Here is a 144,179-nt window from a genome sequence, read left to right on the forward strand (position 1 = left end):
CCTCGAAGATCTATCTTGGTGAACCAACTAGCCCCTTTAATACGAGCAAACAAATCAGACAGCAACGGCAAAGGATACTGAAATTTGACTGTAATTTTATTGAGAAGGCGGTAATCAATACAAGGTCTCAAAGAACCATCCTTCTTGGCCACAAAAAAGAACCCTGCTCCCAATGGTGACGACGACGGGCGAATATGACCCTTCTTCAAGGATTCCTTTATATAACTCTGCATAGCGGCGTGTTCTGGCACAGATAAATTGAACAATCGGCCCTTAGGAAACTTACTACCAGGAATCAAATTAATTGCACAATCGCAATCCCTATGAGGAGGTAGGGCACTGGCTTTGGGCTCATCAAATACATCCCGATAATCCGACAAAAACTCTGGAACTTCAGAAGGAGTGGAAGACGAAATAGACAAAAATGGAACATCACCATGTACCCCCTGGCAACCCCAGCTGGACACAGACATAGATTTCCAGTCCAATACTGGATTATGAACCTGTAGCCATGGCAACCCCAAAATGACCACATCATGCAGATTATGCAACACCAGAAAGCAGATATCCTCCTGATGTGCAGGAGCTATACACATGGTCAATTGGGTCCAGTACTGAGGCTTATTCTTGGCCAAAGGCGTAGCATCAATTCCTCTCAATGGAATAGGATACTGCAAGGGCTCCAAGAAAAAACCACAGCCCCTAGCATACTCCAAGTCCATCAAATTCAGGGCAGCGCCTGAATCCACAAATGCCATAACAGAATAGGATGACAAAGAACAAATCAGAGTAACGGACAATAGAAATTTAGACTGTACAGTACCAATGGTGTCAGACCTAGCGAACTGCTTAGTGCGCTTAGGACAATTGGAGATAGCATGAGTGGCAGCACCACAGTAAAAACATAGCCCATTCCGACGTCTGTGTTCTTGCCGTTCAGCTCTGGTCAAAGTCCTATCACATTGCATAGGCTCAGGTCCATGCTCAGATAGTACCGCCAAATGGTGCACAGCTTTACGCTCACGCAAGCGTCGATCGATCTGAATGGCCAAAGACATAGACTCATTCAGAGCAGCAGGCATGGGAAATCCCACCATGACATCCTTAAGGGCTTCAGAGAGACCCTTTCTGAAGATTGCTGCCAGGGCACATTCATTCCACTGAGTGAGCACAGACCCCTTTCTAAACTTCTGACAATATATCTCCGCTTCATCCTGACCCTGACACAGAGCCAGCAAGATTTTCTCTGCCTGATCCACTGAATTAGGTTCGTCATAAAGCAATCCAAGCGTCAGGAAAAACGCATCACATCACGCAATGCCGGATCTCCTGGCGCAAGGGAAAATGCCCAGTCTTGAGAGTCACCGCGTAACAAAGAAATAATGATCTTTACTTGTTGAACAGGGTCACCTGAGGAGCGAGGTTTCAAGGCAAGAAACAATTTACAATTATTTTTGAAATTCAAGAACTTAGATCTATCACCAAAAAACAAATCAGGAATTGGAATCCTAGGCTCTGACATCGGATTCTGAACCACAAAATCTTGAATGTTTTGTACACTTATAGTGAGATTATCCATCAAAGAGGACAGACCTTGAATGTCCATGTCTACACCTGTGTTCTGAACCACCCAGATGTAAAGGGGAAAAGAGAAACAAAACACACTACAAAGAAAAAAAAATGGTCTCAGAACTTCTCTTATCCCTCTATTGAGATGCATTAGTACTTTGGGCCACCTGTACTGTTATGACCTGGTGGTCAGGACAATAATGGACCTGGTGGATAAGAGCACACGGAATGACCTGATAGTTACTGATAATATAGGACGAGCTCTAGGACGTGGGAACTCTGCTGACCGCAATCCCTAATCCTATCAACCACACTAGAAATAGCCATGGATTGCGCCTAACGCTCCCTATGCAACTCGGCACAGCCTAAGAAACTAGCTAGCCCTGAAGATAGAAAAATAAAGCCTACCTTGCCTCAGAGAAATTCCCCAAAGGAAAAGGCAGCCCCCCACATATAATGACTGTGAGTAAAGATGAAAATACAAACACAGAGATGAAATAGATTTAGCAAAGTGAGGCCCGACTTACTGAACAGACCGAGGATAGGAAAGGTTACTTTGCGGTCAGCACAAAAACCTACAAAAAGACCACGCAGAGGGCGAAAAAAGACCCTCCGCACCGACTCACGGTGCGGAGGCGCTCCCTCTGCGTCCCAGAGCTTCCAGCAAGCAAGAACAATCGAAATAACAAGCTGGACAGAAAAATAGCAAACCAGAGAAAAACAAGCAGTCCCTTAGCTTCTGCTGGGAAGACAGGTCACAAGAACGATCCAGGAGAGAACTAGACCAATACTGGAACATTGACAGGTGGCCTGGAGCAAAGATCTAAGTGGAGTTAAATAGAGCAGCCAGCTAACGAATTAACCTCGTCACCTGAGGAAGGAAACTCAGAAACACCCACAGCCACCAGAGAAAGTCCATGGACAGAACCAGCCGAAGTACCATTCATGACCACAGGAGGGAGCCCGACAACAGAACTCACAACAGGTACCACAATGGAACCAAAGCGCACCCCCTTGTAGGGATTTGTCAAGGACTGTTTGTATGTATCATAGGACAGATCCGGCAGATTATTGGGGCTTCACATATAAACAGAAGCCACAATAAAAATGTGAATAGCAATTCTCAGATCCAGCTTTGTTGAGTAGTGTAGGCCACTCTATAACAAAAAGCATTGACTGGTACTATAATGAAGTAAAAATCACAGCTAACAGCTGAAAAATAGAAATAAGGACTCAAAAATAGAATGAAGTTGCGTATGCTGTAAATTAATATGGACACATATTTGTTCAAAACCCTAAACACAAACCAAAATTGTCAGAAATTAATATGTTTCAGCAATGAGCTTTTTTAATTAAGCAGATGCACATTGACAGAGAATGTTGATTTGTCAAGGATTTGATACAAAGAAATGAATCTTTGTCAAAGATATCTGTTATGGTAATGTAAGGTAGGAGGAAAGTAGCATGTGTCTGCAGAGGCATGTGTGCTGTTGGATTGGGGTGCCAAGGGCCCACCAGAAACATCAACTCCAGGGCTCCCATTTTTCAGCTCCTTGCAAATATGACTTTATCCTTATTCACATATTTCTATAGCAATAAACTGTGTTGATTGTACAAAGGCAGCTTATTTATTTAACAAAGTGAATAAAGTATACAGTGCCAAGTACTGCTCATATAAGAGGGTGGTGACCCACTTCTGCACAGGGGCCCACCAGGGGATTGTCCTGTTCTCCAGTGGGCCAGTCTGAGCCTGCAAATAACATGTCCTTACCTCCACAGATGTACACTACTCTGCTTCTATATACCACTACCATAACATATCCTTGACAAAAAATACTACTAAATCGTAATGTTGGAAATTAATATTATGTATTGATCACCTGTCTATGACTCTCCGTAATTGTGCCATGGGTTACTTTATACTACAAATTGGAATATAGCTGTGTTTAGAATACACATTATCAAATAGCGTATGAGGCTTTCTAAGTTTTCAGTTGGAGGTTCTCACCAGAGCAAAGATCACTACAAGGAACATGGGTTTCTCTGGAGACCCAGCATGGCCAGCATCACAAGGATATGCTATTGACTGCAGTGCACATTGTGTAATTCATCAGTTGCCAAGTGGTTGTGTTGTTGCAGGCAAATTTAACACACACGGCCCAGTTCCCCCCAAAATCAGAATAAATCACGGTGAGACCCAGGAGAAAGAACCTGTGGGCATCTTTTCAGCTTTCTATCTAACATTGTAAGGGTATGTGCACATGACAGTAAAGAGCGATGTAAACCAGCACTGATGATTGGCTAAGATTAGGAGCCCGTAATGGGTTAGAAATATGTAGGCCAATATTTTTCATTTTGTATACGGCATATTTATTTTAACCAGGAAGAAATAAATTGTGATTTTATCTTCTTCAGTGCTGGTTTACAACTCTTAGCTTACATCAAATAATTTACTACTTTCATCTGGAAGTCGCCTCAGGACTCCCTGCATGGCCTTCAAAACATCCTACAATTCTATACCCTGGACTGAATGGTGAGCTGCCTTCTTTATTCATCTATGTATATGTGCTCGTGACGCCTTTTACATGCGAGTGAACCCGCCGAGTTTTTAAAGAGGAAGACTCTTCAGGAATCACTGATGTCTTTTTTTTTCTGAAGCGTCTTTTTTGTTGGTCATTTCCTGAGCACTTTTTTTTATCCTTTTTGCTTGTCTCAGTTTTTGAGCCATCTGATTGCCTTGTATTGTAAAGTATAGAGAATCTTCAGAAAGGAAAATTCCTGTAGAATGGGTCTCTAACTTCTTTTAACTGCAAGGTGGCTTTGGATACTTGAAGTGGTTCGAAGATGTTGAAAAAACAACCTGTGAACAGTAAGTTATTTTACATAGCCTCTAGAGCAGCGGTGAACAATTAATTTTCCCGAGGAGACACATGAGAGACCGTGACTGTTGTGGAGGGCCAAACCAATAGGGTGAAATCAATTACAATCAGTATTAATATCAACATATAATTATTAATATAAGAATTATAAGTAATATTAATTACGTCACTTAATATTGAGCAAAATTAAGTATGTTGACATTCCCCTATGTACCGTCGGAACTCGAATACAGCCCCTTCTATATATCGTATGAGGCCCACACAGCCCCCCCCATGTCCAGCATATGAGGCCCACACAGCCCCCCCATGTCCAGCATATGAGGCCCACACCGCCTCCCCATGTCCAGCATATGAGGCCCACACAGCCTCCCCATGTCCAGCATATGAGGCCCACACAGCCTCCCCATGGCAAGCATGAGAGCCTGATAACCTCACCATGTCCATGATAAGCCCCCATAGCCTCACCATGTCCATTATGAGACCCCCATAGTCTCCCCATGTCCACAGTAAGACCGCCATAGCCTCCCTATTTCCACAATAAGACCCCCATAGCCACAGTAAGACCCTCATAGCTTTCCCATTTCCAGAGTAAGACCCCTATAGCCCCCCCATGTCCACAGTAAGACCCCCATAGCCTTCCCTTGTGCAGCCAAACATCCCATATACATAAATAATTAAAAAAAGAAAAAAACAACAACACCACATACTCACCTTGGTCCCGTTCCCCAGTGCTCTGCTTCCTTTCCTTTCTCAGTGTCTCCGGAGCGCTGACTTGCCGCAGTACACAGCTGATGCGATCAAATGATGTCATCGCGTCAGCTGTTTCACATGCTGATTGGTGGAGGAAGTGGACGGAGGCTCCTTCTCCACCAATGCAGTCAGCGTGGATATAGACAGTGGAGACAGCGAGAGGGGGGCACGGTGCAAAAGTCTCTAAGACACGGGCGCACCCACAAAGGTTTTCCTAGGTGAAGACGCTTTAGGAAAAAGCCTGAGGTATTTTTTCTTAAATGGCTCAACTGATGGTTTTGCTCTTATTTTTGTGATGTCTATTTTCTATTATTTACACTATAACTCAAAAACAGCTTCCCAGATATTGAGCATGCTACTTCTTTTACCCATTCATGGTTTCTGAACTCTGAAGCAGATAAAAGTAACAACAGGCTGAACATGTGAACAGCAATGCTGTTTCTACGTTGTGATGCATTATGTTCACATTTTGCAGAGCTTTATCAGGCAGAATTCAGGCAGCATCCACTTGAAGAAGCCTTGGTGTGCACATATGCCTAGTGCTATCAGTTTCATTGTCAGAAGATTCTTATTTTCAGTATTTTAGTGTACTGGTCATTGGTCTAAGCACCGTGAGAAAAAAGTCAGTGAGTTCACCGCAGTTACCATGAGAAATTCTACAGTGAACTCACTGACTTTTTGTGACGGTGCTGAGGTCCACGCAGTTAACCCTGGCTGGAAATGCAGCCTCAGGTGACTCATGGTAACCTTGATGAGGTTACCGCTGCTCACTGATGCTGCGCTCGTAGCAGCTCATTCACCACTGGCTCTCAGGATGGACTGTCGCATCTTGGCACCATCTAGGATGAAAACTATTAATCCCCAGACATGGATTACGGTGTGCGACAGAACGATGGACAGATGAGGGATATGGTTGTTTTTTATTTTTGTTTTATTACAGGAGACGAGGGATTCAGTGGAATTAGGCATTAGGTGAGTATAACTGTGTTTGCTATTTTTAAATAAAAAAAGGAAAAGTGTGGTTTGTTTTTATTTCAAATAAAGGACTTTATACTTATTGTGTTTTTATTTCTAATAGAACTATAGGATTAATATTGGCTAGGTGTCTTGATGTCACCAGACAATACAAAGGTGACATCAACCCTGCAGATATGAACCCCACTTTCCACCGCCACAGGGCAAGTGGGAGGAACCAGGACAGAGCACCAGAATTGGCGCATCATATTAGTGATGTGCCTTTTCTGGGCAACTGTGGGCTGCTTTTTTTAGGCTGGCTATCAATGGCCCCTTACCAGCCCTCAGCTGTCAGCTTTAGCAAGGCTGGTTGTCAAAAATGAGGGGGGACCCCATGCTGTTTTTTTTATTATTATTTAAATAATTAAAAAATGTGGCGTGGGGAGTGGGACCTACTTGTTCTAGATAGCCAGCCTTGCTAAAGCTGACAGCTGAGGGTTGCAGCCCGCAGCTGCCAGTTTTGCTTTGCTGGTTATAAAAAATACAGGGGAACCCCACAGCATTTAAGGAATAAATAAATATATATATATTTATAGTGCAGGTGAAGCTGCTGAATGCTCTCATCAGCTGCCACCTGCTCTCGCTGTTATCAGCGGAATACAACTCTCAACATTCTCCCCTGCTAGCACTGATCGCAGCGCTAGCAATGATCGCAGTGCAAGCAGGGGAGAATTAAGAGAGCTGTCTCCAGCAGCTGGAGCTGGGGAACAGCATGAACAGTACCGCTGATTCCCAGGCGCCGGTATGTGTTACACTGATGAGACACAGATGTCATCCATATGTCATCAGTGTGCACGTGTATGGGACATTTTGCTGACCATGCTGCTGTTAAAAAATAGACATGTCAACGTCTTTTGCGAATGGACACATGGTCCGTGGAAACACACTGATGTGCACAGACTCACTCACTTGAATGGGTCTCTGTGTGTAAGTGTCTCCGGTACATATGAAAACTGTTGCCATGTGTACCGGACACACAGTGTGACAGAGGCCTAACCAGTACTTTCCAGGAGGTTTTGGCAGATTTGCCAACCGTTCCAAAAGTCCGAGAGGTCTCCTTTTTCTTAGGCCTTATTCAGAGTAACGTATAATCGGTCACACAGCTTTTTTATAGCCAGTATTCCTGGCCAATTTTCAACGCAGACCGATGGGGGTGGAGAAATTTCCAGCATGCAACACTTTGGTCCATTTCACGGACCAGACTAATGCATGCAATGAAAGGCAGATTCTGCACCCGCCTGCAATGCGAAGATGCACATAGACCTGCACACTGAGCCATTTCTGCAATTAGCGGACACGACAGGCACATTTCCTAAAACGGCCATCTGAAACCGGCCTTAAAGGGGTATTCCCATCTTGAAGATCCTATCTCAGTATGTAGTAGGTGTAATAATAATATTAGCAAATACCTTTAATTAGAAAGGTAGTATAGTTTTTCTGATTCATTCTCTTTCTTCATGTGCAGGCATTGCAGAATCTTAGGTATCCATGGCTATGACTACTGATATAGTGGCAGTTAGCTAGTTGCTAGTGGTTGTAACCATGGATACCCAAGGTCCTGCAATGCTTGCACATGAGGAGAGATGTAGGGAATCAGAAGAACTATACTACATTTCTAATTGGAGGTATTTTCTATTATTATTATTATTATTACTACACCTACTACATATTAGGATAGGATCTTGGAAATGGGAACACCACTTTACAGAGTTTGTCCACTACTTTTCCATTGATGGCCTATCCTTAGGATAGGTCATCAATGTCTGATCGGTTGGGACCTGGCCGATCAGCTGTTATTGGTGGCTGCTGGCCAGAAGTACTTACTTGTGGAGATGGCCAGGGCTTTGTACTGACATCCGCCTTCTATTGATTTGTATAGGAGGTGGATGGGTAGTAGCCTGCGGAGGCCACTACAGGTAGAAGGCCAGCTCCGCAAACAAGTACTTCTGGCTGTCCGCCACCAATAACAGCTGAATGGCCGGGGTGCCGGGTCCCAACCGGTCAGACATTGATGACATATCCTAAGGACACTAGTGTAATAAAAGTAGTGGACAACCTCTGTAAAGAGGCTCGGGGTGAGTCTGGGAATCGGCAGGACCAGTTGTCTGTAGTGGTGGCTCTGGAAGGAGCCTCCATCACAAATGTCACTGTAGCCTTATGCCCCCATCACAGGTTTGCCTCAGTTCCACCATGTTTCTGCAGCCTGATGCTCTCCTCCATCTACCACCCTAAACTGCTGAATATGATGAATGGTTGTTGCCATTTTTAGGATGCAGTTTTGTTACCACAGGGCGAGGCACAGTATTTTCTCTAAAATCGTGTTTCCTGAGGGATAGCACAAGAGTCGTCGTCCCTGTCACTGCCAGGAAGCGTCTTCTGGGCGCGAGCGGCTTTGTTAGGCTGCGTCGCTAGGGGCCAGCTGGTTGTTAGGGGCGTGGCTTACTCTTGGCCGTGGGCTGCGTGACGGCGGGAAGATGGCGGCGCACGGTGTGAGACGTTCTCTACCGCTCGTAGTGATTCTAGGGGCCACTGGAACCGGGAAGTCCAAGCTGGCTCTTCAGCTAGGCCGGAGGCTCGGAGGGGAGGTGATCAGCGCGGACTCTATGCAGGTGACTGGAGACATGGCGCCTTCACAGTAGCTGTGTCTGTGCACCCTCATGGCTGCGCTATGAAGTACTGTCCTCCATGGCTATGTGTAGAGCGTGTGTCCTCCATGCTGTGACACTGATGTAGGCTGTGGCCTTCTCTTCACACATAGTGTCATGTCCAGTACTCAGCTGCTATTGAAGTGGATGTGATCTGAGCCGCAGTACTGAGAACGACCACTATGTGGCGTAGTGTTCAGGCTTCATGCAGAGGCTGCCCCACTAAGCATCAGCTGTCAGACCCCTATGGATTGGATACGATGACCTTGCCCCCTATATAGTGATCAGCCGTACACTCATTCTGCCATTTTTAATAGGACGCGTGAAAAAAGGGGGCTTCTGCCAGACACTTCTTATGTTCTGGAGGGGAAAAGGTTGTTGTGTTTCGCTATATGCAATGCGTCTTTTTGTGCCCAGTATCATATGTAGGCAGAGAGTTGGGAGGCCTCATTCACAGGGATGGATGCCCCCACTAAAATCAGCAGTTTGGGACCACTTTAACACATACTGAAGGATTCAGATCACCAGACAACAGTTTATCCACATTATAATGAGATTGCAGGGCCTGAAAATCAGAAGAAGAAGTGCTAGGAGGTTTGCCGGGCTTTGGTCCAGCAGCCAAGGGCTACCAACATGGCCACTGGATCAGGGTCTTTGTAATATCTTTGCTGTGTACCTTGGAGTCAAACTGCAGCATTTTTTCCCCACAGATACTGTCAGTGAGAAAAGTTAGCCATCTGCACTGGCTCATAGAATAACAAGGGTCGGTGTGCTGGCCAATAAATAGGATAGTATTTGGCCGATTTATACTCTGTTGTGCTGAAGCTCTTAAAGGGGTTGTCCGGTGTGTGTGACTGCAGACTTATGAATCCCCCCAGGGCACGCACTACTGCCGGGATTCGCCAGTTACTGACCGTAACTTCCACTCCTGGTTTTGGCATAGAATGACCAAATACTGATGTGTGTATAAGCCCTTAACCTGTATTGACATTCCATGTCTAAAAAATAGGGCCATTGTTATATTGCCTTAACGCCAGTAAATAATCGGCAAATGACGCTTAATTTGTTAGAAGGCTCTTTCCCTGTCAATGGGATGTGCTACTGATAACCTCTTTATGGGAACAGAACTTTCATATTAGTGATTGTTCATAAACGGGCTTATAAGTGAGCGCCAAACTACTTGTGGATCGTCCAAACAAACAATGGTACTGTTCAATCCCCAATGCTTTATTCCAAAATGTTTTAAACGGGTACATCAAATCCATAAAAAATCCATACACCAATAGTATTCCATTAAAATAGCTTTGGTTCCAATTAACACATAGCTGGGCTAATTAATCTAAATAAAATTAACATATAGCGCATAGTAATAGAATCAGATCATGAGCACACCCAGTGGTATTGGAACTCTAGCCGGTAACAGCAACAGGAGAAAATGACAATTTTTAATATGAATAACCTATTTAGTTAGAGCGGAAAAAGATGCATTAAGATGATCTGGGAAAAATAACTCAAAATACACAAGAAACCTCGTAATAAGGCTCTTTCCTCATAAATGGGATGTGTTACCGTTAACATGTTTATGGGAACAGAACGATCATATTAGGCAGGGGTGTCAAACTGCATTCCTCGAGGGCTGCAAACAGGTCATGTTTTCAGGATTTCCTTGTACTGCACAGGTGATAATTTAATCACCTACACACATCATGATTCCAGCACCTTGTGCAATGCTAAGGAAATCTTGAAAACACGCATGGTTTGCAGCCCTCGAGGAATGCAGTTTGACACCCCTGATATTAGGGATTGCTCTATTCACACCATTGTCCAGAATTAGGCTTGGTTCCCATTGCGTTAATGGGAAAGCGCTAACGGACAGCGTTGCACGGCGAAATTAACGCCGTGCAACGCGTCCGTTAGCGCGCCCATTCACGGCAATGGGAACGCGCAGCACTAGCGCGTGCCATGTTCGGCACGTGCTAGCGATGCGCCGGTGTTTCCTGGCGCGCCGCGGACGCTGCTTGCAGCGTCCGAGGCGCGCCCGCGGTCCGTTCCCCGCTCTCGCAGATCAGGGATCTGCGAGAGCGGGTACGTTACCGCGACCCCGGGACGCTGCCCCATTAAAAACATTGCGTTAGCGCAACCCGCTAGCGCTAAACGGATTGCACTAACGCAATGTGACCCTAGCCTAAGGCTTGGAATGTAAACGAGGGATGGCCGACTTGTGAGTAGTTGATAGCCCTTTTTAATGATACATTGAATGGCCAAAATTCCCACATCCGAATGCACTATTGGGCTACGTTCACAAGTTGCGTATTTGCAGCTTTTTTTTTTAAGCTGCATTTTAAGCATGGCTGTGGAGTCAGTAAGCCAACCCACCGACTCTGACTCTGACTCCCCAGCACTGCCTCACTACTGAGCATGTACATAAAGTGCAGCACAGATTCATCTCCGCTAAAAGTAGGTTTTGCTGAATTTTTATAGCTGCGTTTTTGCACTTTCTTGTGCATGTCGATAAAGTTTAGTTGCCCTAAAATGCAAAAAGCCTGATTTACTGTAACTTCCTTTTAGCACGAAAAACTCAGCAAAAACTGACACCCGCTTTTTTGCTGCATTTTTGCACTTATCTATTGTTTCCTATGGATGAAAAAATGCTGCAAAGACACTGAAAGAAGGAACTTACTGCAGTTTTAAAAAACCCAGCAGCTTTCCAAATCGGTCAGGAAAATAAAACCAATGTGTGTGTATGAGATTTCTGAAATCTCATTGCTGGTACTGTAAAACACAGCTGAAAATGTGCATAAAAAATGCAGCAAAAAATAAAACGCTGCACAAACGCAATGTATGAACATAGCTTTAGATGTTTTGGGTATTTTTATCTGCTCAAGACCCCCAGGAATTTGCAGCTGAATATGGGGGGGATCTCTTTGCTTGTTTTTTTTACTACTTCACTTATGTGAGTATCTGATGAGTTTTCGATGATTCAGGTTATCTGCACCAATTAGGGTAAGTTCACACTAGGCATTTATTTCAGTATTTTTTTTCTGCCACAAAACCTGTAGGCAGGAAGCAGCAGGAAAAAAAAGGATGGATTTTCTTGCGTTTTTTTGTGTGCATTTTTGCTGAGGTTTTGGCATGTTAGATTTGTCTCTTGTGCGTGCTGATAGTTTAGTGTTGGGAAAAAAATAGTCCTGTTCTACAGAATCAGGTTTTGGCACAAAAAATGGAGCAACACTTGATACCTGTGCTTTTGGTGCATTTTTTTCAGTGTTTTTTCACGACCCATTCATAATTTGAATGGGTGAAAAACAGTGAAAAAATGTCAAAAGAAGTGACATGCTCTATTGTGCAAAAACCATGCAAATCACAAAATACTGATGATAAAAAAAGAAACCTGTGTGCATGAGATTTCTGAAATCTAATAGACTTTGCTGGCTCTGTAAAACACAGCTGAAAAGTTGCATTAAAAAAAAAGCGCTGCAAAACGCCCAGTGTGAACTTAGCCTTAGGGTATGTGCTTCCATTTACCGCTGCGTAAACTCATCTGCAGTATACGAGCCGCAGCATGTCCGTTATCTGCAGCAGAGACTCACCCATAGCCATTCACTAGGTGCGGTAAGTCCGCAGGGTTCAGTGAACACATGCAGATTTAACTGCGGGATTAGAACGCAGCATTGGATGGAGCAAAAATACGCTGTACCCAAAAGGCTGCTATTTCTAGATCGCGGGCAATTTTTGTCTTTTTGTATCATATTTCAAATTAAGCTTCTTTGTTTTTGATACTTCCTGATATTTGGCTTTGACTAAACTTTAATGATAGTAATGTGTTTTCAATTGTTTTTTTTTTTTGTGCCTTTCCACTACAGAAACGCAATAAACTCAGGGTACTTCCAACAGAAATTGACATATTGCGGATTTCAGACACACACCGCGGCTCAGTTTACAGTGCATAGTGACTCCTTCAGACGCCCGGGTTTAAACACGTACATGTAAAAATGGTGTCGGTGTCATCAGTGTGTGGTCCGTGTCACCGTTTTTTTTTTTCACGAACGGATAAATAACTTACAAAGCTTCTCCTATACTGTGTAATGTTAAATCCATGTGCTGTTCACGGATCCATGGATTTGTATTGGCGCTTGTCATCGTGCTGCCGGGAAGACACAGACATGTCTCTGTGAGCTCTGCACGGACATGCGATCCATGAAGAAACAGGCATGTGAAGAGCACCGCAGATTGTAACGGGCATGTGTGGTATACGTGAAAAAAACCCACATACAACACGCATGTGAAACATGGATGTATGAATGCGACTGAAATAAGAATAAGCGCAGAGGACATGACCTTTACTGGAACTATAAGACACCGATTTGGCTCAGAAAATATGCAGCTCAAAAAAACTTCATAATGGAAATATAACTTCCATTTAATGTTTCAGGAAGACAACAGTTTGTGCAGATACGAGGGGCGTTCATTAAAGATTCCCCTGACCCACTCCCTGTGGACTGAGAGCAATGAAACTTGGCACAGTTATTAGTCCTTCTCTACATAGGTGCCACCTAGGGACCCACACTTCTCCCATCTCTTTAAGCAACTGTGAACACCTCGCTGTAGAAGTCGACAGGTTGCTCCAAAAGCCATGTTGTGACTTCGGAAATCAGTCTCATCATCTGGAAAATGCTTAAAAAAATAACTTCATTGTTGGAAAGAGGTGGAAGTCCGATGGTGCGAGGTCAGAGACTAAGGGGAATGCTGTAGAATTTCAAAGCTGTGCGCTGTGAACTGGTGCACTGTCTTGCAAGGCGGACACCTTTGGTGAGCATGCCACATGTCTTGGTTTGGATGGCCTCCCGCAGTTTCCACAGCAGTGAAGCATAGGATGCCCCAGTGGTATCCTTGAGTTGACGGACCCTGGGACGCATGTGTTGAACGGGCTGCTGTTAACGCAATGTGAACCTAGCCTTAGACATACAAATGAATGGCTGACATGGAATCTTACATTATTCCTGCTGCAGTTCCAGAGGCTCTCCCCTTTAGGAATCAACGGTGTCTTCTATTTACATGGGAACAGCTAGAAATATATGGGAAGATTTATCAATTCTGACTTTTAGTATTGATTTGTTGTGTTGAAATGGTTACTAATAGTGATGAGCAAATGTGCTCGGATAATGCATTATCCTAGCATGCTTGTGTGGAAACTGAGTGTCTTTGGTGTGCTTGAAAAATAGGTTTGAGTCCCCGCGGCTGCATGTCTCGCAGCTGCAACCCGTGCAAGGAGCTCCTGTTAGGCAACCCCTGCATGTGTTGTGACTGTCGCACAGCCTCGAGACATGCAGCCGCGGGGACTCAAACCTATTTTTCAAGCACGCCAAAGGCACGTTCACTCATCACTAGTTAGGCTAGGGTCACATTGCGTTAGTGCAATCCGTTTAGCGCTAGCGGATTGCGCTAACGCAATGTTTTCTATGGGGCTGGGGTCGCGGTAACGTCCCCGCTCTCGCCGATCCCCGATCTGCGAGAGCGGGGAACGGACCGCGGGCGCGCCTCGGACGCTGCAAGCAGCGTCCGCGGCGCGCCAGGAATCACCGGCGCGTCGCTAGCGCGTGCCGAACATGGCACGCGCTAGTGAAGCGCGTTCCCATTGCCTTCAATGGGCGCGTTAACGGCCGCGTTGCACGGCGTTAATTTCGCCGTGCAACGCTGTCCGTTTAACACGGTCCCATAACGCAATGGGAACCCAGCCTTACTAAATAATTGTAATGCTGTCTTTTAACCCCTTCAAGACCTTGCCCTTTTCCGCTTTTGCATTCTCGTTTTTCGCTCCCCTCCTTCTCAGATCCATAACTTTTTTATTTTTCCATCAATATGGCCATGTGAGGGCTTATTTTTTGCAGGACAAGTTCTACTTTTGAACGACATCATTGGTTTTATCATGCCGTGTACTAGAAAATGGGAAAAAAAATTCCAAGTGCGGTGAAATTGCAAAAAAATTGCAATCCCACATTTGTTTTTTGTATGGCTTTTTTGCTAGGTTCACTAAATGCTAAAACTGACCTGCCATTATAATTCTCCAGGCCATTACGAGTTCATAGACACCAAACATGTCTAGGTTACGTTTTATCTAAGTGGTAAACAAAAATTCCAAAGTTTGCTAAAAATAACATAAATAAAAATTGCGCAATTTTCCAATACCCGTAGCGTCTCCATATTTCTTGATCTCGGGTTGGGTGAGGACTTATTTTTTGCGTGCCGAGCTGACAATTTTAATTATACCATTTTAGTGCAGATTCTAATGCAATGTCGCGGCGACCCAAAAAAACATAATTCTGGTGTTTCAAGTTTTTTTCTCGCTGTGTTGTTTAGCGATCAGGTTATTGCTTTTTTTATTGATAGATCGGGCAATTCTGAACGCGGCGATACCAAATATGTAGGTTCAAAACAGCTGACATGTCCCAGCTTTGATGCTGGCTCACCGCCGGAACCCACATCAAAGTAAGGGGATCCGACCTCTGCAGTAATAGTACGGCGGAGGTCGGTAAGGGGTTAAAGTCCAGATGCTTTTGATGTCATAAGTATCTTTTTTTTTTTTTTTTTTTTTTACTTGCGTATGTCTTAGACAAGCCTTCTATTCACCTTTTAGGTCAGTCTTTAACGTAATAACTTTTCCCAATTATTTGGAGTTGCTATCTTTTAAAAATAATTACTTTTTTTCTCCTTCACCCATAGTAATATTTTGGCCAGTGTTGGAAGACTACTATAGCATAATGTATTTGTGGGTTTGTGTTGTGCAGACATATTCTAATATTGTGTCATTTGATGGCTGTACATCTGCAAAATGGTATTTCCAGGTGGGATATATTAACCCCTTAGTGACAGAGCCAATTTGGTACTTAATGACCGGGCCAATTTTTGCAATTCTGACCACTGTCACTTTGAGGTTATAACTCTGGAACGCTTCAACGGATCCCGCTGATTCTGAGATTGTTTTTTCGTGACATATTGTACTTCATGTTAGTGGTAACATTTCTTCGATATTACTTGCGATTATTTATGAAAAAAACGGAAATATGGCGAAAATTTTTAAAATTTTGCAATTTTCAAACTTTGTATTTTTATGCCCTTAAATCAGAGAGCTATGTCACGAAAATAGTTAATAAATAACATTACCCACATGTCTACTTTACATCAGCACAATTTTGGAAACAAAATTTTTTTTTGTTAGGGAGTTATAAGGGTTAAAAGTTGACCAGCAATTTCTCATTTTTACAACACCATTTTTTTTAGGGACCACATCACATTTGAAGTCATTTTGAGGGGTCTATATGATAGAAAATAATGAAGTGTGACACCATTCTAAAAACTACACCCCTCAAGGTTCTCAAAACCACATTCAAGAAGTTTATTAACCCTTTACGTGCTTCACAGGAACTGAAACAATGTGGAAGGAAAAAATGAACATTTCACTTTTTTTTGCAAACATCTTAATTCAGAACCATTTTTTTTATTTTCACAAGTGTAAAAACAGAAATGTAACCATAAATTTTGTTATGCAATTTCTCCTGAATACGCCAATACCCCATATGTGGGGGTAAACCACTTTTTGGGCGCACCGCAGAACTTAGAAGTGAAGGAGTGCCGTTTGACTTTTTCAATGCAGAATTGGCTGGAATTGAGATCAGACGCCATGTCACGTTTAGAGAGCCCCTGATGTGCCTAAACAGTGGAAACTCCCCACAAGTGACACCATTTTGGAAACTAGACCCCTTAAGTAACTTATCTAGATGTGTGGTGATCACTTTGAACCCCCAAGTGCTTCACAGAAGTTTATAACGTAGAGCCGTGAAAATAAAAAATCGCTTTTGTTTACACAAAAATGATCTTTTTGCCCACAAATTTTTATTTTCACAAGGGTAACAGGAGAAATTAGACCACAAAAGTTGTTGTGCAATTTCTCCTGAGTACGCTGATACCCAATATGTGGGGGCAAACCACTGTTAGGGCGCACCGCAGAGCTTGGAAGAGAAGGAGTGCCGTTTGACTTTTTCAATGTAGAATTGGCTGGAATTGAGATCGGACGCCATGTCGCGTTTGGAGAGCCCCTGATGTGCCTAAACAGTAGAAATCTCCCATAAGTGACCCCATTTTGGAAACTAGACTTCCCATGGAACTTATCTAGATGTGTGGTGAGAACTTTGAATGCCCAAGTGCTTCACAGAAGTTTATAATGCAGAGTCGTGAAAATAAAAAATATTTTTTTTTCCACAAAAATGATTTTTTAGCCCCCAAGTTTTTATTTTCACAAGGGTAACAGGAGAAATTGGACTGCAATAGTTGTTGTCCAATTTATCCCGAGTACGCTGATGCGCCATATGTGGGGGAAACCACTGTTTGGGTGCACGGCAGAGCTCGGAAGGGAAGGAGCGCCGTTTTGGAATGCAGACTTAGATAGAATGATCTGTGGGCAATATGTTGCGTTTGCAGAGCCCCTGATGTACCTAAACAGTAGTAACCCCCAACAAGTGACCCCGTTTTGGAAAGTAGACCCTCCAAGGAACTTATATAGATGTGTGGTGAGAACTTTGAATGCCCAAGTGCTTCACAGAAGTTTATAATGCAGTCATAAAAAAAAAATATATATATATTTTTCCACAAAAAAGATTTTGTAGCCCCCAAGTTTTTATTTTCACAAGGGTAACAAGAGAAATTGGACCCCAGAAGTTGTTGTCCAATTTATCCCGAGTACGCTGATGCCCCATATGTGGGGGTAACCCACTGTTTGGGCGCACGGCAGAGCTCAGAAGGAAGGGAGCACCATTTCACTTTTTGAGCGCAAAATTGGCTGTCATGTTTGGAGACCCCCTGATGTACCTAAACAGTGGAAACCCCCCAATTCTAGCTCCAACCCTAACCCCAACACACCCCTAACCCTAATCCCAACCTGATCCATAATCCTAATCACTAACCGTAACCATAATCACAACCCTTACCCCAAAACAACCCTAATGTCAACCCTAACCATAACCCTAATCAAAACCCTAAATCCAACACACCCCTAATCCTAATCCCAACCCTAACCTCAAACCTAACCCTAATCCCAATACACCCCTAATCACAACCCTAACCTTAACCCTAATCCTAAACCTAACCCTAATCCCAAGCGTAACCCTAATGCCAACCCTAACCCTAATACCAACCCTAATCCAAAAACTAACCCTAATCCCAACTCTAACCCTAACTTTAGCCCCAACCCTAACCCTAGCCCTAAGGCTACTTTCACACTTGCATCGTTTGGCATCCGTCGCAATCCGTCGTTTTGGACAAGAAACGGATCCTGCAAATGTGCCCGCAGGATGCGTTTTTTGCCCATAGACTTGTATTGCCGACGGATCGTGACGGATGGCCACACGTCGCGTCCGTCGTGCACTGGTTCAGTTGTGTTTTGGCGGACCGTCGGCACAAAAAAACGTTCAATGAAACATTTTTTTGTACGTCGCATCCGCCATTTCTGACCGCGCATGCGTGGCCGTAACTCCGCCCCCTCCTCCCCAGGACATAGATTGGGCAGCGGATGTGTTGAAAAACTACAGCCGCTGCCCACGTTGTGCACAATTTTCACAACGTGCGTCGGTATGTCGGGCCGACGCATTGCGACGGCCCCGTACCGACGCAAGTGTGAAAGAAGCCTAACCCTAAATTTAGCCCCAACCCTAACCCTAATTTTAGCCCAAACTGCTGTTCTCCTGCCGGCCAGAAGGTGGAGACAGATGGCGGGCGCACTGCGCATGCGCCCGCCATTTTCTTTTGCCGGCGGCCAGGAGGAGCAGCAGAAGGATCCAGGGACACAGGTGAGTATGATAGGGTCCCTGAATCCCCCTATTTCTCTGTCCTCTGATGTGCGATCACATCAGAGGACAGAGAATTACACTTTACTTTTTTTTTTGCGGTCGCCGGTAAACAGTTAATTACCGGCGATCGCAAAACAGGGGTCGGTAAAACCGACCCCGATCATGCTCTTTGGGGTCTCTGCTACCCCCGGCAGTCGAGACCCCAAAGATTCTCGCGGGGCCGTCGGGCGCACTGCGCATGCGCCCGCCATTTTGAAGATGGCGGTGCCCACCGGGAGCCACGAGGAGCATCGGGAGGGATAGGTAAGTATTGGGGGGCTACCTGGGACCCCTTTTCTCTGTCCTCCGATGTGCGATCACATCGGAGGACAGAGAAATTAAAAAAAGATCGCTTTTTTTTTTGCGATCGCCGGTAAACGGTTAATTACCGGCGATCGCAAATGCGGGGTCGGTAAAACCCCCCCCCCCCGAATCATGTTCTCTGGCGTCTCGGCTACCCCCGGCAGCCGAGACCCCGGAGAAAATCCGACTCTGGGGGGCGCTATTTACTTTTTCCACAGCGCCGTTAATTAACGGCGCTGTGCTTTAAGTACCCTTAGCGGCCGCCGTTAAAAGGCGTATCGGCGGTCGCTAAGGGGTTAGACATTGAGGACTTAATACTTTTTACTCCTTTATTCTAGTGGTTGTGGGATGGGGGGGTTCACAGGTCATAGACCCTTATCTGACAGATTTTGGTGTGAAGTGTCAAAATGTGTAAAGGTTGGCGTTATTTAAAAAAAAAATAATAATTTTTTAATATTTAGGATACATATGTTTTGGATCTGTATTGACATGGACACAACTTTTTGGCTGTCACACATGCGTTACTTCTTACTGTATACATTTTTACATCTGTCTACTTAGAAAAACAATTTTTTTTGACCTGTTGATGACTGACTGTGAATTTACCACCTATGATTAGTTGTATTGATACAGAATTCACAACAGAAGCGCACAACACCTCAATCCCATAAGTATGCAACATGAAAACACTAGTTAAGGGTAAAGGTACCGTCACACTAAGCGACGCTGCAGCGATACCGACAACGATCCGGATCGCTGCAGCGTCGCTGTTTGGTCGCTGGAGAGCTGTCACACAGACCGCTCTCCAGCGACCAACGATGCCGGTAACCAGGGTAAACATCGGGTTACTAAGCGCAGGGCCGCGCTTAGTAACCCAATGTTTACCCTGGTTACCATCCTAAAAGTAAAAAAAACAAACGCTTTATACTTACCTTCCGCTGTCTGTCCCCGGCGCTGTGCTTCTCTGTACTGGCTGTGAGCACAGCGGCCGGAAAGCAGAGCGGTGACGTCACCGCTGTGCTTTCCGGCCGCTGTGCTCACAGTGAGTGCAGGAGGAGTGCAGAGCACCGCGCTGGGGACAGACAGCGGTAGATAAGTATGTAGTGTTTGGTTTTTTTACTTTTAGGATGGTAACCAGGGTAAACATCGGGTTACTAAGCGCGGCCCTGCGCTTAGTAACCCGATGTTTACCCTGGTTACCAGCGAAGACATCGCTGAATCGGTGTCACACGCCGATTCAGCGATGTCAGCGGGAGAGCCAGCGACCAAATAAAGTGCTGGCCTTCTAGCCCCGACCAACGACCTCACAGCAGGATTCTGATCGCTGCTGTGTGTCAAACTGAATGATATCGCTAGCGAGGACGCTGCAACGTCACGGATCGCTAGCGATATCGTTTAGTGTGAAGGTACCTTAAGTGCACACTAGGTGTTTTTTTCAGCGTTTTTAATGCGTTTTTATACAAATTTTCATCTGCATTTTACAGTACCAGCAAAGTGTGGGATTTCAGAAATCTCCTGTGCACAGCTTGGGTTTTTGTCAGTATTATGTGCTTTGCATGTTTTTTGCACAAAGAGCATGTCACTTTCAGGGTTTTTTTCTGTATTTTTCATCCATTGACATGAATGGGTGGTGAAAAAACTCTGAAAATCTGCAGCAAAAACGCAGGTATCAGGTTTTGCTGCTTTTTTTGTGTGTGTGCCAAAAGCTGATTCTATAGAATAGGACTTTTTTTTTTTTTTTTAAACTAAAGTTTTATCAGCATGCAAAAGAGGCAAATCTATCATGCCAAAGAAAACACCGCAAGAAAAAAGCAATCTCCTTTTTTTTCTGCAGCTTCCTTTCTGCCAAGAGAACAGGTCTTGCTGCAGGAAAAAAAGCTGGAAAAAACGCCTAGAGTGAACTTACCCTAAGGCTATGTGCCCACGTTGCGGATTCATTTTTGCAAAATCCACAGGTAAGGCGGAATTACTGCGTTTTTGTGCGGATTCCTATTAAGGAACAGGTGTACGCTGCGGAATCAGTACAAATAATTGACATGCTGCGGAAAATACAACGCAGCGTTTCCACACCATGGGCACAGCGGATTAGATTTTCCATAGGTTTACATGGTACTGTACAACGCATGGAAAATTGCTGCGAATCCGCAGCCGCCAATCCGCTGCGAATCCGCAGCAAAATCCGCAACGTGTGCACATAGCCTAAAAGTAACAGAAATGTATCTGCTATATTTGCATCCTTTTTCTTTGCTGTATACATTTTCTTATAGGGAATGAATGTGTGACTATTTTCTTACATGTCGATGTTCAGTTCACTTCCGATAATATATCTGAGCCATATTATTTCACACTGGTCTTTCTTTCACGAGGGGCTTGGTTTGTTGCTTACAACTGTGTGAATGAGTGAGAGAAGCTGAAGTATAGCACAATATGGCAGAGTGAAACTGTGGAAGTGAAAGTTGCATGAAGCCATTCTTCTATTTCCAAGCAGCAATTCTTCAACTATTATTATAAAACTAGCATTGGGAGGGCTTTAAGGTCACAATGGGGGCAGGCTTTACAGTGTTGAGAATCTCTCTCCCCCATGTGCTCGCCCATCTATCCACTCTCTTTCCCCATGCGCTGACTTCTCCCGTCTGTGCTCTCTTCTTTGACCTGTCTACCCCATGTGCTCTATGCGATGCTGCTGCTCTTCAAGAATCTAATTTGCCCGTTGTTGTCTTCCACGTTTTGCGTTTGCTGCTTTCCTTTCATTGTCATCGGTGTACTTTTTAAAAGGAGCCATGTTGGCGTTATTTGCTTTTTAACCCCTTTACCCCCAAGGGTGGTTTGCACGTTAATGACCAGGCCAATTTTTACAATTCTGACCACTGTCCCTTTATGAGGTTATAACTCCGAAACGCTTCAACGGATCTTAGCGATTCTGAGATTGTTTTCTTGTAACATATTGTACTTCATGATAGTGCTAAAATTTCTTCGATATAACTTGCGTTTATTTGTGAAAAAAATGGAAATTTGGTGAAAATTTTGAAAATTTCACAATTTTCCAACTTTGAATTTTTATTCTGTTAAACCAGAGAGTTATGTGACACAATATAGTTAATAAATAACATTTCCCACATGTCTACTTTACATCAGCACAATTTTTGAAACAAACTTTTTTTTTTCAAGGAAGTTATAAGGGTTAAAATTTGACCAGCAATTTCTCATTTTTACAACCAAATTTACAAAACCATTTTTTTTAGGGACCACCTCACATTTGAAGTCATTTTGAAGGGTCTATATGGCAGATAATACCCAAAAGCGACACCATTCTAAAAACTGCACCCCTCAAGGTGCTCAAAACCACATACAAGAAGTTTATTAACCCTTCAGGTGATTCACAGCAGCAGAAGCAACATGGAAGGAAAAAATTAACATTTTACTTTTTAGTCACAAAAATGATCTTTCAGCAATAATCTTTTTAATTTCCCAAGGGTAAAAAGAGAAAATGGACCTCAAAAGTTGTTGTCCAATTTATCCTGAGTACGCTGATACCCCACATGTGAGGGGGAACCACTTTTTGGGCGCATGGCAGGGCTCAGAAGGAAAGGAGCGCCGTTTGACTTTTTCAAGCTAAATTTGGCTGGAATTGAGATCGGACGCCATGTCGCGTTTGGCGACCCCCTGATGTGCCTAAGCAGTGGAAACCTCCCACAAATGACCCCATTTTGGAAACTAGACCCCCTAAGGAACTTATCTAGATGTGTCATGAGCACTTTTATCCCCCAAGTGCTTCACGAAAGTTTATAACGCCCGGGCGTGAAAAAAAAAAATCCTATTTTTTCCACAAACCTGATCGTTTAGTCCCCAATTTTTTATTTTCTCAAGGGTAAAAGGAGAAATTGGACCCCAAAAGTTGTTGTCCAATTTGTCCTGAGTACGCTGATACCCCATATGTGGGGGGGACCACTGTTTGGGCGCATGGCAGGGCTCAGAAGGAAAGGAGCGCCGTTTGACTTTTTCAAGCTAAATTTGGCTGGAATTGAGATCGGACGCCATGTCGCGTTTGGCGACCCCCTGATGTGCCTAAGCAGTGGAAACCTCCCACAAATGACCCCATTTTGGAAACTAGACCCCCTAAGGAACTTATCTAGATGTGTCATGAGCACTTTTATCCCCCAAGTGCTTCACGAAAGTTTATAACGCCCGGGCGTGAAAAAAAAAAATCCTATTTTTTCCACAAACATGATCGTTTAGTCCCCAATTTTTTATTTTCTCAAGGGTAAAAGGAGAAATTGGACCCCAAAAGTTGTTGTCCAATTTGTCCTGAGTACGCTGATACCCCATATGTGGGGGGGGACCACTGTTTGGGCGCATGGCAGGGCTCAGAAGGAAAGGAGCGCCGTTTGACTTTTTCAAGCTAACTTTGGCTGGAATTGAGATCGGACGCCATGTCGCGTTTGGAGAGCCCATGATGTGCCTAAACAGTGGAAACCCCCCACAAGTGACCCCATTTTGGAAACTAGACCCTCTAAGGAACTTATCTAGTTGTGTGGTGAGAATTTTGAACCCCCACGTGCTTCACTAAAGTATATAATGCCCAGGCGTGAAAATAAAAAATCCTATTTTTTCCTACAAAAATGATATTTTAGTCCCCAATTTTTAATTTTCCCAAGGGTACCAGGAGAAATTGGACCCCAAAAGTTGTTGTCCAATTTGTCCTGAGTACGCTGATACCCCATATGTGGGGAGGAACTACTGTTTGGGCACACGTTGGGGCTCGAAAGGGAAGTAGTGACGTTTTGGAATGCAGACTTTGATGGAATGTTCTGCTGGCATCATGTTCCATTTGCAGAGCCCCTGATGTGACTAAACAGTAGAAACCCCCCACAAGTGACCCCATTTTGGAAACTGTACCCCCTAAGGAACTTATCTAGGTGTTTGGTGAGAAATTTGAACCCCCACGTGCTTCACTAAAGTTTATAATGCCCAGGCGTGAAAATAAAAAATCCTATTTTTTTCCCACAAAAATGATATTTTAGTCCCCAATTTTTAATTTTCCCAAAGGTAACAGGAGAAATTGGACATCAAAAGTTGTTGTCCAAATTGTCCTGATTACGCTGGTACGCCATATGTGGGAAAAAACTGTTTAGGCACACGTTGGGGCTCGAAAGGGAAGTTGTGACGTTTTGGAATGCAGAAATTGTCTGCGGTCGTCATGTTCCGTTTGCAGAGCCCCTGATGTGCCTAAACAGTAAAAAAAACCCACAAGTGACATCATTTTGGAACCTAGACCCCCCCCAAGGAACTTATCTAGATGTGCCCCCTTTTTGGAACTAATGTATGCTTTCTTGTAAAGTAAATTAGTAGTGCATGGAGGTGTGGTACAATCTGAAGCAATCCTTCATACACAGGCCAGGTTTTTCGGGGCAGGTGTCGCATTGATAAATGGTGTCCTTGCGTATTCCCCTTTTGTAACACACTCGGCACCTTTTTTGCGGCTTACCTTTTCTGCCGGTTGGCGGGACCACCCCCGGAAAATGCTGGCCTGGTACGATATGAGCACCTTCAGTTCCGGAAGTACTGGGGCCCTCTCCTTCCGGAGTACCAAATATCAGGGCCTTAACCACTACCTCCTGAAACTGAAGGTACGACGTATCGGTGTGGCGTGCACATCGTAACAGCAGGAAAGCGTTGAGCATTGCCATTTGTACGATGTGGACGGCCAACTTTTTGTACCACACCTTGGCCTTTCTCAAAGCACTGTATGGTTGGAGGAGTTGATCAGAGAGATCAACCCCCCCCCCCATGCTTTTGTTGTAGCCCAGTACACAGTCCGGTTTGCAGACCTGTGTAGAGGTACCCCGTACAGTGCTGAGGGCTCTGCCATCACCATGTATGGTGGTCAAGAGAAGGACATCCCTCTTGTCCTTGTACTTGACCACCAGCAGGTGGTCGCTACATTGGGCCTTGCTCTCACCTTTTCTGAGCATCTGCCGAAGTAGCGTCTTTGGGAGGCCTCTCTGATTTTTGCACACAGTACCGCAGGCTGCGGTACCTCGCGCAGAGAGGGATTTGTAGAGTGGGATGCTGGTATAAAAGTTATCAGTATAGAGGTGATAACCTTTATCCAGCAGTGGGTGCACCAAATCCCACACGATCTTCCCACTCACTCCCAGGACAGGAGGACACTCAGGGGGTTCAATCCTGCTGTCCTTCCCTTCATACACTCTAAACCTGTGGATGTACCCTGAGGCACTCTCACACAGCTTGTAGAGTTTGATTCCGTACCTGGCCCTTTTGTTGGGCAGGTATTGACGGAATCCGAGCCGCCCCTTAAAATGGACCAAGGACTCATCCACGCAGATGTCCCTTTTGGGCACGTACACTTCAGAAAACTTTTTGTTGAAGTGTTCGATGACCGGCCGAACTTTGAACAGACGGTCAAAGTTGGGGTCATCTCGTGCGGGACACTGTGCATTATCGGAATAATGCAGGAATTTATGGATGGCCTCAAAACGTCTCCGAACCATGGCCATTCGGAATACTGGAGTGTTATATAAAACATCTACACTCCAATATTGCCGCATTTCTGGCTTCTTCACGATCCCCATGTGGAGGACCAGGCCCCAAAACTGCATCATTTCAACTGCGTCTACAGGAGACCAGTTGGAAAATTATGTACCGGGGTTTTGCTCCAAAAATTGACGAGCATACAAATTAGTTTGCTCCACCATGAGGTTAATAAAATCCTCAGAGAAAAAGACTTTGAAAAAGTCTGTTTCTGTGAGGCCCGTGGTGTCAAACTTGATTCCTGATTCTGCCACAAAATCAGGAATCAGTGGCTCGTAATTTTCGGGGGGCGAGGTCCATGTGGGTTCCGCAGTGGGGAGCGCTGGTTCAGGAGTGGTGGGGGCTGCCTCATCTTCTGTCCTGGGGCGTCTGCGTGGTGGTTCCGCAGGACCCGAGGAGGAGGAAGAGGATGAAGAATAAGAAAAGTGAAGAAAAGTGGGATCCTCTCCCTCGCTATCAGTGTCGGAGGCAAGGAAAGCATATGCCTCCTCCAATGAATAGCGCTGTTGGGACGAACGGGACGAGCGGGACATTTTTGTGTGAATATGGTGATTGGGTGCACTTTATTGATAACTGTATGTGTATGTGTGGGGGGATAGTGATTTGTGCAAACTTATCTGAAAAGAAAATGCTAAAAGGAGAAGAAAAACCTGTAAAAAAAAAAAAGGCAGGCACAAACTCTGATAAGAGAACTGCGTCACTTATCAAAGTTTGGCGGCTGCGGGATGTGTGTACGGAGGTTGCGCAAAAAGGCTGAAGGGAAAAAAGCGAGCGCGAGAGTTGATCGGTGAACTGCGTCACCAATCAACGCTCGGCGGCTGTTAAATGGGCGCACGGAAGGAGGTGCAAAGGGGGGTAAAAAGAGGGGGAAGGGAGATGGGGTGGAAGTGGGGATTGGGCAGGGATCAGTGATCAAAACGTACGGTTGTAGTCAGGTGGCGCAAAAGGGGGGTGAAAAAAAAAAAAAGGAAAACGGCAGGCACAAACTCTGATAAGTGAACTGCGTCACTTATCAAACTTTGGCGGCTGCGGAATGTGTGTACGGAGTTGGCGCAACGGGGGTGAGGGAAAAAAAGCGAGCGCGAGCGTTGATCGGTGAACTGCGTCACCAATCAACGTTCGGCGGCTGTTAAATGGGCGCACGGAAGGAGGTGCAAAGGGGGGTAAAAAGAGGGGGAAGGGAGATGGGGGTGGAAGTGGGGATTGGGCAGGGATCAGTGATCAAAACGTACGGTTGTAGTCAGGTGGCGCAAAAGGGGGGTGAAAAAAAAAAAAAGGAAAACGGCAGGCACAAACTCTGATAAGTGAACTGCGTCACTTATCAAACTTTGGCGGCTGCGGAATGTGTGTACGGAGTTGGCGCAACGGGGGCGAGGGAAAAAAAGCGAGCGCGAGCGTTGATCAGTGAACTGCGTCACCAATCAACGTTCGGCGGCTGTTAAATGGGCTCACGGAAGGAGGTGCAAAGGGGGGTAAAAAGAGGGGGAAGGGAGATGGGGGTGGAAGTGGGGATTGGGCAGGGATCAGTGATCAAAACGTACGGTTGTAGTCAGGTGGCGCAAAAGGGGGGTGAAAAAAAAAAAAAAAGGAAAACGGCAGGCACAAACTCTGATAAGTGAACTGCGTCACTTATCAAACTTTGGCGGCTGCGGAATGTGTGTACGGAGTTGGCGCAACGGGGGTGAGGGAAAAAAAGCGAGCGCGAGCGTTGATCGGTGAACTGCGTCACCAATCAACGTTCGGCGGCTGTTAAATGGGCGCACGGAAGGAGGTGCAAAGGGGGGTAAAAAGAGGGGGAAGGGAGATGGGGGTGGAAGTGGGGATTGGGCAGGGATCAGTGATCAAAACGTACGGTTGTAGTCAGGTGGCGCAAAAGGGGGGTGAAAAAAAAAAAAAAAGGAAAACGGCAGGCACAAACTCTGATAAGTGAACTGCGTCACTTATCAAACTTTGGCGGCTGCGGAATGTGTGTACGGAGTTGGCGCAACGGGGGTGAGGGAAAAAAAGCGAGCGCGAGCGTTGATCGGTGAACTGCGTCACCAATCAACGTTCGGCGGCTGTTAAATGGGCGCACGGAAGGAGGTGCAAAGGGGGGTAAAAAGAGGGGGAAGGGAGATGGGGGTGGAAGTGGGGATTGGGCAGGGATCAGTGATCAAAACGTACGGTTGTAGTCAGGTGGCGCAAAAGGGGGGTGAAAAAAAAAAAAAGGAAAACGGCAGGCACAAACTGATAAGTGAACTGCGTCACTTATCAAACTTTGGCGGCTGCGGAATGTGTGTACGGAGTTGGCGCAACGGGGGCGAGGGAAAAAAAGCGAGCGCGAGCGTTGATCGGTGAACTGCGTCACCAATCAACGCTCGGCGGCTACTAAATGTGCGCACGGAGGCGGCACAAATGGGGGTGGAGGGGGTAAAAAGAGGGGGAAGGGGGGATTGGGGTGGATGAACGGGGATTGGGCAGGGATCAGGGATAAAACTTACGTTTAGTTGTCTTCTTTCTTTAGCAGGGATTGTGGTGCTACAGGCTGCTGTGGCACCACAATACCCAGCACGGCAGGGAGATCCAGGCACAAAATCCAGCAGGGAGATCCAGCAGTATGACCGCTCTGTAGGAATCCTCAGCTAGAATGAGGACCCTGCAGAGCGGTCATACACAGGTCAGGCAGGTGACACAGACAGGTCACAGAGCGGTCATGCTGCTGCTGTGACCTGTCATTGGTGGGATCGACCATAACATCGATCCCACCAATCAGAGCTTTCCTGGTGACCTGGCTGTGACCTGCCTAGGATCGGATCTGTTCGCGCCATCCTAGGCAGGTCACAGCCAGGTCACCTGCAGGGCACAGAGCGGTCACAGCGTGATCGCCGCTGCGCCCTGTGATTGGCGCGATCGACGATGACATCGATCGCGCCAATCGGCTCCTGCAGGCCCTGCTGGGCCTGCACTGTGTCCTATCCTAGGATCGGTGCTATTAGAGCACCGATCCACGCAGGTTCCGGCAGGGCACAGCGCGGTAATACCGCGCGGTGCTCTGCGATTGGCGCGATCGATGCGATTGGCGATCGCGCCAATCCGGGGTGTTCTTGCCGGTGCCTGGCGTTGCCAGGCACCGGACCTAGGATCGAGTACATCGGTACTCGATCCTAGCCTGTGACCTCATTGTTTCAGCCGCTCCGATTGGCTGAAACAATGAGAATGGCTGTGATTGGCTGTTCAGAATTGAACAGCCAATCACAGCGATCGAGAGGGCGGGTGGGCGGCGACAATGCCCTGGATGCCGAGGCCATCTCCCCCCAGGTGAGATGGCGTCGGAATTTTAATGCGATCACCGCGACTTAAGTCGCGGTATCGCATTAAAGGGCAGGACGTACTATCCCATCAAGGGTCAGATAGGCCCAGGGCACCTCGACGGGATAGTACGTCCAAGGTCACAGAGGGGTTAACCCCTTCATGACCTTGGGATTTTCCGGTTTTTTTTTGCTCCCCTCCTTCCCAGAGCCATAACTTTTTTATTTTTCCGTCAATATGGCCATGTGAGGGCTTATTTTTTGCGGGACGAGTTTTACTTTAGGTTTTACCATGTCATACACTGGAAAACGGGAAAAAAATTCCAAGTGCAGTGAAATTGCAAACAAAGTGCAGTGCCACACTTGTTTTTTATTTGGCTTTTTTGCTAGGTTCACTAAATGCTAAAACTGATCTGCTATTACGATTCTCCAGGTCATTACGAGTTTATAGACACCAAACATGCCTAGGTTCTTTTTTATCTAAGTGGTGAAAAAAAATTCCAAACTTTGCTAAAAAAAATAATAAAATTGCGCCATTTTCCGATACCCGTAGCGTCTCCATTTTTCGTAACCTGGGGTTGGGTGAGGGCTTACTTTTTGCATGCCGCGCTGATATTTTTAATGATACCACTTTTGTGCAGATAAGTTCTTTTGATCGCCTGTTATTGCATTTTAATGCAATGTCACGGCGACCCAAAAAATTTAATTCTGGAGTTTCGAATTTTTTTCTCGCTGCGCCATTCAGCGATCAGGTTAATCCTTTTTTTAATTGATAGAGCCGGCGATTCTGAACGCGGCGATACCAAATATGTGTAGGTTTGATTTTTTTTTTTATTGTTTTATTTTGAATGGGGCAAAGGGCGGGTGATTTAAACTTTTATATTTTTTTTTATTTTTTTCACATTTTTTTAAAACTTTTTTTAAACTTTTGCCATGCTTCAATAGCCTCCATCAGAGGCTAGAAGCTGGCACAACTCGATCGGCACAGCTACATAGCAGTGATCATCAGATCGCTGCTATGTAGCTGAATTGCAGGCTTGCTATGAGCGCTGACCACAGGGTGGCGCTCACAGCAGGCCAGCATCAGTAACCATAGAGGTCTCAAGGACCTCTATGGTTACTGTCCTGATGCATCGCTGACCCCCGATCATGTGATGGGGTCGGCGGTGCGCTAAGTTCTGGCCCTATGGCCGGAAGCGCCGGTTAAATGCCGCTGTCAGCATTTGACAGCGGCGTTTAACTAGTTAATAGCGGCGGGTGAATCGCGATTCCACCTGCCGCTATTGCGCGCACATGTCAGCTGTTCAAAACAGCTGACATGTCCCGGCTTTGATGCGGGCTCACCTATCCCGTCCGAGGTCAGAAAGGGGTTAAAGGGGTTTTCCCATGAACAAAAGTTCATTTTAAGGCTATGTGTAGACATTCAGGATTTTTCATGTTTTTTTTCGGTGGTTTTCTGCTGCCAAAACGCTTAAAAAATACTTACATTAAGCATCCCATCATTTTTAATGCATTCCGTAATTTCTGTGCCCATGCTGCGTTTTTTTCCCCGCAAAAAAAGCGCAGCATATTCATTAATTTTCCTGATTTTTTTTTTTGCGGTTTTGACGCTTTATTATTGCATTGGGAAGCTCCAGAAAAATCTGCAAAAAAAACGCACAAAAAAGTGAGGAAAATGCTAAAAAAAAAACGCGAGTGGATTTCCTGCGCAGGGAGTCCTGTTTTGCTCAGGAAAATTCTGCAGACATTCCTCAACGTGTGCACATAGCCTAAAAATTGTCTGTATCTGACAGTGTACTGAACATGCTCCTGGGCAGGGGAGGAAGCAAAAGACCATACATTACAGCAGGAGATCGCAGAGGATACATTTTGTGAGGTAAAATATTGTTTAAAAACAGTCGGTGAAATATTTAACCTGACAAAATGAATCCACTGTTATCTCCTGCTGTAATGTCAGTATTGTCTTTTGCTTCCTCCCCTGCCTAGGAGATGTGGTATGCTCCGTACACGGTCAGACACAGACAATTTTTAAAATGAACTTTCGTTCTTGAGAAAACCCCTTTAGGCTATATTCACACTTAGCGGTTTTTACCGCGGAACCGCCGCGATTTTGATGCTGCGGGTCCGCAGCAGTTTCCATAGCATTTACAGTAACATGTAAACCCTATGGAAACCGCAAACCGCTGTGCACATGCTGCGGGAAAAACCGCGCGGGAACGCAGCGGTTTACAACCCGCAGCATGTCACTTCTTTGTGCAGAATCGCTGTGATTCTGCACCCATAGGAATACATTGAACCGCTTACTTCCCGCATGGGGCTGTGCCCACGTTGCGGGAAGTAAGTGGATAATGTGCGGGTGGTACCCGGGGTGGAGGAGAGGAGACTCTCCTCCAGGCCCTGGGAACCATATTTGGGGTTAAAAAATAAAAAATCTGGTTATACTCACCCTCTGATGTCCGGAGCTCCTGGGCGCTGCACGCGGCCATCCGGTCAGAGTTGCTGTGCGACCAGGACCTGCGGTGACGTCGCGGTCACATGACCGTGACGTCACGAAGGGTCCTTCTCCCACAGCATCTTTGGAACCGGACCGCCGGGTGCAGCGCCCAGGAGATCCGGACATCAGAGGGTGAGTATAACCAATTTTTATTATTTTTAACATTACTATTGATGCTGCATATTGCTGCATATGCAGCATCAATAGTATAGGCGGAAACCCGCAGCGGAAAACGCGGAACAAACCGCGATAAATCTGCAGGGAGAACCGCAGTTGTTTTGCCCTGCAGATTTATCAAATCCGCTGCGGGAGAACACGCAGGGACCCGACGCAAGGTGTGAACATAACCTTAATGTGATCGGCTTCCTATGCCTGTAGACACGTCGTGCATCTGCCACCAGGATCAGCCAAATGATTCACTGCGCCACCATCTTTGTGCAGACAGATAGCGGCGGTCACATTAAAACTGAGCATCCGCTCTTCCTGTACAAAGATGGCGGAGGTCAGTGAATCATTCGGCTCATCCCGGCGGTGACGTGTTCGTGACGGTGTTCCGCTGGTGGTACCGCGCAAGATGCTGCGTACGGCATATACAGTCTGTGGGTGTGGTGTGCACGGCATATACAGTGTTTGGTGCGTACGGCGTATACAGTGTGTGTGGCATATATACAGTGTGTAGGTGTGGTGCATATGGCATCTACAGTGTGGGTGTGGTGCGTATGGCATATACAGTGTGCGTGTGGTGCGTATGGCATATACAGTGTGGGTGTGGTGCGTACGGCGTATACATTGTGTGTGTGGTGCGTACGGCGTATACAGTGTGGGTGTGGTGTGTACGGCATATACAATGTGCATGTGGTGCGTACGGCGTATACATTGTGCGTGTGGTGCGTACGGCGTATACAGTGTGGTGCGTACGGCATATACAGTGTGTGCGCTTGGTGCGTATGCATATACAGTGGGTATGGTGCGTACGGCATATACAGTGTGCGTACGGCATATACAGTTTGTGCGTTTGGTGCGTATGCATATACAGTGGGTGTGGTGCGTACGGCATATACAGTGTGTGAGGTGCGTACGGCGTACACAGTGTGTGGTGCGACGGTGTTCCGCTGGTGGTGCCGCACAAGAGGCTGGTACCACCATCAGTTTCCATATTGAGACACCCATCACTTGGGTGTCCCAATATGAAGGTCGGTGAATTTCCACCGCTTGGAATTCTGGGATCCGGACACATCTGGATGGAACAGGATGTGAAGACACTACAAGGTAAGTGTATATTAAGATAATACAACACTAGCTATTTTCAACCAGTTACAAACCACCCTGTTTCATCGAAATTAAGACCTACCTTGAAAGGAAAACCTAGCATGATTTTCTAAGGTTTTTGGAGTATGCTTGAAATATAAGCCCTACTCCAAAAATACCATAAGCTCTAGTTAGTCAGGGCCGGAATTAGGGCAGGTGATGGGCAAACTGGGCAATTTCTCAGGATCACTACTATCTTGGGGCCTCTATAATTTCTATTCTGAGATTAAGATTGCTTAAAGACTTTTGTCATGATGTTACCAAAGGTCCTTTAACTGTGGGACTTTAGAGGAATTGAAGAGGAAACAGGCTGGTACAGTATGTACCGTATGTGCAGTGTGTGTATATACATGTGTATGTATGTTCAGTGTGTCTGTATATACGCGTGTATATACATGTGTGTATGTGCAGTGTGAGTATGTGATGATGACATGAATTTGAATAAATATTGATTTATTTTTTTGCTTGTTAAAGAATAATTGTGGATTGTTGTACAGGGACAAAATTAAGACATCCACTGAAAATAAGCCCTCATCCATCTTTTTGAGCAAAAAAATATAGAACCCTGACTTATTTTTGGGAATTGGGGTATATACCGTGTTTTTCGGACTATAAGACGCACCGTACCATAAGACGCACCCCAAATTTGGGGTGAAAATTGCAGAAAAAAATATTTTTTTATAAGATGGGGGTCCGTCTTATTGTCCGAATTTAAGATCTCTTACCTGAGGGCAGGCAGTGGCAGAGCAGGGTCACAGGAGGCATGGTGGTGGCAGAGGTGAGGTGATGCTGAGGTGCGGTGGGCGGAACGGTGTGCACCTGAGCAGGGTCCCATCCTGCTTAGGTGGGCGACGCCATGGCCTGGTGTCCATGGGGAGGTTGCGGCAGTGCTGTGGCGCCGGCAGATGTGCGGTCACATCCTCAGGTGGCGGCAGCCAGGGTCCCTTCCACATTTGAGGTGACGCCACGGCAGTATTGAAGGAGAGCAGCAGAGCTGGGTGAGTCACGGTTTTCCCGGTGGCGGCGGGCATACCGACATTGGGGCGGCGACAGAGGTGCAGGGATGATGTGGCGCGGTGACCAGTATGGCGTGAGCAGGGTCCCGTTCACATTTGAGGTGAATCCGCGGCCCGGTATTGAAGGAGAGCAGCAGAGCTGGGTGAGTTACGGTTTTCCCGGTGGTGGCGGCGGCCATCTTTCTGAGGCCGCGTGTGCGCAGATTCAGTACTCTGCTTCCCAGGGCTTCAGGAAAATGGCTGCGGGAGGCCGCGCGTGCGCAGATGGAGATCGCGGCGGCCATTTTCCTGAAGCCGAGATCTCAATCTGCGAACTCGACTTCAGGAAAATAGCCGCCACAATCTCTATCTGCGCACGCGCGGCCTCCCGCGGCCATTTTCCTGAAGTGTGAGGAAGCAGAAAACGCAATCTGCGCACGCGCGGCCTCAGGAAGATGGCCGCCACCACCGGGAAAACCGTAAGTCACCCAGCTCTGCTTCTCTCCGTCAATAACGGGCCACGTATTCACCTCAAATGTGGACAGGACCCTGCTCACGCCATACCGGTCACCGCGCCACATCATCCCCGCACCTCTGTCGCCGCCACAATGCCGGTAAGCCTACCTTCCAACTATAAGACGCACCTTCCATTTTCCTCACAATTTTTTTGGGGAAAAAGTGCGTCTTATAGTCGGAAAAATACGGTATGATAATGTCCAACAGTGACTTTTAAATGTGCCAATGCCTTCTAGTTAAAGCTCAGGGTTTTGTGTTTTTTTTGTCTTGGGTCAAACAAATCTCTTTTTGTCATTTAAAGAAACATCTGCCTCATATCATTGTAGAACTGCACACAATATACTGGGCAGAGGGTTTCCGAGTATAGAGAACATACCGAAAAAGAATGTAAGATGTCAGAAAAAAGGTGGCATAAGAAAAGTTACTTTATTAAAACTATCCAGCCACGTGATGATTTTACAGGTAAATATTTGTAATTTTGTTAACACCTGGACATTCAGGCCATGTTCACACCATCCTTTTTTTCATGCGGAATCGCTGCGGGTCCGCAGCTGTTTTCCATGCAGGGTACATTACAATGTACCCTATGGAAAACAGGAACTGCTGTGCCCACATTGCGGAAAATCGCGAAAAAAGCCGCACTGAATAGCCGCGGTAAAAAAGAAGTACCATGTCACTTCTTTTTGCGGAACTGCAGCGGTTCTGCACCCATAGACCTCCATTGTGAGGTCAAACCCGCAGTAAAACCCGCAGATGAAAAAAATATCTGCGGGTTTTCTGCGGTTTGTGGTGCAGAACCGCTGCAGTGTGGCTGCCCCCCCCGTGCTCCGATGCCACCCCCCCATGCTCCGATGCCACCCTCCCGTACTCCGACGCCCCCCCCCCCCCCCCCCGTGCCCTCATCTCCCCCCCTTATACTTACCCGGCCTCCCGGTGTCCGTCCGTCCGTCTTCTCCCTGGGCGCCGCCATCTTGCAAAATGGCCGGCAGATTCGTTACAAAGTGCATTTTGATCACTGAGATATAACCTATATCAGTGATCAAAATAAAAAAAATAGTAAATGACCCCCCCTCTCCCCCCCTTTGTCACCCCCATAGGTAGGGACAATAAAAAAATTAAGAATTTTTTTTATTTTTCACTAAGGTTAGAATAGGGTTAGAGGTAAGGTTAGGGGTAGGGTTACGGTATTTTCAGCCATTTTAACCTAAAAAAACTTCCTAGAAAACTGCATAAAAAAACGCACCAAAAAAGCACCAAAAAAAGGACCTGCGTTTTCTGCAAAGAGCTGCGGTTTTTAGTCCTGAAAAAAAAGGAGGGAAATCATGAACGTGTGAACATAGCCTCAGTTTTTAGGAACGGTTATGGATTGATTATTGCTATGGTAAATCACATTCAATCATGCTTGGAATAGTAAATGATGGCAGTGATATGGCCTTTATATTGTGATGTCTTTTTTAGGTATACCAGGGTTTGGATATTATCACTAATAAAGTGACGTTGGAGGAACAGCAGCTCTGCAAGCATCACATGATCAGCTGCGTGGATCCACTTATCACAAATTTTACAGTAGTTGACTTCCGAAATAAAGCCGTGGCTCTTATATCCTTTCTATTTATGGCGAGCATGACAGTACTTCTGTAACCATCGCTAACCATTTATACTTCTTAATTATCAACATCGAAGATATATTTTCTAGAGATGAAATTCCAATTGTGGTTGGAGGGACAAATTACTACATTGAGTCACTGCTCTGGAAAGTTCTAGTCAACACGGTATGTATGCTTTTATCTGTTGGCCTGCTTTTTATACTTATTGACCGCTCTTTTGCATGCTGGTTAATGAAGTCCAAAATTATATAAATTACAGGGATCTCCACCTGGAGAGAAGACAGCTGCACATGGAGATCAAGTCACGGCTGATAGAAAAACTGAATTGGAGAAATTAGACTTTTCGGAGCTTCATGCTCGCTTGAAAAATGTGGATCCAGAGATGGCAGCAAAATTGCATCCACATGATAAACGTAAAGTGGCAAGGTGGGCAACATGTGTATTGTGGTAATAGATCTGGCCGTATTGCAGAGGATCTTAAGGGGAACCTGTCATGTATGTGAAAAAACTGTGTTAAAGGGAACCTGTCACCTGAATTTGGTGGGACCGGTTTTCGGTCATATGGGCGGAGTTTTCGGGTGTTTGATTCACCCTTTCCTTACCCGCTGGCTGCATGCTGGCCGCAATATTGGATTGAAGTTCATTCTATGTCCTCTGTAGTACACGTCTCCTATCTCCTCATCCCTGCAGACGCGATCACATTGCATTGCTCCGAGGATCTCCTACCTCCTCCTCCCTGCAGGCCCGGATCCAAAATGGCCACGAGGCTACTTCCGGGTCCTGCAGGGAGGTGGCTTACAAGCGCCTTCTCGGAGCAGGCGTCTGTAAGCCTCCAGCAGTGTACGTCAGATCGCTGATCTGACACAGTGCACAGCAGAGTGTCAGATCAGCGATCTAAACCTAAAACATGATGCCCCCCCGGGGCAATGTTTTAAAGTAAAAAAAAAAAAAATATTCACACATGAAAAAAAAAATTCCTAAATAGAGAAAAAAAATTATATATATAATTTTTTATCTAAAATAGTTTTTATCGTATAAAAGTGCCAAAACATAAAAAAATGATATAAATGAGTTATCGCTGTAATCGTACTGACCCGAAGAATAAAGCTGCTTTATCAATTTTACCAAACGTGGAAAGGTATATAGGCCCCCCCCCCCCCCCCCAAAAAAAAAAAAAAAAAAAAAAAAGAAATTCATGAATAACTGGTTTTTGGTAATTCTGCCTCACAAAAATCGGAATAAAAAGCGATCAAAAATGTCACGTGCCCGAAATTGGTACCAATAAAAACGCCAACTCGTCCCGCAAAAAACAAGACCTCACATGACTCTGTGGACCAAAATATGGAAAAATTATAGCTCTCAAAATGTGTAACGCGAAAAATATTTTTTGCAATAAAAAGCGTCTTTTAGTGAGTGACAGCTCCCAATCATAAAAATCCGCTAGAAAACCCGCTATAATAGTAAATCAAACCCCCCTTCATCACCCCCTTAGTTAGGGAAAAATTAAAAAAATGTATTTATTTCCATTTTCCCGCTAGGGCTAGGGTTGGGGTTAGGGCTAGGGTTGGGGATAGGGCTACAATTAGGGTTGGGGCTAAAGTTAGGTTTAGGGTTGGGGCTAAAGTTAGGGTTATGGTTGGGGCCAAAGTTAGGGTTCGGATTACATTTACAGTTATGATTAGGATTAGGGATGTGTCAGGGTTAAGGGTGTGGTTAGGGTTATGGTTGGGATTAGGGGTGTGTTGGAGTTAGGGGTGTGGTTAGGGTTGGGATTAGGGGTGTGTTGGGGTTAGGGTTGTGGTTGGGATTAGGGTAGGGTTAGGGGCATGTTCGGGTTAGGGGTGTGGTTAGGTTATGGTTAGGGTTGGGACTAGGGTTAGGGATGTGTTTGGATTAGGGTTTCAGTTATAATTGGGGGGTTTCCACTGTTTAGGCACATCAAGGGCTCTCCAAATGCGACATCGCGTCCGATCTCCATTCCAGCCAATTCTGCATTGAAAAAGCAAAACAGTGCTCCTTCCCTACCGAGGGGTATCGGCGTACTCAGGATAAATTGGACAACAACTTTTGGGGTCCAATTTCTCTTGTTACTCTTGGGAAAATAAAAATTTGGGGGGCTAAAAAAACATTTTTGTGGGAAAAAAAAAGATTTTTTATTTTCACGGCTCTGCGTTATAAACTGTAGTGAAACACTTGGGGCTTCAAAGTTCCCACAACACATCTAGATAAGTTCCTTAGGGGGTCTAGTTTCCATTATGGGGTCACTTGTGGGGCGTTTCTACTGTTTGGGTACATCAGGGCTCTGCAAATGCAACGTGACGCTTGCAGAGCAATCCATCTAAGTCTGTATTCCAAATGGCGCTCCTTCCCTTCCGAGCTCTGCCATGCGCTCAAACGGTGGTTTACCCCCACATATGGGGTATCAGCATACTCAGGACAAATTGTACAACCACTTTTGTGGTCCAATTTCTCTTGTTACCCTGGGGAAAATAAAAATTTGGGGGGCTAAAAAAACATTTTTATTTTTACGGCTCTGCGTTATAAACTAGTGGAAACACTTGGGGGTCCAAAGTTCTCACAACACATCTAAATAAGTTCCTTTGGGGGTCTAGTTTCCAGTATGGCGTCACTTGTGTGGGGTTTCCACTGTTTAGGTACATTAGGGGCTCTGCAAACGCAATGTGATGCCTGCATACCATTCCATCTAAGTCTGCATTCCAAACGGCGCTCCTTGCCTTCCGCGCTCTGCCATGCGCCCAAACAGTGGTTCCCCCCCACATATGGGGTATCGGCGTACTCAGGACAAATTGGACAACAACCTTTGGGGTCCAATTTCTCCAGTTACCCTTGAAAGAATACAAAACTAGAGGCTAAAAAATAATTTTTGTGGCGAAAAAAAAAAAAAAATTATTTTCACAGCTCTGTTATAAACTGTAGTGAAACACTTGGGGGTTCAAAGCTCTCACAACACATCTAGATAAGTTTCTTAGGGGTCTACTTTCCAAAATGGTGTCACTTGTGGGGGGTTTCAATGTTTAGGCACATCAGGGGCTCTCCAAACGCAGCATGGCGTCCCATCTCAATTTTAGTCAATTTTGCATTGAAAAGTCAAATGGCGCTCCTTCCCTTCCGAGCTCTGCCATGCGCCCAAACCGTGGTTTACCCCCACATATGGGGTATCGGCGTACTCAGGACAAATTGTACAACTTTTGGGGTCCATTTTCTCCTGTTACCCTTGGTAAAATAAAACAAATTGGAGCTGAAGTAAATTTTTTGTGAAAAAAAGTTAAATGTTCATTTTTTTCCTTCCATGTTGCTTCTGCTGCTGTGAAGCACCTGAAGGGTTAATAAACTTTTTGAGTGTGGTTTTGAGCACCTTGAGGGGTGCAGTTTTTAGAATGGTGTCTCTTTTGGGTATTTTCAGCCATATAGACCCCTCAAACTGACTTCAAATGTGAGGTGGTCCCTAAAAAAAATAGTTTTGTAAATATCGTAAAAATGAGAAATCCCTGGTCAAATTTTAACCCTTATAACTTCCTAGCAAAAAAAAAATTTAGTTTCCAAAATTGTGCTGATGTAAAGTAGACATGTGGGTAATGTTATTTATTAACTATTTTGTGTCACATCTCTCTCGTTTAACAGAATAAAAATTCAAAATTTGAAAATTGCGAAATTTTCAAAATTTTCGCCAAATTTCAATTTTTTTCACAAATAAACACAAAAATTATCAACCTAAATTTACCACTAACATGAAGCCCAATATGTCACGAAAAAACAGTCTCGGAACCGCTAGGATCCGTTGAAGTGTTCCTGAGTTATTACCTCATAAAGGGACACTGGTCAGAATTGAAAAAAACGGCAAGGTCATGAAGGGGTTAAACATTCCAAAAATTCCTGTGAAACACCTGAAGGGTTAATAAACTTCTTGAATGTGGTTTTGAGCACCTTGAGGGGTGCAGTTTTTAGAATGGTTTCACACTTGGGTATTTTCTATCATATAGACCCCTCAAATCTTAGACTTCAAATGAGATGTGGTCCCTAAAAAAAAAATGATGTTGTAAAAATAAGAAATTGCTGGTCAACTTTTAACCCTTATAACTCCCTAACAAAAAAAAAAATGTTGGTTCCAAAATTGTGCTGATGTAAAGTAGACATGTGGGAAATGTTACTGATTAAGTATTTTGTGTGACACATCTCTGTGGTTTAAGGGCATAAAAATTTAAAGTTGGAAAATAGCGAAATTTTCAAAATTTTCGCCAAATTTCAGTTTTTTTTTTTTTCACAAATAAATGCAGGTAATATCAAAGAAATTTTACCACTATCATGAAGTACAATATGTCATGAGAAAACAGTGTCAGAATCACTGGGATCCGTTGAAGAGTTCCAGAGTTATAACCTCATAAAGGGACAGTGGTCACAATTGTAAAAATTGGCCGTCATTAAAGGGAACCTGTCACCCCGTTTTTTCAGATTGAGCTATAAATACTGTTAAATAGGGCCTGCGCTGTGCGTTACTATAGTGTATGTAGTGTACCCTGATTCCCCATGTATGCTGAGAAATACATTACCAAAGTCGCCGTTTTCGCCTGTCAATCAGGCTGGTCTGGTCAGGTGGGCGTGTTCACAGCGCTCTTTTCTTCCCCAGCTTTCCGTTGGTGGCGTAGTGGTGTGCGCATGTCCAAGGTCCGAATTCCCCAAACTCGGCTTTGGGAAAATGGCCGCCGCGATCTCTTGTGCGCACGCGCGGCATCCCGCGGCCATTTTCCTGAAGCCCCGTGCAGCAGAGCACTCCATCTGCGCACGCGCGGCCCCAGGAAGATGGCCGCCCCCACCGATGAAAGGGATAACAGCGCAGATCGCGCGCTGTGTCTTCACGTGGGCGCAGGGAATTCGGACCTTGGACATGCGCACACCACTACGCCACCAACGGAAAGCTGGGGAAGAAAAGAGCGCTGTGAACACGCCCACCTGACCAGACCAGCCTGATTGACAGGCGAAAACGGCGACTTTGGTAATGTATTTCTCAGCATACATGGGGAATCAGGGTACACTACATACACTATAGTAACGCACAGCGCAGGCCCTATTTAACAGTATTTATAGCTCAATCTGAAAAAACGGGGTGACAGGTTCCCTTTAACGTGCAAACCACCCTTGGGGTAAAGGGGTTAACATTGTTTAGACACATTGTGCATTCAAAGAAATGACATTAACTTTATGGTCAATCCAGATAATAAAGGGGCCTCAGCAGACCCACCCCTGTCATACAGAAAAGTATGTACAAGTTAACCTGTAAGTGTAGCAAACACAAGTAACATTTTTAAATGTTCCTGTTTTCTGCTTGAGAAAGTCTTATAACTGATGATTGATCTATCCTGTGTCTTGTGGGATTCTGTGTTTTGGGAAATTTTGAACTGTTGAATGTCAGATTTAATGGAGTTGTATCAAGTTTATATTCATGACCTATTGCTTTCAATACTAAACATCATTAATGCAATTTTGCAACTTACAGAGAGATCTTATTTTTTTGTATTGACATTGTAAACGTAATAAGCTTTATTCACACACCATAGGTTCAGCACTGCCCCTATTCTTTGTTGACAGGCGGTAACCAATCATTGGGCTTAATGGCCTTGTGCTGACTACGTCAGCATCACCTCGGTGTGCAGTGATTGGCTGCAGCCTGACAACAAAGACTAGGGTCAGCTCCCTCCAGATTGTTATTGGACTCCCAAATAAAAGAGCATGGTGGGCTTGGGAAATAGTGTTCAAGTGACCCTACTTTACTGTATTTGAACAGGACATACTTCCAAGGATGAAGTATACATATGTGTTGAGCTGTAGCTAGGCTTTGTTTCACCCAGAGCTAAAGGAAGAACGTGCTGCCCTCACCCTATATTTTGATACTTTGGTAAGGCAAAGTGGCTTGTTGTGGCCGTTTCTCCCCACACGTCCTACTAGTTGTGACCCGGCATGTGTCTGTAGAGAGTATAAACCGAGTAGCAGTAGATGTCATTTTCAAATGTTCAGTCTCATGGTCCTAGTGGGAGCCACAAATTGCACCCCAAAGTCATTTTCCTCACTTCTGCTGGCATAGGAGATCAGAGAGTGGAAAGATGTAATGATAGCCCTGGGGCCAAATCCTTGCATTGTTTGTCCCACAACGTTTATAATATGTGCTATGAATATTACTATTACTGCAGGTTAAGCCTTGTATAACGATCATCTCTCAAGTCTCAGTATATGCTAGTGTTGCCCAAACAAGAAATAGCAATGGCATATCCACAGGTCACTTTAGCTGATTGTATAGTTAACAGAGCTCCTCTTTTTGGCTACTGCCTGGTTAAGAAGACCTCATAGGTTGGCGTCCTAGAAATAAGACACCTTAGGATAAACTTATAGTACATCCTTTAGATGTGCTATAAATATCTTTTGTCGATTGGGTTAAAAACTGTTCTTTTTGCCCGCTTCCTTTCAGTTAATGTTTGTAGCTATGTGCGATTGAGCCTGTCGGGGAGAACGCTAGACCTTTCTTAGTTATGTGCAGAACACCTAACTCAGCAGCTCCCTTTGTTTCATGTTGATCTTTGTATGAACGGCAGGTGAATAGTTGCTAAGCCTGTCTAGTGACATAGTTCTCAGCGAGATCTGACTTGCTGTAACCCATTTAGGAAATCTAGAAAGTTTGCAGTTCTCCCTGCCCTAAGGCCTCCAGGAGATGCATCTGCAGTTTGTTTAATGTGATGCTGAGTGGGACCTTTGTGACTTTTGGGGGAAGAATTCTGTCACGTCCTGAATAATACTGCCTGATGACCCAGTGACAGTGTATCTGTCACACAGGAGCCTGCAGGTATACGAAGAGTCCGGTATCTCCCATACCGAACATCTAAGACGACAGCAAGAAGAAGATGGCGGTGGTCCCTTAGGAGGCTCCTTGAGATATCGGCACCACTGCATCTTATGGCTACACTCGGACCAGGAAGGTAAGGACCAAAAAACCAATGATGCAGGACACTGAAAGGTACTTGGTCTATAATATCAAATGTTTTCTTATGTTCTATCCATGTGTGGTGTAGTATCTGAATCTCTTTCTCAAAATTTGTTTTCCAGTTCTTAATGCCAGACTGAATGCCAGGGTGGATGAAATGTTGGAGATGGGATTGATTCAGGAGCTCCAAGACTTCCATAAACGCTATAATGAGAAGATGATTGCTCAATCAGGGTAGGTTTTTTGCTTGAAGATGGAGTTCGGTGTTGCTAAGGTTACTCATAGGGAAAGATAGAATGATGTGGTTAATGGGAATGATTCAGTTTTTAGGCTAGGTAATGATGCAATTTAAAGAGTGGCTAAACTTTCATTTTTCCTTTTTAATAATGCCCAGCATGGAAAATGATTAAGCTTTGCAAATAACTTTATTAGGGAATTTATCTAAAGGCCCCTTCACATTTAGCGACGCTGCAGCGATACCGACAACGATCCGAATCGCTGCAGCGTCGCTGTTTGGTCGCTGGAGAGCTGTCACACAGACCGCTCTCCAGCGACCAACGAGGCCGGTAACCAGGGTAAACATCGGGTAACTAAGCGCAGGGCCGCGCTTAGTAACCCGATGTTTACCCTGGTTACCATGCTAAAAGTAAAAAAAAAACAAACACTACATACTTACCTACAGCCGTCTGTCCTCCAGCGCTGCGCTCTGCTTCTCTGCTCTCCTCCTGTACTGTCTGGGAGCCGGAAAGCAGAGCGGTGACGTCACCGCTCTGCTTTCCGGCTCACAGCCAGTACAGGAGGAGTGCAGAGCGCAGCGCTGGAGGACAGACAGCGGTAGGTAAGTATGTACTGTTTGTTTTTTTTTACTTTTAGCATGGTAACCAGGGTAAACATCGGGTTACTAAGCGCGGCCCTGCGCTTAGTTACCCGATGTTTACCCTGGTTACCAGTGAAGACATCGCTGGATCGGTGTCACACACGCCGATCCAGCGATGTCTCCAGGGAGTCCAGCGACGAAATAAAGTTCTGGACTTTATTCAGCGACCAACGATCTCCCAGCAGGGGCCTGATCGTTGGTCGCTGTCACACATAACGATTTAATTAACGATATCGTTGCTACGTCACAAATAGCAACGATATCGTTAACAATATCGTTATGTGTGAAGGTACCTTTAATTTCTGTAAAATAATGCATGTGAGTGGCTTCCGAACCCTTGCTTTTCCACAGTCTATTTGCCTGCCTACAGCAGCGTTGATATGAGTGCAGATGATGGCAGTGAAAGACTGGTGATGAGCGAATGTGCTCGTTGCATACTCTGGTGTTATCCAAGTATCTTGGGTGAGCTCGAATAATATGTGTTGCAGCTGTTAGACAGATGCGAATCATGCAGCCGAGGGGACTCAAACATACTATTTGATCACGCACAAGACACTCAGATAACATGCGGGCATGCTCAAATGACCACGTTATCTGAGCATGTTCACTCATCACTAGTACTGACCCTTTCACTGCCTTCATCAGTACTACAAACAAGTACATTCTGATATCAGTGCAACTAGTAATAGGCAAATTGACTGAGGAAAAGCAAGAATGTGGAAGTCATTTTCATGCACTTGTGTTTTACCGAATTGAAGACATTCCTTAATAAAATAATTGGCAAAGTTTAATACTTTCCCTTGTTGGACAAAATTATTATAAAAAAAATAAATAAATAAACAAATTAGTCCTTTTTAAAGGGAATGAATGCTTTTTGGTTAGCCATGGCAACATATCGTGCACCGTCCTACCTAACTTCTTCTTCATAGCCAGGATTATCAGCATGGCATTTTCCAATCTATTGGCTTTAAGGAATTCCATGAATACTTGGTGACAAAGGATATTACTCCAGGTCAGACGAATATTCTTCTACAGAAAGGTGACTATTATATCAGCAGTATTTTTTTTTGTAAACTCTGTAAAGAAATAAAATATTAAATACAAATGTTTAGATTTCTAATATATTTTTTTAAGCAAGTGAAGCTTATTCGTTGTGTAATTAAAAGTTTGTTATCTTTTTAACACTTAAAGCGAAACTGTCGTCAGGATTTTGCTGCAGGCATTGTCAGGTTGGAACCATTACACTGATTAAAATGATACCTGGGGTGATGAAATCTATCTTGTGGTTATTGTTTAATCTGTAACTGAAAACTGCAAACAATGAGATTCTCGTGCTTCTGGGTGGCCTGTGGACAGGGCTTTATTTGGTGCTCAGGCCTCTTGGTCATCCTTGTGGACTTAAATGACAAATCACTGAACCTTCAGTGATCTGCCTCCTATTTTATATACTGCGCTTGCACAGTTAATATTGTGGTCTTTACTAAAAAAAATTTACTCTAGCAAAAGGGCGCCAGCACAGTAGCATCTGTCGCTATCTATTTTTTTTTTTTTTTTTTTTTGCTCCACCTAAATGGTGCCGGTGGCACATGCGCAGTGGCATCTATCTGCAAACGATTCTCTCAATCAGCACCGCCAACCTCTTTTGGCTGGGTTTCAAAGGAGATTGTTACTTTATATTGCAGTGTATTGTCAAATTATAGCATGTGGTAATGAGATGATACCCTCCTCAAAAGTGACATTGCAATATCAAGAAGGAAAAGTTGTGGAATTATGAAAATCACAGGATCGATAGACATGTTAGTGATTTGCAAATGATAAAAAATGGAAAGAATTTTTATTCGGACTCCCATGACAGCACACGAGAGAGGGGATCCGCCCTTAAGGAACAGGAAACCTACAGATACAAAAGGGCGGCACCTCTCCCCATGCATCAGTTGGTTTCCTGTTCCTGAAGGGACTGGATGCCTATAGAATCTACAGGAGTCCAGGCCGGCCGGACCGATTCTGGTGGCGAGGGGGTCTCCCACTTCGGCCGGTGCGGGTACCTGATGTAGTCACGGTGGCCCTGGCAGGGCGGCACGGCGGTGACTAGGCAGCGAGGAGCGGTCGCCAGGGGGTGTCCGGTCTCCGGGGCCAGCGTCTGGTAAGTCGCCCTTCCCGTGGGCTGTGGGTCTCTCTGGACAGGGGGGGGCGCGGCGGCATCTAGGGGGCGCCAATCGGATCGTAGCTGGCCGGCCTCGGCGTTCCACAAGGGCTGCAGCGCTGACAGGAAGCGCTGAAAGCTGTGGTGACGTCGGGGGGCGGAGCCGGCGACGTCTTCCGGATCGGTGAGCTCCTGCGCATGCGCGGGGGCTCCAAGATGGCGGCGCCCACCGGAGATCATGCCGCAATCCCTCCGGAGTAACGATTGATTCCCCACAGCTGCGGGAGGGCGGGAAAATTAAACAAGCAAGCTGGGCAGGATGCGCTGACCGAAGGAGGGGCTTTATAAGGCGGCTCCAGCAGCATGTTCCCGGGTTCTGGCTCCAATTTACTGAAAATGGATTCAGATCAGGATCAGCAGGTTGTGCTGCTGGAACAAGCATCCCAGAAACCCAAGGAGAAGGAACATGAAAAGAGGAGCGATGGTTCGGGCCGCAGAAGCTCCTCCAGACAGGGGTCTGGAGGGTCAGCCAAAAAGGATCCCCCTCGTGCTTCGGTATTTCTGGGTGTGAGCAGCCACTGGTAAGTGATCTTCGAGAAAGTTCACTTAGTGACTAGTCTCCCCTCATGTGTTTTTATGTAGGGAAGGAAAAACGTCAGTAAGGCGAAGCATAGGGAATGTGCCATCTGCGGGGTTCCCTTGCCTGACTCACACCCTAAAAAACTATGTGACCCCTGTATCCAGCAGACGGTGAGGTTCTGGAAGGAAGTCTCAAGGAGATGATTAGAATGGAGGTTAAAGAGTCCTTTAAAAACCTTTCACAGTCAGGAGGTTCTAGGCAGAGAACTGAATCTGATTCGTCTATGGAAAAGGACAAGTCCGAAGAATCAGACAATTCAGCAGCATCATCCTCCTCTTCGGAAGAAGACGCTGCTCGGTTTTGCCTACCCCTAGAAAGGATAGACAAATTGGTAAAGGCGGTCAGAGGCACAATGGGAATATCGGAACCCAAGCCTCAACTATCCAAAGAACAAATGATGTTCAGTGGATTGGAGCAAAAGAGGCGCAGAGTGTTTCCTTTAAATGAGAAAATACAAGATCTTATTAATAGGGAGTGGAGAAAACCGGAGAGAAAAGGCTCCTTACCACCTGCGCAAAAACGTCGATACCCTTTTGATGACCCAGCAGTAGGTAACTGGGAGAAAGCACCAAAGCTGGATGCAGCAATTGCCAAGGTAGCTAAACGATCTTCTCTCCCATTTGAAGATATGGGAACACTTAAAGACCCCCTGGATAGGAAAGTGGATACCTTCCTGAAGGGAACCTGGGAGATGGCAGCTGGCTCCTTAAGACCTGCGGTAGCTTCAACCTGCACGGCAAGGTCAATGATGGTCTGGCTGGACCAGTTGGAGACCCAATTAAAACAAGGGGCCTCTAGAGATTCCATTCTCTCAGCATTACCTGTAATCCAGGAGGGGGCGGCTTTTTTATCAGACGCCTCAATTGACTCCGTAAAGTTGGCTGCTAGAGCAGCAGGACTTTCTAATGCTGCAAGGAGAGCCCTATGGCTGAAATGCTGGCCGGGGGATATGCAGGCAAAAGCAAAGCTCTGCGCTATCCCTTGTAAAGGCGAGTATTTATTTGGGCCTACCCTGGATGAACTCCTGGAGAAAGCAGGAGATGATAAGAAAAAGTTTCCCAACCTGTTCAATCCATACCGTCGTCCCTTCAACAAAAGAAGGTTCAACCGGGGAGGAAAGCGAGCCTTTTCACCAGGGAGAGATCGTCCCAGATGGGAGGATAGGCGAAAGCGAGGTACAGGTCTCATGTTTCGCCGTAACCAGACGGAAAATAAAAAACAAGACCAATGACTGGCAATTCCAGTGGGAGGGAGACTATTGCGTTTCTCGGCAGAGTGGTCGAAAATCACAAACAGCGTTTGGATAAAAGACACTGTTTCCCATGGTCTCAAGCTGGAATTTGTTCATATTCCACAGGACAAATTTAGTTTAACACCCTGGCGCTCATCTCCCACTGAACAATTCGCCCTAGAAGAGGAAGTGAGGACTCTTTGTTCCAAAAATGTTTTGGTAGAAGTGCCGTATTCTCAGGCAGGGAAAGGGTTTTACTCTCCCCTGTTCCTAATCCAGAAGCCTGATAAATCTTACAGGACCATTATAAATCTTAAGGGTCTCAATAAGTTTTTGGTGAAACACACTTTCAAAATGGAGTCCATCAATTCGGCAATAAAGATGCTTTTCAACAACTGTTTCATGGTAGTAGTGGATTTGAAAGATGCCTACTATCATGTACCCATTCATGCTGATTTCCAACGGTACCTGAGGGTAGCGATACTAATGGGGGGTAGGATTCAACATTTTCAATTCAGAGCACTCCCCTTTGGGATCACCTCGGCACCTAGGGTGTTTACTAAAATAATTGCGGAAGTCATGGCGCATTTAAGAGAGTCAAATATCCTTATAGTCCCCTACTTAGACGATTTCCTCATTGTAGGTAACTCGGTAGATCATTGTCTGTCACAATGGGAGATTGCTAAAACCAAACTAGAACGGTTGGGTTGGATCATAAACTTTGAAAAATCAAAATTACAGCCCCTAAATGTTCAAAAATTCCTGGGGTTAATGTTGAATTCAGTGACACAGCAGTGTCTCCTCCCTATGGAGAAAATGGACCAAATTCAGAGTTTTGTATTAAGAGCAATCAATACACCTTCCATGACACTTAGACAAGCAATGTCTCTACTTGGGTCACTCACATCTTGCATCCCAGCAGTTAAGTGGGCTCAGTTCCACACCAGGTCCCTACAAAAAGAAGTCCTGTTCCATGACAGAGCCTTAGGAGGCGCATTGAATGGGAAATTGACATTGAGGCCGATAACATTGAATTCCCTTAGATGGTGGCTAGATAAACAAAATTTATCAGCAGGGGTTCCCTGGATGGTAGATGTCACCCACGTGATAACCACGGATGCCAGCTCTTCAGGGTGGGGAGCCTATATGGGGGACATGGTGGTCCAGGGACAGTGGGAACCCTTCACAACATTTTCATCAAATCAAAGAGAGTTGTTGGCGGTTGAACTGGCTGTTAAAAAATTCCTCGTATATCTGCAGGGCCAGCACGTCAGAATTCTGTCGGACAACAGAGTGGCGGTCGCTTACATAAACCGGCAAGGGGGAACTCGTTCCGAAACTTTAATGCAGATCACGGATCGGTTGTTCCAGGTGGCAGAGCTCAATTTTCTATCTTTGACAGCTCTTCACATCAAGGGAAAAGAAAATGTGGCAGCAGATTTCCTCAGCCGAAATGTGTTAAAACAGGGAGAGTGGTCTCTCAACGAGGACATTTTCAATCTCGTCGTCCGCAGATGGGGTCAACCAGTGGTGGATCTATTCGCCACCAGAAACAACAGAAAAGTAAAACTTTTTTGCTCCCTAAATCCCAGGGAGAATCCCCTGGCGGTAGACGCGTTTCTCATAAAATGGGATTTTCCACTGGCCTATGCTTTCCCACCACTGAACCTGATACCTCTAGTGGTGAGGAAAATCAGGGAGGATCGAGCGAAAGTCATCCTTATCGCCCCCTTTTGGCCCAGAAGAACCTGGTTTGCCTGGCTCAAGACAATGTCTGTAGCGGTCCCCTGGGTACTGCCAGAGATCCCGGACTTGCTTTCTCAGGGACCGATCTCCCATCCACAAGTGGCGGGGCTCCATTTGACGGCATGGAGTTTGAACGGTCACTATTAGTGGGGAAAGGCTTCTCTCCAAACTTGGTGGAGACTCTCCTAAAGAGTAGAAAGCAAATAACTACGAGAATCTACTCTAGGACTTGGAGAAAGTTCTTGTCTTGTTCAAAGTTTAATGTCCAAGACGGGGTGCCAGTACAACAAATCCTAGAGTTCCTACAGAAGGGGTTCGAGTTAAAACTCTCTCCTAGTACCCTTAGGGTACAGGTCTCAGCTTTAGGTGCCCTATTTTCCTGTAATATAGCAAATAACTACTGGATAGCGAGGTTTATGAAGGCAGTTAGTAGATCTACACCACTGCATAAAGACAGAACAGTTCCATGGGATTTAAATTTAGTTCTGTCCTCTCTAACTAAACCCCCCTTTGAACCTCTGCAGGAGGCCTCGATCAAAATGTTGACACTTAAGACAGCCTTCCTGATCGCCATAACCTCAGCTCGCAGGATAGGGGATATACAGGCACTTTCCAGAGCTCCTCCATACACTGAAATCTTGTCAGACAGAGTAGTCCTTAGACCAGACCCAGCATATCTGCCAAAGGTGGCGACACGGTTCCATAGATCACAGGAGATAGTTTTGCCGTCCTTTATTCCTAATCCCTCTAATCCTAAAGAGCAGGAGCTTCATACGTTAGACGTCAGGAGATCTCTTCTTCAGTATATTTCAGCTACTGATAATTGGAAGAAAGATGGAGCACTGCTTCTTTCCTTCCAAGGTCCAAGGAAAGGGTTTAGAGTATCGAAATATTTACTGGCTAAATGGATTAGGGAAACTATCTCTCTAGCTTATACAGCAGGTGGGGGGCCAGCTCCGCAGAACCTAAAGGCACATTCCACCCGGGCCATGGCGTCATCCTGGGCAGAAAGATCTGGAGTGTCAGTGGAGCAGATATGTAAGGCGGCCACATGGTCATCCCCTTCCACTTTCTTTAAACACTATCGGTTGGATTTGGGGTCCTCCTCTGATCTTTCCTTTGGGTTAAGGGTGCTACAATCTATAGTCCCTCCCTAAGGTAGCTTACATCTCTGTAAATCTCTCGTGTGCTGTCATGGGAGTCTGAATAAAGCATTAAGCTACTTACTGGTAGCGGCATTTTTCGGAGGCCCATGACAGCACCCTTAGTTCCCTCCCTATTCACGTGGGGGTAGCACTTCCTGATATGTATATAGCGTAATATGTAAATCTCACGTATGGTGTCTTATTACAATAATGGGTTATTTTGTTTCAAATGTATATAATGTATATAATGTATATTTGTGTACCACTAACCGCGGCAGTCCTCTCAGGCTCTGAAATACAACTGATGCATGGGGAGAGGTGCCGCCCTTTTGTATCTGTAGGTTTCCTGTTCCTTAAGGGCGGATCCCCTCTCTCGTGTGCTGTCATGGGCCTCCGAAAAATGCCGCTACCAGTAAGTAGCTTAATGCTTTGAAACCGCTCGGATTTATTAAGTATCGAGTATGCACTTGGGCATACAAATCATCAAGATCTTCTGCTGGCATCTACTATTGCAATTGGTGACCACTGACATCTTAAAAGTAGGGTTGTGCGACTTTTAGTTTTATAGGGTCGGGTTTCACGAAACCCGACTTTTTCAAAAGTCGGGTCGAGTGAAATCGGCCGATCCTATAAAGAAGTCGGGGTCGGCCCAAACACGAAACCCAATGCAGTGCATTGGGTTTCCAATGGTTCCCAGGGTCTGAAGGAGAGGAAACTCTCCTTCAGGCCCTGGGATCCATATTTAAGTGTAAAATAAAGAATTAAAATAAAAAATATTGCTATACTCACCCTCTGACGCGCCCTGGTACTAACCGGCAGCCTTCCTTCCTTAGAATCAGCGCGTGAAGGGCCTTAGATGACGTCGCGGCTTGTGATTGGTCATGTGACCGCTCGCGAGACCAATCACAAGCTGCGACGTCACCGAAGGTCCTTCAAGCGCTGATTCTTAGGAAGGAAGGCTGCCGGAAAGAAGCAGGGCGCGTCCGAGGGTGAGTATATACCTAATAGGAATATACTCACCTTCGGACGCGCCCTGCTTCTTTCCGGCAGCCTTCCTTCCTAAGAATCAGCGCTTGAAGGACCTTCGGTGACGTCGCGGCTTGTGATTGGTCGCGCGAGCGGTCACATGGGCGGTCGCGCGACCAATCACAAGCCGCGACGTCATCTAAGGCCCTTCACGCGCTGATTCTAAGGAAGGAAGGCTGCCGGTTAGTACCAGGGCGCGTCAGAGGGTGAGTATAGCAATATTTTTTATTTTAATTCTTTATTTTACACTTAAATATGGATCCCAGGGCCTGTAGGAGAGTTTCTTCTCCTTCAGACCCTGGGAAGCATTGGAAACCCATTGCACTGCATTGGGTTTCGTGTTTCGGCCGACCCCGACCCCGACTTTTTTATAGGATCAGCCGATTTCACTCGACCCGACTTTTGAAAAAGTCGGGTTTCGTGAAAACCGACCCGATCCTATAAAAGTAAGTCGCTCAACCCTAGTCTTAAACAGTGCCTCCCCCCCCACCAATCCTGTAATGAAACACAGGCCAAGATGGGTATAGCTGAAACCTTCTAGTCTTCATTCCAGGTACACTAACAGCTCAGCCTTACATTGATGATCATGGAACCAGTGATACAGCCATTTCTCCAAAGTTTCCCAGAAGCAGTTTTTTCACCATGACATCACAAGACCTGTATGTTCCTCACATTAATATGAGCAGCCTGAATGGCCTAAACTTATTACCATGGCTTGTAGTGATTCTGGACTTGTCTACCATGGAGCACATCTTAGAAGTCATTGATTGGCAATTGCAAAGGGAGCTGCCAGCAGATTTGCATATTAAAGTGCATTCAGCATAGCAGAACATTCCTATTAATAACCTCAGTGATGGCATGACAAGGCATTTATCAGTGGTTCTCAACCTGGATGGTTGCATCTTGGCACCATTCAGGTTGAAAACTATTTATTCCCAGGCATGGATTACAGCGTGGGACAGAAAAATGGACAGGTGAGGGACATGTTGTTTTTTATTTTTGTTTTATTTTAGGAGACGAGGGAATCAATGGAATGGGTGTTAAACAAGTATAAGGCCATGTTCACACAGTGCGTTTTTTACTGCGGAACCGCAGCGGTTTTGCCGCTGCGGTTCCGCAGCTGTTTTCCATGCAGGGTACATAACAATGTAACCCTATGGAAAACAGTCACTGCTGTGCACATGATCCGGAATTTCGTTTAAAAAGCCGCGCAGAATAGCTGCGGCAAAAAAGAAGGAGCATGTCACTTCTTTTTCCTGAACCGCAGCAGTTCTGCACCCATAGACCTCCATTGTGAGGTCAAAACCGCAGTAAAACCCGCAGATCAAAAATATATCTGCGGGTTTTACTGCGATTTGATGTGCAGAACCGCTGCAGCAGGAAGTGCGGGGGAGCGGGCGGAAGTGCGTGGGCGGAGTGTGGCTGCCCCCCCCCGGGCTCCGATCCCGCCCCCCGTGCTCCGATGCCCCCCCCCCCCCCCGTGCTCCGATGCCCCCCCCCAGTGCTCCGATGGCCCCCCCGTGCCCTAATCTCCCCCCCTTATACTTACCCGGCGTCCCGATGTCCGTCCGGCCGTCTTCTCCCTGGGTGCCGCCATCTTGCAAAATGGCGGGCGCATGCGCAGTGCGCCCGCCGAATCTGCCGGCCGGCAGATTCGCTCCAAAGTGCATTTTGATCACTGAGATATAATCTATCTCAGTGATCAAAATAAAAAAATAGTAAATGACACCCCCCCCCACTTTGTCACCCCCATTGGTAGGGACAATAAAAAAATTAAGAATTTTTTTTTTTTTTTTTTTCACTAAGGTTAGAATAGGGGTAGGGTTAGGGTTAGGGTTAGAAAACTGCATAAAAAAAAAAGGATCAAAAAACGCATCAAAAAACGCATCATAAAAGGACCAAAAAAAGGACCTGCGTTTTCTGCCAAGAGCTGCAGTTTTTTAAAAACAGTCCTGAAAAAAAAAGGATGGAAATCCTGAACGTGTGAACATACCCTAAATGTTTATTTCCAGTTCACCACCTGACAGCACACTGGAGGACGTCCTTCTTATCCTTGATGGGACAGGAACACGAGAGGTTAAAAGGACCCTCCCCCTACCACCCTTCAGTGTTTTTCCTGTCCCATCAGGGATAGGAACGGACGAGAGGATCTGCCGTTCTGTGCGGGGGGGATGTGGATCGGGGGGGCTCAGCCTCACCCTTCCCTCCTGAGACACCCGTTGGCTGACACCCGCCCGAAGGGTCCCTCAGCCTACCAGTGTAGCGCTGCTCCTGGGTTGGGGATCGCTTCCTCCTGGCGGGGGCTCTCGATTTCTCCGTCCGTCCCCTGGTGTGTGCAGGCTCAGCGGCGGCCTCTGCTGGCGTCGGCGTCTCCATGCGGCCGCTGGGGGAACCAGTTCAACGCCGCACCTTCCTCTCTTTCCGGCCGCATGTCACTTCCGGTTTGCGGCTGAGGGGGACGGACGGCGTCTCTGCCACAGGAAGTGCAGAGAAAAGAGCGGTGGAGAACGCTGGAGCGTCATTTTTTGTCTGAAGTGAGGAACAGAATAAAAAGGTATGTGCAGGGGCGGTAGTGATCTCTAGAGCATCATGGAGGACGCAGCTAGAGCAGAGGGTCAGGAGTCAGCAGCACTAGTAAGTAGAGGCAAAAAAAAACCGCTAGTGTTTGCTATATATATATATATATATATATATATATATATATATATATATATATATATATATATATATATATATATATATATATATATATATATATATATATATATATATATTTCTCCATAGGCAGCCTCTCTATCTGAGAAATCGGTAAAGAAACCCAATAGGAATAAGAAGTGTCCTATCTGTGCGGTTAAGCTAAAGGATTCCTGGCAGAAACCCCTATGTGAAGTGTGCACCTGCAAAGTCATAGGAGAGGAGCAGGCGTCTCTTATGTCTAATATGAGAGCCATGATAAGGGAGGAAGTTCAGGCTTCAGTCTCAAGTCTGGTACTCCCTCAAGTTTCACCCTCACCTTCACCTTCGGAGAGGCCGAGGAAAAGACCAAGGGTCGAGTACTCTTCCATAGACTAATCATCCTGTGGGTCGGAGGTAGAGGAGGAAGATGAGAGTAGAGATCCCCCGGAGAAAGGGAGAAGATATCTGTTCTCTGCTGCGGACACTGGAGAACTGTTGGAAGCAGTGCGGCACACCATGCAGGTGGAGGAGCCGCAGCCATCTTGCTCCGTTCAGGACGAAATGTTTGGAGGCTTGCGCTCACAGACATCCAAGGTGTTCCCTGTTAACTCCCATATCAGATCTATGATTCTGGAGGAATGGGAGGAAGCCGAGAAGAGACTGACTATCCCTAAGGACTTCAGACTTCGCTTGCCGTTTAACCCAGAGGAAGTCAAGGAGTGGGTTGATGTACCAAAAATTGACATACCCTTGGCTAAAGTCTCCAAAAGGACGGCGATTCCGTTTGAAGATTCGTCCAACTTGAAAGAACCCATGGACAGAAAAGCAGACGGCCTTCTTAAAAGGGCCTGGGAAAGTTCCTCGGCAATTATTGGGACTAATATTGCAGCGACATCTGTAGCCCGCTCCATGGACCTTTGGCTAGATGATCTCAAAGATCAGTTGATAGCTAAAACATCCAGAGATAATATTCTAAAATCCCTACCCTTGCTAAAACTAGCAACTACCTTCTTGGCAGACGCATCTGCAGAATCGGTTAGGTTCGCAGCTAGGGGCCAGTCGCTATCGAATGCAGCCCGTAGAGCCATCTGGCTTAAGAGCTGGTTAGGGGACATGCATTCTAAGAATAAATTGTGTGCTATACCCTTTTCCGGGGGCAAGGTCTTCGGACCAGTCCTCGACGATATTTTAGAGAAAGCTGCAGATGTTAAGAAAGGTTTTACGGAAGAGAAACCTAAAAAATTCCAGCCCTTTCGGAGGCCCCGCTATAATCAAAAACCCGATTATAGGGGTAAGGGAAAGCAGGGTAGATGGAGCTACCAAAAAGGGGGGGGATAACAGGCCTAAATATAAAGAATCAAGCTACTCTGGACAGGGTTCCAGTTACCGCAGAAAATGACGCCATCAGAGTGGGGGGGTCGTCTGACAGGTTTTCTGGAAGGTTGGAGGGAGATCACATCAAGTCCATGGGTCTTACAGATAGTATCCCAGGGATACAAAATAGAATTCACATCTCTTCCTCCCGAAAGATTCCTGGTATCCAGCTCCCATCTAAAACTGTCATCCCCCATGTGGTCAGACATTCAGGACCTTCTAAAAATGGCGGCCATTGTCCCAGTACCCCCTCAGGAAGAGGGCAGGGGTCATTACTCAAATCTCTTCTCGGTAACAAAACCATCGGGAGAATCGAGAACCATTATAAATTTAAAACATCTGAACAATTGGGTCATTTACAAAAGGTTCAAGATGGAGTCGATTCGGTCCACCATTCCCCTGTTGGGAAAAGGCATGGTCATGTGCACTCTAGACTTAAAGAGTGCATATTACCATGTTCCCATCTATCTAAACCATCAGAGGTTCCTGCGGTTCGCGGTAGTCTTGGAAAGATCTTCCATTTCCAATTCCGCTGTCTCCCCTTCGGCCTGGCCTCCGCTCCCAGAGTTTTTACAAAACTTATGGTAGAAGTAGTTGCTTTCCTGAGGAATCAGGATATAATGGTGGTCCCCTATTTGGACGACTTCCTAATAGCAGCAGACTCAGAAGTCCAACTCAGGATCAACTGTCGGTCCCTCATCTCAACTCTAGAGAATCTAGGATGGATTGTAAATTGGCAAAAATCAGACCTAATCCCAAAACCCAAAATAAAATTCTTGGGAGTCATGCTCGATTCACAAACAAGAATGTCCTTCCTTCCGGAGGACAGGCTGAAGGGCATAATACAGAAGATCCGTCACTTTTCCCGAGGTCGGAATACGATCAGAGACGGGATGAAGATACTAGGTCTGATGACGGCGTGTATTCCCTGTGTAAGATGGAGCCAGTTTCATTCTCGACAGCTTCAGAGGGGAGTCCTGAGAAGCTGGAACAGAAGACAAAACTCGCTGAACCGAACTCTGAACCTTACTCCGCAGATCAAAAGATCTCTGGGTTGGTGGACTCTTCCCAGGAACCTCCGACTGGGGGTACCATGGCTTCAAACACCAAGCGTTTCAGTTACAACAGACGCCAGTCAGCTCGGTTGGGGAGGTCATGTACTGGGAAGATATTTTCAAGGTCGCTGGAAAGAGGCAGACAGCAACCAGTCATCAAACCACAGGGAACTACAAGCGGTTTGGGAGGTCCTGACGGCAGCACAACATCTGCTACAGAACAAACACGTGAAGGTCTTCTCAGACAACACGACAACGGTAGCATTCCTGCGGCATCAAGGGGGTCCAAGACATCCGGCATTACAAGACCTGGCGGGATGGATATTCAAGTGGGCAGAAAAGTCGGTTCTGTCAATCACGGCAATTCACCTGGAGGGCTCCAAGAACCAGTTGGCAGATTTCCTCAGCAGGAAAAGCGTATCCCCCACGGAGTGGGAACTGAACAACGAGGTGTTCAAAGACCTGTGTCATCATTGGGGAATGCCGTCGGTGGACCTATTCGCTTCAAAGGGAAACGCAAAGCTCAGGACCTTCTACTCCCTAAACCCTTGGGAGACTCCTGCCGCGATCGATGCTTTCTCACAACCCTGGAATCACGGTCTCCTATATGCATTTCCTCCTCTAGCGATGATTCCGAGGACACTCAGGAAAATCTGCGAGGACGAGGCCAAGGTCATTCTCATAGCTCCTCACTGGCCGAAACGCAGTTGGTTCCCATTGTTGAGAAAACTATCAGTAGAAGAACCCCTCCTGTTGCCGGAGAGAGAGGATCTTCTTCTACAAGGACCAGTTCTACACCAGAATCCAGGAGCACTTCAGCTGGCGGCCTGGATCCTGAACGGAAGGTCTTGAGAGCAAAAGGTCTCTCGGATGATGTCATTTCTACCCTTCAAGCGAGCAGGAAGCCAGTAACATCGGCTATTTATTTGAAAATTTGGTAGAGATTCTGTGGGTTTTGCGGAGAGACGACAGTTGATACTGACCACCCAAATATCCCCAAAATTCTTGATTTTTTTGCAGTGGGTTTCAAAAAGGTCTTAGACCAAGCACATTAAGGGTCCAGATAGCGGCCCTAAGTGTATTCTTTGACTCTTCCCTTTCTGCTCATCCCTGGATTAGCCATTTCTCTAAAGCCGTCCAGAGACTAAAACCACTGATTAGACGTTCTGTCCCGCCGTGGGATTTGAACTTCTGAATTTCCTATGTAAACCGGCGTGGGATGTATCGGGGGATATAGAAGTGGATAAACTCTCTCTCAAAACCGCATTTTTAGTTGCAATCACGTCGGCAAAAAGATTGGGGGAACTACAGGCCCTGTCGGTGCAGAATCCATACTTGCAGATATTCGAGGATAAACTAGTATTCAGACTCGATCCGGCATTTCTCCCTAAAGTTGTGTCAGATTCCAATATGAATCAGGAAATTGTCTTACCATCATTTTGCCAGTCCCCTAAAAATCAGAAAGAAAGATTTTATCATAACTTAGACGTAAGGGTCTCGGTGCTCAGGTACCTTGAAATATCCAGACCCTGGAGACAGGACAACAATTTGTTTGTCCAGTTCAGGGGTCCAAATAAAGGTAGGAAAGCGTCTAAAGCGACTATCGCACGGTGGATAAAATCCACGATCAACTTAGCCTATAGAGCTAGCGGGCAAAATTCCCCGGTCAACATCAAAGCCCATTCATCTAGAGCCATGGCCACGTCATGGGCAGAGAAAGGGGGGGCGACGGCAGATCAGATCTACAGAGCTGCATCATGGTGTAGCCTTAGTACCTTTTCGAAGCACTACAAGTTAGATGTAGTATCGCCTCAGTTGGCTTTTGGTAGGAAGGTACTTCAAGCAGTAGTCCCACCCTGAATACCATTCTCCTTTGGTATTTCTCCAGTGTGCTGTCAGGTGGTGAACTGGAAAAGAGTAATTAGACCTACTGGTAATTGTATTTCCAGGAATCCATCCTGACAGCACTATTAGTTCCCTCCCTAATGTATGATCTTTATACTCATGTGATGTAACATTTGTATGGTTGATTATTTTGTTGGAATAAACCTGTGTTTTTGCATCCATCCAGATGTGTTACTTTGGAAAAGCACTGGAGGGTGGTAGGGGGAGGGTCCTTTTAACCTCTCGTGTTCCTGTCCCATCAAGGATAAGAAGGACGTCCTCCAGTGTGCTGTCAGGATGGATTCCTGGAAATACAATTACCAGTAGGTCTAATTACTGTTTTTTAAATAAAAAATGTAAAAGTGGTATGTTTTTATTTAAAATAAAACCCTTTTATTCTTGCTGTTTGTTTATTTACAATATAACTATAGGATTAGTAATGGATAGGTGTCTTTCTCCATTACTAATCTGTGGGCTTGATGTTACCTGACAATACAAAGGTGACATCAACCCCATAAATATTACCACACTCACCACTGCTACAGGGCAAGTGGGAAAAGCAGGGCAAAGTGCCAGAAAAGCACATCTAATAGATGTGCCATTTCTGGGTAGCTTTGGGCTGCTATTTTTAGGCTTTGGGGGCCAATATCCATGGCCCCTTACTAGCCTGAGAATAGCAGCCCCCAGCTGTCTGCTTTAGCAAGGCTAGTTGTCAAAATTAGGGGTGGCCCCACATCATTTTTTTTTTATTTGTTTTTTTTTTAATTATTGAAATAATTAAAAAAAACAGAGTGGGGACTCCTCTATTCTTGAGAACCAACCTTGCTAATGCTGACAGCTGAGGGTTGTAGCCCTCAGCTGTCAGTTTTGCCTGGCTGGTTATCAAAAATGCAGGAGAACGCACTCTGGGTTTTTGTTTTTATTTATGTAGAGCTCAGGCGCCGGCTGATGAATACTCCCATCAACCGCCGCCTCCACTCACTGTTATTAGCGGCAGCAGGCGTCGGCTAATGGGAGTAGTAATCCCATCAGCTGATGCCAGTGATTGGAGATAAACTTTAGAACTCCAATCACATCTAAGGGCTCACGCTGTCACATGACAGCATGGGAACCGCAGCTGTCTGACTGGCGGCAATGATTTTACCGCTGATCAGAAGCAGTGTTTGCCGCGTTGTCATGCACAAGACAGCATGACAAACACAGGATATTTGAGCCCCCCATTCAAGTGAATGGTGTTTGGGTCCGGATATTGTTCTGGTACCCAAACTTTTTTTTTTTAACTGTTCGGCCGAACCCAAACATCCAGGAGTCCGCCCATCTCTACTCATAGTCAATACTAAACCTATTAAAATGTTTTGAAAATGTTTCCATTTTTCATCACTTGCATATCATTAACATGTCTGTAGATCCTTTGATTTCCATAATTCCACAGCTTTTCCTTCTTTAGTAACGGGTGTATGAATATATGTTCCAATACTGGTAAATAAGTCAATTTATTTTACAGGTATCGAAGCATTGAAGCAGAGAACCCAAAAATATGCCAAAAAACAAAATAAGTGGGTGAAAAACAGATTCTTAAAACGTATGTAGCTTCATTTAACCTTTATTTTTGCACTGTTGCATGTAGCAGCTTCTAATGTGCATGATCAGTAAATTATGATTCATTTCTTAAGTTTTTGGAATGAAAGGTTGCACATACAAAGTTTTATATAAACTTTCTTACATGGCTCAGATATGATCAGGTATGTTCTAGAACAGGTGACAGCTGCCTACAATATTGTGGCCTTGGACATCCAATGCCAGAAAAATATATCTCCAAATAACTGAGTAAATGAATTCACAGATCCCAATATTTAGGATCTATGCATATATGCTTTCCATTTAGGTAACTATTTTTGTGATTTTTCTTGGTATCCCTTGTCTTTTTAGATTGTTTCCCCCCACCCTTTTACTTTTGGATTGTAGCCAATGTCAGCAGCTGTTCTTCGCATACTATGGCACAAAGCAGGCATGGAGCAGGTGCTCCTCCAAAGTTTCATATTTAAGGAAGAGCAGATGGAAGGCAGGTCCTGTTCCTGCCATGTTCATAACAGAAGGCACAATTTACTGCACATTTTTTGTGTTGCTATGTAGAAAAGGCTCTTATTAGCTGTGTGCAGAAATAGAATCTTTGAATATAATGCTTGCATGTTGTGTCTGTACAAGCGAGTTTGGCTATGATAAAATAACACCTTGTAAATAATATACTGCCTCCAGTGGAATGGTTTTAATAGAAATAAATGACCTTTGTTTCAACGCATTGTTTTCTATGCCAGTATTGATGATGTCTGCATTGAAGTAAGATGCACCAAATTCATTGAGCGGTGTGACACATCTTTCAAATGTGCCACCACTAGAAATGTACAACAGTAAGGGGTTGGCATACATTTCTTTTGTAACTTTCCCTCCCTTTTGTGTCATAGATTACTATTAATTTGTTGGGACTGCTTGGCCATGTCCCGTCCCGCCTGAGCTTCCCCCTTTTTTGAAAAGTGAGTTTCGCAAAAATGTGCAACAAAATTGCTTGCTGATTCTGGGCTGTAGACATGAATATATATAGATTCCGTATTTTTCGGACTATGAGACGCACCTAGGTTTTAGAGGAGGAAAATCGCAAAAAAAATTGAAGCAAATGTTGTAAAATAGTTAATAACATATACACCTACAAAAAGAAAACCCAGCTATGGATAATTAAGCAAGTATTAATAAGATATATCAGTTGTTGTGCGCAATATAATTGTGCACAGAAACCATGCCAGAGATAGAGGTAGATAATCAGTACAAAATTTTATTCAAGCATAAAGTACATAAATGGACAAAAAAAAATCAATGAATAGGAGACGGCAGCTAAAAGTAACTAATGTGAACAGATGGTAAGAGATGGTAATAATTGCACTGGTAAACGACACAAAGAATCCTACTGTAGCACTGCACTATCGAAGTGTCACAACAGGTAGTCAATAGTCATCGTACAAAGAAACGAAGTGACTAGGCTAGACAGCCTTGGAACCTGCTGATCGCTAAATAAGGGGCATATTGCACGATCCCTAGGCAGTAAGAAAACAATCCCCATCAATCATTGTTAAATGCTGTTACCTTGGGACATTTTGCAGGGTAGTGCAGACGTGCTATCAGAACGGAAGGGCCTCGACGTGCGTTTCACCGCGTTTTTTTTGTATTCAAGGACCGCCCCTTCCTGCAGCTCCAGGGCACTGCAATGGGGCCCCGCCCATCGCTGGCAGTTTGCACATTATGATGGGTATGTGCGCTGATTCGCCGGGGGTTCTATTAGTTGCCCTACAAATACTCCAGCCCTGTCTTTTACTTACCACGCCTCCTGATGAAGCCACGGCGGTGAAACGCGCGTCGAGGCCCTTCCGTTCTGATAGCACGTCTGCACTACCCTGCAAAATGTCCCAAGGTAACAGCATTTAACAATGATTGATGGGGATTGTTTTCTTACTGCCCAGGGATCGTGCAATATGCCCTTTATTTAGCGATTAGCAGGTTCCAAGGCTATCTAGTCTAGTCACTTCGTTTCTTTGTACCATGACTCTTGACTACCTGTTGTGACACTTCGGTAGTGCAGTGCTACAGTAGGATTATTTGTGTCGTTTACCAGTGCAATTATTACCATCTCTTACCATCTGTTCACATTAGTTACTTTTAGCTGCTGTCTCCAATTCATTGATTTTTTTTTTGTCCATTTATGTACTTTATGCTTGAATAAAATTTTGTACTGATTATCTACCTCTATCTCTGGCATGGTTTCTGTGCACAATTATATTGCGCACAACAACTGATATATCTTTTTAATACTTGCTTAATTATCCATAGCTGGGTTTTCTTTTTGTAGGTGTATATGTTGTGGCATAGAGGTATGTTCTCTGTTGGCCAAGAGGGCGCTTGTGTATAGGTCAAATAGTTAATAACATGTCTGCTGACACTGTTATGGGGAAAGAACTTCTGCTGGAGGACTACAGGTTGTGAAACACTCCTGTATGGGGACACCAGTTTTGGACAACCTGTGTGGCTCTGCAGCTGTTGCCAAACTACAGTTCCCATTATCCCAATCAGTCTAAGCATGATGGGAGTTGTAGTTTTGCAGCAGCTGCAGGGCCTCATTGACAGGTGGATCTGCAGTGGACTTTAAAAAAAAAAAAGAATCTCCTACCACTAGAGATGACCGCACCTGTCTTCACAATTTGTGACCCTCCTTTTTTTTAGTTTTACACTTGCGCCGCCCTTGCTGTGGGCGGCACTTGTGCACTTTCATGTCCTGGCATTCTCCAGCAAAATGGCGCAGGGGGCAGCGAATGCTCATTTTAACCTCTGGCGGTCTCCAGCAAAATGGCGCTGGTGGGTGCGCTGCTCTCGGCACCATTTTACTGCAAACTGACCCATTTTCCTACAGCGGCAACCCTGCTCCTACTTCCTTTGACCCCCACACCTGCCTAAAAGTTTTGCACAGTACTATTGCACAGTACTATGTATATATATTTTTCTAGTTTATTATATCAAATGTCAGCTATTTAAATATTTTTTCCAATAGAAACCCCCACACAGAACAGCAATACTGTTTGCACCCAGTTCTGTATAACAGGGCAGGCGTGTTGCTCATACTACAAATTAAATAGACTGCAGATATAGCATTCCACAGAAAGAAGGGACCCTCATCAATGTTTCAATGATTTATTCTCTAGACATATGGTATATTAATGAGTGATTCAGTGAGTCAAGAGGTGCAGAAAGATTAGGAAGGCCGTTTCACCTTGTATAATGCTTCTTCTAGACTCTGACCAGGTTGCAAGAAGTTAACAATTCGTGATGGACCTCGCCATCTTCATGCACCCCCTGCACCTTTGAATTTTACGTTTGTTTGCTGAATATCTAGTGATGAAAGCTTTGAAACATTGATGAGTTCCTCTTGTTTATTTGCAATGTAAAATTTATCTTAGAAATTAACAGCAAGTTTAACTTTATGTGTAGGGCCTGGACCAAATGTGCCACGTGTGTATGGACTGGATGTAACCGATATTTCAGCTTGGGACAAAAATGTTCTGTCACCCGCTATACAGATAGTCAGCAGCTTCTTACAGGTTTGCATATTTGTCATTTTACTATATTTTAAGTCTGTTGCCCCTAACGTAATGTAATGTTACCTCCTAATATTACCTAATGTTTAATTCCAATTTTTTGTGTTGAATTTCGGATGCTGCTGTATGTCTGCTTCTGTATGTATCAGTGGGGCTGACAATGGATGAAGCAGGGATACGATGACTAAAATATGTCACGACTACACCATTACCTGCACAGTGTACATGATACTTGTACCATCGCCCACCCCTCCTCCATGCACGCACATCCACGCATCTGGACTTAAGCAAAAGGGATGTATTATACTATACGTCCATGTGATGTCTGTATGCAAAACGGACTAATACGGGTCAATGGATTTGTTCACATGAACGCATTTACACACAAACTGATGGTCTCAACCGGCTTTCTGATCATACTCATCCATTAAACTCCATGAGCGCATTAAAAAAAGCGTTCTCCATTCAGACACCAAATTGCATCCGTTTTTACATTGCAAATAATGACATAGAAAACTGTGTTTGGTCTTGTACAATTTTTTTAATTGTTGATGTATAGAAACAGATGCCAGTGGATCTCATCCAGTTGTACAAAAATGGATATACAGGTAGTATAAAAACACAATATGGATGCAAAAAAAGCAATTTTTTTTGCTAGTTGCAGTACAATTTTACATAATCTTGTCTGAATCTATACTTAAAGATGACCTGTCACTTGCTGAAAAAATTTAGTTAAATACCTTGTAAAAATCTGTGAGCTCTTCAGTGTCTGCAACTTTTTTCCGTTGTGTGCTGCGTCACTCTGTTAAAAAATATTCACATTCGTTGCTTGTGGAGCACAGTATGTGTAATCACTGGGTGCAGTCCAACTGGGAGTTTTTCAGAGTCTTCTCTGGGGCTACGCACTTTTACTCCTCCTTTCCAGACACTGCCAGTCATGACTATGCAACTTCTGAGACTGCTGAACTGTTAGCTCAACTGCCGAGCTGTGAATAACAGCGTCTCCTCTGATGATACGCCCTGTTGTGCTACAAGCAGAAATTTCACCTATTGCTCTTCAAAAGCAATAAAAGTGAATACCTCTGCATGGAGCGATGCAGCGCCAAATGACGAGCAAGACGACAGAATCAGGAGCGCAGGGCCTTTTTTTTTATTTTTTTTATACAAACTATTAAGTTACATTTTTTTTTTTAAGCAAGAGATAGGTCCCTTTTAAACAGCAGGTAAGTGACCAGGCTGGTTTTTCATAGTTTGGCAGCTTCATGCAGCCACAACTATTTCGACATGCATTATTTAACCCCTTAACCCCCAGAGCTTTCTGTTTTGCGTTTTTGCTCCCTTCCTTCCCAGAACCATAATTTTTTATTTTTCTGTCAATATGGCCATGTGAGGGCTTATTTTTTGCAGGACAAGTTGTACTTTTGAATGACATCATTGGTTTTACCATGTTGTGTACTAGAAAACAGGAAAAAAATTCCAAGTGCGGCGAAATTGCAAAAAAAGTGCAATCCCACACTGGTTTTTTGTTTGGCTTTTTTGCTAAGTTCACTGAATGCTAAAACTGACCTTCCATTATGATTCTCCAGGTTGTTACGAGTTCATAGACACCAAACATGTCTAGGTTCTTTTTTATATAAATCCTATATAGAAAAGAAATACCAAATAGTATTGAAAATAAATCTAAAAAAGTAAATGATCCACAAAAAGCATATACCCCAAAGAAAAATATTTACAAAAATGTAATTGATAAATTTTATTATTAAAAAAGACATAACACAATTAATAACATTTTTATTAAAAAAAAAAAATATATATATATATATATATATATATATATATATATATATATATATATATATATATATATATATATATATATATAATCTAAAATAAAACACATATAACAAAAAAATATATATAATATAGACCAGTATGTGGGGGGGCTACGGCACACCAGAGCTGATTGATACAAAAAGCAATAATATATAACAAATAAATAAAAATATGTCTCATAAAAATATATAGAATTAAATAATAACACGGCTACACATATATGACAATTATTCACAACTAGCTGAAGAGCCCGGCGTTGCCTGGGCATAGTAAATATCTGTGGTTAGTTATAGCACGTCACTTCTCTTATTTTCCCATCCCGCCTCTCATTTTCCCAATCACATCTCTCATTTTCTCCCTCACATCTCTCATTTTCTCCCTCACTCCTCTCATTCCCCCCTAACACTTGTCATTTCAACCTCACATCTGTCATTTTCTGATCACTCCATTATTTTTCCTCACTCCTCTCATTTTGCACTCACACCTTTTCATTTTCACCTCACACCTCTCATTTTCACCTCATCACCTCAGTATATACATGTTTGTCATCTCCCTTATATATAGTATACATCTGTATGTCATCTCCTGTATATAGTATATACCTGTATGTCATCTCCCCTGTATATATTATATACCTGCTGTGTGTCATCTCCCCTATATATAGTATATACCTGAATGTCATCTCCTTCTATATATAGTATATACCTGTATGTCATCTCCTCCTGTATATAGTATATACCTGTGTCATCTCCCCTGTATATAGTATATATCTGTGTGTCATCTCCTCCTGTATATAGTATATACCTGCATGTCATCTTCTATATATAGCATATACCTGTATGTCATCTCCTCCTGTATATAGTATATACCTGTAGGTCATCTGCTCCTGTATATAGTATATACCTGTGTGTCATCTCCTCCTGTATATAGTATATACCTGTATGTCATCTCCTCCTGTATATACAGTGGGGCAAAAAAGTATTTAGTCAGTCAGCAATAGTGCAAGTTCCACCACTTAAAAAGATGAGAGGCGTCTGTAATTTACATCATAGGTAGACCTCAACTATGGGAGACAAACTGAGAAAACAAAATACAGAAAATCACATTGTCTGTTTTTTTAACATTTTATTTGCATATTATGGTGGAAAATAAGTATTTGGTCAGAAACAAAATTTCATCTCAATACTTTGTAATATATCCTTTGTTGGCAATGACAGAGGTCAAACGTTTTCTGTAAGTCTTCACAAGGTTGCCACACACTGTTGTTGGTATGTTGGCCCATTCCTCCATGCAGATCTCCTCTAGAGCAGTGATGTTTTTGGCTTTTTGCTTGGCAACACGGACTTTCAACTTCCTCCAAAGGTTTTCTATAGGGTTGAGATCTGGAGACTGGCTAGGCCACTCCAGGATCTTGAAATGCTTCTTACGAAGCCACTCCTTCGTTGCCCTGGCGGTGTGCTTTGGATCATTGTCATGTTGAAAGACCCAGCCACGTTTCATCTTCAATGCCCTTGCTGATGGAAGGAGGTTTGCACTCAAAATCTCACGATACATGGCCCCATTCATTCTTTCATGTACCCGGATCAGTCGTCCTGGCCCCTTTGCAGAGAAACAGCCCCAAAGCATGATGTTTCCACCACCATGTTTTACAGTAGGTATGGTGTTTGATGGATGCAACTCAATATTCTTTTTCCTCCAAACATGACAAGTTGTGTTTCTACCAAACAGTTCCAGTTTGGTTTAATCAGACCATAGGACATTCTCCCAAAACTCCTCTGGATCATCCAAATGCTCTCTAGCAAACTTCAGACGGATCCGGACATGTACTGGCTTAAGCAGTGGGACACGTCTGGCACTGCAGGATCTGAGTCCATGGTGGCGTAGTGTGTTACTTATGGTAGGCCTTGTTACATTGGTCCCAGCTCTCTGCAGTTCATTCACTAGGTCCCCCCGCGTGGTTCTGGGATTTTTGCTCACCGTTCTTGTGATCATTCTGACCCCACGGGGTGGGATTTTGCGTGGAGCCCCAGATCGAGGGAGATTATCAGTGGTCTTGTATGTCTTCCATTTTCTAATAATTGCTCCCACTGTTGATTTCTTCACTCCAAGCTGGTTGGCTATTGCAGATTCAGTCTTCCCAGCCTGGTGCAGGGCTACAATTTTGTTTCTGGTGTCCTTTGACAGCTCTTTGGTCTTCACCATAGTGGAGTTTGGAGTCAGACTGTTTGAGGGTGTGCACAGGTGTCTTTTTATACTGATAACAAGTTTAAACAGGTGCCATTACTACAGGTAATGAGTGGAGGAAAGAGGAGACTCTTAAAGAAGAAGTTACAGGTCTGTGAGAGACAGAAATCTTGATTGTTTGTTTCTGACCAAATACTTATTTTCCACCATAATATGCAAATAAAATGATAAAAAAACAGACAATGTGATTTTCTGGATTTTTTTTTTCTCAGTTTGTCTCCCATAGTTGAGGTCTACCTATGATGTAAATTACAGACGCCTCTCATCTTTTTAAGTGGTGGAACTTGCACTATTGCTGACTGACTAAATACTTTTTTGCCCCACTGTATATGTACCTGTATGTCATCTCCTCCTCTATATAGTATATACCTGTGTGTCATCTCTCCTGTATATAGTATATACCTGTGTGTCATCTCCTCCTGTATTAGACCTCGTTCACACGTTATTTGCTCAGTATTTTTACCTCAGTATTTGTAAGCTAAATTGGCAGCCTGATAAATCCCCAGCCAGCAGGAAGCCCTCCCCCTGGCAGTATATATTAGCTCACACATACACATAATAGACAGGTCATGTGACTGACAGCTGCCGTATTTCCTTTATGGTACATTTGTTGTAGTTTGTCTGCTTATTAATCAGATTTTTATTTTTGAAGGATAAGACCAGACTTGTGTGTGTTTTAGGGCGAGTTTCGTTTGTCAAGTTGTGTGTGTTGAGTTGTGTGTGGCGACATGTATGTAGCGACTTTTGTGAGATGAGTTTTGTGTGGCAACATGCGTGTAGCAACTTTTTGTGTGTCGAGTTGCATGTGACAGGTTAGTGTAGCAACTTGTGTGCAGCAAGTTTTGCGCATGGCGAGTTTTGCACGTGGCGAGTTTTGTGTGGTGCCTTTTGAGTATGTGCAAGTTTTGTGTGAAGAAATTTTGCATGTGTTGCAACTTTTGTGCATGTGGCAATTTTTCCGCATGTGCAAGTTTTGCGTGTGGCGAGTTTTCCATGAGGTGAGTTTTGCACTTGTGGCGAGTTTTGCAAGAGCCTAGTTTTTGCATGTGGCGAGTTCTGCGCGTGGCGAGTTTTGAGCGGCGACTTTTGTGTTTAGACTTTTATGTGGCGAGGTTGGAGAATGTGTGGTGAAATGTGTGCTGAGGGTGGTATATGTGTTCAAGCACGTGGTAGTGTGTGGCGCATTTTGTGTGTGTGTTCATATCCCCGTGTGTGGTGAGTATCCCATGTCGGGGCCCCACCTTAGCAACTGTACGGTATATACTCTTTGGCGTCATCGCTCTCTCTTTACGTCCCCCTTGTTCACATCTGGCAGCTGTCAATTTGCCTCCAACACTTTTCCTTTCATTTTTTCCCATTATGTAGATAGGGGCAAAATTGTTTGGTGAATTGGAATGCGCGGGGTTAAAATTTCACCTCACAACATAGCCTATGACGCTCTCGGGGTCCAGACGTGTGACTGTGCAAAATTTTGTGGCTGTAGCTTCAACGCCTCCAACACTTTTCCTTTCACTTTTTTCCCCATTATGTAGATAGGGGCAAAATTGTTTGGTGAATTGGAACGCGCGGGGTTAAAATTTCACCTCACAACACAGCCTATGACGCTCTCGGGGTCCAGACGTGTGACTGTGCAAAATTTTGTGGCTGTAGCTGCGACGATGCAGATGCCAATCCTGGACATACATACACACATTCAGCTTTATATAGTAGATGAAATATACAAAATATATATAAAAAATAATATTCGATAAATAATATTTCATATGATAAAAGATAAATAATAAAAATTGCAATTTAATATGTGCACATAAATCGTTCGTTTTATTTCATCCACATAGGACTATCACTATATTCATACATATTGTATTATTCAACACATTTATAGCCACATTCAATTATATATCATATATATTTTTTTTACTTTTTATCACTTAATTATTTATACATATATTTATATAAATTCAGATTTATTAACACGCACCCTTTTTCATCAAACCCCTTTTCGTATGATTTATAGTATTTTTTACATAGTCGCCTTCACTTATTCATTTTTACACTGATATTTATTTTTTATTATTTTTTTCTTCTACACTTTTTACACACATATATTTTTTGTTTATTCACTTATATTACTTTTTCATTTTTATTACTTTTTGAATTTCACTCTTCATCATATTAGATATCTCTTCGTCATATCGCCAATCATGTATCAGTTGTAGGTTCATCAAATATGGATGTGCATTTGATTATTATTGAATCTCATTAAAAAACTTCTAGATTTGGTTTATGTGCACATATTAAATTGCAATTTTTATTATTTCTTTTATTTATCATATGAAATATTATTTATCGAATATTATTATTTAATTCTATATATTTTTATGAGACATATTTTTATTTATTTGTTATATATTATTGCTTTTTGTATCAATCAGCTCTGGTGTGCCGTAGCCCCCCCACATACTGGTCTATATTATATATATTTTTTTTTGTTATATGTGTTTTATTTTAGTGTATATATATATATATATATGTGTGTGTGTGTGTGTATATATATATATATATATATATATATATATATATATATATATATATATATATATATATATATAATTTATTTTTTTTTTTACTAAAAATGTTATTAATTGTGTTATGTCTTTTTTAATAATAAAATTTATCAATTAAATTTTTGCCTTTTTTATATAAGTGGTGAAAAAAATTCAAAACTTTTCTAAAAGCATTTTTCCAGTAACCATAGTGCCTCCGTTTTTCGTCATCTCAGGTTAGGGGATGGCTTATTGTTTGCGCACTGAGCTATGGTTTTTAACGATACCATTTTGGTGCAGATACGTTTTTTTGATCGCCCATTATTGCATTTTAATGCAGTGTTGCGACGACCAAAAAAAACTTAATTTTGAGTTTTGACCTTTTTTTTTTTTTTTATCGCTACGCCGTTTAGCGATCAGGTAAATCCTTTTTTTAATTGATAGATCGGGCGATTCTGAACTCAGCGATACTAAATATATGTAGGTTTAATGGTTTTTTTTTACTGTTTTATTTTGAATGGGGCGAAAGGGGGGTGATTTGAACTTTTATATTTTTTTATTTTATTTTTTTCATATTTTTAAAAACATTTTTTTTACTTTTGTCATGCTTCAATAGCTTTCATAGGAGGCTAGAAGCTGGCATAGCCCGATCGGCTCTGCTACAAAGAGGCAATGCTCAGTTTGCCTCTATGTAGCAGAATTACAGACTTGTTATGCGCGTCGACCACAGGGTGGCGTGGAGCTCATAGCAATCCGCCATCAACAACCATAGAGGTCTCAAGGAGACCTCTGGTTGTCATGCCAACACACTGATGACCCCCGATCATGTGACGGGGGTCACTGGTGCGCGCATTTCCGGCAGGATGGCCAGAAGCACTTGTTAAATGCCGCTGTCAGTTTGACAACGGCATTTACTTAGTTAATAGGCGCGGGTGGATCACATGTCAGCAGTTCAAAACAGCTGACATGTCCTGGCTTTGAGGTGGGCTCACCGCCGAAGCCCACATCAAAGCGGGGGATACTGCCAGCTGACGTACTATTCCGTCCGATGGCAGATGGATAATGACTGCACATCATTACTATTAAAACAGAGAACTATTAGCCGCCGCATGTGGACCTGCTGTTATCCTGTTTGCTAAATTAATTTATAGGAAAGTGGCCAACTCCTAAATTCTCAATGACCCCTTCATAATTAGAATGCAACATTTTGTATAATATAAAAGTCTCATCCTGTAAGTATTTCCAGAAACATTTTGCCTACTCTTAAACTTGCCATAGACGGTAGCTGCTTCTTGAATTTTTTTTTATTGCACTGGCGTCACCAAAGACTGATACATTTCATTATACCAAATATCCATATTGCTTTAATGAGGAGACCAACACAATTTTGACAGGTTCCAAATCAAGCTGGTCTGGTCCTTGATATTCCTGAAATCTGAAGATTGGCAAATCTGAACCGAGTTGCAGTGCCTGGCAATGACCACAAATATTTGGTGGAGCTGTCCTGTTTAAGCTACAAGCTAAAGTCCCTAGTTATAGAGTGTGACTATGGTTGTCTGTGGTCAGCTCGGTCTCTTGCTGTAAAACAAACTCTCTGCAGCTGATAGACAGATACCGGGGAGACTGAATGTGCCAGTTATACAAAGGGCAGAACTTGAGATTACAGTAAGTGATGGCAAAATAAGATTAAATGCATGAGCACAGATATTATGTATAATGTAATAGAATTCAAACTGGATGTACACTTTATTTTGATTTTTTTTGTCTTTTACCCCTAGGATCAGCTTCCAGACATGAAGCCAATGGACATTGCTTCTGACAGTAATGAAAGCAAGAGAACTAGTCGACTGTGCGATTTCTGCGATCGAATTATCATTGGTGATCGAGAGTGGGCAGGTGTGTGGCAAACAATAAACCTTACCTTTTTTTTTTTTACTTTTTAGTTTCATTTATTTTATTTTTCATGTTTCATTTTTCTCTTTTTAGCACATACAAAATCCAAATCACATCTTCATCATGTGAAAAAATGTAGAAACCAGGGAGAAGAATTAAGAAATGTAGAGAAGAGGAAGATGAGCTCTAGCTTTAATCCAGAAAGTCATCTACAGGAGGTAGAGGAAACCTCTGGTACAGACTGTGTATATGATGTGCAGGAAAAAAGGATGTGCACCCTTCATGCCAACAACACGTCGGATAGGCAGGACTCACAATCCCGGAAGCAAACTGCTGTTGAATCTAAAGATTTATGAATGGACACTAGGACGCTACATCTCTTTGTATTTAATGAAAATCGATGAAGATTCAGAGAATTCTATCAGTCTAGATTATATTAATCTGTACAACAGCAATGAAATGGCCTCCTATAATTTAATTTTGGTTTTAGTTGCTCAACTCCTATGTTCTTGGCAATCTTGACATAAAGCTAATTTCTGTACTTTCATTATGCAAATATATTTACATAAATAGGGATGCAAATTTGTCCTTGGAGCACATGTATGTGTGGAACTAGTGTTCACTGTAGCAAATTAATAAATAAACTAAACTATATGGCTTACATTTACTAAGCCTTTTATATTTTCTTTGCTTTAACTCCAATCCAAAATTCAGAAGTCTGACCTGTGACCTATTTATCAGTTTTTCAAAACTGATACAAAAATTTGCCTTCAGAGATTAAAGGCAAATTTATCATGTTAAATGTTAAAAAGACAAAAAAAAAATTGGTGCAAATGTTCACCATGCATAGGTTTCATTTTTTTTCTCCTGTTTTTATGTTAAAATTCTCCCTGGCAAAAGGCTTTTAAGCATAGGAGTGAAATCACAGCTGCCTTAGGAAACGTTCACATTCGCGTTGTGCGCCGCTGCGTTGGTGACCAACGCACCAAAACGCACGCAAAAACTCTGCGTTTTGCGACGCATGCGTCCTTTTTTGCCAAAATTTGGACGCAAGAAAAATGCAACTTGTTGCGTTTTCTGCGCCCGACGCTTGCGGCCAAAAAAACGCATGCGTCGCACAACGCAGCACAACGCATGTCCATGCGTCCCCCATGTTAAATATAGGGGCGCATGACGCATGCGTCGCCGCTGCGTCGCCCGACACAAACACGCAAAACGCTAATGTGAACGTAGCCTTAGTAAATCTAGGCATGTGTTTGTAAAGGGCAGTGGTCACAGGCCACAGCTCCCCAACAGGGCTGTGTGTTTGCATAGAGTGAGTTTATAGATGACTTGTGTCCTTCTAGAACTGTTTGCATACCTTGTCTGGAATGTGCTGCTTATGGCCATTAACCCCTTAGTGACCACCAATACGCTTTCCAACTGACCTGAGATATGAGTGTATAGCATCCCCCAATAGGTCAAAATGCAGCAGCTATATACAATATCTGACACCTTGCTGCCTCAGTCACGATCGGCTTTGGGACAGATGGACAAAGATGTTGAGAGGTAAAAGTCATGGTTGTGTTATAAAAAAAATAAAATAAAATAAATGCCAATCTCTGATGAGCCCTCGGAGCACCATCAAATCCATTATCGTCAAATGGAAAGAACATGGTATCACAACAGACCTTGCAAGAGAGGGTCGCCCACCAAAACTCTCAGCCCAGGTGATGAATACTTTTGCAAGCCACTGTAGATGAGTAACAGTGTGGGGGCTCCTTGTTGAATCCCATCAGCACCTTGAGGTCCCAATTGTGTGGTTCTGATGCTTCCCTTGGCAATTCACAGCCAATTAATGGCCTTAGAATCCGCTGGCTATAGTGACCTCATTCCACTTTGCATTAATTCCTGAAAAAACACCTGAAAAGTTAATTTCCCCAAAGTAACCTGAAAAATTGAATAGGTCCCTAAAAAATTTTTTTTGTAAATTTCCTTGAAAATATGAAAAATTACTGCTTCAATATTAAATAAAGCTTGGAACATCCTGATATAATAAAAGAACATTTTACAGATGGTACTGATGTAAAGCAGACATGAGGAAAATGTTATTTACCGTATATACTCGAGTATAAGCCGAGATTTTCAGCCCAAATTTTTGGGCTGAAAGTGCCCCTCTCGGCTTATACTCGAGTCACGGTGGTCGGCGGGTGAGGGGGAGAGGTCTGAGGCATACTCACTCCTGACTCTCCCCCTGCCCGTCGCCGGGTGCCGCAGCTCTTCCCCTGTTCAGCGGTCACGTGGCACCGCTCATTAGAGAAATGAATATGGACTCCACTCCCATAGGGGTGGAGCCGCATATTCATTCCTCTGAGCGGTGCCAGTGACCGCTGACAGGAAGAGCTGCGGCACCCGGAGACAGTGTGTCAGGAGCGGCGGGACTAGGTGAGTATTTTATATTCACCTGTCCGCGTTCCACACGCTGGGCGTCGCTCTGTCTTCGCGTCCTCTTGCAGTGACTTCAGGTCAGAGGGCGCGATGACATATAGTGTGCGCGGCGCCCTCTGCCTGATCAGTCAGTGCAGAGAGACGCCGAGACGGGACGCTGGGGAACTGCAAGCAAGAGAGGTGAGTATGGCATTTTTTTTTATTATTGCAGCAGCAGCAGCAATAGCACAGCTTTATACGGAGCATCTATGGGGCAAAAATGAACGGTGCAGAGCACTATATGGCACAGCTATGGGGCAAGAATGAACGGTGCAGAGCACTATATGGCACAGCTATGGGGCAAGAATGAATGGTGCAGAGCACTATATGGCACAGCTATGGGACAATAATGAACGGTGCAGAGCACTATATGGCACAGCTATGGGGCAAGAATGAACGGTGCAGAGCACTATATGGCACAGCTATGGGGCAATAATGAACGGTGCAGAGCACTATATGGCACAGCTATGGGGCAATAATGAACGGTGCAGAGCACTATATGGCACAGCTATGGGGCAATAATGAACGGTGCAGAGCACTATATGGCACAGCTATGGGGCAATAATGAACGGTGCAGAGCACTATATGGCACAGCTATGGGGCAATAATGAACTGTGCAGAGCACTATATGGCACAGCTATGGGGCATTAATGAACTGTGCAGAGCACTATATGGCACACTTTTCTATGGTACATCTATGGGGCAATAATGAACGGTGCAGAGCACTATATGGCACAGCTATGGGGCCATAATGAACGGTATGGAGCATCTATTTTTATTTTTGAAATTCACCGGTTGCTGCTGCATTTTCCACCCTAGGCTTATTCTCGAGTCAATAAGTTTTCCCAGTTTTTTGTGGCAAAATTAGGGGGGTCGGCTTATACTCGGGTCGGTTTATACTCTAGTATATACGGGTAACTATTTTGTGTGGTAAGTCGTGATGAGTGAATATACTTGTTACTCGAGATTTCTCGATCACGCTCGGGTGACCTCCGAGTATTTTTTAGTGCTCGGAGATAGCATAAGATCTCCAAGATCCATTCATAAAATGTAGTAGGTGTATTAATACTAATATTAGCAAATACCTCCAATTAGAAATGTAGTATAGTTCTTCTGATTTGCTATGTCGCTTACTCCATGTGTAGAGCGGTAGCTTAGATGTCCATGGTTATGACCACTAACTAATTGTCACTATATGAGTGGGCTTATCCATGGATACCTAAGCTACTGCAATGCCCTGCACATGGGGTAAGCAGCATAGCTAATCAGAAGAACTATAATACATTTTTAATTGGAGGTATTTGCTTTTGGGATAGAATCTTGGAGATGGGAATACCCCTTTAAACCCTCTAAACACATTAGACTGTCGGACGCAGCAGCCGATATACTGACAGGTTCGACTGACACTCTAATATAGTGATCCCCAACCTTTCTTACCTTGAAAGCCACATTTATTACTGAGAGGGTCAGGAGCCACATCCAGAGCATCCCCCAAATAGTGACATGTAGATCCTGCCTAAATTGTGTCAATATAAATATTTGTCAAAGGTTGTTACAAGGTCACATCTCTAAACTGTCCAGAGCCAAACAGGGAGTATTTGTAAGCTTAGATTCCCTGCATTCTCACCTTTCCATGCATCAACTGGTTCGGTCATGTCTGTGTTCTTCCATGCCACACTGCCTGTTAAACCTGTACCTGATTGCTTACTACCTGTCTGCATTACCTACAGGGCTGTGGCCGTTTTTTCCTGTAGATGTTCCTTACTTGCAATGCTTTCTAATTTCCTCCTTCTGTGTGCCTTCCCCACCCTCATTACTCATAGTAAACTCCCGCCACTTTGCGCTCCACATTTCTTGGCGGCAAAGACTTTTGTCTTGTACGCGGGGAAAGTTTGACACTCCCTGTAGACTGGCAGTTAGCCCAAGGTGAAGACAAAGAGGTTAACCTTAGTACGTAATTTCACCTAAACTGTGAAACTGCAATGGGACTTACAAGTCAAGGTGACTGTACAGTACTAAGTATTGAAATTGTATACTGAATATATAGAATTGTTTTAAATTAAAAAAAAAATCTATAGTGTAAAGGCTTTTCTATGTTGTGTTTCTATTACAACTGAGATTTTTGTGTCTGTTCCTCTTTTCTTGTGGATTGCTTCCATCCTCAAATACACCTCCTAAATGTTTTCAAGTCTTCCGTTTTGTTTTTTCTGTTAACCGGCCATGTCTTGGATAATGCCGTTAAAGTATTCAAGTTTCGCTACTAGAGATGAAAGTTGGCATGTAACCATATGACTGCAAAGCATGGCTTATACAATAAGAAAAACCACTAGACCACAGATAAGCAATATTCAGTACTAGATGGTGGTCCGATTCTAACGCATCGGGTATTCTAGCATATGTATGTACTAGATGGTAGCCTGATACTAATGCATTGGGTATTCTAGAATATGTATGTAGTTTATTTATGAAGATTTTAGAAAATCCATTGAATACATTAGGATTCAGCTGTGCCTGTCGCTGATTGTTCGCAACCGGCCACGTAGTATATAACAGCCCACGTAGTGTATAACATAGCCCACGTACGTAGTGTATAACACAGCCCACGTAGTATATTGCACAGCCCACATAGTATATTGCGCAGCCCACGTAGTATATAGCAATGTGGGCAGCATATCCCTGTTAAAACAAAAGAATTAAAATAAAAAATAGTGATATACTCACCTTCCGTCGGCTCCTCGGATCCAGAACAGACCTTTGCCGCTCCTCGCGACGCCCCGGTGACTGCTCCATGCATTGCGGTCTCGCGAGACCGCTACGTCATCATCTCGCGAGATCTGAATGCATGGAGCGGTCACTGGGGCGTCGCGAGGAGCGGGAAAGGCCTGTTCTGTTATCGAGGGGCCGATGGACGGTGAGTATATAACTATTTTTTATTTTTTTATTATTTTTAACATTAGATCTTTTTACTATTGATGCCGCATAGGCAGCATCAATAGTAAAAAGGTTGGTCACACAGGGTTAATAGCAGCGTTAACGGAGTGCGTTACACCGCGGCATAATGCAGTCCGTTAACGCTGCCATTAAGCCTGTGTGAGCGCTGACTGGAGTATGTAGCGGGCCTAACTGCGGGGAGGAATGAGCGGCCATTTAGGTGCCGGACTGTGCCTGTCGCTGGATTTGTGCTGCGACGCGGGATTTCCAGGACAGACAGACGGAAGTGACCCTTATTATATAGTAGATGTATATAGCAGCCACATAGCATATAGCACAGGCCACGTAGTATATAGGAGCCACACAGTATATAGCACAGCACATGTAATATAAACTATGTTCCAAATTATTATGCAGATGACATTTTTCTCGGATTTTCCTAAATGGTCGGTGCAAATGACAGTCATTCTAATTAAAGTCATCACCCGTTATAGTATACATCGAATTTTATTGAAGAAACCTTCCAATGATAACAGTATAATCTCCAAAATGAATAAAAACTCAATCCACTGTTCCAAATTATTAGGCACAGTAGAATTTCTAAACATTTGATATGTTTTAAAGAACTGAAAATGCTCCTTTGTGGAATTTGCAGCATTAGGAGGTCACATTCACTGAACAAAAGAGCTATTTAACTCCAAAACATCCTAACAGGCCAAGTTACATGTTAACATGGGAACCCTTCTTTGATATCACCTTCACAATTCTTGCTTTCTTGAGTTTTTGGAGAGTTTCTGCTTGTACGTCTTTGCATGAAGTCAGAATAGCTTCCCAGAGCCGCTGTTTAGATGTGAACTGCCTCCCACCCTCATAGATCTTGTGCTGGATGATACTCCAAAGATTCTCTATAGGGTTGAGATCAGGGGAAGATGGTGGCCACACCATGAGTTTATCTCCTTTTATGCCCATAGCAGCCAATGACTCGGGTATTATTTGCAGCATGGGATGCAGCATGAGATGGGGCATTGTCATGCATGAAGATGATTTTGCTTTTGAAGGCACGTTTCTGCTTTTAGACCATGGAAGAAAGTTGTCGGTCAGAAACGCTATTTACTTTACAGAGGTCATTTTCACATCTTCAGGAACCTTAACCCCTTTCTGACCTTTGACGTACTATCCCGTCAAGGTGACCTGGGCCTATCTGACCCTCGACGGGATAGTACGTCATAGCGATCGGCCGCGCTCACGTGGGGAGCGCGGCCCATCGTGGCTGGGTGTCAGCTGCCTATCGCAGCTGACATCTGGCATTATGTGCCAGGAGCGGTCACGGACCACCCCCGGCACATTAACCTCCGGCACACCGCGATCAAACATGATCGCGGTGTTCCGACTGTATAGGGAAGCGTCGCGCAGGGCGGGGGCTCCCTGTGGGCTTCCCTGAGACCCCCGCAGCAACGCAATGTGATCGCATTGCTGCGTGGGTCTCCTTACCTCCCTCCCTGTAGCAGGCCCGGATCCAAATTGGCCTCGGCATCCGGGTCCTGCAGGGACGGAGGTGGCTTACCAAGTGCCTGCTCAGAGCAGGTGTTTGGTAAGCCTGCAGTGCTGTAAGTCAGATCGCTGATCTGACAGAGTGCTGTGCAAACGGTCAGATCAGCGACCTGTGATGCCCCCCCCACCTTGGGACAAAGTAAAAAAGTTAAAAAAAAAAAAAAAAAAAATTCCACATGTGTAAAAAAAAAAAAAAATCCTAAATAAAGAAAAAAATATATATTATTCCCATAAATACATTTCTTTATCTAAATAAAAAAACAAACAATAAAAGTACACATATTTAATATCACCACATCAGTAACGACCCCACCTATAAAACTGTCCCACTAGTTAACCCCTTCAGTAAACACCGTAAGAAAAGAGGCAAAAAACAACGCTTTATCATACCGCCGAACAAAAAGTGGAATAACACGCGATCAAAAAGACAGATATAAATAACCATGGTACCGCTGAAAACGTCATCTTGTCCCGTAAAAAAACGAGCCGCCATACAGCATCAGCAAAAAAATAAAAACAATTATAGTCCCCAGAATAAAGCGATGCAAAAATAATTATTTTTTCTATAAAATACTTTTTATCGTATAAAAGCGCCAAAACATAAAAAAATAATATAAATGAGGTATCGCTGTAATCGTACTGACCTGAAGAATAAAACTGCTTTATCAATTTTACCAAACGGAGAACGGTATAAACGCCTCCCCCAAAAGAAATTCATGAATAGCTGGTTTTTGGTCTTTCTACCTCACAGAAATCGGAATAAAAAGCGATCAAAATATGTCACGTGCCCGAAAATGTTACCAATAAAAATGTCAACTCGTCCCGCAAAAAACAAGACCTCACATGACTCTGTGGACTCAAATATGGAAAAATTATAGCTCTCAAAATGTGGTAACGCAAAAAATATTTTTTGCAATAAAAAGCGTCTTTCAGTGTGTTGACGGCTGCCAATCATAAAAATCCGCTAAAAAACCCGCTATAAAAGTAAATCAAACCCCCCTTCATCACCCCCTTAGTTAGGGAAAAATTGTAAAAATGTATTTATTTCCATTTTCCCGTTAGGGTTAGGGTTGGGGCTAGGGGTAAGGTTAGGGTTGGGGCTAGGGTTAAGGCTACAGTTAGGGTTGGGGCTAACGTTAGGGTTAGGGTTGGGGCTAAAGTTAGGGTTAGGGTTTGGATTACATTTACGGTTGGGAATAGGGTTAGGGGTGTGTCTGGGTTAGAGGTGTGGTTAGGGTTACCGTTGGGACTAGGGTTAGGGGTGTGTTTGGATTAGGGTTTCAGTTATAATTGGGGGGATTCCACTGTTTAGGCACATCAGGCGCTCTCCAAACGCGACATGGCATCCGATCTTAATTCCAGCCAATTCTGCGTTGAAAAAGTAAAACAGTGCTCCTTCCTTTCCGAGCTCTCCCGTATGCCCAAACAGGTGTTTACCCCAACATATGGGGTATCGGCGTACTCAGGACAAACTGGACAACAACTTTTGGGGTCCAATTTCTCCTGTTACCCTTGGGAAAATACAAAACTGGGGGCTAAAAATAATTTTTGTGGGAAAAAAAAGATTTTCTATTTTCACGGCTCTGCGTTATAAACTGTAGTGAGACACTTGGGGGTTCAAAGTTCTCACAACACATATAGATAAGTTCCTTGGGGGGTCTAGTTTCCAATATGGGGTAACTTGTGGGGGGTTTCTACTTTTTAGGTACATTAGGGGCTCTGCAAACGCAATGTGACACCTGCAGACCATTCCATCTAAGTCTGCATTCCAAATGGCGCTCCTTCCCTTCCAAGCCCTCCCATGCACCCAAACGGTGGTTCCCCCACACATATGGGGTATCGGCGTACTCAGGACAAATTGTACAACAACTTTTGGGGTCCAATTTCTTCTCTTACCCATGGGAAAATAAATTGGGGGGAGAAAAGATAATTTTTGTGAAAAAATACGATTTTTTTATTTTTATGGTTCTGCATTATAAACTTCTGTGAAGCCCTTGGTGGGTCAAAGTGCTCACCACACCTCTAGATAAGTTCCTTGGGGGATCTACTTTCCAAAATGGTGTCACTTGTGGGGGGTATCAATGTTTAGGCACATCAGTGGCTCTCCAAACGCAACATGGTGTCCCATCTCAATTCCTGTCAATTTTACATTGAAAAGTCAAATTGCCCTCATTCCCTTCCGAGCTCTGCCATGCGCCCAAACAGTGGTTTACCCCACATATGGGGTATCGGCGTACTCAGGACAAATTGTACAACAACTTTTGGGGTCCATTTTCTCCTGTTACCCTTGGTAAAATAAAACAAATTGGAGCTGAAGTAAATTTTTTGTGGAAAAAAGTTAAATGTTCATTTTTATTTAAACATTCCAAAAATTCCTGTGAAACACCTGAAGGGTTAATAAACTTCTTGAATGTGGTTTTGAGCACCTTGAGGGTTGCAGTTTTTAGAATGGTGTCACACTTGGGTATTTTCTATCATATAGACCCCTCAAAATGACTTCAAATGAGATGTGGTCCCTAAAAAAAAAAATGGTGTTGTACAAATGAGAAATTGCTGGTCAACTTTTAACCCTTATAACTCCCTAATAAAAAAAATTTTGGTTCCCAAATTGTGCTGATGTAAAGTAGACATGTGGGAAATGTTACTTATTAAGTATTTTGTGTGACATATCTCTGTGATTTAATTGCATAAAAATTCAAAGTTGGAAAATTGCGAAATTTTCAAAATTTTCGCCAGATTTCATTTTTGTTCACAAATAAACGCAGGTAATATCATAGAAATTTTACCACTATCATGAAGTACAATATGTCGCGAGAAAGCAATGTCAGAATCACTGGGATCCGTTGAAGCGTTGCAGAGTTATAACCTCATAAAGCGGCAGTGGTCAGAATTGTAAAAATTGGCCTGGTCATTGACGTGCAAACCACCCTTGGGGGTAAAGGGGTTAAAGGGCCCCACCAGCTGTTTCACCATGTTTCAGGCCCAAAACATGGTTTCTCCACCTCCTTGCTGATGTCACAGCCTTGTTGCGACATGGTGGCCATCCTCCAACCATCCACTACTCCATCCATCTGGACCATCCAGGGTTGCTCGACACTCATCAGTAAACAAGATTGTTTGAAAATTAGTCTTCATGTATGTCTGGGCCCACTGCAACTGTTTCTGCTCATGAACACTGTTTAGGGGTGGCCGAATAGTAGGTTTATGCACCACAGCAAGCCTTTGAACGATCATACACCTTGAGGTTTGAAGGACTCCAGAGGCACCAGCAGCTTCAAATAACTGCTGCTCTGTAATGGTATTTTGGCAGCTGCTCTCTTAATCCAATGAATGTGTCTGGCAGAAACCTTCCTCATTATGCCTTTATCTGCATGAACTCTGTCTGTGCTCTGTTTCAGTCACAAATCTCTTCACAGTATGATGATCACAAAGATTTTGTGAAGTATCTACGGTAATTTTTTCATACCTTGTCCAAGGCATTGCACTATTTAACGCTTTTCAGCAGCAGAGAGATCCTTTTTATTTCTCATATTGCTTGAAAACTTTGGCCTGCCTAATAATTTGGAACATCATTTTTAAGTAGTTTTCCTTTAATTAGAATCAACTGGAAAACTATTACATGTGTTTAAGATTGATTTCAGTTATCTATTGAGCCCTGAGACACAATACCATCCACAAGTTTATTTGAAAAACAAAACAATTAAATCTTTAGGGTACTTAAATCCAATTTGCATAATAATTTGGAACACCGTGTATAGCACAGCCCACGCAGTATATAGTGTGGGCACCATATCCCTGTTGAAAAAAAATGAATAAAATAAAAAATAGTTATATACTCACCCGCCGGTGTCCAGCAAAGCTGTCCCGATGTGCACGCGGCTACCACCAGCTTCCGTTCCCAGCAATGCATTGTGAAATTACCCAGATGACTTAGCGGTCTCGCGAGACCGCTAAGTCTTCTGGGTAATTTTGCAATGCATCTCTGGGAACGGAAGCTGGCGGCAGCTGCACGCATCGGCGGACGACGGAAGGTGAGAATAGCAGGTTTTTTTTTTGTTATTTTTAACATTAGATCTCTTTACTAATGATGCTGCATAGGCAGCATCAATAGTAAAAAGTTGGTCACACAGGGTTAATAGCAGCGTTAATGGAGTGCGTTACACCGAGGCATAACGCGGTCCGTTAACACTGCCATTAACCCTGTGTGTGCGCTGACTGGGAAGGGGGGGGGGGGGGAGTATGGAGCGGACGCCGGGCACTGACTGGACGGAAGTAGGGAGGGACTAATTCTCGGCCGGACTGTGCCCGTCTGGCGGCCGCGACCAATCAGCTACGCGGGATTTCCGTTACAGACAGACGGAAGTACCCCTTAGACAATTATATAGTATATTATCTGACTTTTTAGTGTACTTTAGAATGTAAGCTCACAAGGACAGGGTCCTCGCCCCTCTGTATCAGTCTGTCATTGTTAGTTTGCTTACTGTAAGGGTACCGTCACACTATACGATTTACCTACGATCACGACCAGCGATACGACCTGGCCGTGATCGTTGGTAAGTCGTAGTGTGGTCGCTGGAGAGCTGTCACACAGACCGCTCTCCAGCGACCAACGATGCCGAGGTCCCCGGGTAACCAGGGTAAACATCGGGTTACTAAGCGCAGGACCGCGCTTAGTAACCCGATGTTTACCCTGGTTACCAGCGTAAAAAAAAAACAAACAGTACATACTTACATTCCGGTGTCTGTCCCTTGCCGTCTGCTTCACGCACTCACTGACTGCCGGCCGTAAAGTGAAAGCACAGCACAGCGGTGACGTCACCGCTGTGCTCTGCTTTCACTTTACGGCCGGCAGTCAGTGAGTGCGGGAAGCAGACGGCAAGGGACCTGACGGACACCGGAATGTAAGTATGTACTGTTTCTTTTTTTTTTACATTTACGCTGGTAACCAGGGTAAACATCGGGTTACTAAGCGCGGTCCTGCGCTTAGTAACCCGATGTTTACCCTGTTTACAAGCGAACGCATCGCTAGATCGGTGTCACACACACCGATCCAGCGACGAAAGAAAGTTCCAAACGATCTGCTACGACGTACGATTCTCAGCAGGATGCCTGATCGCTGCTGCGTGTCAGACAAAGCGATATCGTATGGATATCGCTGGAACGTCACGAATCGTACCGTCGTAGCGACAAAAGTGCCACTGTGTGACGGTACCCTAAGTGATATCTGTAACTTGTATGTAACCCCTTCTCATGTACAGCACCATGGAATCATGGTGCTATGTAAATAAATAGTAATAATACTTTTCACCCAATAAGGAATCCTGGTTATATTGGGTGTGAAATAACCCCCCTCAGAGGGAATATGTCATCCACAGAGAAGCCACTACACTAATTAGAATGCACCTACACCATTATGTACATAGCAATGAAGCAGAGGTTACTGTAAAGGCCCCGTCACACATAGCGACGCTTAAGCGATCCCGACAACGATACGACCTGTCAGGGATCGTTGCTGCGTCGCTATGTGGTCGCTGGTGAGATGTCACACAGTGCGATCTCTCCAACGACGCAGCAGCGATGCGGCGACCTGTAGCGACCTGTACAACGATGCTATTTCATGACGATTCAATGGGACGTCCTGTCAACGAGTTCGTTGGTAAGGTGTCAAACACAGCGATGTGTGCTACCCAGCGGGACCTCAACGATCAAAAAACGGTCCAGGCCATTCCGACACGACCAGCGATCTCACAGCAGGGGCCTGGTCGCTGCTAGGTGTCACACATAGCGAGATCGCTACTGAGGTCGCTGTTGCGTCACAAAACTTGTGACTCAGCAGCGATCTCGCTAGCGATCTCACTATGTGTGACGGGGGCTTTAGTAAAGAGAGCTTAGGAGGATCCTGACTCCCCAGAAGCACAATCTTGGCACCTTCTTATCTCTTGCATGCAAAGTAGCTGAGATTGTGCTAATGACTTTGTTTAACCCATGAGTGACTGAGCCAATTTTGACTTTATTGTCCTTGCCAGATTTTGAAATCTGTACTGTCACTTCATGGGGTAAGTCTGGAAGGCTTCAACATTATCCCAGAGATATTAAGAGTTTTTCTTTTTTTCGTGACACATTGTACTTTTGCATTAGAGGTAAACTTAGGTCGATATGGTCTACATTTATTTGTGAAAATATCAGATTTTGGTAGAAAAAATGGCAATTTTCAAACTTTCAATTTTGATATCCCTAAATCAGTTTGTCATGCTGTACAAAATAATAAATATTATTTTCCATATGTCTACGTTACATCTGCATCATTTTTCAAATGTAATTTTGTTTTGTTAGAATGTTATAAGGGTTTAGCGGCAATTTATATTTTTTTCCAAGATATTTACAAAACCTGTTTCTTTAGGGTACCGTCACACAGTGGCACTTTTGTCGCTACGATGGTACGATTCGTGACGTTCCAGCGATATCCATACGATATCGCTGTGTCTGACACGCAGCAGCGATCAGGGATCCTGCTGAGAATCGTACGTCGTAGCAGATCGTTTGGAACTTTCTTTCGTCGCTGGATCTCCTGCTGTCATCGCTGGATCGGTGTGTGTGACACCGATCTAGCGATGCGTTCGCTTGTAACCAGGGTAAACATCGGGTTACTAAGCGCAGGACCGCGCTTAGTAACCCGATGTTTACCCTGGTTACCAGCGTAAATGTAAAAAAAAACACAGTACATACTTACATTCCGGTGTCCGTCAGGTCCCTTGCCGTCTGCTTCCCGCACTCACTGACTGCCGGCCGTAAAGTGAAAGCAGAGCACAGCGGTGACGTCACCGCTGTGCTTTCACTTTACGGCCGGCAGTCAGTGAGTGCGGGAAGCAGACGGCAAGGGACAGACACCGGAATGTAAGTATGTACTGTTTTTTTTTTTTTTACGCTGGTAACCAGGGTAAACATCGGGTTACTAAGCGCGGTCCTGCGCTTAGTAACCCGATGTTTACCCTGGTTACCCGGGGACCTCGGCATCGTTGGTCGCTGGAGAGCTGTCTGTGTGACAGCTCTCCAGCGACCACACTACGACTTACCAACGATCACGGCCAGGTCGTATCGCTGGTCGTGATCGTAGGTAAATCGTATAGTGTGACGGTACCCTAAGGGACCTATTCAGATTTAAATGGACTATGAGGGGCCTATATATTGGAAACTCCCCAAAAGTGATATTTCCTAAAATCCGGACCCCTTAAATACTTCAAAACTATTGTCACAAAATGTGTAATTCTTCAGAATGCTATGCACGATTTAATGCAAAGTGGAATGAAAAAATACATTAATTTTTCCTCTAAAATGCTGCTTTAGTCTCCAATTTTTTTTTTACTTTGACAATGAATAGAAAATGGACCACATAATTTGTTACCCAGTTTCTTCTGAGCGTAATGATACCTGGCACATGGTCAGCTACCTAATTTGGACAAAAGCAGGGTTCGAAAAGGAAGGAGCACCATTTGAATTTAACACAAATTTGGCTGAAATAGATTGTGGGCGCCATGTTGGATTTGCAGGGCCCCTATGGTGACTAAACAGCAATAACAAATGACCCCATTTTGGAAACTACGCCCCTCAAGGAATTCTATCCAGGGGTATCCCCACAGGTACTACACAGAATTTGATAACATTAGGTAGTCTTATTGTAGATGATCCTTTTTTTTCTTCATGAAATTGTTGCTTTATCCCCAAATTTTTCATTTTTGCAAGAAAAAACAAAAAAGTTTGTTTGTTACCCACTTTCTTCTGAGCAGGGCGATAAACCACATGTAGTCAAAAAGTTCTGTTTGGACACATGCCAGGGCTAGGAAGGGAAGAAGCAAGGATTTGTATTTGGAATGTAAATTTGGCTGGAATAGATTGCAGACACCTTGTCTCATTTGCAAAGGCCCTGAGGTACAAAAACACAAACCCCCACAAGTGACTCCTTTTTGGAAACTAGACCCATAAAGCAATAAAGCAATCAATCTGGGGCTATGTTGAGAATGTTAAACCCATAGGTGCTTCACACAACTTTTTAAGGCTACGTTCACATTTGCGTTGTGCGACGCTGCGTCGGCGACGCAACGCACAACGCAAATAAAAACGCACGCAAAAACGCTGCGTTTTGCGACGCATGCGTCCTTTTTTGCCGAAATTTGTACGCAAGACAAATACAACTTGTTGCGTTTTCTGCGCCCGACGCGTGCGGCAAAAAAAACGCATGCGTCGCACAACACAGCACAACGCATGTCCATGCGTCCCCCATGTTAAATATAGGGGCGCATGACGCATGCGTCGCCGCTGCGTCGCCCGACGCAAACACGCAAAACGCTAATGTGAACGTAGCCTAACTTGTACAGTAGTCGATAAAGGTGTGTGTGCACACCTAGTCAAAATAACTGTTATTGTGATCAGTTAGGCTACTTTCACACTAGTGTTTTCTGCAGTCCGTCACAATGCGTCGTTTTGCAGAAAAAACGCATCCTGCAAAAGTGCTTGCAGGATGCGTTTTTTCCCCATAGACTTGTATTGACGACGCATTTGCAACGGATTGCCACCCGTCACATCCGTCGAGCGACGGATGCGTCGTGCTTTTGCGCTACATGTAACGTTTTTTGCTCCTGACGGACCGCTTTTTCCGACCACGCATGCGCGGCCGGAACTCCGCCCCCACCTCCCCGCACCTTACAATGGGGCAGCGGATGCGCCGGAGAAATGCATCCGCTGCCTCCATTGTGCAGTACGTTAAACGCTAGCGTCGGAATCTCTCCCCGACGCATTGCGACGGGGAGATTCCGACGCTAGTGTGAAAGTAGCCTTAAGCAAGTTGAAGATTAAATGATCTCTAAAAGGCCTAAAGTTAACCCCTTCCCGACCTTTGACGCCACGTAGGCGTCATGAAAGTCGGTGCCAATCCGACCTGTGACGCCTATGTGGCGTCATGGAGGGATCACGTCCCTGCAGATCGGGTGAAAGGGTTAACTCCAATTTCACCCGATCTGCAGGGACAGGGGGAGTGCTACTTCAGCCCAGTGGGGGTGGCTTCACCCCCCCCCCCCCCCTGGCTACGATTGCTCTGATTGGCTGTTGAAAGTGAAACAGCCAATCAGAGCGATTTGTAATATTTCACATATGAAAACTGGTGAAATATTACAATCCAGCCATGGCCGATGCTGCAATATCATCGGCCATGGCTGGAAACCCTGATCTGCCCACCACCACCGATCTCCTCCCCAGTCCTCCGTCCTGTGCTCCCTCCGCTCCCCTCCGTCGTCCTGTCTGCTCCCCTGTCCTCCTGTCCGCTCCCCCGGTGCTCCGATCTCCCCCTCATACTTACCGAGCCTCCCGATGTCCGTCCGTCTTCTCCATGGGTGCCGCCATCTTCCAAAATGGCGGGCGCATGCACAGTGCGCCCGTCGAATCTGCCAGCCGGCAGATTCGTTCCATGTACATTTTGATCACTGTGATAAAACCTATCACAGTGATCAAAATAAAAAAAAAATAGTAAATGAACCCCCCCTTTATCACCCCCATAGGTAGGGACAATAATAAAATAAAGAAAATATATATATATTTTTTTCCCACTAGTGTTAGAACTTGGGTTAGGGTATGTGCACACGTATTCTGGTCCTCTGCGGATTTTTCTGCAGCGGATTTGATAAATCCGCAGTGCAAAACCGCTGCAGATTTACCGCGGTTTTTCTGCGGATTTCTATTGGAGCAGTTGTAAAACCGCTGCGGAATCCGCAGAAAGAAGTGACACGCAGTTTTTTCCGCAGCATGTGCACAGCGTTTTTTGTTTCCCATAGGTTTACATTGAACTGTAAACTCAAGGGAAACTGCTGCGGACCCGCAGCTGCGGATCCGCAGCGTTTTCTGCAGCGTGTGCACATACCCTTAGAATTAGACTATGTGCACACTCGCAGATTTGGCTGCAGATCTGCAGCGGATAGGCCACTGCGGATTCGTAGCAGTTTTCCATCAGGTTTACAGTACCATGTAAACCTATGGAAAACCAAATCCACTGTGCCCATGGTGCAGAAAATACCGCGCGGAAACGCTGCGTTGTATTTTTCGCAGCATGTCAATTCTTTGTGCGGATTCTGCAGTGTTTTACACCTGTTCCTCAAAAGGAATCCGCAGGTGAAATCCGCGCAAAAAACACTGGAAATCCGCGGTAAATCCGCAGGTAAAACGCAGTGCCTTTTACCTGCGGGTTTTTCAAAAATGATGCGGAAAAATCTCATGAATCCGCAACGTGGGCACATAGCCTTAGGGTTGGAATAATTAATGTTAGTGTTGGAATTAGGGCTAGGGTTGGAAATAGGATTAAGATTAGGCTTGTGGTTAGGATTATGGTTAGGGTTCGGAGTGTGTTGGGGTTAGGGTTGGCATTAGGGTACCGTCACACAGTGGCACTTTTTTCGCTACGACGGTACGATTCGTGACGTTCCAGCGATATCCATACGATATCGCTGTGTCTGACACGCAGCAGCGATCAGGGATCCTGCTGAGAATCGTACGTCGTAGCAGATCGTTTGGAACTTTCTTTCGTCGCTGGATCGGTGTGTGTGACACCGATCCAGCGATGCGTTCGCTTGTAACCAGGGTAAACATCGGGTTGCTAAGCGCAGGGCCGCACTTAGTAACCCGATGTTTACCCTGGTTACCAGCGTAAATGTAAAAAAAAAAAACAGTACATACTTACATTCCGGTGTCCGTCAGGTCCCTTGCCGTCTGCTTCCCGCACTCACTGACTGCCGGCCGTAAAGTGAAAGCAGAGCACAGCGGTGACGTCACCGCTGTGCTGTGCTTTCACTTTACGGCCGGCAGTCAGTGAGTGTGGGAAGCAGACGGCAAGGGACAGACACCGGAATGTAAGTATGTACTGGTTTTTTTTTTTTTTTACGCTGGTAACCAGGGTAAATATCGGGTTACTAAGCGCGGTCCTGCGCTTAGTAACCCGATGTTTACCCTGGTTACCCGGGGACCTCGGCAGCGTTGGTCGCTGGAGAGTGGTCTGTGTGACAGCTCTCCAGCGACCACACTACGACTTACCAACGATCACGGCCAGGTCGTATCGCTGGTCGTGATCGTAGGTAAATCGTATAGTGTGACGGTACCCTTAGGGTTGGGATTAGGGTTAGGGGTGTGTTGGGGTTAGGGTTGTGATTAGGGTTATGGCTAGAGTTGTAATTAGGGTTAGGGGTGTTTTGGGGTTAGTGTTGGAGTTAGAATTGAGGGGTTTCCACTGTTTAGGCACTTCAGGGGTCTCCAAACGCAAAATGGCGCCACCATTGATTCCAGCCAATCTTGCGTTCAAAACGTCAAATGGTGCTCCCTCCCTTCCGAGCCCCGACGTGCGCCCAAACAGTGGTTTACCCCCACATATGGGGTACCAGCATACTCTGGACAAACTGGGCAACAGCTATTGGGGTCCAATTTCTCCTGTTATCCTTGTGAAAATAAAAAATTGCTTGCTAAAACATCATTTTTGAGGAAAGAAAAATTATTTTTTATTTTCACGGCTCTGCGTTGTAAACTTCTGTGAAGCACTTGGGGGTTCAAAGTGCTCACCACATATAAAGATAAGTTCCTTGAGGCAGGGCCGCCATCAGGGCATGACAGCCGTGACTGGCGTATGGGGCCCGGTGAGCAGAGGGGGCCCGCATCGGGCCCCGTCTCATCTGGTCACCGGGCCCCTCCTGCAGGCGCTGCGGCAGCGGCACACTATTGACGTGCGGGCCCGCGCCTGCACATCAATAGTTAACAGCCGCCAGCCAGTCTGAGGCTGGCGGCTGAATAGGGCCGCAGTGCGGCGTCGCCGGCGTCTGACGTCATTGTCAGCCGCCGGGCCCGGCGAGTGCGTCTGTGTGGAGCCTGGGGGGATCTTCGCCCGGCGCAGGAGCATGGCCAGGTAAGAAGTCGTGGTTTTTTTTTTTGCTTGAGAGCTGCGATCCAGGGGGGCCCGGGGGGAAGGATGATGGACACATAGGGGCAGAAATGCTGGACACAGTGGGGCAGAATGGTGGACACACAGGGGCAGAAATGCTGGACACAGTGGGACAGAATGGTGGACACACAGTGGGGCAGAATGGTGGACACAGAGGGGCAGAAATGCTGGACACAGTGGGGCAGAATGGTGGACACACAGTGGGGCAGAATGGTGGACACAGTGGGGCAGAATGCTGGACACACGGGCAGAAATGCTGGACACAGTGGGGCAGAATGCTGGACACAGTGGGGCAGAATGCTGGACACAGGGGCAGACTGTGAGACCCAGGGGCAGAATGCTGGACATTGGGGCAGAATGGAGATACGGGGCATGATTGGAGACACTGGGCAGGATGAAAGACATGGGGGCATGACTGGAGACAGATGGGGCAGGATTGGAGACACAGGGGGCATGATTGGAGACATTGGGGGCAGAATGGAGACATGAGGCATGATTGGAGACACTGGGGGCAGAATTGGAGACAGATCGTGCAGGATCATGGGGCAGGATGGATATGATGGAGACAGATGGGGCAGGATGGAGAGATCACATGGGGCGATCATATGGGGCAGGATGGGGAGATCATATGGGGCAGAATGGATACTCATGAGGGCAGGATGGGAGAACATCTGGCTGACGCCAGGAATGAGACACACGGGGCCAGGCTGGGGGATATTATTAATACAATAGGGGCTAATTTAGGGATATTATTACTGCAGTGATGTATTTATTTTATTTTTTGAGTATACTGTTTTAAATGGGGGGCGGTCCTGTTACTGTATAGAGTGATACTATGTCGCCTTCTTCATGTAGTGTAATGTAGAAGTTGTGAAAAATTAAGTAATGTGTTCTGCAAGCGGAGCTCGAGATAACTGTGTTATTTCCTGCAGAGAGAAGTCCTGGCTGGATGAAATGATGGCGGTCTGTGCTGGATGAAAGATGAAGGACTTCACCTAGAGACGTCACTGGTGAGTCAGTGTATTACCTATACACTGACACTATACACTGTATACAGAGCTCCTGTGTATAATTTCACTAGTGATCACTATATTATCTGTACACAGACACTGCATACTAAGTACAGATCTCCTGTGTATAATGGCACTTATGGTGATAGTATGGTGCTTTTTTTTAAATTACTGATCAGAATTGTAGTATTCAGTCACTATGTGGTGGTAATATGTGGTCTGGACATGGTGTTGTGGTATTTGTTCCTTGTATTGATATTATTCGATCACTGTGGTGGTAATATGTCATCTGGTCATGGTGTTGTGGTATTTGTTCCTTCTATGTGATATTATTGGTCATTTTAAAAATTGAAAATAAATAAAAATATACCTAAATTGTATTGCATATTTTAACAAATATTTAATAGGTTACAGTAGAGTAGGGCCCGGCCAAAAGTGTCTACCGTGTTATGGTGGCGGCTTAAAAAATCTTTTGGCCAAAACAAAAGCTGCCGGCTATGTATGTGATCTGGTGATGGGAACTGATAATGTATGATTGGTGAGAAGTGGAGTTTTTCCAAGAGAGAGCGGTGGGACTGTGGACAGTTCGAGGGGTGGAGCCTGGAGGCGGGGCTGGGGTGGAGCCTGGGCGGAGTCTCAAGGGGGCCCCGAAAATTTTGCCAATATGGGGCCCTGAAATTTCTAGTGGCAGCCCTGCCTTGGGGGGGGTCTAGTTTCCAAAATGGGGTCACTTCTGGGGGGTTTTTACTGTTCAGGCACATCAGGGGCTCTGCAAATGCAACGTGACGCCCACAGACCATTTCATCAAAGTCTGCATTTCAAATGTCACTACTTCCCTTCCGAGCCCTGACGTGTGCCCAAACATGTTTACACCCACATATGGGGTTTCAGCGTACTCAGGACAAATTGGACAACAACTTTTGGGGTCCAATTTCTCCTGTTACTCTTGTGAAAATAAAAAATTACGGGATAAAAAATAATTTTTGAGGAAAGAAAAATGATTTTTTATTTTCACGGCTCTGTGTTATAAACTTCTGTGAAGCACTTGGGGGTTTAAAGTGGTCACCGCACATCTAGATTAGTTCCATGGGAGGTCTAATTTCCAAAATGGGGTCACATGTGGGGGAGCTCCAATGTTTAGGCACCCAGGGGCTCTCCAAACGCAACATGGTGTCCGCTAACGATTGGAGCTAATTTTTCATTCAAAAAGTCAAATGGCGCTCCTTCCCTTCCGAGCCCTGCCATGTGCCCAAACAGTGGTTTACCCCCACATGTGAGGTATCACTGTACTCAGGAAAAATTGCCCAATAAATTTTAGGATCCATTTTATCCTGTTGCCTATGTGGAAATGAACAAATTGAGGCTAAAAAAAATTTTGTGAAAAAAAAAAGGACTTTTTCATTTTTACGGATCAATTTGTGAAGCACCTGGGGGTTCAAAGTGCTCACTATGCATCTAGATAAGTTCCTTGGGGGGTCTAGTTTCCAAAATGGGGTCACATGTGGGGGAGCTCCAATGTTTAGGCACACAGGGGCTCTCCAAACGCGACATGGTGTCCGCTAAAGATTGGAGCCAATTTTTCATTGAAAAAGTCAAATGGCGCTCCTTCCCTTCCGAGCCCTGTCGTGCACCCAAACAGTGGTCCCCCCCCTCCCCCCCCACATATGGGGTATCGGCGTACTCAGGACAAATTGTACAATAAATTTTGGGGTCCAGTTTCTCTTTTCACCCTTGGGAAAATAAAAAAATTGTTGCTAAAAGATCATTTTTGTGACTAAAAAGTTAAATGTTCATTTTTTCCTTCCATGTTGCTTCTGCTGCTGTGAAACACCTGAAGGTTTAATAAACTGACTTCAAATGTGAGGTGGTCCCTAAAAAAATTGTCAAATTTTAACCCTTATAACTTCCTAGCAAAAAAAATGTTGTTTACAAAATTGTGCTGCTGTAAAGTAGATATGTGGGTAATGTTATTTATTAACTATTTTGTGTCACATAACTCTCTCGTTTAACAGAACAAGAATTCAAAATTTGAAAATTGCAAAATGTTTAAAATTTTTGCCAAATTTCCATTTTTTTCACAAATAAACGCAAAAATTATCGACCTAAATTTACCACTAACATGAAGCCCAATATATCACGAAAAAACAATCTCAGAATCGCTAGGATCCGTTGAAGCGTTCCTGAGTTATTACCTAATAAAGGGACACTGGTCAGAATTGCAAAAAACGGCCAGGTCATTAAGGTCGAAATAGGCTGGGTCATTAAGGGGTTAAAGATGACAAATTTCCTTTGTATGTTAAGGAAAAAATATATTGTCATTTTTTTTTTTCATTTTAAAACTTACTAAAAGGATAATGGGTAGATGCAAAAGTTTTGGGCACCCTTGGAGATTTGTGTGTTCAGATAACTTTGAACAAGTTTTCAGACCTTAATTACCTTGTTAGGGATGTGACTTGTTCACTATCATTATTAGGAAAGGCCAGGTGATGCAAATTTCCAAGCTTTATAAAAACCCAGCCTCCTCTAACCTGGTGCAAAAAAACAGTTGCCACGGGTTCTTCTAAGCAGCTGCCTAGCACTCTAAAAATGAAAAGGGTGTAGGCCAACAAAGTAGGACAATGGCATTTAACAGGAATAGTTGAGGTCAAGATAAGGTCTGGAAGACGAAGCAAAATTTCAATGAGAGCTGCTAGAGAGGTAAATCAGAACCCCTTATGTGTTTGAGCACACAGCAGGGATCAGATGGGAAGGAGCACTACTTGGCTTGTAGAACTTTTATACATATTAGTCCATATAACCTTTACCAGAACACATTCAATAACTGATATCACCAAAAGGCCCCCAAGAATATTATTCAGGGCACAGAATGTTTAGTTCAAAACATATAAATGTTATTGATCCGTAAGAACAACTTTGTAAAAAACACATATAATACAAGAAATTATGCAAGTACCTCTAATCCAAATAACCATTGATATGTGCTTAATGTTTACACCTGACATACATGCTGACCTTAATTTGAGACAGTGTCATGAGTCAGATTGTTGCATGATAATGCTATGCAGGCTCTAGATTCTTGTTGCAAGGTGACTGTTTTAATATGAACTTTCTAAAGTGCCAATGTGCCTAGGTATTAATCTGCGTGCTGGGATTTGGCGGCCAAGATCCACTATGATACTGCCAATATATATTCCCTACTCTTATATATATATATATATATATATATATATATATATATATATATATATATATATTGGCACTATCATGTTTGCGGCAGCTAGCTCGCCCACTTCCTTTAGCTCCGCCATCCTCACAGCGGTTAGATCTGCCCACTTCCTGGCAGTAGCTCCACCAACTTTTGGCCTCACCGAGCGGGCTTTTGAAGTAATGCCCCCTCTTCTCTCCTTCTGAGCGCGCTTTTTCCCTGCGGGCCCTCCTCTTCCTCCCTGCAGTCACCATTTGCCAGCATCCGGTCCCGGAAGGTGGCATCTCTGCAGGGAACTCTCTCTTCTCCTCCACAATTATCCTGCAGCCCTGGTTGTCACCTGGAGCCCTCTACAGCCCGGAAGCCGACCCCAGGACCTGCATCTTCCTGTTAGTAGCTCTGCTCTGCAGACTGACACTCTTCTCTGCAATCTGCTTTTGTCCCCTAACCTTCTGGCATCAGTTAGTGGGTCTTCTTCTCATCATGCCTAAAGCGTGCTCTCGCCCTCCTTCATCTTCTTCCTCTGCTCTTGTCAGACACTTTGTTTGCACCACATGTAATTGTAAACTCCCTTCTGGCCAGTCCTCTCCCCTCTGTCAGGACAGCAGCAGCCCTCCCGTGCCTGCTACCCAGGAGTCCCTTTTTGCACCAGGAGAGAGTGGGGTCTCCATCCCAGTGTGGGCTACCACTCTGTCGCAGTCGGTCATGGACCTCACCAAGGTTTTTCAGTCCCTGCTGTTCGTCCTTGACAGATTTTCCCTTCCTACCTCCGCCGTTACAAGCGGATCTTAGGAGTCTCCGGCTGGGCAGGAGTGTCATTCTAGTCCTTACTCCCGCTCCCTCTCTCCCCCTGACCTCTGCAGATGGAACTCTTTTTACCAGTCCTCCTCCCTGGAGTCTGCCATTGCAGTTTCGGATGTACTATCTGAGGATTATATAGACCCGGACTATCACCGGGCTTCTAATAGGAGAGACATGGTCCAGAGCCTCATTGCGGCTGTCAACCAGACATTTAACATTAAGGTTACCGCTACGGAACCCACAGAACAGACGGTTTTGTTTCGACGGTCGAGACCAGCTCCAAAGGTAATTGTCTCCCCTCATAGAGAATTTGAGGAGGTACTTGCCAGGGAAAGGGAGAACCCAACCAGCCACTTTCAAAGAGGGAAGCGCCTTGGCATCCTGTATCCCTTCCCCCTGAGCTCACTGCTAACTGGACCACTTCTCTGACTGTGGACCCTCTAGTTAGCAGACTGTCCACCAATACAGTCCTTCCTCTTCCGGATGTAACATCTCTCAAGGACACCAATGACAGGCTCGTACAGTCCTTTGCAAGGTCAGCCTTTTGAAGGGGCTGACTCTTCATTGTGCCCTGCCTTTGCCCCTACCTGGGTGGCAAAGTTAACGGCATGGGCTAATCTGCTCCATCAGGGCATTCTTTCTTGTGCCTGACCAGAGGAATTGGCTGACCTCACAGACCAAATTGCTCATGCAGGGAAGTACATGGTATCCGCCTCCCTGAACTCTGCTGCATGTGCTGCTTGGGCATCCAGCAATATAGAGGCCATCCGAAGGACCATTTGGCTTAAAACGTGGCAGGCGGACTTATCCTCAAGGATGTCCCTTACCAACTTGCCTTTCCAGGGCTCCCGTCTGTTTGGCTCCAAGTTGGACCAAATTATTAAGGAGACCACCTGGTAGAGTTTCCTCCGCGTGACTCGTCATGGATCTAAGATTCCTGTACGGAGGAGTCCATCTTTGGCTACTTTCACACATCAGTTTTTTGCCTTCAGGCATAATCCGTCTATATTTGAAAAAAAACGGATCCGATGCAAATTGTGAAAAACTGATGTGCCAGATCTGTTTGTTTGCTGGATCCTTTTTGGTGTATTGGGCATATAATTCCTGCTCTGAGAGAGAGAGAGAGAGAGAGACTCCAGAATTGAAAATGCAGGAACAGGGCATGCTCAGTGCGAAAAAAACGGAATTGGTAGCCAGATCCAGTCAATACACCACACGTTTCATCCGTTTAGCACTGGAACCGTCGCTGGGCGTTTTTTCGCCGTACAGAAAAAACGTTCATATGGACGTTTTCTCAGTCTGCCGGAAAATAAATTTTGGACGGATCCGGCAGACAACGGATGAAACGTGTGGCCATCAGGCACAATCCGGCACTAATACAACTCTGTGAGAAAAAAACGGATCCGTTTTTTTTTTTCAAAACTCGCTGGATTGTGCCCGACAACAAAAACCTGATGTGTGGAAGTAGCCTTTGTCTTCTCAGGATGGAGTCTCTTCATTCAGTAATTGCTTCCTGGGAACTGCAGGTGTTTGTTTTTTTTTGTTCCATGGAAGCCCTTATCCATGTCCTTATTTCTTCAGGGCATCAGAGATTCCTGCTTTTTGTGACGGGCGGGGTCAATTTTCAATTTGTCGCCTTCCCTTTTGGGCTCTCGACCACTCAGAGTCTTCGCAGAGACTGTAACAGCGGTTTTGAACATTCTGCAGATCACAGGTTCAGTGCTCTTCCCGTACCTCGCGAACATTCTCATCATGGCTCCGCCCGTCATTCTTGATTCCCTTCCTTTTTCGTCCGGCTCAGATTAATCCTCCATAGCGTTCTGTCATCAGGTTACCTGGTCAGGGCGACCTGCATCTATCCGGCTAAGGCCCCCCCTTCCTTTTCGGAACACGGACTTGTGCATAGAGAGGTCCTCCGGCCTACAGGTCAACGATTGCTTGCTGGATCTGGACTGCAACTAGAAAATTACTGGGTCAGAGCAGAGCACCTTCTCCTGGGCTTAAGGTACACTCTACCCTGGCAGTGTGCCCCTCCTGGCGTTACTCATAGGACCTCCGCCCTGCAGCTCTGCAGAGTGATAATAAGTCCTCCATCCTTATGTTTGCAAAATTTTTCAGGGTCCATGCCTATGCTTCAGCGAATGCCAGCTTAGGTAGAAAGACTTTGAAGGCAGCAACGGTGAGTTCTCTGACCCGAATGGAGTTTTCTGCTGTTCCCTCACCTTGGGTACTGCTTTGGGATGTTCCATGGTTTCCTGTGTCCCCCAATGAAGCGATAGAGAAAACAGGATCTTTTTGGGCTACTCACTGTCAAATCTGTTTCTCGGAGCCTTCATTGGGGGACACGGCACCCTGCCAACAGCTCTGTTTACTGTATTATATTGTTACAGTTTGAGTTTGTGTGTTTTTTTTTTCTCTTTTTACATATTGCTTCTCCTGCTGCTTTCTCACTAACTGAATATCCTAGTGTCGGTCGGTGGGGTGTACACTGAGGAGGAGCTAACTTTTGTTGTGCATAGTGTCAGCCTCCTAGTGGCAGCAGCATACACCCATGGATTCCTGTGACCCCCAATGAAGGCTCTGGTAAAAATGTAATTTTATTTTCTGCAAATTTGTCAGTTTCACAAGGGTTAATAGGTGAAACTAGATGTTAAGGACGGGCGGAACGCACCAAGTATAGATGATATGACACTAGGTGCGTTCGCAGTCCGAGGTCCACCGTGCAGGTAAAAGACCCTGCTGCTAGTAAGACTAACTATATGGCGGTACTAAGAATACACACATGGGTTAACTTCACCCTGCGTGAAGGAAGCGATCCTGTTGCGTCACAGGAGCGCAGTACCGCACATAGAGCGCGAGCAAGAAGTCAGCGAACTCAACCCCTACACATGATTGAAGTCCGATTAGACACTTGCTGGCACAACACCGCAACTGGGTGTGTAAGGAAACTTATAAAATAGAATCAATAGGCACGAGAGTGCGTGCGGTGCCGCACTGACGGACGCCACTAACCACCCAGGCTTGGGTAAGGAAAGCACAGAGGAAGCGCACGGCGCCGTACTGGCGGACACAGCAACAGGACGCTGTGATGTGTGTTACGTGCAGATGGTTAGTCGGGCGCTAGATAGCTACCATCATCCGCGAGCAGTCAACAACTCTAGGGAGGGATACTTAGGAGCTTTCATCCATCGACATACATCCATCTACACACACACATAATATCAAGACAATACTAGCGCATGGCCGTGCGGTCATGCGCAGTTTATATAGTTGCAGCACAGGAAGCTGCTACTGAAGTTTTTGCCCTTTCAGGACCTTCCAGAAGGACCAATGGAAAGTGCTGCAGTACCTGAGCATGTTTTGCCCTTTCAGGACCTTCCAGAAGGACCAATGGAATGTACTGCAGCACCTGAGCATGTGACCGAACATGTGGCCCTCGACCTCCAATGGGAGACCCTGCCCTGGGCATGCTCAGACAGAGAAAAGCAGGACTTAGATCCAGAAACGTCTACTCGCCGCTGCCCAGCACTGGCTTCAATGGCAGAAGCAGGAGAAGCAGCAGTAACTCTTTGCACAGAGTCAGACTGAGCGAGACGCTGGGATCGACGTCCCTGCTGAGCAGACTCCACTGCGGCTGAAGAAGAATGGGAGACCGCAGTGGAGACGGATCGAGATTCCCCCTGTGCAGCAGAGGAAACTCGACTCCTAACATTACCCCCCCTCCTTGGGCCTCGCTACGTTCGAAGGCAGCAATGAGCTGCGGGGCCCGAATGTGCTCAACAGGCTCCCAGGACCTGTCCTCGGGGCCATAACCCTTCCAGTCCACCAAATAAAATTTTTTGCCACGTACCACCTTGAACCCCAAAATAGCGTTCACCTTATAATCGTCCGTAGACGAACCCGATGTCCCAGCAGATGACTCGGAAAACCGGGACATATACACGGGTTTCAAGAGGGACACATGAAAGGTGTCGGTGATACCCAGGCGTGGCGGAAGGGCCAGACGGTAGACCACAGGATTAACCTGTTCGAGGACCTTGAAGGGACCCAAGTAGCGAGGTGCAAACTTAGTGGACTCTACATGCAGCCTGATGTTACGGGCGGAGAGCCACACTAAATCGCCAGGAGCAAAGGTCGGGGCAGGGCGCCGATGTGCATCGGCGGAGGACCTCATTCTCTCCTTCGAGGCCCGAATGGCATCCTGAGTGCGGTCCCAAATGTCCCGTGCCTCTACTGCCCAGTCTGCCACCCTGGAGTCAGCAGAGGACACGGGCATAGGCACAGGAACCCGCGGATGCTGGCCGTAATTAAGGAGGAAAGGAGTCTGACCGGTGGAGTCAGCTACAGCGTTATTAAGTGCGAACTCTGCCCATGGTAATAAAGATGCCCAGTCATCCTGCCTGGCAGAAACAAAATGTCGCAGATATGTGACCAGAGTCTGATTGGCCCTCTCCACCAACCCATTCGTCTCGGGATGATATGCGGAAGAGAGATTTAACTCAATGCTGAGAAGACGACAAAGCTCTCTCCAAAACCGAGACGCAAACTGGGGACCCCGGTCACTGACAATTTTGTCTGGCATGCCGTGTAGGCGGAAGACGTGTCTTATGAACAACGCCAAGGCCCGTGCAGAAGGTAACCGTGGGAGCGGCACCAAATGCACCATTTTCGAGAAATGATCGGTAACGACCCAAATAACGGTACAGCCGCGAGACTTGGGCAAACCCACCACAAAGTCCATCCCGACCATCTCCCAGGGCCTGTCTGCGACCGGCAAGGGATAGAGTAACCCAGACGGCCGTTGTCGAGGAGACTTATTTTTGGCGCATGAGACACACGCCAGAACGTAATCTCTGACATCTCGGAGCATATGCGGCCACCAGTACGTCCTCGCCAGCAGCTCAGATGTCCTTTTTGTCCCAAAGTGTCCACCCACCCTGGAGGAATGAGCCCAAGAGAGAACCTCCGGTCGCAAATTCATGGGCACAAAAGTCTTGCCCGGAGGCACAGACTCAAGCGACACCGGAGCCACGGTTCTCAAGCTCTCAGAAGGAACAATAAGCCGAGGCTCTCCTTCCTCCTCTTCAGATGACACAACAGAGCGAGAAAGAGCATCAGCTCGAATGTTCTTCTCCCCAGCGAGATAATGGAGGGTGAAGTGGAATCGGGAGAAGAATAAGGACCATCTGGCCTGGCGAGAATTTAGCCGCTGGGCTGTTTGCAAATATAGCAAATTTTTGTGGTCTGTGAAAACTTGAAAGGGAAAACGAGCCCCCTCCAAGAGATGTCTCCACTCTGAGAAAGCCAATTTCATCGCTAGCAACTCCCTGTCCCCGATGGAATAATTCCTCTCCGCTGGTGTGAAGGTCTTGGAGAAGAAGAAGCACGGATGCTTCCGACCTTGAGCATCCTTTTGGAAGAGGACTGCTCCAGCACCAACAGAAGAGGCATCCACCTCCATTATAAACGGCTTATCGACATCGGGACGATGTAGGATGGGAGCGCTAGCAAAATGAGACTTAGTAGAAGAAAAGGCCCTGGAGACCTCTTCAGACCACACTTTGGGATTTGCTCCCTTCTTGGTGAGGGCTACCAAGGGAGCTACCAAAGTTGAGAAATGGGGAATGAACTGGCGGTAATAATTAATGAACCCCATAAAGCGCTGCACCGCTTTAAGTGAATGGGGTTCTTGCCAGTCCATCACAGCCTGTAGTTTGGCAGGATCCATAGCCAATCCCTGGGCAGAGATGATATAGCCCAGGAAAGGTAAAGACTCCTGCTCAAACACACACTTCTCCAACTTTGCGTAAAGAGAGTTTGCCCGTAAGAGGTCGAAGACTCTGCCAACATCTCTCCGGTGGGAGTCAATATCTGGAGAGAAGATGAGAATATCATCCAGATAGACTACAACCGAGGTGGAAAGCATATCCCGGAAGATGTCGTTGACAAAGTCTTGGAAAACGGCTGGGGCATTACAGAGCCCGAAGGGCATCACCAGATACTCATAGTGCCCATCTCTGGTGTTAAACTCCGTCTTCCATTCGTCCCCCTCACGGATGCGAATCAGGTTATAAGCTCCCCGCAGGTCTAATTTGGTAAATACCTTAGCTCCCCGTAGCCTATCAAAAAGCTCAGAAATCAGGGGCAGCGGGTACTTATTCTTAACGGTGATGGCGTTAAGACCCCTGTAATCTATGCAAGGACGCAATTCACCATTCTTCTGTACGAAGAAGAACCCTGCCCCTGCTGGTGACACTGACTTCCTAATAAACCCTCTTGCCAAATTCTCCTGGATGTATTGGGACATAGCCTCCGTTTCCGGGAGAGAGAGGGGATAGACACGTCCCCGAGGAGGTTCTGCTCCAGGCAAGAGATCTATAGGACAGTCATAGGGACGGTGAGGCGGAAGGGTCTCCGCGGCCTTTTTGGAAAAGACGTCTGCATAGGACCAATAGTATTTGGGGAGAGTAGAGAGATCTGCGGGTATCTCAGTGGTGGAAACCTGAACGCACTCTTTCACACATCTGCCCTTACAGGATTCACTCCAACCCAATATCCTCCCAGAGGTCCACGCAATATGTGGGGAGTGGAAACGGAGCCAGGTTATTCCCAGCAGAATCTCATCCATTCGCTCGGGAAGGACAAGAAGGGAAATAATCTCCTGGTGGGATGGGGACATGGCTAACGTGAAAGGGACAGTCTGATGTGTGATCTGTAACCGAAGTGTCGACCCATTCACCACTCTAACGGTTACTGGTTTGGCAAGCATAACCAGAGGTATTGCGTGGCGCAGAGCAAAAGCAGAAGACATAAAATTTCCCTCTGCTCCTGAATCCACACAAAGCTCTACTGTAAGAGTGGATGTGCCTAACAGGATTGTCCCTTTAAAGGACAATTTGGAGGAAAATGCCGCTGTGTCCAGTGAACCTCCTCCAATGGACACTGGACGCGACCGTTTTCCCGACCGCCGTGGACATTTATTAGCGTAATGTCCCGGTTGCTGGCAATTTTTACACACCACAGGTACTCGAGCAGTCTGAGACCTAGGTCCCGCTCGAGAAACCTCCATGGCCTCATGGGAGTCGGACGCCATTACAGGAGATTCTAGAGGTTTGGCAAAGGTGGGAGCCAGCTGAAACCTCTGCCTACACTGGGTCCGCTCCAACCTCCGTTCGTTAAAACGGAGATCGATGCGGGTAGCAATAGTAATAAGCTCCTCCAGTGTGGCGGGAATCTCCCTGGTGGCCAAGGCGTCCTTTACATGATCTGCCAGTCCTTTCCAGAACACCGGAATAAGAACTTTATCCGGCCATTCCAGCTCAGAAGCTAGAGTCCGGAATAGGATGGCGAACTGGCTGACCATGGATGAAGCCTGAGTAATTGCCAACAATTGGAGCGCGGTATCGTGGGTGACACGGGGTCCCAAAAAGACCTGCCTCAGAGCGTCCAGGAAGATAGGAGCACTCTGTACCACACGATCACCATGTTCCCAAAGCGGCGTTGCCCACTCCAACGCCCTGCCCGACAAAAGAGATAAAATGAATCCCACTTTCGCCCGTTCCGTAGGAAAACGTGCAGCCAGCAGCTCGAGATGTATGGAGCACTGGCTCACGAATCCCCGACATAGCTTACTGTCACAAGCAAACTTGTCTGGAAGCGGGAGACGGGATAAGGTCGGAGCAGGGGTGGCAGTGGACAAACTGGCTGCAGCTGCACTAGCAGACTGAACAGCGACAGCAGTAACGTCCACAGCTGAGGTTGCACGCTCTAGAGCCGCCAACCTACCCTCCAACTGCTGAATGTACCGCTGTAGACGCTGACCGTCCGCCATTTACTAGCCAGACCTTGGCGCTAGTATTATGTTAAGGACCGGCGGAACGCACCAAGTATAGATGATATGACACTAGGTGCGTTCGCAGTCCGAGGTCCACCGTGCAGGTAAAAAACCCTGCTGCTAGTAAGACGAACTATATGGCGGTACTAAGAATACACACATGGGTTAACTTCACCCTGCGTGAAGGAAGCGATCCTGTTGCGTCACAGGAGCGCAGTACCGCACATAGAGCGCGAGCAAGAAGTCAGCGAACTCAACCCCTACACAGGATTGAAGTCCGATTAGACACTTGCTGGCACAACACCGCAACTGGGTGTGTAAGGAAACTTATAAAATAGAATCAATAGGCACGAGAGTGCGTGCGGTGCCGCACTGACGGACGCCACTAACCACCCAGGCTTGGGTAAGGAAAGCGCAGAGGAAGCGCACGGCGCCGTACTGGCGGACACAGCAACAGGACGCTGTGATGTGTGTTACGTGCAGATGGTTAGTCGGGCGCTAGATAGCTACCATCATCCGCGAGCAGTCAACAACTCTAGGGAGGGATACTTAGGAGCTTTCATCCATCGACATACATCCATCTACACACACACATAATATCAAGACAATACTAGCGCATGGCCGTGCGGTCATGCGCAGTTTATATAGTTGCAGCACAGGAAGCTGCTACTGAAGTTTTTGCCCTTTCAGGACCTTCCAGAAGGACCAATGGAAAGTGCTGCAGTACCTGAGCATGTTTTGCCCTTTCAGGACCTTCCAGAAGGACCAATGGAATGTACTGCAGCACCTGGGCATGTGACCGAACATGTGGCCCTCGACCTCCAATGGGAGACCCTGCCCTGGGCATGCTCAGACAGAGAAAAGCAGGACTTAGATCCAGAAACGTCTACTCGCCGCTGCCCAGCACTGGCTTCAATGGCAGAAGCAGGAGAAGCAGCAGTAACTCTTCGCACAGAGTCAGACTGAGCGAGACGCTGGGATCGACGTCCCTGCTGAGCAGACTCCACTGCGGCTGGAGAAGAATGGGAGACCGCAGCGAAGACGGATCGAGATTCCCCCTGTGCAGCAGAGGAAACTCGACTCCTAATACTAGACCCCACAATTTATTGCGCAATTTCTCTTAAACACGTTGCTGCCCCATATGTTGTCAGAAATTACTGTTAGGCCAGACATCTGGGCTGAGAGGGAAGGAGCGCTATTTGGCTTTTGGAGCACAGATTTTGCTAGAATAGTTTATGGCCGACATTTGCGGAGCCTCGAAGGTACCAGAACAGCTGAAAACCCCCACACGTGATCACATTGTAGAAATTCTGCCTCTCAACGATATCTACGGTGCAGTGACTATTTTGTAACATCCATGCCAGGCTTTTTTTTTATGAAGAATTAGAAATCTGCCAGTCTAGTGCCCATACATTGTGTCCCCATACATTGTGCCCAGCTTCTGCTTCTGGAGACATGCACTGACAAATTGTTAGCTGGGCTCTCCCGCATGTGGTCACTTACTGTGGTTTAGGCACAATGGGGCTCAGAAGGAGGGGGACATTTGAATTTGGGAGCGCAGATTTCACTGGATTTTATTTGAGAGGGTGGGAGCAGTGTTCCCTTTTCCAGAGTCTTTATCAGTAATGTGGGAATCCCTTATATTTCCAGTGAGAGGGGTCTGGTTTTCTGCAGCATAAGTTCGTCTTTATTGGTAACATTTTGGGATACATAACATTTTTTGATCACTTGCAAAATAAGGCTGAGATCACATTCTTGTATTCTATTCTGAACTCTTAAGTGAAGTTTCTGTGTAAATCCCACAAAATATGATTCAGTCAAAACCCCAATGGAACCACCCACCATGAGGCAGATAGACACTTTTGAGTCCATTTGGCATCTGCTCCGGTGGTATCTCATCTTTTTAGGCAAGCACAGAACTGTGGTTGACCACTGTTGTGCGCTAAAAAGATGATTAAAATAATGTGACACCACAAGAACAGAGATCAGATGGAGTCCAAAGTGCCTCCCTCTGCCTCATACGTGAGTGGTTCCATTGGGGGTTTACACTGAAACCCTGACATAAGCGCTCAGCAGCAATCACAGGATAAATGTGAGCCGAGCCTTATTCCAATTTTTGGGAGGCAGTATAAACAAATAGACAACAGTACAAGAATAGTTCTTATTTTTATTTTTGCGTAATTCACCGTAATTCACAAAACATGCAGAATGCATTCTAAATGATAGAATGCATAATGTATGCGTTTTTAATGAGTTTTTATAGCGTTTTTAGCGCGAAAAAAAACTGTACGTGTGCACAAGCCTGAAGAAGCACAGATGCAAAGTACTGATAAAACAACCACTCGCATGCCTACCATTTAAGGAGGCGGTGGTTTCGTTGTATTATAAATGCACATGGATAAGGCTTGTACAGGGGGCGTGGGGTTGGTTACATACAGCTACCTTTTTCTGTGATGTTTTCATGCTTCTTGAGTACATAGACACCATCATTTTAACATCACCTGCATAGTATGAAAGATCCCTCTTGTGCCTCCAAAACGGCACTAAGCTGTTGAATAAAAGCAAGGACTTCACAAGACGTCTGAAGTGTCCTATTGTATCTGGCACTAAAATGTTAGCAGCAGGTTCTGTAAACAGTTATTTTCATAGTTTTAAATGGGTAAAATTGCAAAGTGCTTGTAAAAACAAAAGACTGAAATTTACTTATTAAAAAGTATCTTTTTTTTAATGTCATCGCTTACGGCTAGTTGCTTAGGTAAACTGGCCACCACTGCAATACAGCAAAAATAGTCTAACATGAGCAGTGTTAACAAGCTCTTTCCAATAGAACTTGTAAGCACTGCTCTGAAGCTGTCTGAAATAGCTAGCCATTTTAAGTGCCACTCCTCCAATGCTGTATACTAAGCTGCCTTTGCATGCAGCTTTGCAGAGCACAGACAGGTGCTTCTCACTAAGTTAGAATATCATCAAAAAGTTAATTTATTTCTTCAATACAAAAAGTGTAACTCATACAGGTCCTTCTCAAAAAATTAGCATATAGTGTTAAATTTCATTATTTACCATAATGTAATGATTACAATTAAACTTTCATATATTATAGATTCATTATCCACCAACTGAAATTTGTCAGGTCTTTTATTGTTTTAATACTGATGATTTTGGCATACAACTCCTGATAACCCAAAAAACCTGTCTCAATAAATTAGCATATTTCACCCATCCAATCAAATAAAAGTGTTTTTTAATAACAAACAAAAAAACCATCAAATAATAATGTTCAGTTATGCACTCAATACTTGGTCGGGAATCCTTTGGCAGAAATGACTGCTTCAATGCGGCGTGGCATGGAGGCAATCAGCCTGTGACACTGCTGAGATGTTATGGAGGCCCAGGATGCTTCAATAGCGGCCTTAAGCTCATCCAGAGTGTTGGGTCTTGCGTCTCTCAACTTTCTCTTCACAATATCCCACAGATTCTCTATGGGGTTCAGGTCAGGAGAGTTGGCAGGCCAATTGAGCACAGTAATACCATTGTCAGTAAACCATTTACCAGTGGTTTTGGCACTGTGAGCAGGTGCCAGGTCGTGCTGAAAAATGAAATCTTCATCTCCATAAAGCATTTCAGCCGATGGAAGCATGAAGTGCTCCAAAATCTCCTGATAGCTAGCTGCATTGACCCTGCCCTTGATGAAACACAGTGGACCAACACCAGCAGCTGCCATGGCACCCCACACCATCACTGACTGTGGGTACTTGACACTGGACTTCAGGCATTTTGGCATTTCCTTCTCCCGAGTCTTCCTCCAGACTCTGGCACCTTGATTTCCGAATGACATGCAAAATTTGCTTTCATCAGAAAAAAGTACTTGGGACCACTTAGCAACAGTCCAGTGCTGCTTCTCTGTAGCCCAGGTCAGGCGCCTCTGCCGCTGTTTATGGTTCAAAAGTGGCTTTACCTGGGGAATGCGGCACCTGTAGCCCATTTCCTGCACACGCCTGTGCACGGTGGCTCTGGATGTTTCCACACCAGACTCAGTCCACTGCTTCCTCAGGTTCCCCAAGGTCTGGAATCGGTCCTTCTCCACAATCTTCCTCAGGGTCCGGTCTCCTCTTCTCGTTGTACAGCGTTTTCTGCCACATTGTTTCCTTCCAACAGACTTACCATTGAGGTGCCTTGATACAGCACTCTGGGAACAGCCTATTTGTTGAGAAATTTCTTTCTGGGTCTTACCCTCTTGCTTGAGGGTGTCAATGATGGCCTTCTTGACATCTGTCAGGTCGCTAGTCTTACCCATGATGGGGGTTTTGAGTAATGAACCAGGCAGGGAGTTTATAAAAGCCTCAGGTATCTTTTGCATGTGTTTAGAGTTAATTAGTTGATTCAGAAGATTAGGGTAATAGGTCGTTTAGAGCAGTGTTTTTCAACCAGTGTGCCGCGGCACACTAGTGTGCCGCGACACATGGTCGGGTGTGCCGCGGGGGAACGGGAGTCAGCTGTTCTCTGTGCCGACTGTCAAGCTGACAGCCGGCACAGAGAAGCTGCAGCGCGCCGGCTCCCGGAGATCAATTGTACTCGCAGACATCTACCAGCTGCGAGTACAATTGAGGCTCTGACCGCTGGGTCAGAGCGACGCCAGCAGCGTGATCAAGTCATGTGATCACGCTGCTGGCGTCACTATCCGGCGCGCAGGGGACAGAAGACACTTGGTGGTAAGTGCTCCTGTGCTGTGGAGCTGAAGACACCGAAGATTCAGCGTGGGGTGGGTTTATGGGGAGTATGTGGGGGGATTTATTAAGTGTGTGGGGGGATTTATTAAGTGTGGGGGGATTTATTCAGCGTGGGGTGGGTTTATGGGGAGTATGTGGGGGGATTTATTAAGTGTGTGGGGGGATTTATTCAGTGTGTGGGGGGATTTATTAAGTGTGTGGGGGGATTTATTCAGTGTGTGGGGGGGATTTATTCAGTGTGGGGGGGGATTTATTCAGTGTGTGGGGGGATTTATTCAGTGTGGGGGGGGATTTATTCAGTGTGTGGGGGGATTTATTCAGTGTGTGGGGGGATTTATTCAGTGTGGGGGGGGATTTATTCAGTGTGTGTGGGGGAGATTTATTCAGTGTGTGGGGGGGATTTATTCAGTGAGTGGGGGGATTTATTCAGTGTATGGGGGGGATTTATTCAGTGAGTGGGGGGATTTATTCAGTGTATGGGGGGGATTTATTCAGTGTGTACGTGGGGGGGGCTGGAATTTATTTAGCATGTGTGGGGCAGGGTGCATTTATTCTGTGGAAGGGGATGGATATATTCTATCGGAAGGGCAGTGGATATATTCTGTGGGGGTGAGTGGGGAGATGGGGGTGGACACAGTAGCGAGGGGAAAAATGTGCGCTGACAGTACTGGGAGCAACGGTGATGGGATGTGTGAGGACAGTATGGGGAGTCGGGGGAATGTGTGAGGAGGAAATATGGAGAGAGCAAAGGGGTATGTTAGCAGGGGGGGGGATGTACAGGAGGAGGCTATTAGAAATGTATGCAGACAGTATGGGGGGATGAAAGTGTGAGTGGACACAGAATAGATACTGAGTAGTGTGAGGGTAACAGCCAGGAGGAGACAGTATGCCAAGTAGGAGGAGTGTAATGAAGGGGCACAGTAGAGAGACTGGGCTCTCTATGAAGGACACCATATGAGAAGGCAGTGTGAAGTATGGAAAAGAGAGAGAGGGTAGTGTGGATGGCATGTACCATAAGAGGGACAGTGAGGGTCATATTATGTGCTGGGAATAAAGTGAGGGGCAATTATTTACTCAGGGGCTCAGCCTAGGGCAGATATTGTTATTCCGGAGCATTATAATAACACTGCTATCTTTAAGGGTGTTGTGTCGGGATGTGCTGCAGAAGACAGGAGAAGATGGAAGTCTGCAGAAACGAGCTCTGCCGGTGGAAGAGAAGAGTCATCATGGCATCTGGACAAGGTGAAGATGAAAAGAAAGAGGCGACTCCACAAACAATGTCATCTATCAGGTACCTGGATGTAAATGTGTTTTTTTTGTGATACTAATTCTCATTTTTATTTGTTAGGAACATTAAAGGGGATGTCCAAGGTTGTGATGAGTCTGCAGTCATACTATGTGACTGCAGACTTCTGAATTCTCACAGTGCACACTGCTATCATAATTCTCTGATGTTGGTGATTTACATACATGCGGTCACGTGCTGACTAGACATGTGTGGCCTCATTCAATGAAAATGAATTGACTGAGGCCGGACACGTCTAGTTAGAATGTGACCAGAAGTATCCAAATCACATACTTGTGCTGTCATGACCGTCCACTCTGGCCACCGGCAAGGGAGAATCCTGAAAGTGTGCAGTGCTTGCGCTGTGAGAATTCAGAAGCCTGCAGTCACATAGAATGACTGCAGACTTTCATCTCAAACCTGGACGCACCATTTTGTGCCATTTTGGTTGGTGGTGTGCCTCAGGATTTTTTAAGTATAAAAAGTGTGCCGCGGCTCAAAAAAGGTTGAAAAACACTGGTTTAGAGAACCTTTTCTTGATATGCTAATTTATTGAGACAGGTTTTTTGGGTTATCAGGAGTTGTATGCCAAAATCATCAGTATTAAAACAATAAAAGACCTGACAAATTTCAGTTGGTGGATAATGAATCTATAATATATGAAAGTTTAATTGTAATCATTACATTATGGTAAATAATGAAATTTAACACTATATGCTAATTTTTTGAGAAGGACCTGTATACTATATAGAGCCATTACATACAGAGTGATCTATTTCAAGTGTTTATTTCTGTTAATGTTGATGATTATGGCTTACAGCCAATGAAACCCAAAAGTCATTATCTCCGTAAATTAGAATACTTTATAACACCAGCTTGAAAAATGATTTTAAAATCTGAAATGTTGGCAAATGAAATGTATGATCAGTAAATGCACTCAATACTTGGTTGAGGCTCCTTTTGCATCAATTACTGCATCAATGTGGCATGGCATGGAGGTGATCTGTTTGTGGCACTGCTGAGGTGTTATGGAAGCCCAGGTTGCTTTGATAGCTGCCTTCAGCTCATCTACATTGTTGGGTCTGGTGTCTCATCTTCCTCTTGACAATGCCCCATAGTTTTTCTATGTGGTTAAGGTCAGGCGAGTTTGCTGGCCCATTAAGCACAGTGATAATGTTGTTTTTTATCCAGGTATTGGTACTTTTGGCAGTGTGGACAGGTGCCAAGTCCTGCTGGAGAATGAAATTTCTATCTCCAAAAACCTTGTCGGCAGAGGGAAGCATGAAGTGCTCTAAAATTTCCTGGTAGACGGCTGCGCTGACTTTGTTATTGATAAAACACAGTGGACCTACACCAGCAGATGACATGGCTCCCCAAACCATCACTGATTGTGGAAACTTCACACTAGACCTCAAGCAGATTGGATTGTGTGCCTCTCCACTCTTTCTCCAGACTCTGGGACATTGATTTCCAAACGAAATGCAAAATTTACTTTCATCTGAAAATAACACCTTGGATCACTGAGCAATAGTTCAGTTCTTTTTCTCCCTGGCCCAGGTAAGAAGCTTCTGACGTTGTCTATTGGTCATGAGTGGCTTGACACAAGGAATCTGACACTTGTAGATCATGTCCTGGATACCTCTGTGTGTGGTGGCTCTTGAAGCAATGACTCCAGCAGCAGTCCACTCCTCGTGAATCTCCCCAAAATTTTTGAATGACCTTTTCTTAACAATCCTTTCAAGGCTGCGGTTATCCCGGTTGCTTGTGCACCTTTTTCTACCACACTTTTTCCTTCCACTCAACTTTCCATTAATATGCTTGGATACAGCACTCTGTGAACAGCCAGTTTCGCAATGACCTTTTGTGTCTTACCCTCCTTGTGGAGTGTGTCATTGACTGCCTTCTGGACATCTGTCAAGTCAGCAGTCTTCCCCATGATTGTGGAGCCTACTGAAACAGACTAAGGGACCTTTTTAAATGCTTAGGAAGCCTTTGCAGATGTTTTTTGTTAATTATTCTAATTTCCTGAGATAATGACTTTTTGGTTTTCATTGGCCGTAAGCCATAATCATCAACATTAACAGAAATAAACACTTGGAATAGATCACTCTGTAATGCCTATATAATATGAGTTTCACTTTTTTGTGTGTTGAAAAACTGAAATAAATGAACTTTGATGATATTTTAATTTTGTGAGAAGCACCTGTAGTCTGGACCAGTACTCTAATAACAAAGTTGGTCTGAACTGTCAATCAGGAGCACCTACACCACAGCCAGTAGGAAGACAGGAGGTTGGGGAGTGGTGCAATCCTGCCCTGGAAGATAGGACAAGTCATGTCATTTACAAGATAGTACCTTCATGAATTGCACTTGTTCTTCCAGCATATTTAAACAATATTCTCTTGGATTGAGATCTTAAAATTTTCAAAATTAAGCCAACATCTTGAAATCTTTGTGGAACATTAAAGGGACTCTATTATCACAGAATAACTGTTTATATCAAGTCGTGTGCACCCTTGGTAGGGACAATCATTTAAATGCACCTTTCCACCTGCTTGGTTTCCATGTATCTCCGCCATTCACTGACTCTATAAAGCCATAGCTGTCAATCAAAGAAAAAAAAGGGGGGGGTATAGAGATTAAGGAAAAACAAGCAGCTAGGAAGGTATACTTAAATGATTGCCCCCGATGCCCCAAGCACCTGTATTTAATTTGTACATTCATTTTGTGCCGACAGAGTCCCCCTAAGTAGGTATAAGGGTGCATTTACCTGCTAAAATAGACCGCAGTTGTTCTGGCATATTTGGTTTGTAACAATGTCTACATTGCATATGTCAAAGTTACATCCACAAGAATGACAGTTATAAGAATTCCCAGCAGAAGATGGCCCAGAGAAATGGTACCCAATCTTGTTACCTTGAGATCGACATTTAGCTTTAACCCCTTAGCGACCGCCGATACGCCTTTTAACGGCGGCCGCTAAGGGTACTTAAACCACAGCGCCGTTAATTAACGGCGCTGTGGAAAAAGTCCATAGCGCCCCCCAGAGACCGATTTTCTCCGGGGTCTCGGCTGCCGAGGGTAGCCGAGACCCCAGAGAACATGATTCAGGGTTTTTTTTAACCCACTCCGCATTTGTGATCGCCGGTAATTAACCGTTTACCGGCGATCGCAAAAAAAAAAAAAAAAAAGCGATCTCTTTTTAATTTCTCTGTCCTCCGATGTGATTGCACATCGGAGGACAGAGAAAAGGGGTCCCAGGTGGCCCCCCAATACTCACCTAGCTCCCCCGATGCTCCTCGTGTCTCCCGGTGGGCGCCGCCATCGTCAAAATGGCAGGCGCATGCGCAGTGCGCCCGCCGGCCGGCACCAGGAGAATCTTTGGGGTCTCGGCTGCCGGGGGTAGCCGAGACCCCAAAGAGCATGATCGGGGTCGGTATTACCGACCCCTGTTTTGCGATCGCCGGTAATTAACTGTTTACCGGCGACCGCAAAAAAATAAAAAATAAAAAAAAGTAAAGTGTAATTCTCTGTCCTCTGATGTGATCGCACATCAGAGGACAGAGAAATAGGGGGATTCGGGGACCCTAGCATACTCACCTAGGTCCCTGGATCCTCCTGCTGCTCCTCCTGGCCGCCGGCAGAAGAACATGGCGGACGCATGCCCAGTGCGCCCGCCATCTGTCTCCATCTGCCGGCCGGCAGGAGAACAGCAGTTGGGGCTAAAGTTAGGGTTAGGGGTAGGGTTAGCGGTAGGGTTAGGGGTAGGGTTAGGGGTAGGGGTAGGGCTAGGGTTAGGGCTAGGGTTGGGGCTAAATTTAGGGTTAGGGTTGGGGCTAAACTTAGGGTTAGGCTTCTTTCACACTTACGTCGGTACGGGGCCATCGCAATGCGTCGGCCCGACATACCGACGCACGTTGTGAAAATTGTGCACAACGTGGGCAGCAGCTGTAGTTTTTCAACGCATCCGCTGCCCAATCTATGTCCTGGGGAGGAGGGGGCGGAGTTACGGCCACGCATGCGCGGTCAGAAATGGCGGATGCGACGTACAAAAAAACGTTTCATTGAACGTTTTTTTGTGCCGACGCTCCGCCAAAACACAACTGATCCAGTGCACGACGGACGCGACGTGTGGCCATCCGTCACGATCCGTCGGCAATACAAGTCTATGGGCAAAAAACGCATCCTGCGGGCACATTTGCAGGATCCGTTTCTTGTCCAAAACGACGGATTGCGACGGAATGCCAAACGACGCAAGTGTGAAAGTAGCCTTAGGGCTAGGGTTAGGGTTGGGGCTAAAGTTAGGGCTAGGGTTGGGGCTAAAGTTAGGGTTAGAGCTGGGATTAGGGTTAGGGTTTGGATTAGGGTTGGTATTAGGGTTAGGGTTGGCATTAGGGTTACGCTTGGGATTAGGGTTAGGTTTGGGATTAGGGTTAAGGTTAGGGTTGTGATTAGGGGTGTATTGGGATTAGGGTTAGGGTTGAGATTAGGATTAGGGGTGTGTTGGATTTAGGGTTTTGATTAGGGTTATGGTTAGGGTTGACATTAGGGTTGTTTTGGGGTAAGGGTTGTGATTATGGTTAGGGTTAGTGATTAGGATTATGGATCAGGTTGGGATTAGGGTTAGGGGTGTGTTGGGGTTAGGGTTGGAGCTAGAATTGGGGGGTTTCCACTGTTTAGGTACATCAGGGGGTCTCCAAACACGACAGCCAATTTTGCGCTCAAAAAGTCAAATGGTGCTCCCTCCCTTCTGAGCTCTGCCGTGCGCCCAAACAGTGGGTTACCCCCACATATGGGGCATCAGCGTACTAGGGATAAATTGGACAACAACTTCTGGGGTCCAATTTCTCTTGTTACCCTTGTGAAAATAAAAACTTGTGGGCTACAAAATCTTTTTTGTGAAAAAAAAAAATATTTTTTATTTTCACGACTCTGCATTCTAAACTTCTGTGAAGCACTTGGGCATTCAAAGTTCTCACCACACATCTAGATAAGTTCTTTGGGGGGTCTAGTTTCCAAAATGGGGTCACTTGTGGGGGGTTACTACAGCTAAGGTACATCAGGGGCTCTGCAATCGCAACATAATGCCCACAGACCATTCTATCAAAGTCTGCATTCCAAAAAGGCGCTCCTTCCCTTCCGAGCTCTGCCGTGCGCCCAAACAGTGGTTTACCCCCACATATGGTGCATCAGCGTACTCGGGATAAATTGGACAACAACTATTACAGTCCAATTTCTCCTGTTACCCGTGTGAAAATAAAAACTTGGGGGCTACAATATCTTTTTTGTGGAAAAAAAAAATATTTTTTATTTTCACGACTCTGCATTCTAAACATCTGTGAAGCACTTGGGCATTCAAAGTTCTCACCACACAACTAGATAAGTTCCTTGGGGGGTCTAGTTTCCAAAATGGGGTCACTTGTGGAGGGTTTCTACTGGTTAGGTACATCAGGGGCTCTGCAAACGCAACATAATACCCGCAGACCATTCTATCAAAGTCTGCATTCCAAAACGGTGCTCCTTCCTTCCGAGCTCTGCCGTGCGCCCAAACAGTGGTTTACCCCCACATATGGGGTACCAGCATACTCAGGACAAATTGGACAACAACTTTTGGGGTCCAATTTCTCTTGTTACCCTTGTGAAAATAAAAACTTGGGGGCTAAAAAATCTTTTTTGTGGAAAAACAAAATATTTTTTATTTTCACGGCTCTGCATTATAAACTTCTGTGAAGCACTTGGGCATTCAAGGTTCTCACCACACATCTAGATAAGTTCCATGGGGGGTCTAGTTTCCAAAATGGGGTCACTTGTGGGGGATTTCTACTGTTTAGGCACATCAGGGGCTCTCCAAACGCGACATGGCGTCCGATCTCAATTCCAGCCAATTCTACATTGAAAAAGTAAAACGGCACTCTTTCTCTTCCAAGCTCTGCGGTGCGCCCAAACAGTGGTTTACCCCCACATATTGGGTATCGACGTACTCAGGAGAAATTGCACAACAACTTTAGTGGTCTAATTTCTCCTGTTACCCTTGTGAAAATAAAAATTTGTTGGCAAAAAGATCATTTTTGTAGAAAAAATGCAATTTTTTTTTTCACGGCTCTACGTTATAAACTTCTGTGAAGCACATGGGGGTTCAAAGTGCTCACCACACATCTAGATAAGTTCCTTAAGGGGTCTAGTTTCCAAAATGGTGTCACTTGTGGGGGGTTTCCACTGTTTAGGCACATCAGGGGCTCTCCAAACGCGACATGGCGTCCAATCTCAATTCCAGCCAATTCTACATTGAAAAAGTAAAACGGCACTCCTTCACTTCTAAGCTCTGCGGTGCGCCCAAACAGTGGTTTACCCTCACATATGGGGTATCGACGTATTCAGGAGAAATCGCACAACAACTTTTGTGGTCTAATTTCTCCTGTTACCCTTGTGAAAATAAGAATTTGTGGGTGAAAAGATCATTTTTGTGTAAACAAGAGCGATTTTTTATTTTCACGGCTCTACGTTATAAACTTCTGTGAAGTACTTGGGGGTTCAAAGTTCTCACCACACATCTAGATAAGTTCGTTAAGTGGTCTAGTTTCCAAAATGGTGTCACTTGTGGGGAGTTTCCACTGTTTAGGCACATCAGGGGCTCTCTAAACGTGACATGGCGTCCGATCTCAATTCCAGCCAATTCTGCATTGAAAAAGTCAAACGGCGCTCCTTCACTTCTAAGTTCTGCGGTGCGCCCTAACAGTGGTTTACCCACACATATGGGGTATTGGCGTATTCAGGAGAAATTGCATAACAAAATTTATGGTTACATTTCTGTTTTTACACTTGTGAAAATAAAAAAAATGGTTCTGAATTAAGATGTTTGCAAAAAAAAGTTAAATGTTCATTTTTTCCTTCCACATTGTTTCAGTTCCTGTGAAGCACGTAAAGGGTTAATAAACTTCTTGAATGTGGTTTTGAGAACCTTGAGGGGTGTAGTTTTTAGAATGGTGTCACACTTCATTATTTTCTATCATATAGACCCCTCAAAATGACTTCAAATGTGATGTGGTCCCTAAAAAAAAATGGTGTTGTAAAAATGAGAAATTGCTGGTCAACTTTTAACCCTTATAACTCCCTAACAAAAAAAATTTTGTTTCCAAAATTGTGCTGATGTAAAGTAGACATGTGGGAAATGTTATTTATTAACTATTTTTCGTGACATATCTCTCTGATTTAAGGGCATAAAAATACAAAGTTTGAAAATTGCAAAATTTTAAAAATTTTCGCCATATTTCCGTTTTTTTCATAAATAATCGCAAGTAATATCGAAGAAATGTTACCACTAACATGAAGTACAATATGTCACGAAAAAACAATCTCAGAATCAGCGGGATCCGTTGAAGCGTTCCAGAGTTATAACCTCATAAAGTGACAGTGGTCAGAATTGCAAAAATTGGCCTGGTCATTAAGTACCAAATTGGCTCTGTCACTAAGGGGTTAAAAGAGGGTCGTGTGCCACATCCAGGCTTCCAGTTAGTAAAATCAAGCTCCAGTATCCCCCCAATCCCCCATAGTAGTGACACTCAAAACTCCCAATATTGGTATAATGACAGCCAAAGCTTCCCCATCAGTAGCGTAGCTACTGGGGGGGCAGAGGGGGCCATCGCCCCGGGCCCTGTCACATGAAGGGGCCCACCGGGAGCCAGGGCCACTTCTGTGATGAGGCAGAACACCGCATAGGAGCAGAGCAGTAAAATGTCTGCTCCCATCTGATGGAAACTCTGCACGCTGCTAGCACCGTGGCCGGCTGCAGTCTCCCCTCCTGCAGTGAATGGTTTCGCCCGTCTGACCTGATGATGAAGCTTTTCCCCGGCTGCAGTTCTTCACTCTGTGCACGCTGGGATTGGCTCAGGCATGCTGGGTCCTAGTGCCCACTCTTTGCATTTCACCTAGACACTTCCTGGTCCTGCCTGCAAACTTTATCAGTAAGTGGGGATGGAACATTTTAGGTTTATTAAATTCAGGTACAGTACAGACCAAAAGTTTGGACACACCTCATTTAAAGATTTTTCTGTATTTTCATGACTATGAAAATTGTACATTCACACTGAAGACATCAAAACTATGAATTAGCACATGTGGAATTATGTACTTAACAAAAAAGTGCGAAACAACTGAAATTATGTCTTATATTCTAGGTTCTTCAAAGTAGCCACCTTTTGCTTTGATGACTGCTTTGCATACTCTTGGCATTCTCTTGATGAGCTTCAAGAGGTAGTCACCGGAAATGGTTTTCACTTTACAGGTGTGCCCTGTCAGATTTAATAAGTGGGATTTCTTGCCTTATAGATGGGGTTGGGACCATCAGTTGTGTTGTGCAGAAGTCTGGTGGATACACAGCTGATAGTCCTACTGAATAGACTGTTAGCTGCTTTTTTCTTGCCATAAAACACTTTCTAAGTAAAGAAAAACAAGTGGCCATCATTACTTTAAGAAATTAAGGTCAGTCAGTCCGAAAAATTGGGTAAACTTTGAAAGTGCCCCCAAGTGCAGTGGCAAAAACCATCAAGCGCTACAAAGAAACTGACGCACATGAGGACCGCCCCAGGAAAGGAAGATCAAGAGTCACCTCTGCTTCTGAGGATAAGTTTATCTGAGTCACCAGCCTGTTGTGAATTCTGTGGCTGAATTCACTCCTGTGGTCACAAGTGGTACTGCAGCTTCTGAGCTCCTCCCTCAGGTGTTCTGGTGAGCTCGTTAACTGCTTCATTACTTAACTCCGCCTGATGCTGCTATCCTTGCTCCTTGTCAATGTTTCAGTGTTGGATCTGAGCTTCTCCTGATTGTTCCTGTGACCTGCTGCTCTGTATAGCTAAGTGCTTTTTGCTTTTTTGTTGCTTTTTTTCTGTCCAGCTTGTCTTTTGTTTTGCTGGAAGCTCTGAGACACAAAGGGTGTACCGCCGTGCCGTTAGTTCGGCACGGTGGTTTTTTTTTGCCCCCTTTGCGTGGTTTTGCTTTAGGGTTTTTTGTAGACTGCAAAGTTCGCTTTACTGTCCTCGCTCTGTCCTAGAATATCGGGCCCCACTTTGCTGAATCTATTTCATCCCTACGTTTTGTCTTTTCATCTTACTCACAGTCATTATATGTGGGGGGCTGCCTTTTCCTTTGGGGAATTTCTCTGGGGCAAGTCAGGCCTATTTTTCTATCTTCAGGCTAGCTAGTTTCTTAGGCTGTGCCGAGTTGCCTAGGTAGTTGTTAGGCGCAATCCACAGCCGCTTTTAGTTGTGTTTAGGATAGGATCAGGTGTGCAGTCTACAGAGTTTCCACGTCTCAGAGCTCGTTCTTGTATTTTTGGGTATTTGTCAGATCACTGTGTGCGCTCTGATCGCTAAGCACACTGTGTTTCTGGATTGCCTTCATAACACCTGTCATTAGCAAACATAACAGTACAAGGAGCCAACTAATGATTCTCAATAGAGGGAAAGAAAAAGTTCTGACATCATTTTTTTTTTTTTCTCAGCTCTGTGTTCACTTTTTTTTTTTTTTTCCCCTAGACATTTGGGTGATTCTGGACACAGGTGTGGACATGGATATTCAGGGTCTGTGCTCTTCAATGGATAATCTCGTTATAAATGTACAAAAAATTCAAGATACTATTGATCAGAAATCTATGTTAGAACCAAGAATTCCTATTCCTGATTTGTTTTTTTGGAGATAGAACTAAGTTTCTAAGTTTCAAAAATAATTGTAAGCTATTTCTGGCCTTGAAACCTCATTCTTCTGGTAATCCTATTCAACAGGTTTTGATTATTATTTCTTTTTTGCGCGGCGACCCTCAAGACTGGGCATTTTCTCTTGCGCCAGGAGACCCTGCATTGAGTAGTGTCGATGCGTTTTTCCTGGCGCTCGGATTGCTGTACGATGAGCCTAATTCAGTGGATCAGGCTGAGAAAAATTTGCTGGCTTTGTGCCAGGGTCAGGATGATATAGAAGTATATTGTCAGAAATTTAGGAAATGGTCAGTACTCACTCAGTGGAATGAATCTGCGCTGGCAGCTTTGTTCAGAAAGGGTCTCTCTGAGGCTCTTAAGGATGTCATGGTGGGATTTCCTATACCTGCTGGTTTGAATGAGTCTTTGTCTTTGGCCATTCAGATCGGTCGACGCTTGCGCGAGCGTAAATCTGTGCACCATTTGGCGGTACTGCCTGAGGTTAAACCTGAGCCTATGCAGTGTGATAGGACTATGACTAGAGTTGAACGGCAGGAATACAGACGTCTGAATGGTCTGTGTTTCTACTGTGGTGATTCCACTCATGCTATTTCTGATTGTCCTAAGCGCACTAAGCGGTCCGCTAGGTCTGCCGTCATTGGTACTGTACAGTCCAAATTCCTTCTGTCCATTACCTTGATATGCTCTTTGTCGTCGTTTTCTGTCATAGCGTTTGTGGATTCGGGCGCTGCCCTGAATCTGATGGATTTGGATTATGCTAAACGTTGTGGGTTTTTCTTGGAGCCTTTGCGGTGTCCTATTCCATTGAGAGGAATTGATGCTACACCTTTGGCCAAGAATAAACCTCAATACTGGGCCCAGCTGACCATGTGCATGGCTCCTGCACATCAGGAAGTTATTCGCTTTCTGGTGTTGCATAATCTGCATGATGTGGTCGTGTTGGGGTTGCCATGGCTACAAACCCATAATCCAGTATTGGATTGGAATTCCATGTCGGTATCCAGCTGGGGTTGTCAGGGGGTACATGGTGATGTTCCATTTTTGTCGATTTCGTCATCCACCCCTTCTGAGGTCCCAGAGTTCTTGTCTGATTATCAGGATGTATTTGAAGAGCCCAAGTCCGATGCTCTACCTCCGCATAGGGATTGTGATTGTGCTATCAATTTGATTCCTGGTAGTAAATTCCCTAAAGGTCGATTATTTAATTTATCCGTTCCCGAACACGCCGCTATGCGCAGTTATGTGAAGGAATCCCTGGAGAAGGGACATATTCGCCCATCGTCATCACCACTGGGAGCAGGGTTCTTCTTTGTAGCCAAGAAGGATGGTTCGCTGAGACCGTGTATTGATTACCGCCTTCTTAATAAGATCACTGTTAAATTTCAGTATCCCTTGCCATTGTTATCTGACTTATTTGCTCGGATTAAGGGGGCTAGTTGGTTCACTAAGATAGATCTTCGTGGTGCGTATAATCTGGTGAGAATCAGGCAAGGAGATGAATGGAAAACTGCATTCAATACGCCCGAGGGTCATTTTGAGTATCTAGTGATGCCGTTCGGACTTGCCAATGCTCCATCTGTGTTTCAGTCTTTTATGCATGACATCTTCCGTGAGTATCTGGATAAATTCCTGATTGTTTACTTGGATGACATTTTGATCTTCTCAGATGATTGGGAGTCTCATGTGAAGCAGGTCAGAATGGTTTTTCAGGTCCTGCGTGCTAACTCTTTGTTTGTGAAGGGATCAAAGTGTCTCTTCGGTGTGCAGAAAGTTTCATTTTTGGGGTTCATCTTTACCCCTTCTACTATCGAGATGGATCCAGTTAAGGTCCAAGCCATCCAGGATTGGATTCAGCCGACATCTCTGAAAAGTCTGCAAAAGTTCCTGGGCTTTGCTAATTTTTATCGTCGCTTCATCTGTAATTTTTCTAGCATTGCCAAACCATTGACCGATTTGACCAAGAAGGGTGCTGATTTGGTTAATTGGTCTTCTGCTGCTGTGGAAGCTTTTCAGGAGTTGAAGCGTCGTTTTTGTTCTGCCCCTGTGTTGTGTCAGCCAGATGTTTCTCTTCCGTTCCAGGTCGAGGTTGATGCTTCTGAGATTGGAGCAGGGGCGGTTTTGTCACAGAGAGGTTCTGATTGCTCAGTGATGAAACCATGTGCTTTCTTTTCCAGGAAGTTTTCGCCCGCTGAGCGTAATTATGATGTGGGCAATCGAGAGTTGCTGGCCATGAAGTGGGCATTCGAGGAGTGGCGTCATTGGCTTGAAGGAGCTAAGCATCGCGTGGTGGTATTGACTGATCATAAGAACTTGACTTATCTCGAGTCTGCCAAGCGCTTGAATCCTAGACAGGCCCGTTGGTCGTTATTTTTTGCCCGCTTTGACGTTGTGATTTCGTACCTTCCGGGCTCTAAAAATGTGAAGGCGGATGCTCTGTCTAGGAGTTTTGTGCCCGACTCTCCGGGTTTATCTGAGCCAGCGGGTATCCTCAAGGAAGGAGTCATTGTGTCTGCCATCTCCCCTGATTTGCGGCGGGTGCTGCAAAAATTTCAGGCGAATAAACCTGATCGTTGTCCAGCAGAGAAACTGTTCGTCCCTGATAGGTAGACTAATAAACTTATCTCTGAACTTCATTGTTCGGTGTTGGCTGGTCATCCTGGAATCTTTGGTACCAGAGAGTTAGTGGCTAGATCCTTCTGGTGGCCATCTCTGTCACGGGATGTACGTACTTTTGTGCAGTCCTGTGGGATTTGTGCTAGGGCTAAGCCCTCATGTTCTCGTGCCAGTGGGTTGCTTTTGCCCTTGCCGGTCCCAAAGAGGCCTTGGACACATATTTCGATGGATTTCATTTCTGACCTTCCCGTTTCTCAAAAGATGTCAGTCATTTGGGTGGTCTGTGATCGCTTTTCTAAAATGGTCCATCTGGTGCCCTTGGCTAAATTGCCTTCCTCCTCTGATTTGGTACCTTTGTTCTTTCAGCATGTGGTTCGGTTGCATGGCATTCCTGAGAATATTGTTTCTGACAGAGGTTCCCAGTTTGTTTCAAGGTTTTGGCGAGCCTTTTGTGGTAGGATGGGCATTGACCTATCCTTTTCCTCGGCTTTCCATCCTCAGACTAATGGCCAGACCGAACGAACCAATCAGACCTTGGAAACATATCTGAGATGTTTTGTTTCTGCAGACCAGGATGATTGGGTGTCCTTTTTGCCGTTGGCTGAGTTCGCCCTTAATAATCGGGCCAGCTCGGCTACCTTGGTTTCTCCATTTTTTTGCAATTCTGGGTTCCATCCTCGTTTCTCTTCAGGACAGGTTGAGTCTTCGGACTGTCCTGGTGTGGATTCTGTGGTGGATAGGTTGCAGCAGATCTGGACTCAGGTAGTGGACAATTTGATCTTGTCCCAGGAGAAAGCTCAACTTTTCGCTAATCGCAGACGCCGTGTGGGTCCCCGACTTCGTGTTGGGGATCTGGTTTGGTTATCTTCTCGTCATATTCCTATGAAGGTTTCCTCTCCTAAATTTAAACCTCGTTTTATTGGTCCGTATAGGATTTCTGAGGTTCTCAATCCTGTGTCTTTTCGTTTGACCCTCCCAGACTCCTTTTCCATACATAATGTATTCCATAGGTCGTTGTTGCGGAGATACGTGGCACCTATGGTTCCATCTGTTGAGCCTCCTGCCCCGGTTTTGGTGGAGGGGGAATTGGAGTATATTGTGGAGAAGATTTTGGATTCATAGTAACATAGTAACATAGTTAGTAAGGCCGAAAAAAGACATTTGTCCATCCAGTTCAGCCTATATTCCATCATAATAAATACCCAGATCTACGTCCTTCTACAGAACCTAATAATTGTATGATACAATATTGTTCTGCTCCAGGAAGACATCAAGGCCTCTCTTGAACCCCTCGACTGAGTTCGCCATCACCACCTCCTCAGGCAAGCAATTCCAGATTCTCACTGCCCTAACAGTAAAGAATCCTCTTCTATGTTGGTGGAAAAACCTTCTCTCCTCCAGACGCAAAGAATGCCCCCTTGTGCCCGTCACCTTCCTTGGTATAAACAGATCCTCAGCGAGATATTTGTATTGTCCCCTTATATACTTATACATGGTTATTAGATCGCCCCTCAGTCGTCTTTTTTCTAGACTAAATAATCCTAATTTCCTAATCCTAAATTCGCTAATAATCCTAAATCCTAAATAATCCTAATTTCGCTAATCTATCTCGTGTTTCTAGACGGAAACTCCAGTATCTGGTTAAATGGAAGGGTTATGCTCAGGAAGATAATTCCTGGGTTTTTGCCTCTGATGTTCATGCTTCCGATCTTGTTCGTGCCTTTCATGCGGCTCATCCTGGTCGGCCTGGGGGCTCTGGTGAGGGTTCGGTGACCCCTCCTCAAGGGGGGGGTACTGTTGTGAATTCTGTGGCTGAATTCACTCCTGTGGTCACAAGTGGTACTGCAGCTTCTGAGCTCCTCCCTCAGGTGTTCTGGTGAGCTCGTTAACTGCTTCATTACTTAACTCCGCCTGATGCTGCTATCCTTGCTCCTTGTCAATGTTTCAGTGTTGGATCTGAGCTTCTCCTGATTGTTCCTGTGACCTGCTGCTCTGTATAGCTAAGTGCTTTTTGCTTTTTTGTTGCTTTTTTTCTGTCCAGCTTGTCTTTTGTTTTGCTGGAAGCTCTGAGACGCAAAGGGTGTACCGCCGTGCCGTTAGTTTGGCACGGTGGTTTTTTTTTGCCCCCTTTGCGTGGTTTTGCTTTAGGGTTTTTTGTAGACTGCAAAGTTCGCTTTACTGTCCTCGCTCTGTCCTAGAATATCGGGCCCCACTTTGCTGAATCTATTTCATCCCTACGTTTTGTCTTTTCATCTTACTCACAGTCATTATATGTGGGGGGCTGCCTTTTCCTTTGGGGAATTTCTCTGGGGCAAGTCAGGCCTATTTTTCTATCTTCAGGCTAGCTAGTTTCTTAGGCTGTGCCGAGTTGCCTAGGTAGTTGTTAGGCGCAATCCACAGCCGCTTTTAGTTGTGTTTAGGATAGGATCAGGTGTGCAGTCTACAGAGTTTCCACGTCTCAGAGCTCGTTCTTGTATTTTTGGGTATTTGTCAGATCACTGTGTGCGCTCTGATCGCTAAGCACACTGTGTTTCTGGATTGCCTTCATAACACCTGTCATTAGCAAACATAACACCAGCCTCAGAAATCGCAGGTTAACAGCAGCTCAGATTAGAGACCAGGTCAATGCCACACAGAGTTCTAGCAGCAGACACATGTCTACAACAACTGTTAAGAGGAGACTTTGTGCAGCAGGTCTTCATAGTAAAATAGCTGCTAGGAAACCACTGCTAAGAACAGGCAACAAGCAGAAGTGACTTGTTTTGGCTAAAGAACATAAGGAATGGACTTTAGACCAGTGGAAATCTGTGCTTTGGTCTGATGAGTCCAAATTTGAGATCTTTAGTTTCCACCACCGTGTCTTTGTGCGACGCAGAAAAGGTGAATGGATGGACTCTGCATGCCTTGTTCCCACCGTGAAGCATGGAGGAGAAGGTGTGATGGTGTGGGGGTGCTTTGCTGGTGACACTGTTAGGGATTTATTCAAAATTGAAGGCATACTGAACCAGCATGGCTACCACAGCATCTTGCAGCGGCATGCTATTCCATCCGATTTGCGTTTAGTTGGACCATCATTTATTTTTCAACAGGACAATGACCCTAAACACACCTCCAGACTGTGTAAGGCCTATTTGACCAAGAAGGAGAGTGATGGGGTGCTACACCAGATGACCTGGCCTCCACAGTCACAAGACCTGAACCCAATTGAGATGGTTTGGGGTGAGCTGGACCGCAGAGTGAAGGCAAAAGGGCCAACAAGCCAACAAGTGCTAAGCATCTCTGGGAACTCCTTCAAGATTGTTGGAAGACCATTCCGGGTGACTACCTCTTGAAGCTCATCAAGAGATTGCCAAGAGTGTGCAAAGCAGTCATCAAAGCAAAAGGTAGCTACTTTGAAGAACCTAGAATATAAGACATAATTTCAGTTTTTGTTACACTTTTTTGTTAAGTATATAATTCCACATGTGTTAATTCATAGTTTTGATGCCTTCAGTGTGAATTTACAATTTTCACAGTCATGAAAATAAAGAAAAATCTTTAAATGAGAATGTGTGTCCAAACTTTAGGTGTGTACTGTATGTCACTGTGATGTGAATGTGAGACCACTGGGGTATTGTGAAGGAGGGGAGACAGGGCACTGGGGGGGTGAATGTGAGACCATGGAGGTGTTGTGAGGGCTGAAGGTGGGTGAAGTGGGACAGGGCACTGAGGGGGTGGATGTGAGTTGATGGGGGCATTGGGGCTGAAGTGGGGGAGGGGGGACAGGTCACTGGGGGCTGAATATTATAATGTTTTGTTATGATATTATATGTGCTCCATCACGTAATATTTGCTGTCTGGGGAGGCTGGAGATGGGGGGAGCCCTCTGTCTGATACTCATCTTCTGGTGTTTTCATCTGTTGTTGTCTCTGCTCGGCTCTGTCGCCTGCAGTTTGTGACCTGTCCGCTGCTCCAGTGTTTCATGGAGCAGCACAGAGGTCACTAATCAATGTGAGTCTATGGGAGCCTCGTTTTGGCCTCTTTCCCACTCTCAGGGTATGTGCACACATCGCGGATTTGGCTGCGGATCTGCAGTGGATTGGCCGCTGCGGATCCACAGCAGTTTTCCATACGGTGTACAGTACCATGGAAACCTATGGAAAACCAAATCCGCAATACCCATGGTGCGGAAAATACAGCGCAGAAACACTGAGTTGTATTTTCCGCAGCATGTCAATTCTTTGTGCGGATTCTGCAGCGGTTTACACCTGCTTATGTATAGGAATTCGCAGGTGTAAAAACGCAGGCAAAATCCTCACAAAAAACACAGGAAATCAACGGTAAATCCACAGGTAAAACGCAGTACATTTTACCTGGGGATTTTGCAAAAACGGTGCAGAAAAATCCACAACGTGTGCACATAGCCTCATAGTCTTATATTGAGCGCTTGTGACATAGCTTCTAACTTCTGGCCAGTCAGAAGCTGCGCTCACAAGTTTGAGCCATGGGACTGTAGCAGTGCTGCAAAATAGTAAATATGCCGGAGGATGAGTAAATGACCAGGGACGGGGACTTGCGCTTAAAACACCACTCCAGTGGTGGAAAAAACCCCTGCTAGAGTGGTGCTTTAATAATTTAATAATAAACAATTTATTACTATAAAGTGGATAAAGGCTTGGAATAAATGTCTGCAGTCACTTTATGAGACTGCAGACTGCCAAATCATAACAGGGAGCTGCGGGCCCATCATACTGTGTATAAGGGAGCTGCGGGCCCATCACACTGTGCATAAGGAAGCTGAGGCCCCATCATACTGTGTATAAGGGAGCTGCAGGCCCATCATACTGTGTATGAGGAAGCTGCGGGCCCATCATACTGTGTATAAGGGAGCTGCGGGCCCATCATACTGTGTATAAGGAAGCTGTGGCCCCATCATACTGTGTATAAGGGAGCTGTGGCCCCATCATACTGTGTATAAGGAAGCTGTGGCCCCATCATACTGTGTATAAGGAAGCTGTGGCCCCATCATACTGTGTATAAGGGAGCTGTGGCCCCATCATACTGTGTATAAGGAAGCTGTGGCCCCATCATACTGTGTATAAGTGAGCTGTGGCCCCATCATGCTGTGTATAAGGAAGCTGTGGCCCCATCATACTGTGTATAAGGAAGCTGTGGCCTCATCATACTGTGTATAATGACGCTGTGGCCCCATCATACTGTGTATAAGGGAGCTGTGGGCCCATCATACTGTGTATAAGGAAGCTGTGGCCCCATCATACTATGTATAAGGAAGCTGCGGGCTCATCATACTGTGTATTGCCCAGCCACATAGTATATTGCACAGCCACGTAGTATATTGCCCAGCCACGTAGTATATTGCCCAGTCACGTAGTATATTGCCCAGTCACGTAGTATATTGCCCAGTCACATAGTATATTGCCCAGTAATGTAGTATATTGCCCAGCCACGTAGTATATTGCCCAGCCGCGTAGTATATTGTCCAGCCACGTAGTATGTAGTATATTAGTCAGCCACGTAGTATATTGCCCAGTAACGTAGTATATTGCCCAGTGACATAAAATAAAAAATAAACATATACTCAACTTCCGAAGGCAGTCCTGGCGCCTGTGAACCATGCATGCGGCAGCTTCCGGTCCCAGGGTTGGTATGAGCGCAGGACCTGTGATGACATCGCTGTCACATGACCGTGACGTCATGGCAGGTCCTTCTCGCATAGCATCCTTGGCACCGGAACCTGCCGCTTGCACTGCCGAGGACAGCGGGCGACGACGGAGGGTGAGAATAACCTTTTTTTTAATTGTTATTATTTCTAACATTAGATCTTTTTACTATTGATGCGGCATACGCAGCATCAATAGTAAAAAGTTGGTCACACGGGGTTAATAGCTGCGTTACCGGAGTGCGTTACACCGCGCTCCGGTAACGCTGGCATTAACCCTGTGTGAGGGCTGACTGGAGGGGAGTATGGAGCGGGCACTGACTGCGGGGAGTAAGGAGCGGCCATTTTGCTGCTGGACTGTGCCCGTCGCTGATTGGTCGTGGCAATGGTCGTGGGCGTTTTGCCACGACCAATCAGCGACTTGGATTCCATGACAGAGGCCGCGACCAATGAATATCCGTGACAGACAGAAAGACGGAAGTGACCCTTAGACAATTATATAGTAGATAACAGTGCGGTCATATTCTGAGGTTCCACTATATTCACAAGTAGAGTGCGCAACCGTAACTGTAATCAGGGTTAGCTGGTTAGGGGCCCACTCAGATGTTTCGCCCCCCCTAAGTTGAAACCCTAGCTAAGCCTCTGTTCCCCATATAAATCATACAAAGGCAGGATACTTACATTGAAGGGTTCCTACATTACTTCCTTTCAGTATTCTTGCATGAACTCCCACTACACCATCCCATCCAGCATTAAAGAGGTGTCCCTATCTCCAAAATCCTATCCTAGTTTGCAGTAGTTGTAATAATAATTGTGAGGATCTGGCCTTGTTGTAAACACTATTGGACAAATGTATGTAGAGCGGAGTCCACAGCTCTAAAGGGGATGCATACTTTTTACAGCACGGAGCACCGGTTTTGTCGATATTATTGTGTTTTATTTCAGATTTGCTTGCTGTCAGTTCAGCCTCAATGTCTCCATTCAGTGACAGTAAGCAGAGGAAGACATGCTGGTTGAGTCTTAAGGTACCGTCACACTTAGCGACGCTGCAGCGATACCGACAACGATCCGGATCGCTGCAGCGTCGCTGTTTGGTCGCTGGAGAGCTGTCACACAGACCGCTCTCCAGCGACCAACGATCCCGAGGTCCCCGGTAACCAGGGTAAACATCGGGTAACTAAGCGCAGGGCCGCGCTTAGTAACCCGATGTTTACCCTGGTTACCATCGTAAAAAAACAAACAGTACATACTTACATTCAGCTGTCTGTCCCTTGCCGTCTGCTTCCTGCACTGACTGCTGGCCGTAAAGTGAAAGCAGAGCACAGCCACAGAGGTGAGTCACCGCTGTGTGACTCACCGCTGTGCTGTGCTTTCACTTTCATTTTGCGGCCAGCAGTCAGTGCAGGAAGCAGACGGCAAGGGACAGACAGCTGGATGTAAGTATGTACTGTTTGTTTTTTTACGATGGTAACCAGGGTAAACATCGGGTTACTAAGCGCGGCCCTGCGCTTAGTTACCCGATGTTTACCCTGGTTACCAGTGAAGACATCGCTGAATCGGTGTCACACACACCGATTCAGCGATGTCTGCGGGGAGTCCAGCGACGAAATAAAGTTCTGGACTTTCTTCCCCGACCAGCGACAGCACAGCAGGGGCCTGATCGCTGCTGCCTGTCACACTGGACGATATCGCTAGCGAGGACGCTGCAACGTCACGGATTGCTAGCGATATCGTCTAGTGTGACGGTACCTTTATGCATACATAAGGTCAGACAGGAGATTGCTAAAGGTAAATGTAAAGCAATCATTCTATTAATCTCATTGGTATCTTAGGGGCCTCAAGCCTTTGTTCTCCCAGTCATTAGGCACATTGTGTGAATGGGTATAGTAGACCCAGGGGAGCCATCACAACAGGGGTTCTCACATGCAATCCCAGGTAAAGGGCTTCTGGAATATTCTTCATTCTTTTAGCTAAAAGCAAATGTTTAGGGGGAGGGTGTGAATACTTTTGTAAATTCAGTGGCTAAATCCCAGGGAGGGAGGAAGAAGTTACTTGTTTTGTCAGGGAGTGGTGAAGAGTGATGCTAAAGGGAGAGGATGTAGGATGAGGTCCTGGAGCACATGGATAGATGGCCTATGGAGTTTGGAGATCGGTTGTGGACTGGGCTGGACACACGTGCTACTCTTGAGGGATCTGTCAACTTGTTCTCAGGAACTTTCTTAAGGACTTTTGCTGCTGGACACATAGGCTTCGGTTGTGATAAATGCCATGTACTGAAGCGTGGACTGTGACTACAGACTATACTGGCAGCAGATACAAAATCTGTGGGCCAATCAAAAGTTAGGAGACAGTGAGTATCGCCTGGTACAGTGGCAGTGGCACTACCAGCCCCGAGGAGGGAATCTTGTTGACTGGGGGCAATGTATTTTGTCCATCTTCCCGAAGTTTTTGTAAAACCATGGATTTAAGAAATAAAAGATAGTTACATTGTTAACCTGCCTAGGTGATTATTACAACCCACAACCTCAGATCTTCACAATAATAATATTAGCAAATACCTCCAATTGGAAATGTAGTATAGTTTTTTCTGATTCGCTCTGTCTCTTTCCTCATGTGCGGGTATTGCAGGACCTTAGGTATCCATGGCTATGACCACTAGCAGCTAACTACTGTCACTATATCAGTGGTCATAACCATAGATACCTAATGTCCTGCAATGCCTGCACATGAGGAAAGAGACAGAGCGAATCCGAAGAACTATACTACATTTCTAATTGGAGGTATTTGCTAATATAATCATTACACCTATACATGTTGGGATAGGATCTTGCAGATGAGAAGACCCCTTTAAGCACTTCCTCTGACTTGCAGCATCATTGTATATCCTGTTTACCATTCTTAATCTACCTGTGAAATCAAGTTTGCTCTTCTGTGTGGCTACTCACAAGTCACCAAATGGAGCCCTGCTCTTAATAGCTATTTGTTAAACCTGGTTACTAATGTACAAAGCTGGCAGATAGTCTTGAGCCACACATCACAGGCTCCCAAGCCACAGGTTGGGGAACTCTGGCCCATAGCATCACATTGACTTGGCTTACTTGCCTTTTTGGGGAGCATAAACGATTGATGGCGTAAAAGGCTGCATTATCAGTCAAGTCTGCTTTTACATGATTTCTATTTTGCTTAGGATAATGATGTCACAGGCATTGATTTCATTCACTTACTGTTGATTCTCCAACTATATTAGTTGAAATTTTATTCCAAATGTCTACTTCTCTTTCAGTGAAATATTTTCTGACATTGCTTCTGATCCCGCTACCCCTCAGCCAATTTCTGATTGTTCTTGTGTTTAGCTTCCTTTTAAAACCAATTCTCTTCGTAACCCTTTATAACATTTCTAGTGGTCCCTTCTTTCCTTCCCCACGACATTACCCAAGGCTTCTTCTAATAAATAATCGTGTTTCTGTTTCTTCCTCAGGTAGGCAATGCATCTGGCCATCCACACTGATGTGATTCTTCATGTCAGGCCACCATCTTTCATTTCTCTGTAGTCCACCACTGATATTCAGGTACCCATTGATCGGTAGTGTTCAGGCTGGATACTGGTTAGCATGACTCCAACTAGTCTCCCAACTATACATCCCCATATGCTGCAAGCTGCAGTATAGCGTGGCCCCGATTCATCAGCATTATGGCGTAAATCTTTTGAAATGTTTCCAAATTTTTGCACAATTTGCAACTGCACAAAAAATTTGCAACTTCTCGCATTTTTTACTCCAGCTTCACCAACATTTTGTAGAGTGGGTAAAGTTGAGGGGACATAGTGGAATGTGGCTGACAAAATCATCACAATTTACACCATTTACTCCCTGCCTTGAGTACATTTCTTAAGTTGGCGCACAGCAAATGAAAAATGGTCATTTAGAGGCAAATGCATCTTAAGGAATTTAGCACATCTTACTCTGGGTCAGTCTTCATCAAGACTGTGTGTTCTGACATCTTAGCACTGAGTTTAACTGTTTCATTGAAACGACTGGATTGCACATATCATATAATAGTTTCAAAATCTGAAAGGATTTCTGTTGTCTTAATTTAAAGAACCTATTAGGGACAGTAGAAAATTGTTAAAGGGTTATTCCCACAATTGTAGTGTTTTTCACAAAGCACAGTAAAAGCATACTTATTGTTTACATACAGACTAAGCCCAACATAACATTTATTTCTCCATTCAACCCTTTGTGCATTCAGCTTCACATAGCTCAAAGTGTTATCCTATTCTTCCACTGCTAAAACTACACTACTAGCACTTGCTTCTCCTCAATAGTTTAAATGATAGAATTGAATCTTCATTATTGTTACTTTCATCCCTATATCTCCCATTGCTTCAAGTATTCTAATTATTTTCCCCACCTATATTACCTTCCTTCTCCCCTTCCTTACTGATTCCTCTCTTTACCCCTTGAGCTCATATTACCTACGCTTTATTAATTGTGCCCTAATGATTACAGTTCCATCAAACGCTGTGTATTTTGTCAATTTCCTACTTTATCATATGCTCTTCAATATTGAAATTGCATTACCAAGAAGGAAAAGTCACGGAGTTATGGAAATAACAGGGCTGGTAGAGATGTAGAGATATTAATGACTTGAAAATAATAAAAAATTATATAGATGAGGTTATTAATGGTTGTCTAAGGGTTGTTCTGCCATGCTGATTGCACTTTGGCACGCAAGTCATCAGGATCCACTGCTGGCAGCTCTTTTTACAATTTTCAATCAAGGATGATCAGATGTGCTCAAAAGGAGACAAGTCCAGAGATGATGCAGACCACGATAGGCACACATTTAAGCCATGGAGGCTCCGGTCAGTATCATGAGTAACATGTGAACACTGAACAGGTGTTGTGTGTTGAAGAATTGTTCCTGGGACACTTTGGAGAAATGGCTGTACTACTGATTCTATGACCAAATCAATGTATTTTTCTTTCCTTAGTGCTTGTACAAATTACTGTAATGCTGAGCTGTTAATGAACCTGAAATAAAGACTAGAGGGGTCTGTCTACTGTACATTGTCACCCCACACCATAATCACCAGGAGTAGGACTGGTGTTATTTTAAATTGTAAAAATTGAATAGCACTTGGACCGCCCTACCAGGGCAGCAGGGTACTCGGTACCGGGTCCGGTCTTAAAGGGGATGTCACGGTGGCTGTTATGGACCTGGTGGTTAGGAGCACCCGGAACGACCTGATGGTTAAACTCACACAGGACAAGCTCTGGGAAGTGGGAGCTCTGCTGACCGCAACCCCTAATCCTATCACACAACTAGAAATAGCCGTGGAGCGTACCTAACTCGGCCTAGACGCCTCTTCACAGCCTAAGAGCTAACTAGCCCTAGAGACAGAAAATAAAGCCGACCTTGCCTCAGAGAAATTCCCCAAAGGAAAAGGCAGCCCCCCACATATATTGACTGTGAGTAGAGATGAAAGTCACAAACACAGAAATGAAACAGGTTTCAGCAAAGGGAGGCCAGACTTACTAAACAGACTAAGGATAGGAAAGGTATCTTTGCGATCAGCACAAAAAACTACAAAAAGACCACGCAGAGTGTGCAAAAAGACCTCTGCACCGACTCACGGTGCGGAGGTGCCACTCTGCATCCCAGAGCTTCCAGCTAGCGAGACAAAATCATGATAGCAAGCTGGACAAGGAAACAATGAACAAATAATTAACTAGCAGGGACTTAGCTTCTGCTGGAGTAGACAGGTCACCAGAAAGATCCAAGAGCGAACTGAACCAGTACAAGAACATTGACAGCTGGCATGGAGTAACGATCTGAGTGGAGTTAAATAGAGCATCCAGCCAAAGAATAAACTATGTCACCTGTGGAAGGAACCTCAGAAGCAGCAGCTCCACTCACAGCCACCAGAGGGAGTCCATGGACAGAACTCGCCGAAGTACCATTCATGACCACAGGAGGGAGTTCGATAACAGAATTCACAACAGTACCCCCCCCTTGAGGAGGGGTCACCGAACCCTCACCAGAGCCCCCAGGCCGATCAGGATGAGCCAAATGAAAGGCACGAACTAGATCGGCAGCATGAACATCAGAGGCAAAAACCCAGGAATTATCTTCCTGACCATAACCCTTCCACTTGACCAGGTACTGGAGTTTCCGTCTCGAAATACGAGAATCCAAAATCTTCTCCACCACATACTCCAACTCCCCCTCGACCAACACCGGGGCAGGAGGATCAACGGAGGGACCCATAGGCGCCACGTATCTCCGCAATAACGACCTATGGAACACATTATGGATGGCAAAAGAAGCTGGAAGGGCCAAACGAAATGACACAGGATTGAGAACTTCAGAAATCTTATACGGACCAATGAAACGAGGCTTAAACTTAGGAGAGGAAACCTTCATAGGAACATAACGAGATGACAACCAAACCAAATCCCCAACAAGAAGTCAGGGACCAACACAGCGCCGGCGGTTAGCGAAACGTTGAGCCTTCTCCTGGGACGATGTCAAATTGTCCACCACATGAGTCCAAATCTGCTGCAACCTGTCCACCACAGTATCCACACCAGGACAGTCCGAAGGCTCAACTGCCCTGAAGAGAAACGAGGATGGAAACCAGAATTACAGAAAAAAGGCAAAACCAAAGTAGCCGAGCTGGCCCGATTATTAAGGGCGAACTCAGCCAAAGGCAAGAAGGACACATGGTTTCATCACCGAGCCATCAGAACTTCTTTGCGACAAAACCGCCCCTGCTCCAATCTCAGAAGCATCAACCTCGACCTGAAACGGGAGTGAAATATCTGGCTGGCACAACACAGGGGCAGAAGAAAAACGACGCTTCAACTCCTGAAAAGCCTCTACAGCCGCAGAGGACCAATTGACCACATCAGCACCTTTCTTGGTCAAATCAGTCAACGGTTTAGCAACACTAGAAAAATTAGCGATGAAGCGACGGTAAAAATGAGCAAAGCCCAGGAACTTCTGCAGGCTCTTCACAGATGTCGGCTGAGTCCAATCATAAATGGCCTGAACTTTAACAGGGTCCATCTCGATAGTAGAAGGGGAAAAAATGAAACCTGAACTCCAAAGAGACATTTTGACCCCTTCACAAACAAGGAATTCGCACGAAGGACCTGGAACACCATTCTGACCTGCTTCACATGAGACTCCCAATCATCCGAAAAGACCAAAATATCATCCAAATATACAATCAGGAATCTATCCAGGTACTCTCAGAAGATGTCATGCATAAAGGACTGAAACACAGATGGAGCATTAGAAAGCCCGAATGGCATAACCAGGTACTCAAAATGGCCCTCGGGCGTATTAAATGCTGTTTTCCATTCATCGCCCTGTTTAATTCGCACAAGATTATACGCCCCTCGAAGATCTATCTTGGTGAACAAACTAGCCCCCTTAATCCGAGCAAACAAATCAGACAGCAGCGGCAAAGGATACTGAAATTTGACTGTGATCTTATTAAGAAGGCGGTAATCAATACAAGGTCTCAAAGAACCATCCTTCTTGGCCACAAAAAAGAACCCTGCTCCCAACGGTGATGACGACGGGCGAATATGACCTTTCTCCAAGGATTCCTTTATATAACTCCGCATAGCGGCGTGCTCTGGCACAGATAAATTAAACAGTTGGCCCTTAGGAAACTTACTACCAGGAATCAAATTAATAGCACAATCGCAATCCCTATGAGGAGGTAGGGCACTGGATTTGGGCTCATCAAATACATCCCGGTAGTCTGACAAAAACTCAGGGACTTCAGAAGGAGTGGAAGGCGAAATTGACAGCAATGGAACATCACCATGTACCCCCTGACAACCCCAGCTGGACACAGACATAGATTTCCAATCCAATACTGGATTATGGACCTGTAGCCATGGCAACCCCAAAACGACCACATCATGCAGATTATGCAACACCAAAAAGCGAATATCCTCCTGATGTGCAGGAGCCATGCACATGGTCAATTGAGTCCAGTACTGAGGCTTATTCTTGGCCAAAGGCGTAGCATCAATTCCTCTCAATGGAATAGGATACTGCAAGGGCTCCAAGAAAAAACCACAGCGCCTGGCAAACTCCAAGTCCATCAAATTCAGGGCAGTGCCTGAATCCACAAATGCCATAACAGAATAGGATGACAAAGTGCAAATCAGAGTAACGGACAAAAGAAATTTTGACTGTACCGTACCAATGGTGGCAGACCTAGCAAACCGTTTAGTGCGCTTAGAACAATCGGAGATCGCATGAGTGGAATCACCACAGTAAAAACACAGCCCATTCCGACGTCTGTGTTCTTGCCGTTCAGCTCTGGTCAAAGTCCTATCACATTGCATAGGCTCAGGCCTATGCTCAGAGAATACCGCCAAATGGTGCACAGCTTTGCGCTCACGCAAGCGCCGATCGATCTGAATGGCCAAGGACATAGACTCATTCAGACCAGCAGGCGTGGGAAATCCCACCATGACATCCTTAAGGGCTTCAGAAAGACCCATTCTGAAAATTGCCGCCAGGGCACACTCATTCCACTGAGTAAGCACAGACCTCTTTCTAAACTTCTGACAATACATCTCCGCTTCATCCTGACCCTGACACAAAGCCAGCAAGATTTTCTCTGCCTGATCCACTGAATTAGGTTCATCATAAAGCAATCCAAGCGCCAGAAAAAACGCATCTACATCACACAATGCAGGATCTCCTGGCGCAAGGGAAAATGCCCAGTCTTGAGGGTCACCACGCAACAAAGAAATAATGATTTTTACTTGTTGAACGGGGTCACCAGAGGAGCGGGGTTTCAAAGCTAGAAACAGTTTACAATTATTTTTGAAATTCAGGAACTTAGATCTATCCCCAGAAAACAAATCAGGAATTGGAATTCTAGGCTCTAACATCGGATTCTGAACCACAAAATCTTGAATGTTTTGTACCCTTGCAGTGAGATGATCCACACAAGAGGACACACCTTGAATGTCCATATCTACACCTGTGTCCTGAACCACCCAGAGGTTAAGGGGAAAAGAAAGACAAAAGACACTGCAGAGAAAAAAAAAAAAGGTCTCAGAACTTCTCTTATCCCTCTATTGAGATGCATTAATACTTTGGGCCAGCTGTACTGTTATGGACCTGGTGGTTAGGAGCACCCGGAACGACCTGATGGTTAAACTCACACAGGACAAGCTCTGGGAAGTGGGAGCTCTGCTGACTGCAACCCCTAATCCTATCACACAACTAGAAATAGCCGTGGAGCGTACCTAACTCGGCCTAGACGCCTCTTCACAGCCTAAGAGCTAACTAGCCCTAGAGACAGAAAATAATGCCTACCTTGCCTCAGAGAAATTCCCCAAAGGAAAAGGCAGCCCCCCACATATATTGACTGTGAGTAGAGATGAAAGTCACAAACACAGAAATGAAACAGGTTTCAGCAAAGGGAGGCCAGACTTACTAAACAGACTGAGGATAGGAAAGGTATCTTTGCGATCAGCACAAAAAACTACCAAAAGACCACGCAGAGTGTGCAAAAAGACCTCCGCACCGACTCACGGTGCGGAGGTGCCACTCTGCATCCCAGAGCTTCCAGCTAGCGAGACAAAATCATGATAGCAAGCTGGACAAGGAAACAATGAACAAATAATTAACTAGCAGGGACTTAGCTTCTGCTGAAGTAGACAGGTCACCAGAAAGATCCAATAGCGAACTGAACCAGTACAAGAACATTGACAGCTGGCATGGAGTAATGATCTGAGTGGAGTTAAATAGAGCATCCAGCCAAAGAATAAACTACGTCACCTGTGGAAGGAACCTCAGAAGCAGCAGCTCCACTCACAGCCACCAGAGGGAGTCCATGGACAGAACTCGCCGAAGTACCATTCATGACCACAGGAGGGAGTTCGATAACAGAATTCACAACAGGTGGCTGTGACCCGGTCTGTGGCCCTGGGCGCCCAATTAAAGGGAAAGGTCTTTAAGGGAATTTGTGAATAAAGTCTACTGTTCGTGACACCACCTGTGGTGTTCGGTCAGTGATGGTATGCAGTAAGATGGTGATGCTTCCCACAGGTGAAGCGGGGTCCCCAGGGCTTCCCAGGTGTAGGGCATCGATGGTGTGGTGGATGGTGTGGCAAAGAACGAGGACACAGGTTTGCAGTCTTTACCTGGTTTACTGATGATAGTAGTAGTCCTCAGTCCAGGGTACCAAGTTTAAGGTAGCTGTGGTCCGGCCGGCTTGGAGGCAATAGGAGATCCCTATCCTAGGTGAGGTCCGTAAGCCTTTCCTACTTGCGCTATTTAGTTGATTAGGTCCCTGCCGCTTGGAGCTTATTGCAAGTCCCCTCTCTCCTTTCCTAAGACAGATGTCTGTACGATAGGCAGTTCAAGCCTGTTTATAGGGTCTCTATCATAACCCGGGCTCTAAGTTTACTGCTTCACCTCAGACTTGATGCAGGCAATTGACATACAGTCCTATGCCCTCCGGTTCTGCTGTGCTTTCTGGAGAACAACACGACCTTGGGCTCCCGGTACCCGGCTTCTGCGCTCTGGCTCCTAGGGTGTCCTTCCACTGTTCCCCTCCTGAGCCTCTTCCTCCTCTGTGCTTCTTCCTTCTAAGCTCCTCCACTATTCAACTCTCCTTCAGATTCTCCCTCTTTCCAGGGGTAGCAGTTTCCTCATGGCTGCTCAGCCCCTACGTCTGCTCCAGACGTCCTTCTACTCTCCTCACTCCTCTACAACTCTACAAGACTGACTAGCTCCTCCTCCAGACCAGGATGCATAAAGTGTAAGGAAGCTCCCCTGAATCCGGGCCCTGAGCTCCCCCTCCTGGCCTAGATTCAGATGTGTTGAATGTGTGTGCCTTACCTGATTGAATGTCCCTTGCCTCCAAGCGTGACATCACCCTCCCTGAAAGGAAGGCAACATCACTGCAACAACCGGTTCCCTGGGGTGTTGCACACTCCTATGACACACAGCAGAGAGTTGTTTTTCCCCATAGACCCATGAAAATTGAATGGGCAAATTTCATCTGCAAGTTGATCATAAATATAGGTACGCTATGTTTTCTCTCCTTGTGAAAAACATAGAACACATATATCAAATAGGGAAATACGAATGGGCCTTTCGCATGGATTAAAGCTGTACCTACCAGTCAGCAGAAAATGGTATTCATCACATATGTGGGCTGTTTTAATGATATAGGCGATCCATGTGTGTATGTATTATACGGTGGCGATCAAAAGTTTGCATATTTTTTAAAAGTGTGATTACTTCTGTCTGGTTGCTGTGAAGCCATTTTCATGGTGATGAAATGAAAGTGCATGAAGTTGTCATCATGCAATACCTTATCTTTACCAAAAATGCTTTAGAATATAGGTGTAATTCTGCTGCAGTGCAGTATATCGCAAACTTCACCAGTAGATGCTGGCGAGGGAAGAGAGGTTGTACAAGCAACGTAACACCACTGAACAGCAGCTCAAGCGCCACCTGTTGGTGAAAGAGTGGTCAGACGGGCCGAGTGAGAAACAGTCAGGACAAGGGGTACCAGCGATCACAGCAATACACGTGGTCTAATACAAGCCAGAAGTCAGAGCCAGATGGGAGCGGAGATTACAGAGACGAGAGACAGTCAAACAGGTCAGAAGACAAGCCGGGTCACATACTAAGAGGTCCAAGAACAGGGAGTGAATACTAAGACAAGCAGAGTGGCAGGAAAGGGAAGTCAAGGGAACAGAGTAAATGGGCAGAGGACAAAAACACGGTATCAAGGGTTCAGCTGCTCTTGCCTGGAAGCATGAACTATCACTGACATTGGTCTGCAGGCACAGCAGACTAAAATAGCCACACCGAACCCAAAACGAGGCAGAAAGCATGACCAGACTGGGGAGAGAATTGTTAGGGATTGAGTTCCCGCCGCTGTACAGGGGCAATCTTGAGCCATCTCCGCTGCGGTCTCCCATTCTTCTCCTACCGCAGTGGAGCCTGCTCAGCGGAGGTGTCGGTCCCAGCATCTCGCACAGTCTGACACTGTGCAAAGGGTTACTGCTGCCTTTCCAGCTTCTGCCATTGTAGCCAGTTCTGGTCAGCGGCGAGCAGACGTCTTTGGGACTATGTCCTACTTTTCCCCTTCTGAGCATGCCCATGGTAAGGTTTCTCATTGGAGATCAAGGGTCACATGCTCAGGTACTGCAGCAACACCCATTGGTCCTCTAGGAAGGTCCTGAAGTTGCTCAAGTTCTGTGGTAGCTTCCCATTGGTCCTTCTGGGATGGTCCTGTAGTTGCTGCAGCTATAAAAGGTTTGTATGACCGCACGGCAATGCGCTAGTATTAATCCTTGTTATGTGCTTTGCGCCAGTGTGGTAACATAGTAACATAGTAACATAGTTAGTAAGGCCGAAAAAAGACATTTGTCCATCCAGTTCAGCCTATATTCCATCATAATAAATCCCCAGATCTACGTCCTTCTACAGAACCTAATAATTGTATGATACAATATTGTTCTGCTCCAGGAAGACATCCAGGCCTCTCTTGAACCCCTCGACTGAGTTCGCCATCACCACCTCCTCAGGCAAGCAATTCCAGATTCTCACTGCCCTAACAGTAAAGAATCCTCTTCTATGTTGGTGGAAAAACCTTCTCTCCTCCAGACGCAAAGAATGCCCCCTTGTGCCCGTCACCTTCCTTGGTATAAACAGATCCTCAGCGAGATATTTGTATTGTCCCCTTATATACTTATACATGGTTATTAGATCGCCCCTCAGTCGTCTTTTTTCTAGACTAAATAATCCTAATTTCGCTAATCTATCTGGGTATTGTAGTTCTCCCATCCCCTTTATTAATTTTGTTGCCCTCCTTTGTACTCTCTCTAGTTCCATTATATCCTTCCTGAGCACCGGTGCCCAAAACTGGACACAGTACTCCATGTGCGGTCTAACTAGGGATTTGTACAGAGGCAGTATAATGCTCTCATCATGTGTATCCAGACCTCTTTTAATGCACCCCATGATCCTGTTTGCCTTGGCAGCTGCTGCCTGGCACTGGCTGCTCCAGGTAAGTTTATCATTAACTAGGATCCCCAAGTCCTTCTCCCTGTCAGATTTACCCAGTGGTTTCCCATTCAGTGTGTAATGGTGATATTGATTCCCTCTTCCCATGTGTATAACCTTACATTTATCATTGTTAAACCTCATCTGCCACCTTTCAGCCCAAGTTTCCAACTTATCCAGATCCATCTGTAGCAGAATACTATCTTCTCTTGTATTAACTGCTTTACATAGTTTTGTATCATCTGCAAATATCGATATTTTACTGTGTAAACCTTCTACCAGATCATTAATGAATATGTTGAAGAGAACAGGTCCCAATACTGACCCCTGCGGTACCCCACTGGTCACAGCGACCCAGTTAGAGACTATACCATTTATAACCACCCTCTGCTTTCTATCACTAAGCCAGTTACTAACCCATTTACACACATTTTCCCCCAGACCAAGCATTCTCATTTTGTGTACCAACCTCTTGTGCGGCACGGTATCAAACGCTTTGGAAAAATCGAGATATACCACGTCCAATGACTCACCGTGGTCCAGTCTATAGCTTACCTCTTCATAAAAACTGATTAGATTGGTTTGACAGGAGCGATTTCTCATAAACCCATGCTGATATGGAGTTAAACAGTTATTCTCATTGAGATAATCCAGAATAACATCCCTCAGAAACCCTTCAAATATTTTACCAACAATAGAGGTTAGACTTACTGGCCTATAATTTCCAGGTTCACTTTTAGAGCCCTTTTTGAATATTGGCACCACATTTGCTATGCGCCAGTCCTGCGGAACAGACCCTGTCGCTATAGAGTCACTAAAAATAAGAAATAATGGTTTATCTATTACATTACTTAGTTCTCTTAGTACTCGTGGGTGTATGCCATCCGGACCCGGAGATTTATCTATTTTAATCTTATTTAGCCGGTTTCGCACCTCTTCTTGGGTTAGATTGGTGACTCTTAATATAGGGTTTTCATTGTTTCTTGGGATTTCACCTAGCATTTCATTTTCCACCGTGAATACCGTGGAGAAGAAGGTGTTTAATATGTTAGCTTTTTCCTCGTCATCTACAACCATTCTTTCCTCACTATTTTTTAAGGGGCCTACATTTTCAGTTTTTATTCTTTTACTATTGATATAGTTGAAGAACAGTTTGGGATTAGTTTTACTCTCCTTAGCAATGTGCTTCTCTGTTTCCTTTTTGGCAGCTTTAATTAGTTTTTTAGATAAAGTATTTTTCTCCTTATAGTTTTTTAGAGCTTCAATGGTGCCATCCTGCTTTAGTAGTGCAAATGCTTTCTTTTTACTGTTAATTGCCTGTCTTACTTTTTTGTTTAGCCACATTGGGTTTTTCCTATTTCTAGTCCTTTTATTCCCACAAGGTATAAACCGCTTACACTGCCTATTTAGGATGTTCTTAAACATTTCCCATTTATTATCTGTATTCTCATTTCTGAGGATATTGTCCCAGTCTACCAGATTAAGCGCATCTCTAAGCTGTTCAAACTTTGCCTTCCTAAAGTTCAATGTTTTTGTGACTCCCTGACAAGTCCCCCTAGTGAAAGACAGGTGAAACTGCACAATATTGTGGTCGCTATTTCCTAAATGCCCAACCACCTGCAGATTTGTTATTCTGTCAGGTCTATTAGATAGTATTAGGTCTAAAAGTGCTGCTCCTCTGGTTGGATTCTGCACCAATTGTGAAAGATAATTTTTCTTGGTTATTAGCAGAAACCTGTTGCCTTTATGGGTTTCACAGGTTTCTGTTTCCCAGTTAATATCCGGGTAGTTAAAGTCCCCCATAACCAGGACCTCATTATGGGTTGCAGCTTCATCTATCTGCTTTAGAAGTAGACTTTCCATGCTTTCTGTTATATTTGGGGGTTTGTAACAGACCCCAATGAGAATTTTGTTACCATTTTTCCCTCTATGAATTTCAACCCATATGGACTCGACATCCTCATTCCCTTCGCTAATATCCTCCCTTAAAGTGGACTTTAGACAAGACTTTACATAGAGACAAACCCCTCCTCCTCTCCGATTTTTACGATCCTTTCTAAACAGACTGTAACCCTGTAAGTTAACTGCCCAGTCATAGCTTTCATCTAACCATGTCTCGGTTATTCCCACTATGTCAAAGTTACCTGTAGATATTTCTGCTTCTAGTTCTTCCATCTTGTTTGTCAGGCTTCTGGCGTTTGCGAGCATGCAGTTTAGAGGATTTTGTTTTGTTCCAATCTCCTCGCTGTGGATTGTTTTAGAAATGTTCTTACCTCCCTTCTGAGTATGTTTTCCTGGGTCGTCTTTGTTCGAGTCTAATGTTTTTCTTCCCGTCCCCTCTTCTTCTAGTTTAACGCCCTCCTGATGAGTGTAGCGAGTCTTCTGGCGAATGTGTGTTTCCCAGGTTTGTTGAGGTGTAGTCCGTCTCTGGCGAGGAGTCCATCATACCAGTAATTCACACCGTGGTCCAGGAATCCAAATCCTTGTTGTCTGCACCATCGTCTTAGCCAGTTGTTTGCATCAAGGATCCTGTTCCATCTCCTGGTGCCATGCCCGTCTACTGGAAGGATAGAAGAAAAAACTACCTGTGCATCCAGTTCCTTTACTTTCTTCCCCAACTCTTCAAAGTCCTTGCAGATTGTCGGTAGGTCCTTCCTTGCCGTGTCATTGGTGCCAACATGTATCAGAAGAAATGGGTGGACGTCCTTGGAGCTGAAGAGCTTTGGTATCCTATCGGTCACATCCTTGATCATCGCACCTGGAAGGCAGCATACTTCTCTTGCAGTTATGTCCGGTCTGCAGATGGCTGCTTCTGTGCCTCTCAGTAGTGAGTCTCCCACCACCACCACTCTTCGTTGCTTCTTGGCTGTACTTTTTGCTGTCACTTGTTGCTGTGTGCCCTTTTCTTTTTTGCTTGCTGGTATTGCTTCATTCTTAGGTGTGCCATCTTCATCCTCTACAAAGATTTGATATCGGTTCTTCAGTTGTGTGGTTGGTGATTTCTCCATGGTCTTCTTGCTTCTTTTGGTCACATGCTTCCACTCATCTGCTTTTGGAGGTTCTCTGACACTTTTTGCACCTTCTGTGACCAGTAGAGATGCTTCTGTTCTGTCTAGAAAGTCTT

General features: G+C 45.1%; 1 protein-coding gene and 1 long non-coding RNA gene across 2 annotated transcripts; both read left to right on the plus strand.

Moving 5' to 3' along the window:
- The first annotated feature begins 8,671 nt into the window (after positions 1–8,671).
- TRIT1 (tRNA isopentenyltransferase 1) lies at positions 8,672–72,900 on the plus strand. Its single transcript, XM_069757160.1, has 11 exons — positions 8,672–8,821; positions 35,649–35,789; positions 35,867–35,962; positions 36,057–36,223; positions 42,638–42,780; positions 42,908–43,019; positions 44,592–44,701; positions 60,087–60,164; positions 63,611–63,720; positions 72,119–72,236; positions 72,327–72,900. Exons 1-11 carry the CDS (start codon positions 8,687–8,689, stop codon positions 72,587–72,589), a joined length of 1,473 nt encoding a protein of 490 aa, XP_069613261.1. The 5' UTR covers positions 8,672–8,686; the 3' UTR covers positions 72,590–72,900.
- Positions 72,901–75,244: 2,344 nt separating this feature from the next.
- LOC138672131 (uncharacterized) lies at positions 75,245–76,882 on the plus strand. Its single transcript, XR_011319597.1, has 2 exons — positions 75,245–75,758; positions 75,997–76,882. It is a non-coding gene; the product is annotated as an uncharacterized lncRNA (long non-coding RNA).
- The last annotated feature ends 67,297 nt before the right edge of the window (positions 76,883–144,179 follow it).

This window comes from Ranitomeya imitator, chromosome 3, assembly GCF_032444005.1.
Source record: "Ranitomeya imitator isolate aRanImi1 chromosome 3, aRanImi1.pri, whole genome shotgun sequence".
Taxonomy (NCBI): Eukaryota; Metazoa; Chordata; class Amphibia; order Anura; family Dendrobatidae; genus Ranitomeya; species Ranitomeya imitator.

Bases quoted from the DNA above. Each gene is read 5' to 3' on its own strand.
- TRIT1 (XM_069757160.1), top strand. From the start codon at position 8,687: ATGGCGGCGCACGGTGTGAGACGTTCTCTACCGCTCGTAGTGATTCTA. The intron at 44,702-60,086 runs GTGACTATTATA...TTTATTTTACAG, and splicing joins GAATATTCTTCTACAGAAAG to GTATCGAAGCATTGAAGCAG. The intron at 60,165-63,610 runs GTATGTAGCTTC...CTTTATGTGTAG, and splicing joins GAAAAACAGATTCTTAAAAC to GGCCTGGACCAAATGTGCCA.